General features: G+C 33.7%; 8 protein-coding genes and 2 pseudogenes across 16 annotated transcripts in view; 6 read left to right on the top strand and 4 right to left on the bottom strand.

Moving 5' to 3' along the window:
• The window catches only part of LOC129904696 (cysteine and histidine-rich domain-containing protein RAR1), a 3828-nt gene extending 1825 nt beyond the window's left edge, over positions 1-2003 (bottom strand). The window contains exons 1-2 of the mRNA XM_055980273.1: positions 987-2003; positions 811-893 (exon numbers count right to left, since the gene is read on the bottom strand). Coding sequence (XP_055836248.1) covers positions 811-875 — 65 coding nt within the window. The 5' untranslated portion in view covers positions 876-893; positions 987-2003. The remainder of the gene's footprint in view (positions 1-810; positions 894-986) is intronic.
• Positions 2004-20481: 18478 nt separating this feature from the next.
• On the bottom strand, positions 20482-32891 carry LOC129902809 (uncharacterized). 2 transcript variants are annotated; one of them, XR_008770158.1, is made up of 8 exons: positions 32267-32890; positions 32131-32162; positions 30249-30346; positions 30083-30165; positions 24502-24579; positions 24330-24422; positions 22604-22956; positions 20482-20804 (listed from the first exon to the last, which is right to left on the bottom strand). XR_008770158.1 is itself a non-coding variant. In XM_055978217.1 (7 exons), exons 1-7 carry the CDS (start codon positions 32366-32368, stop codon positions 22663-22665), a joined length of 780 nt encoding a protein of 259 aa, XP_055834192.1. In that variant the 5' UTR covers positions 32369-32891; the 3' UTR covers positions 22462-22662. The 2 variants fall into 2 exon arrangements, 1 of the variants encoding a protein (XP_055834192.1); XM_055978217.1 differs by lacking the exon at positions 20482-20804 and having other exon boundaries at positions 22462-22956; positions 32267-32891.
• A 24179-nt stretch (positions 32892-57070) lies between these two features.
• Positions 57071-59798, top strand: LOC129903116 (gibberellin 20 oxidase 1-like). Its single transcript, XM_055978611.1, has 3 exons — positions 57071-57691; positions 58385-58706; positions 59283-59798. The coding sequence occupies exons 1-3, from the start codon at positions 57123-57125 to the stop codon at positions 59544-59546; spliced, it is 1155 nt and encodes a 384-aa protein (XP_055834586.1). The 5' UTR covers positions 57071-57122; the 3' UTR covers positions 59547-59798.
• Positions 59799-70879: 11081 nt separating this feature from the next.
• LOC129903774 (uncharacterized) lies at positions 70880-83133 on the top strand. The gene is made up of 7 exons (XM_055979304.1): positions 70880-70941; positions 71031-71140; positions 74585-74700; positions 74809-74906; positions 82436-82523; positions 82639-82773; positions 82957-83133. The coding sequence occupies exons 1-7, from the start codon at positions 70880-70882 to the stop codon at positions 83131-83133; spliced, it is 786 nt and encodes a 261-aa protein (XP_055835279.1).
• A 4190-nt stretch (positions 83134-87323) lies between these two features.
• On the top strand, positions 87324-107659 carry LOC129903614 (two-component response regulator ARR10-like). 4 transcript variants are annotated; one of them, XM_055979163.1, is made up of 13 exons: positions 87324-87567; positions 90846-90905; positions 97746-97840; positions 100578-100722; positions 101973-102125; positions 102236-102499; positions 102610-102686; positions 104160-104271; positions 104350-104386; positions 104473-104611; positions 106429-106530; positions 107208-107257; positions 107360-107659. In XM_055979163.1, the coding sequence occupies exons 3-11, from the start codon at positions 97787-97789 to the stop codon at positions 106507-106509; spliced, it is 1062 nt and encodes a 353-aa protein (XP_055835138.1). In that variant the 5' UTR covers positions 87324-87567; positions 90846-90905; positions 97746-97786; the 3' UTR covers positions 106510-106530; positions 107208-107257; positions 107360-107659. The 4 variants fall into 4 exon arrangements, with proteins under 4 accessions (XP_055835138.1, XP_055835137.1, XP_055835139.1 ...); XM_055979162.1 differs by having other exon boundaries at positions 87325-87567; positions 104160-104386; XM_055979164.1 differs by lacking the exons at positions 87324-87567; positions 90846-90905 and having other exon boundaries at positions 100595-100722; positions 104160-104386.
• On the bottom strand, positions 92715-93435 carry LOC129903773 (uncharacterized). Its single transcript, XM_055979303.1, has 2 exons — positions 93333-93435; positions 92715-93238 (listed from the first exon to the last, which is right to left on the bottom strand). Exons 1-2 carry the CDS (start codon positions 93433-93435, stop codon positions 92715-92717), a joined length of 627 nt encoding a protein of 208 aa, XP_055835278.1.
• An 815-nt stretch (positions 107660-108474) lies between the features above and the next one.
• On the top strand, positions 108475-113963 carry LOC129902288 (serine/arginine-rich splicing factor RS31-like). Of its 2 annotated transcripts, XM_055977458.1 has the most exons (7): positions 108489-108552; positions 108986-109066; positions 110698-110839; positions 112359-112471; positions 112558-112793; positions 112906-113466; positions 113593-113963. In XM_055977458.1, exons 3-7 carry the CDS (start codon positions 110734-110736, stop codon positions 113627-113629), a joined length of 1053 nt encoding a protein of 350 aa, XP_055833433.1. In that variant the 5' UTR covers positions 108489-108552; positions 108986-109066; positions 110698-110733; the 3' UTR covers positions 113630-113963. The 2 variants fall into 2 exon arrangements, with proteins under 2 accessions (XP_055833432.1, XP_055833433.1); XM_055977457.1 differs by lacking the exon at positions 108986-109066 and having other exon boundaries at positions 108475-108552.
• A 375-nt stretch (positions 113964-114338) lies between these two features.
• On the bottom strand, positions 114339-115768 carry LOC129903772 (acyltransferase Pun1-like; annotated as a pseudogene).
• Positions 115769-125613: 9845 nt separating this feature from the next.
• On the top strand, positions 125614-133458 carry LOC129904702 (putative disease resistance RPP13-like protein 1). Of its 4 annotated transcripts, XM_055980278.1 has the most exons (6): positions 125619-125777; positions 125870-129886; positions 129980-130061; positions 132287-132373; positions 132781-132856; positions 133132-133458. In XM_055980278.1, exon 2 carries the CDS (start codon positions 125879-125881, stop codon positions 129854-129856), a length of 3978 nt encoding a protein of 1325 aa, XP_055836253.1. In that variant the 5' UTR covers positions 125619-125777; positions 125870-125878; the 3' UTR covers positions 129857-129886; positions 129980-130061; positions 132287-132373; positions 132781-132856; positions 133132-133458. The 4 variants fall into 4 exon arrangements, with proteins under 4 accessions (XP_055836256.1, XP_055836253.1, XP_055836254.1 ...); XM_055980281.1 differs by lacking the exon at positions 129980-130061 and having other exon boundaries at positions 125614-125777; XM_055980279.1 differs by lacking the exon at positions 132781-132856.
• On the top strand, positions 133160-142118 carry LOC129904703 (putative disease resistance protein At3g14460; annotated as a pseudogene).
• Positions 142119-144179: the final 2061 nt, after the last annotated feature.

The following is a 144179-nucleotide window of genomic DNA, read 5'->3' as shown; positions in this document are numbered from 1 at the left end:
AACAACCAACGCCCCCAATCCCCACCTCTTGACCATCCCAATCTACTCCACTCCCGAATTCCCACTCCTCACGGACCTCACCTCATACCACCCCATAGTGGTTTGCTAGATTACATATAAATGTTCATGGGATGATATTTTTTTACATACTTACCAAACACTAGATAATAAGTTAGAAACCCACTTGTTTTTGAAGAAAACATTTTCCATCATACTATACACACCCAAAGAGATGGAAAAGTAGATACAAAAATTGACAACAAATCTTCAACTAGAAGTGTCTGAAATGCTTCCATCTGGGCTATCATTAAAGAACAATGAGTTCCAGTAATAAAATATCATATTACTATGTAAGAGAGCCATCTCAACCAAGTCATCTTACAAATTCAACTCCTAAAAGTACTTCTCTGTCCACGTTCTATATTGAATTCTCCAAATATTGTCTCCACTTTCAAAGAAGAGATGCTTTTTCTAACACACCTCAAGACTTTAATTTGTTACCTCCCACCCGCACAAACACCGAGTAACTCTGTTCATCAAGGTTTAAAGTAGGAATAATTCACCTAGTATCACCTCAGTTGGATATAATTATTTATAACATGCAATAGATGATAATATGCCACCTCAGAAGGGGTGATCTGTAAACAATTTCTAGTCCAATGATTTAATTGTCATCTATAGCAGCCATATTCAATCTTTGCTAATATTAAGGGGACTTTACTAGTTTCAACAGATTCTAGCAAACAGAAATGGTATTACTATCTGACACAAAAGTTTCATGTAAAATAAGGAAAAGCATAATTTACCCACCCAGGAATTTCGAGAAATAAACTGAAATCATGACTTTTTTTCTTGCAACAACTCCACTGCTTCATTCCATCATGAAATAAAGGCTGCAAATATGAACTTCGACGATTAGTTGGATGTTTTAGAAGCTATGGCATCTGCAATGCAAGATAAGAAATCACACAATTTTTTTTACTTACACCCTGATGCCAAAAGACCCAGCAAGTGCATTCATGTCCAGAAAGGTCCGTGCAAAAGAAAAACAAACTTGTCAACAGATGTATAGAAGCTAAGGCATAACTAGTGTTCAACTGAATGGAAATGCACCATTAATGTAATACTTAAGATGACAATTATATAGTCTCATAGTAGATTCCTGCTATAGTCTTTATATTCCAAGTGACAACCATATTTTTACATGTATCTGCTGTAACTTCACCAGACACTGTGTTGACTGTCTTTTTTGATCTGTAAGCAAAAGGACAATCTGTTGATTCTTGACAATATAAACAGGGTTTTCTTAGGTGACAAGATTGCTTGGATATTAGTATTACATTCTATAGCTACGTCTGTGCAACAGGATTGTACATGTATATGCACCAGTGCACCTATTGTTATACCATTAATGCAGGGCACACAAGGATGTTAACAACAAACTAGAATTCCAGTTGTTAGTAAGCACTCCCTCAGTTCTGAGCTAGAGAGCTTTCTTTGTGCCGAGTCAAATTGCTTCAAGTATGTTGAAAACCCATTTCCCTCAAGTATATTGCACATTAGAACAGATTCAAAGAAACTTATATCTCTAAAAGGTAGACCTAGGTAAATTTTCCATGCATTCAGTAGACTTAACTAGTTTTGTTACTTATTAACATAATAGTATTTTGATGCTATATTTAGTTGTTGTTTTTTGGGGGGTTATGGGTAATATTGGAAGATCTACATTATCACATGATGTGTTTTTTTTATCCCCTCACATAGTTAACTACACTAAAAAGGAAAAAATAGTTGAAAACTCATTATATTTCTCAAAGTTCTTTCAGAACTAGTGCAAAGTACTATGAACTAAACCAATCAGATTGTTGTACTGGATAATAATAAGTTCGCGTTGACAAACATTATGGACCAACATAATACTCCATCTGTTACTTTTTACTTGTCCAGGTTGCATTTTGCAGTCCTTTCAAGAAAACATTAGTTAACTGTTTATTTTACTAAATTATCCTTATTAATGGTACTTTAGAAATCTAAATTTGACTACTAGTACTCCAATTAGTTTGGGAAATGGTTACATAATAATAAGGATACAATTAGACAAAGATGATTATTTTCTCTCGATTTTCTAAAGTAGACAAGTATATGGGAAATCTATGTATAGTAAACTTGACAAGTAAAACAGCACAGAGGGAGTACTAAAGACTTCCACTGCGAAGTGAATTACTATAACGTTACTCTCTTCGCCAAATATCATTGATGCTAGCATGAATTTAACAATCAACTTCTATGCAAACATGGACCTATTCCAGCTCAAATGCTACATCTATTTCATTTAAAGCTAACAAAACAGCAAGACAGCGAAAGGAAAAGAAAAAAGAAATCCCACATCCCAGAAGGGATTTTTAATAATGAAGTTCGAAGAGATAGACACTGAAAGTCAATACATGAATCCACAAAAAAAAAGAATCTATATATATAGTATATCAATGCATTGAGTAGGTGATGTGGAATCTCTCTTAGACAATATCTTTTTTGTCAATTTTTTGACCTTTTTCTCTTATATTTAGGGCAGCCCAGCGTACTAAAGCTTCCGCTATATGCGGGGTCCGAGGAAGGGCTGGACCACAAGGGTCTATTGTATGAAGCTTTACCCTGCATCTTGCACGTGCAAGAGGTTGTTTCCGTGGTTATCCACATTCATTGTTCAATTAAAAGGGAAAGACATTTAAGAATATTATCTCTTTCGATTACTTTCCTGTTTTCAGTTATACTATGTAATTAAAGGTTTATTATTTATTTACTTATTTAAAAATAAAACCTTTCAACTATTTGTTTTCTCCATTATAAAGTGACCAGAGGATGCTTAAGAGACAAGACTTAGAATAGCATGGTTATGCATGATAATTGATACCTACACTTTGAATGCTCATTTATTACGCATTAATTTTTATATTTGTGAAAGAGAAACATGCATGGTTTGTTTAAAATGCTGCCTTCAGCCACAACAATTCCAGATGCTAATGCGGAATATCTCAGTTAGATTTTCTTTTCTTTCCTTTCCTTTCCCCCAATGCAACTTCTGTCACATTTTGACATCAGCTAATTTGTCAATTTGGTATTTAGATTTTTGAAAAGTTTTATTTCAAATTCATAAGTTTATTTGCTCCCTTTATTTATCTGACTTCACTTTCTTCTCTGTTCATTTTTTAAACGTAAGAAATTTCTATATCTTTATTACTCCCTCTATCCCTTTTTATGTGGCATCCTTAACTATTTTTTTTTGAAACTGGTAAGTTTGTATTCTTCAGCATTAAGGATATGCTGGCCAGTGGCCACCACCAAAAAGTTAAATTACAGACTTCCTATCAGATCTATAATCTGTTCAGTATCTTCTATACATAGCTGTTTACACCAAAAAAGTAAAGATACAATACAATTCCATTTGACTTTATGAATGGAATTGGGCCTATCTTCAAAACATCTGGCATTTCTCTCCTCCATACTGACCACCATATACATGAGGGAATCAATCTCCACCATCTCTTTTGGCTCTTACTTCCCGCTCTTTTAATCCAGAAGCTAAGGTCTGTTGTATGCTCAGGCATGGACTAGCTATAGCCAGTGAGGTTGAGAAACAAATTCCACACCTGAGCAGTTTACTTGCAATGCAAAAAAAGGTGCTTGTTTGTCTCCCCAGTCACTATACACACAAAACACCTAGAAACCAGTTGTCTTCCCTTCCTCTGTAGCAGTTCTTGAGTTAGGCAGGCCCTTTTGATAATCAACCAAGTGAAGCACTTAACTTTGGTAGGAATGCTGCTTTTTCAGAAATTGTTCCACTTGCATTGAGTATTTGTATTAGTCACCTGGAAACCTCTTGTGTAGGCACTCTTTACAGAAAAATATCTCATTTCTATTGTGTTTCCAAAGAGCTATATCAATCTATGTACTGCTAATAGAAACTTGCCCTATTTTCCCCACTAAAAGGGCTACCCTTTCTATCTCCCAATCATTTAAAAGCCTCCTAAAAGAGATATCCCACCCCAGTGTGGACCAAGTACCAACACTCCTGAATTGTCACCTCAGGGTTTACACAAATAAGAAATAGGTCAGGGAAAGCCTCCTTTAAAGGAGTTTGATCAATCCATCTATCTCTCCAAAATTTTGTCTTTGCTCCATTGCCAACCTTGAGGCAAATCTTGTCTTCCATTGATGCCATAAATTCCTAATTGTTCTCCATACTCCCACTCCATTGGTATCAGTTACCATTTCTGTGCACCATGGGCTAGCTTCACCATACTTAGACACAATGACTTCCTTCCACGGAGCCTTGTCCTCAGTGAAGTATCTCCATAACTATTTAAAAGACTCTCATTCTACAGCCTAAGATTTCTGATTCCCAGACCCCCATCTTTTTTACCAAGCATCACTGTTTTCCATTTCACCAAACAGTAACCCTTCCCCTCCTTATTCCCTTGCCACAAAAACTTCCTCCTCATCCTATCCAGTTTTTTCACCACCTTTGCTGGGATTGGAAAAGTGACATCACATAAGTAGGTAATGAATTGAGGACAAAATTTATCAAGATCAATCTACCCCCAAGAGATAGGTACTGGCCCTTCCACTTAGCTAACTTCCTCTCAGTTTTCTCTAGAATCCCATCCAATATCTCTAGTGCTTTGTGTTTATAACCTAGGGGCATACCAAGATAAGTGGTTGGTAGCTATTCTATTCTGCATCCTAGTATGTTTGCCAAGCTCTGAACCTGAGGAACCTCCCGTACTTGAAAAAGGCTATCCTTTCCCCAATTAACTCTCAACCCTGAAACACCCTCAAAGAGTACCAGAATTAGTCTGAGAAACCTAATTCGATCCACTATTGGCTCACAAAATATGATGGTGTCATCTGTATACAGTAGAAGGCATATCTCCTCACCCTCTCCCAATTACCTCTCAACTCTGAAACACCCTCAAAGAGTATCAGCTTCAAGCCCCGCATCATGCAAAGCAAAGCATGGTATTTAAGTGGATAAGGATAGAGGGGCGGGCCCATTATCCACCGAGTTTAGAAGGCTATGGTTGGTCCAAAGGGCGGGCCACAGACGGATTTCTCGGTTATAAAAAAATAAAAATAAATAAATAAATATATATGATGGTGTCATCTGCATAGAGTAGATGGCATATCTCCTTACCTCTCCCATTCTGTGCAACCCTTTACTTTTTAGTCCACCCTAAAAAAATGTCACTTTACTATAATTAGAATCGATTTAACTTTAAAATTTCCCTTTAACCCTTAATAAAATGATTCTCAGCCACACAAATATCTAAGCATTGTTTTAGACCACATGTTTCAAAAGTTTTTCTTTTTTCTTAAATACCGTGCCAAGTCAAAGGGTGCCATACAAAATGGGATGGAGGGAGTATTATTTTTTGCTTTGGTGGGTGGTCATTAGTGATTTGATAAGTTCTAAAAAATAGAAACATTGTTGAGAAAAATTGTCTCATCGAATAGAAATATAGGTAGGAATCGAGGGGATTGGTGACGGAATGGAGAAGTCATAGGAAAAGTAAATGCAAAGAAGGTTGCATACGCGAAGTTGATGGAAAGTAAGGACGAGAAGAAGAAATGAACAAATAGGGAAAGGTATAAGGTGGCAAGGAAAGAGGCTAACTTAGCAGTTATGGCGGCAAAAATGACAGATTTTGAACGCTTGTGTGTGGAATTAGAGGACAAGGGTGGGGATAAAAGTATATAGGCTAGACAAGGCGAGAGAGAGGAAGGCCTGTGACACAGACCAAGTGAAGTGCATTAATGATGAGGATGACAAAGTACGGATGGAGGAGGTACTCATTAGACGGAGATGATAGTCATACTTCCATAAACTTTATAAAGTGGGGAACAAAGGCATTGTGCTGGGGATTTGGAGCACTAAGATAGGTGTCACGATTGTGGGTATTATAGGCGTATAAAGGTTGAAGAGGTTGAGGGTGTTATTCGTAGGATGCGTAGGATAGAGCTACTAGGCCAAATGAGATTTCGATGGAATTTTGGAAGACCACAAGCGGGCCAGGTCTAGAATGGTTGACTAAGTTGTTTAGTGTTGTTTTCAAGACAGTGAAGATGCTTAATGTATGGAGATGAAGTACAATGACTCTTGTCCAAGAACAAGGGTGACAATCTGAATTGTAACAATTATAGGGGTATCAAGATGCTTAGCCAAACTATGAAGGTGTGGTAGAGGATGGTGGAGATGAGGGTGAGGAAGGGTGTGGCTATTTTTGAGAAAATTCAAATTTATATCGGGACACTCAACTACAAAAACTATTCATCTCGTAAGAAGACGGATGGAGTAGTATATGGAAATAAAAGAAGGATGTACACATGATGTTCATCGACAGGCTTACGACAAAGTTCCCAGATCCAAAGAGGTTCTATGCTGGTGCTTAGAGGCTAGAGGTGTGCCTGTGGCGTACACTAGGGCGATCAAGGATATGAATGATGGAGCCAAGACTCAGGTAAGGACAACGGAAGGAGACTCAGAGCACTTTCCAGCTTTGATGGGGTTGCACCAAGGATCAACCCTTAGCCCATTTTTATTTTCCTTGGTGATGGATGCATTGACGAGGCAAATCAAAGTGAAATGTCATGGTGTATGTTAATTGCAGAGGACGTAGTTTTGATTGACCAGACTCGCAATGGAGTTCATGCTAAGCTAGATGTTCAAGTTGAGCAGGACCAAGACAGAATACTTGGAGTATAAGTTCAATGATGTAACTCATGAGGCTGACATGGAAGTAAGGCTTGATACACATGTCATCCAAAAGAGAGGTAGTTTCAAGTATATGGGTCTATTATGCAAGGAAATAGGGATATTGACGAGGATATCACTCACTGTATTGGTGCAGGATGGATGAAATGGAGCCTCGCATCTAAAGTCTTGTGTGATAAAAAGGTACCACCAAAACTTAAAGCCACGTTCTACGGAGTGGCTAGTCAAGAACTCTCACGTTCAAAAAATGAAAGTGGTAGAGATGAGAATGTTGCGATGGATGTATGAACATACTAGGAGAGATAGGATTAGAAATGAGGATATCCGAGACAAGGTGGGAGTGGCTTGGTGGAGGACAAGATGCGGGAATCGATGTTGAAATAGTTAGGGCATGTAGTGAGGAGACACACCGATGCTCTAGTGCAGAGGTTGGCTATGGATTAAGAAGAAATTTGTGTATTTTTTAAATTAACCTTATTAGTTTTTAATACTTCTCGAATCATTCTTAATTCGGTACTACTTAGACAAGCTTCATTGAAGACATATAACATCTGTATATTTTTATAGAGAAATATATGCTTTAAAATTAAATAATCCTAATGTATGAATTAGTGTATCAATTAACTCAAAATATATGTTGCTTATGAGGGTTTTTTATTTCACTGAAAAGAGGGATAGTATAGATCTATATTTATTATTGGGTTGTTGATCAATTTATAGATATACTAATATCATTTGTAATCATACGAACTACGGATACATTCACTGGGTGAATACTGAAGACTTTCATGCCAAGTAAATTGCTATATCGGAACTGCCTCTTTGCCAGATAAGTTGATGCTAGAATGAATTTAACAATCGACTTCTACATAAACATGAACCTATTCCAGCTCAAATTCTATAGCTATGTCGTTTAAGCTAACAAAAAGAATTGGGAAAAAAGAAAATCCCCACATTCCAAAAGGGATTTTCACAATGAACTTTGAAGAGATTAACAGTGAAGTGAATACTGAATACAAACTCAAATTTTATAGCTATGCCATTTTAAGCTAAGAGAACAGCAAGAAAGGGGGAAAAAAAGAAAAACCCCACATCCCTAAAGGGAATTTCACAATGAAGTTTGAACAAATTGACATTGAACTGAATACTGAATACTGAACACATGAACCTATTCCAGATTAAATTATGTGTGTGTGCCGTTTAAGCTAACAAAATAGCAAAAAGTGGGAAAAAAGAAAACCCCACATCCCAAAAGGGATTTTCACAATGAACTTTGGAGAGCCTTGAGTGTATACTGAATACATCAACGTATTCCAGCTCAAATTCTATAGCTATGCCGTTTTTAAGCTAACAGAACAACATGAAGCTGGAACAGAAAAAACCCACATCCCAAAAGGGATTTTCACAAATCACAATGAAGTTCGAAGATATTAACACTGAAGTGATCACTAAATACGTGAACCTTTCAGTTCAAATTCTATACCTACATCATTTAAGCTAACAGAACAGTGAAGAAAAACAAAGCCACACCCCTAAAGGAATTTTCACAATGAAGTTCGAAGAGATTAACACTGAAGTGAATACATGACTCAGCAAAGAAAAAAGGAATTGAACCATAGAGATTAAAGAGCAGACATAGTTCAACACTCTACTAAAGACTTCCACTGCCAGTGAATTACTATAACATGAACTTATTCCAGCTCAAATTCTATACCTACGCCACTTAAGCTAACAGAAAAGCAAAGAATGGTAAAAGCCAAAAAACTTACACCCCGAAAAGGGATTTTTCACAATGAAGTTGGAAGAGATTAACACTGAAGTTGAACTTATTCCAGTGCAAATTCTATACCTAAGTCGTTTAAGCTAACAGAACAGCAAATAATGGTAAAAGCAAAAAAAACCACATCCCAAAAGGGATTTTTGACAATGAACTTAGAAGAGATTAACACCAAAGTGAATATTGAGTACGTGAAACTCAAATTGTATAACTGTATCGTTTAAGCTATCGAACAGCAAGAATGGTAACAACAACATAACCAGTGAAATCCACAAGTGGGGTCTGCAGAGGGTAAGATGTACGCAGACCTTACCACTACCTCATGGAGATAGAGAGGTTGTTTCTGAAAAACCCTCGACTCAAAAGTCACAGTCCCAAGTAAGAGAGAAAAAAAAACAATATATATAGCATAATGGCAAAAAAAGCGATGCAAATTCTACAAGACAAGAACAATAACGATAACAGAGTAATTTGATAATCAAAGGCAATAACAACACAACTATAAAGGCACGCCTAGATTTACGACCCCCTTAAACCGACACACGACAAGACATCATTCTATTCCAACTAGCTTTCTACCCTAATCCACGACCTCCACTCATTTCTATCTAAGGCCATGTCCTCGGTAATATAGAGTAGCGTCATATCTTGTCTAATCATCTCTCTCAAACACTTTTTCGGTCTATCCCTACCCCTTCACATACCCCCAACTTCAACCGCTCGCACCTCCTAACTAGGGCGTCGACACCCTTCCTCTGCACATGTCCAAACCATCTCAGTATCGCTTCTCTCATCTTGTCTGCCACAAATGTCACTCCCACCTTTTCCCGAATAAACTCATTCCTAATCTTATCACTCTTAGTGTGTACACATCCATCTCAGCATCCTCATCTCCGCAACATACATCTTCTGAACATGAGAGTTCTTTACTGACCAGCACTCCACTCTATATAACAACGCTGGTCTAACCACCATTCCGTAGAACTTAACTTTAAGTTTGGGTGGTACTTTCTTATCACACAGGACTCTAGAGGCAAACCTCTATTTCATCCACGCTACCCCAATGCGGTGCGTGACATCATCATCGATGTCCCCACTACTCTGGATGATGGATCCAAGATATTTAAAGCTTTCTGTCTTGGGAATAAGTTGAGTGGCAAGCCTCACTTCCGTGCCCTATTCATCCATCGCAACACTAAATTTGCACTCCAAATATTCTGTCTTGGTCCTGCTCAATCTGAACCCTTTGGACTGCACCGTTTGTCTCCAACCTCTAACCTATCATTAACTCTGTCCCGAGTCTCATCAATCAAAACTATGTCGTTCGCAAATAGCATACACCAAGGCAAAAAAAAGGACACGGCACAAATCCCTGATGTAGTCCCAACAGCAAGAATGGTAAAAGCAACAAAAAAAAAACAAATCCCAAAAAGGAATTTTCACAATGAACTTTGAAGAGAATTAACACTAAGTGACTCCTGAATACCAGCTCAAATTCTATACCAATGTCATTTAAGCTATCAGAACAACGAGAAGGGTTCAAGCAAAAAAAATCACATCCCCAAGGGATTTTCACAATGAACTTCAAAGAGATTATCACCAAAAGCGAATGCTGAAGACATGAACCTTTTCCAGCTCAATTCTATACCTATGTCGGTTAAACTATCAGAACAACAAGAATAGTAAAAGCAAAAAAAGAAACACATCCCAAAGAGGATTAGATATACTGAATACATGAACTTTATTCCAGCTCAAATTCTATACCTATGTCACTTAAACTAACAGAACAGCACGGAATGGTAAAAGTAAAAAAGAAAAAAAACCACATTCCAGAAAATTTCTGGGATTTTCACAATCAAGTTACCATTCTCAAAAAAAAAAAGGATTTCACAATGAACTTTGAAGAGAATTAATACTGAAGTGACTACTGAGTACTGAATACATGAACCTATTCCAGCTCAAATTCTATACCTATGTCACTTAAACTAACAGAACAGCAAGGAAGGTAAAAGTTAAAAAACCCACATCCCAAAAAGCGATTTTCACAATCAAGTGAATACTGAATACATGAACCTATTCCAGCTCAAATTGGCTATCAGAACAGAAAGAATGGTAAAAGCAAGAAATCCCACATCCCAAAAGGGATTTTCACAATGAAGTTCCCAGAAATTAACATTAAAGTGAATACAATGAATCAAAAAAAAAATGAATTAGAAAGATTAAAAGAGGCGCGAGACAAACGGAATCGTGATAAGTGCAGGAGCCTTCAGGGTTATCATCCTCCGTAAAAGTAGCGTTGCAACCGATCCTCTGACATCGAAGTCTCTCCATTGCTTCTTCTTGTTGTTGCTGATTCTCTAGAAACTACTGCTACTATCTGACACTACAAAAAGCTGATTGCAAAGTCTTTATAAATTCTTTGCTTTTTCCCCAAATTTATTTCTTGAAATCCGGGTTTTCCAATACTAACTTGGCCCACTTCCTTCTACTGTTTTTTATTTTTGGCTAACTTACTCAAATTTCATTAGTTTACGAGCTTATTATTTAGATTAATATTAGTTTGTAATATTATAAATATTACTAGATTATTAGATTTTGGATTTGGATATAAATATATGGATTAAAATTAGGTGTAATTTATTATAAGTACACTGTATTCAAATAAATTTACATATACATGACTTTCTCGCTCGCCTCTCTCCTAACTCGATCGTCACTCATATATCTGAGATCTCGCTAGCATCCCTCCTATTTAAGAAAAAAACATAAATGTATCTAGAGTGTATTTAACTTAATATCTGGTATGAAATTATTATTTAGTGACACAATATGTAATAATTTCAAACTAAATGAGAATTAGTAAATGAAAAAATTATTTGGGTGAACTCTTTTTAATAAATAATTACTGATTTTAGCGATACTTTTTATTTATTACCATCTATAATTATACATAGCAATACTATTATAAATATGCTATGTATTAAAAGTGAATTATGCATGCAATATAAATGTTTTATAGGTGTTCTAAAATATATAGTGCTTGTTTGATAAAAAATTAACACAATGTATTATAAGTGGATTAAATTATGTGGTAAATGAATTATCCATGAATAAAATTTGATTATATGTGTTTTATAAATTATTCTTGCTAATATGTATTAAAACTGTATTATAAATGTATTATAAGTGTCAAGTGAAAAAAATATTATTGCTATAAATGATAAATATTTTCTTAATATAACATATTTATATAAGTTTTCCTTAGTAAATATGGTATGAATGTCTAATTAGGTAGTTTTTCCTAATTTAAATTGGTTCAACCTCAACCCATTGAAGCCATAACTCATTTTTTTTATGACAATGAAAACCCGCAGCCTTTGGGTGCACAAAGTAAAAAAAAAACGCTCCCAACCAATAGCTCACACCTTAACTCATTTTTAAATGATCTTCAATTGAACCTAATTTAATCTCTAATTCAATGTTGAATATATGAATTACTATCTACTTTATATCTTTTAGGATTTATCTATTCATTCTTAACTATTGTAAATTAAATTTTCGCTTCTAGGAATCAAAATAATCAAAAAATTAAACTGTATTTTTCCCCATATAATACATATTGAGTGAGTCATCTTAAATATATGTTTATTTGGTTGGTATCCTATAATGTTAGGTGACTTTTCACTTCAAAATCAAGAACTTATTAATTTATTTTCTTGAGTTGAATTTCGAATTATGGTTACAAAGGGTAATTAACAATATGTTAAAATTCTTGAAATTAAGGGATCCAATTGGGTAGGTCATGATCTAACCAAATTTTTAGCCCATTTGGATTCAATCCATTTGAGCCCAAAGTAAATTTTGGATGGATCATAATCCAACTCGATTTTCTATTTTAATCTTTTCAATTTCAGCCTAAATATGATCTTTTTTTAGAGTACATGGGTAAATATATTGATGACATGAGTATTTAACGTCGTAAGGATAAATATGATCATTTTTGAGAGTACAAAAATAAATATGACCATAAAATTGGATTAAAAAGGCAAACATGTTGAAAAGGTATAACAAAGGGCAATATGACCCGATTATGTTATAATATTATTTTTTAACTGAATATGTTTATAATAAAATAATAATAAAAACGTATGGGTATTTTAAATAATTTTTAGAAATTATGAGTATAAATCATATATTTTTTAAAAAGTCAAATATTTTTCCAAAATATGATCAAACGCATGACAAAACTTTATCCAAAATAACTTGCTAAAAATATTTAAAAATTTATGGCCAAATGCTAGCTTAATTTTGACAAATTTTACTTCATTACTAGCCACAAAGTCGACCAATTCCATCACTTTCCTTTCCCTAATATTCACTAGTGATTCCACGACTTTATGAGAAAAAAGTACGATTTGATACATCGATTGCATGCACCCATTATATAGAAAGAAAATTCGGTTCATATAATGATTAATATTTTTAAAATTATTTATATCTAAAGAGATATTACTCCATTATTTAACATGATTTAGTAAATTAACCATTGATGATTGCTTCAAGGTTGATTATTTATATGGAACTCCTTTGAGGTGCGTTCCTTACGGCTTGTTTGGATGGTGATTTTCAGTGGTATGATATGGTATAATTAGTAAGAGAACTATATGTTGTTTTGATTGTTTATTTAATTATATGGTATGGTATGGTTTAATTTCATAATTTTGTAAACGTGAAAACCCTCACTTTTTGAAACTACCAATTTAGTGATATCCCATTGTTTAGATATTTTTTTTTCAATTATACCCTTATTTAATTTTAAATAATTCTAATTTACCCTTATTAAACCTTACCCTAATATATCTACATCTACTGCTTTCACGTATTACGCTGCTTCCTTTGTTCTCTCTCTATCATACTTCAATATAGTAAGATTCATTAATTTTTGAGCCTGTATTTTTTAATAGGGATGCTTCTTTATGTTGTAAACTAAAAGTAAGATTCCTTCATTTTTGAGCACTATCCCGTGATTCTCTATTATTAATAGCTTTTTTAGTCGATTTATGTTTTCAAACTTTAAAGATTTCACTATGATTGAGTTTTAAGATTTCAATTTGATATATTAGCGTTGTGATTCTGTGATCCATGACTGTTTATCCATGGTTAATTGATTTAATTTTTACTAGTTAGTTTGTATTCTATCCATGGTTGATTGATTTATCCACCATTTGTTTGCGTTTAAAAAATTTCAAGTTCTTGGCTAATGACCCTTTCGCAACAACCCTAATAATCTTGTCAAAACGACCCTTTCGTAACAGGGCAGGATCAAGAATATCCAATCTATTGGTTGCACCAATAACGAAGACCTGAATCCAGCATCTTAACTATAATGTACCTGTGATGTTGACACTTTAAATCCATCCATTTCTGTCAATATTTGAAGAAGCCCCTATTCCCTCTCTGCACCACCCTAAGAAAGAAAGTACATGTCGTTTACTGTATAAAATTATTTCAATACAGCCCAGGCATATGTTTATTAATGAAATTAGTGAGTGAACCAACTGAAACATTGGAGAAGCACTCTAGAGAAAAAGGATTTTAGTATTAGAAGTAATACAAAACATATGTATTCTAGATTTAGCTATCCAAAAGAAGAATGACATTGAGATAAGATTAGACGGGATTGATACCTAAATTTAGACAATTCAGATATCCAAACTCAGTATTCTGGGGGAATGGTATGACAGACAGATAAGATAGAATGGCTGAAATAGAAGAGGTAGGCCGAAGAAGTATTGCGGAGATAGAAACCATTTTTTCTAAGTTTGATGTCCAATAAATTACTTCAGAAAAGAATAATGCTTAAGGAAGCTCATCCTAATCAACATACAGTCAGTGACCTCTTCGTATTTAAGAGTTGTTTTAGCATTGTAACTTGTAGCATCAACTTCAAGCTGGCATCATTAGCTTAGTGATTAACTCTTTGGTGGCTAAGTTAGTCTTAATTGCCTTTTGGCTCTTCCATAAGTTATCTTTTTCGATCTATAGGATGGTTTTGAATATTAGTTTGTTGTCCTTGTCTATTTCATTATTAAGCTCGTAGTATACTCAATTCTTACAGGTTGTAACCCATGTAAGACAATTTATTATCAGTTGATTGTCAAAACTCAAAGTCAAATCTTGGATGGATGAGAACTTTTAATACAACTTCTCTGCTATCTCAACATAGGGGTAAGGCTGATGTACTCGCCCCTCTCCAGACCCCATTTATGGGATTATTTTGGATATGTTAGTGCAACTCCATATTACCGAGGACTTGACCCTAGGTAGAAAGGAGTTGAGGAAACGTATTAGGGTAGAAGGTTAGTAGGGATGAGGGGTTAGGAAAGAATTGATGTTAAAATGCTATGTTTTATGACTTTTTTTTTCGTTTGTCTTGCTAATTAGTTGATGCATTTTTCATAATTTTGCTATAGATGGCTAATCAGAATAATCAAGATAATAATCACATATTGGGACAAGTGAGCTCAATAGCTTCATATACAGCTATTTTAGTAGTATTTGGTTCTGAAATTATACATATGAAATTGAAAATTATCGACGTACGATCACAAGGGACATATGGCTTGAAAGAGAGAAACTTAGAGATGAATTACTGAGTCATCTATTTTCCACTGAACTTTGTCATAATATAATAAGAATGAGTCCTTCGGCTTTTACTGGCTTATGTGAGATTTTAATCAAAGATGGAGGTCTTAAACCAACACTTCGAGTTATAGTTGAAGAACAAATTGCAAAAATACTTTATTTGTTAGCACATAATGTGATAAATCGTGAGTTATGTTTCATATTTCGACGCTCTGGAGAGTCGGTGAGTCATCATTTTCATGTTGTCCTTCGAGCTAGAGCTTATTAATGATAATATCGTGCATGAGGAGCATTCAGATTCTAGGGAGAGTAGTGATGAATATAGAAAAGGGGATTTGATTCAAGATGGCATAGCAGCTGCCATGTGGACTAATTATCAAGATTAGTTTTTCAGTGAAAAAAGTATTGTGATTTTTTGTGTCGCAATTTTTTTACTTGATGTTATTTAATAGTAATTTCGTGATGTATATGTTTCTATTATAAACATTATATCTAGTGCATTTACTTTAAACTTTAGTTACTTTTATCAATATTTATGTGTAAGAATATTTTCTTTTTCTTATCTTGTGCATATTTCTCTTAATTATGAAGTAGTTGATATGGCGAAAAATGCAAAGGAATTTGCCTCAAGTGATCTAAAGGCTCCAAATAACTCTATATGTGTTTGGACAAATGCAATGGATGACACTTTAATTGATGCATATTGTCACGAGAATGCACTTAGGCACAGAGTTGGCGAAACTTTCTCTACATATGCAATGGATAACATATTGAAGGAGCTAAAATCAAAATTTCTTGATAAAGTTATTAAGAAGGAGAAAATTCACAATCGAATGAAAATAATTAAGAGGTACTTCACCAAGTACTATGACATATTCCAGATTGGGGGGGGGTGAGTGGATTTGCATGGGATTCCATCACAAACATGTTGATTGTTGAACCTGAAGTATGGGATCATTTAATTCAGGTAAATTTATGTTTATTGATTTAGTTTTTATTTTTACTGTAGTTTCTGGATATGTGATTTTTTTTCTTATTATAATGTTCATTTTATTTTCATCAATATATATAGGCTAAGCCTGCAACTGCAGAATTGAAGATCAAGCCATATCGAAATTATGAAAAGTTGGTGATGCTATATGGAAAGGATAGAGCCACTGGAAAGCATACTGAGACTGATCCAGATATGTTAAAAATGAGTGTTCATAGAAATCTGAAAAAAATCAAATGCTGATTCATTAGCTATTGATAAGGTAGATGAAATGATTTATACTAATGCTGCTTCTTTGAAAAATATTAAGGAATATGGACATGATGAGAAAAGTGAAGCAACTGATTATGCATCTACACCTAATGTCTATCCACAAGCACCAGCTCTTATCAGAAACAAAAAATCTAAACATGATCATCTTGAAACCATGGCTGACATGTTGAGAGATGGAATGGACAAGTTGGCTAATGCTATTAGTGAAATTTCATCCGATCTACCTATTTTTGAGAGTGAGATTAGAATATATTGGAGGAGATGAATTTAAAATCTCATGTGACTAAAAAAGCTTATATATTTTTTTGCTGAAACACAAGTGGAAGTCTGTAAGACCCCGGGAATGTGGAAGGTCCCAAACTAAGGAACAAAGGATGAATTCTCAAAAAGTGCAGAAAACTGACACCAAGAGTTGGCCACGAAAGCCTTCACGAACAGTGGTAATCATCACGGACCGTGGCGAGCAACTGTGGTAGAGATTTAGAGACTCAGATCTGCAGGGGACGAACCACAATGGAGGACGATCACCATAGGCCGTGAAGCCCTTCATGGTAACCCCTTCCCAAGACCCTTAGGAAATTTCTCAAGGCAATCTTCACGGACAACCTCACGACCCATAGAGCTTTTCACGGACCGTGAATATGGTCTGTCCAGGGATCCATTCATTTTATCTTAAGGGTTTTAAGTCCAATTCTTTAGCGTGGAAATAGATTTGGAGATGTTTTAAGGTCATAAGAATCCTTAAGCACAAAGTTAAGTTAAAAGCTTCCTTACCGATTGAGTTTCGATGTAAGATTCTACATAGGTCAATTTTAAGCAATCATATCTCCTTGAATATACAGACTCAAGTGTCCCATCACCTACCAAATCAAAGGTCTCTGAATCCTCTTTCCAACTCCACTGAGTTTGCCTCATTTGAACTTCGAAGTAAAAAGTTATGGCCATTTTAGTAAAGCTACTTAGACAAGTGAGGACTACGGACCATGTTGGACTTCCGTGAAATGCAATACGGTCCGTAGTGGCTGTCCGTGAAGGCAACTTTTTCAACCATCTTAAGCCCTGGAATCACTGGTGAGCACCAAGACCCGTGGAGGTCTTTCGTGAACCTCAATACGGTCCGTAATGACCGTTCGTGAAGAAGGTTCAGAGACTTCTCTGCAACACTTTCCAAAATATTTTTCTGGGTCTTTTATCACGGGACCCCACCACGGTTCGTGGTGGGCATCATAGATCGTGAATGTCCCACGTGAAGCCAGCTTCAGCCAGATCTTTAAAAGGGTGTTTTAGTCTTTTCTTGCGTTTTAACCCAAAGTGAGGTCGTTTTGAGATATATTTCACCTATCTAAAAGACCCCAAAGTCTTCCTACACTCATTCACTCTCACTCTCATCCTAAGAACTCAAACCCTAACCTCCCAAGTGCTCTCAAATCTTCCTCTATCTTCAAGAAAGGTTCTAGGGTTTCACTCCAAGAAGATCAAGCCTCCATTTCTTTTCAAGTTTTGAATTAAAGGTTTCATCCCCCCCCCCCCAAGGTATGTAGGTTTTCATCTATGGATTCTTCCACTCATGGAGCCCAAATATTTTTTCAACTTAGTATTTCAATTTTGAATGATGAAATCCTATGGGCTTCTACATGATGGTTCCAAATGCATAGATTATGGTATATGTTAAGTTTATTTATTCATATATATTTATTCATATATATAATTGACTCTAAATTTCAAGTGATGAGTTTTTATGGATTTTCATACTATGATTCTAAATGTATAGATTCTTGAATATTTGATGTTTATTTATCTATATTGGCTTAAGTTGATTCTTATTTACATGGAATGGATGATTTATCAAGGTCCTTATATGAAGGCTTGAAAGTAGTTTTAAATTATATTGGTGGGTTGTTTTAAGATGTTTAAAAGATGAATTCCTTCACTCTCATACATGCTAGCATTGATTTAAATGACTTGAAAGTTGATTGATTTGAACCCACCTAGTTTTGACTCTATTTTCACTAAAGCATGAGTTGAAGTTTATGGACTCCAATTAAAAGTTTAAGAAAGATAATGACTATGGTCATGAGAGTCTTTTCAATGAAAGAATGAATGGTTGTGAAAAGTTTCCCCGCCTAGTGTTACTACGTTTGGATGAAGTTTGAAATGAAAGCTTTGACTCCAAAATGAATGATATGAAGCAAGTATTTATAAAATGGGAGTCTTATGATTGATTGAATGATGAAAGGGTTTCTTAGCCAAAGTAAGGTTTCAATGTTAAAGGACAATTCTCGCATTGAATCAAATGAAAGGTTTTAATGAGCTATTCTTTCGAATGATGATTTTATGTTAAAGTTATATAAATGCTTATGTTATTATGATATTTAAATGTTATTCTGTTGAGAGTTAACCTAGCATCGAGCTGGACTAGGGGCGAATACCCATGTCCCAGAACTACGTGCCACCGTAGGTATAAAGAAGATAGAGACGAATACCCAAACCTCTAAGAAGTGAATACCCGCAATATGAAGGCTTGGAGGTGAGTACCCAAGTCTAAGAGCTAGGGATGAGTACCCGGTTCACACAATCGCTTAGTGGATCCACTTAGGATTGACGGAGTTTACCTTGGCAAGTAGTCTCCCTTTTTTCCTCCAATGTAGGGGTAACATCGGAACTCCATGTTATAGCTCACATGGTTTATATCGGTTAACGGTTGCTCTCACAAAGTTACAATGTCCCTCTTCCAATGTTTAATATATAACATATGATGTCTACTATATCTAGCACAAAGTAAAGTATGCGCTCTCACAAAGTTTAAAGATTTCTTTCAAAAGGTTTATGGTATACTTATTTACTATTCATGGTACTTTGCAAGTATATGGTTTCTTATAATGACTCATGATTACCTCTATAATGTTTAAGTTTCTTTTATGATTTATGATGATTTCTATATTTCATTTACTAAGCTTCATAACTCCAAATGGTATTTCAAATGATCGCAAGGTTCTAGCATGGTCCATTGCATCACCATATTGTATAATGATATATTGCATTGCATGCTCACATACTTAGTACATTCAAAGTACTATCGCATACTTTTGCCTACATGATATCACCATGTAGGGACCGACGTTGCTCCGCATTCTCCTCCACGTGGCTAGATTGATCATTGAAGGCTACTTCGTTGGTGAGTTCCCATGTTTCGGGAACAACATTCCATTTCCTTTTCTTGCTATTTACATGTATAAACTTTTGGTTATCTTGTGGTACTTTTGGATACTTATCATGAGAGTGAGCTACGGACATGTCTTAGCCCCTGTCAAGTCTAAAGAAAGTAGAGGTATTGTTGGACAAATAGACGATGTTTGATGTTACTTATGATTTCTATTCTATGTTATCTCCCTTAGTCCCATTACCCTTTTTTCTTCCGCGATTTATTGTATATCATTACCTATGAAAAGCTTAATGAATGCTAAGAGGCTTGGATGAGGCACCTCCGGATGTCTTATTCGTCGTGTCACGTCTAAGCCCTAGGCTTGGATCGTGACAACGTCGCACTCTGATAGATGCCCGAAAGAAGCCCGCAAAGCTCTTTTATTAGAAATGATGCAAGAAGACAATTAAGTTTAGAGTAATTTATTTAATTTTAAGTATTGCTTCTTTTATGAACAATTTGAATATTTTCTTAGTGAGACTTATTCTGTTATGCATTTTTAGTTAATACAATGTTATCCTTTTAATGAATTTGTATTGACTCATGATCTTTATTTTTTGTACTTCTTCTTGAAGAAATTCAATGATTTCACCGTGAAAGAGAAGAAGATAGTGTTTTTATCTTCGTCTTGAATTTTATTCTAACTGAATACCGTCGTCACCCTTGTGAAGTTAATTTCCCTTGATATTATGAATATTTTTTTAATTTATACAAGTAAAAGTAGGAATTTTTCATTAGTTTCTTGATACTAGGAGTGACAAAATAATATTAGTCGTAGGAGGTGGTGAGATTCCAATTCACCCAAAAAAAAGAAGATCTATAGCATAAAAATAGCAGTAAAATATTATTTGTTGCCCAACATGTTTATCCTATTTTTTGGTCCTTTCTTTACCTACCAAGTTTCTGTAAAAGTTACTCCTCTATAAACAAAAATAAAAAATTGTAGCACAAAAGTAGCAGTAGAATAAAGATAGATTTTACTTTAGTTTTTGTACAATTATTTTTAATCAAAAAAATATTATCATTGGTATAATTGTTGTTCATGGCGACTGAAGCATCCTCTCTTTCAAGGAACGTCACAAATCCGAAAGAACGGTACTTTTGGATCGCATGATCTAATGGGGTCTTCACATCCTTAAGATTAGAGCTGAAAAATGATAAATTTAATATTAATAATAATTAAGGGCATTTTTGTGAATTTATCAGTTATGATACAGTACCATACCATCAAACCAAATAACATAATTATCATTAAACAATAACAAATCATACAGTCCATCCAAACATAATATTGTACTGTACTGTACAATACTGTACCATATCATACAACACCGTACATTATGAAATCATAGAAAACCACCATCCAAACAAGCTGTTAGGCAATGACATAGCCACATAGAGTCAACAAGGGTCACATGAACACCTCTTATTGAAATATTATACAGTGTATATAAGTGAAATTCTTGATTTCGTCGCTAACTTTGAACACAACTAATTCAGATTCATGTCAGAAAAATCCACATTGAAAGAGCGTTGCCTACCAAAGACGATTTCATATTTAGGATTCAAACCTAAAACGGTTGATTAAGTATTTGAAAAGGTACTTACTATCTCACAACTGCCTTTGGTGACTTGCGATATGGAGGTTTGACAAACTTGGGTTGATCTCCTAATTAGTATATTACAACTCTCATAATTCACGCATTCTATTTATAAGGCATAATACATAAATATGCTCTTTAACTCGGCCTCATTTCACATTTATGCCCTCCAACTTTGGGTGTGCACAAGTAGGTACTTAAACTTGTATAAAATTGAGCAAGTAGACACACATGTCCTACGTGACATAATACATGTAGAACGCCACGTAGGACATAAAATTGTCATATAAGACGAATGTGTCTATTTATTCAAGTTTTGGATAGTTAAAGTGTTTATTTGTGCATTAGTAAAGTTAGATGTCATAGTTGCCAGCTGAAGCCAAGTTAAGGATCATATTTATGTATTATACCTATTTATAATGTTTACTAAGCAATGTCATCGTAACTTTTACTCTAATTATTTGCATGAAAATGATTTTTCTCATACTTTTTTAAAGAAAAAATTGATCAAGACAATATAATTCAAATTCCTAGGGTTTCTTCAGTAGGAAGTAAAATGTTTCCACAGAAAATATTGTCTCCAAAAATATTTTTCACGAAAATAAGTGAATTTATTGCTTATTTTCTTGTGATCATTACTAAACAAAAAATATTATCCTAAAAACATACATAATCGAGACAAATATTATAGAAGATGGAGGTGGGGAATAGAGATGTGGGGTGGTGGAGATGGGTGCTACGAGGTGGGGGTGAAGATGGAGTATGTTGAAAAATGCGGAGGTACAATCAAATATAAAATGCAGATTATTTTATCCTACATTTGGTTAGAGGTATTAGTTAATACCGAGATTATTTATCCCACCATTCCTACTATAATGATGGAATAAATTATTAACTATCCATATATGTTGGGATAACTTTATCTATCTTATCCCCATACCAAACAACTCCAAAGTATAAAAGATGTCTATTTCACACTAACCAAACAAGATTAGTAATTCCCCCTTCCTTCCCCTCCCCCTCATTTTTCTATTATAACCGAAGAGTCCGGGTTGACTTGCTCGCAACTTGATAATTCCACGACATACATACTACCTCCCACCAGTACAGGTAAAACAAGAAGTCATCATTACAACACTCTGCTTGGATTCTCTCTTTGTTGAGACAACTTGGAGGACAGACCAAGTAGACTGCTGAACTAGATTAACACAAACTAAAATCAATTTAAACAAGAAAGAACTATATATTTCAACACATTTACAAGTCATTAGAATTTCAGAAATGATATTTCACATACAAGGAATACGAGAGTAAAGAATTTAAGAATTTGGACTGGATGATCTACCTCATTGAAATCAGCAAGTTTCTTATTCCAATGAACTTAAACAGTGAGAGAATCTGCTATCAACTTCTTCCATCCACATCAAACCCAGCTCCAGTCCAACCGGGTCCTGCTGAACCTCGGCCTTTAGGAATTATGCCGATTCCTTTTCCTCTTCCTTGTACATTGATTTTCTTCTTACCTCTTGGTTCATCAAGAGAATGCGATTGGTTTTGTCCATTTTCTGCTGCACCACTTCTAGCATTTCCTTCTTTCAATGTATTTCCAGATGATCCGCTCAACGATTCTAGTGTATCCTTTACTGAGGAAACATCTTGAGCCATACTGCTTTGTACAGATCTCACAGGACTTTGGTCCTGAAACCACATATGCAAAAAGCCATGGGCGTTGGTTAGGAAGTCATCTTAAGCATGGAATAAAACAAGCATTATATCACCGCAGTGTGCCATTTTGATCCATATACTTGAAATAAGATTCAAAAGTAGAAAAAAGAGCAATACAAGAAACTCTACAATTCATGTAGGGATAGCTAAAATTTTCAACCAAACAATAATCATTTTAGTTCCTAGTTTAGGTACATGTTGTAATATTACTGTCTGGCATATATTCTGTTCATACTCATGGAAATCGTTCTCTTTTCACCCAGAGAGATGGTTCAATGATGCTGTCTTTGCAAAATACAAGGCGTGAGACCAAATTACCCAACATCTAAGAAGCAAGGGCTAAATAGGTGCTTTTTGAGAATGGATAAGAGGACAGTTTATCAAATAAAAAAAATGGACAAGAGGATTGGTCGTTCTTTATGCCCAGGTAGTTCGGCAGGTGCTCCGCGATCTTACAGATTTGTTAGGGCCTATGCTAGAGAACAATATTGTTCAGGCTCTAAAATAAACCAAGAGTAACATTGCTCGGGTTCTAAAATAAAACCATCTTAATTTGCTGCGAGTAGAGAATACAAGCGAGGAATCACTACCTTACAAGTGGGATAACAATCTACAAGCAAATGAATATTGTAATAAGAATATGTGGCTGAAAAGGTGGGAACACATGGAGCTTTCTAGGATCAATACGGGCAGAGGCATAGCGCAGATTCAGCAACCAAACTATATAATTTTACGGCTGCCAGGGCACTCCAGTACTGAGGTTAAGATTAATAAGTGAATGGTGGCAACAAAGGAAAAGGAGGAGAAAGAAGGAAAGAAGCATTGGAAATTCAATTAGAATTCCAAAATACTTCACAAATTAAAAGGTGAAGTGTTAGTTCTGAGTTGCCAGCAGAATCATGCCAAGTATTCAGTTCCATATCCACCAAAGCTATTTCAAATTGTGAAAGTCAAAGCTGAGATTACCAAATAATGTGTTCCATTTCCCAAATGTTTCTCACCATATTCTCCCTTTGCAAGATAGTTCTATAAGCAATCTTATAATGAATCAACCAGTTGGTTACTGCACATGACTGCTTGTTATGCTGGACACTAGAATTGGTCAAAGACGTAATTACTGAGAGCACCAATAACTTAAAGAGGACAAAAGGTTAACACAGTTTGTGTACCCCACTCTTTCATGCACAGATAAGGGAAGTCCAGAAGGAAATACTACTGTATATAACAGCATAAAAAAGAGATATCCATCTGGAAAAAGAAATGGATAAAAAGCACCACAAACATATTGAAAATCTAATAGAATTCCAAAATACACATATAATACACAGATATGAAAGAATCCTTACAGAGGCAGTGGATGCTCTACTTGGATTCAAAGCTTCCAGCCGTTTTTTCAGTTCCTCCAATCTAGCTAGCTGACTGTTACTACTCTCCAGAACCTATAAAAGAGAATCTGATTTGAGAAATATTCACACAACCTACCACTGCAAATGTAATAGTACAGAAGAAAAAAAATACCAGACTATTCAAATCCTCACAAAGCTTTTGTTTAATCGCCTCCTCGTCCTTAACAGCCTGTGATGCTGCTTCCCCAGCCTAGAAGTCATTATCAGTTTTTTGATAAGTAAGCCACAGAAGCAATGGACATTTCATTAGAATTTCTTAAACTGAGAACTGTGATTTTGTTGTTCCCTGTCTCATGTTCGAGCCTTTCTTATTTCTTCCGTCTGGCACTTGGACTGTGGAAAACATATTATAGGAGCAAACCACATTACAAGAGAAGTACTGCTCTCATAAGACTGATTATAAAAGAACATGGTGTGATGGGGAATTATTGCATCCCAAAAAAAGTGACAGGATGTACCTCAGAAAAAAATCACCCATTACCTTTGATATGATTTACTTGGTAATGAATCTTCTAAAAGTTACTATCAACTTCTTCTTCACACAGCGAATAATAGAAGCCTAGGTTTTCTAATTCAAGGAGGAATGACAGATTTTTGACAAGGGAAAAAACATCTCATTCCAACTGAAATTAGAAAACCTAGGCTTCCAATCTTGGCAGTATGAAAGTCAAAGAGAAGACAAAAGATACTCCTTACACCCATAAATAGAGGTCCCTCCAACCTCATCACCAAACAATGACTTTCAGCGCACAAGAATTCACAAATAGCAATGGCCTTAAACAAGCTAAAATGTGATTTAGTGCTAAACCACTTTTTTTTTTTGGAGAAATAGTAGCTGACAGTGCCTGACACAATTTTTTTTATACAGCCGGTAACTGGAGAGGTAAGATGCATTTAAGGTGACGAGAGGGAATCTTAAGATAGAAGAGTGGTGAAGATAATACTAGGGTTGTCTAGTGATTCTAGTCACTCTGTTACATACTCCAAAGATATAATATTCCATGAACATGTGTTTTTATCATCATTCTTCCCCTGCTACTACATTTCCAGCTCATCCTAAAGTTTGCGAATCATCAGCTTCCTAATTCCTCTCATTTATTCCTTCTGCCTTCATCTTCAGTCACTTATACTTCTCCTCCTCATCTTTCTCCTATCCTTAGGATATCCACAAGGACTTCTAATCCCCTAGCTACCTCCAAGCAGTGGCGTATGCAGAACTTTTAATAACCAGTGTCGACATTTAAAGAAGTGAACAAATGAATAAACTACGACAAATGATGAGAGAGAGATGAAAAGTTGAGAAAAAACAACAAATAACAAGCCAACATGTTCAAAAATTGCATTACTGCGGAAGAAGAGTAATTTTTTTCAAAATTACGATTTAATTTGATGATACTGAAATAACTCTTTTCCAATTGAAATATTTTTATGACATGAATGAAAACATGAAAGAGTTCTTTCCCATTGGTTAAATCAACTTTTTCCTAGTTTGAGATCAAGGGTTTGAACTCAACTTTTTTTCTTTTGAAAATTGGTAATTTTTGGTTTGAACTCAAATTTTTTAACAGACCAAGCTAAAAAATTTGAAAAACTATACACTAAAATTGAGGTTCAATCCCGCAACCTTCGATGTGTAAATGGAGCACTTGGCCATCGTAATGGAAGCAACAGTTGGACTAAGTTCATCTTCTTCTTTTTTTAATACTGGTAATGTAGTTAGACCAAGTTTGTCTTTCTTTAGGTAGTAGTGTTCTTTTGCGTATATAGTTGTAAAAATTTCCAACGAAGCACCACTTGGGTAAACATGTCTCCTCCTCTGCCTCCAAAACTATGAGTGTTCTTCCATCATTCCTCTTGCACCACAATCTAGAACTTCCAACTTTTTCTCTGTTGAGATCCACGTGCATTAGCCTTAGCTTTACAAAAAAAATGCTTCTTATCCTACTTGACAATAAGCATTACTAGATGAATTTCAAGCTCTGAATGCAAATCAAACTTGGGACATTGTTCATGTTGCTCTTTTTTTGATAAGGTAAATAAGTTCATTAACAATTAGCGGGAAACCCGGTATACAATCCATATACCAAAAGAAGAGATCCTACACCAAAATATGGTTTTCAACAAAAGAGATTGAATCTTCAATACAAATTCGGACCTAGCAAGTACACCAAAAGGAAACTAGGGATAACGCACCATGCCCTCGGGTTTCCTTCCCCCTTCTATGAGTCCATCTTTGCGAGGCCTCCTTCACTGTACCCGGCATGACCCATTACATCCTAAACAAATTTAGGCCACCCTTCATAACCGACTAGCCACCTTACAATGCAAAAGAAGATGATCTACACTTTCGCCTGTACTTTTACACATGAAACACCAACTGGCATAGGTGATTCTCCATTGTTAATATCACACTCATTGCCACCAATCATACAAAGAAACAGACCTTCCTTGGTGCTCTAGGGATCCAAATGGAGTCCTGTGGGAAGGTGCCTCTCTCTCTCACTAGCAACCTCTTATAAAAAGAGCTAACAGTGAATAAGACATCACCACTCTCCTGCCACCTCCATACATCCAACAAGTTGTTTGGTGTGTCTAGCCAATGCAAAAGTTCTATTAAATTGTGATACTCCAAATCACAAGGGTTCCTTTGAATCTTAAGTCCCAGTGAATAACACCTTAATGAGACCTACAAATTTGTTGGACGGTCATCTCTCTCTGACAAGAAATGCGATATAAATTAGGAAAGGCTTTCTTCAACTTGATCTTCCTACACCACTTATGTGCCCAAAAACTAATCCTGCTATTGTCCCCAACCTTAAAAGAGATATGTCCACAAAAATCTTCCCAGACCTTCAGAATACTCCTCCACAAACCACACCCAAACGGAGTTACAATGTTTCTAGTCCTCTTGGCAAGAAAATTATCCCTTGTAATTGGGTCTACAAAATCAAACAAAAAAAAAGATCTGATGGCTCTATTGAGACGTATAACACAAGACTGGTTATTAGAGGTGTCAACAGGAAGGTAAAGACAATACTAAAGCTTTCTCCTCAGTTGTCAAAATCATAACCATTAAGTGCCTGCTCACTTTTGTTTTAAGAAAAACTGGTAAGTCATCAGTTGGATAATAATGCTTTCCTTCATGGAAACCTTTATTAGGAGGTTTATATAAAGATCTCTCCTGATCATATCTCCTTCTTCTACCACTCCATTGGTTTGTAAACTTAAAAGGTCTCTCTACGGGTTAAAGAAAGCTTTAAGACAATGATTTGCCAAACTCAGAAGAGTCACTTCTATCCAGGGGGATATTTTTCTAGCAAAAAAGATAATTCATTGTGCACCAAGGTGTCAGGGTCTTCCATTGTGATGTTACTGTGTGTGTTTGTTGACATACTTCTGACTGGTGATGATGTTGATCCTTAAATCCTTCTTGGATGAACAATTCAAGATAAGAAATCTAGGTGTTGTTCATTACTTCCTTGGTCTTGTTGAAGTTGCTAAACTTACTCAAGGCTATGTTGAGAATCAGTACAATATGCCCAGGATCGTCCTGATAAGTTTCATTGTCTTAGGGTGATCCCTGTTGTTACTTCTTCAGATTCTTTTGCTAAGGTACTTGTTGACAAGGGCGAGCCTCTTCCTGACTAATCTTTGTAAAGAAGCATGTAGGGAATTTTCTGCAGCATATTCCTTACGTCAGTTTAGCACATTGTCAATTTCTGAACCTTCCGAGGTTCCTCATAAGTGGCTCGTTGTCTGAGGTATCTCTTGAATGATCCTGCTTAGGGTATTCTGTTGCACAATTCTGCAGTTTTTCTTTAAAAATTACTTTCTCCTAATTGGGTTGCATTACACTGGATGGTTCCCCTATCTCTTGAAGTCTAAGAAGCAATCAATTGTCTCCAGCTGATAGTCTTTTAAAAAAGCAAAAAGCACAAAACAACAACAAGATCCATGTGTCTTGAAGTGAAAAGTGTGAAGTGAAGCATACAATTTACGAGAAAACAAAAAATACTAAATATATATATATATATATATATATATATATATGAGTTTAGGACTATGATAATGAAACTGTAATAAAAAGCTAATTTAAACATCCATATTCAATAATGTTGATATCAATCCGATTCTTTAATGTTGAGATTCAAAGAACTGACAACATGGAGTACTATTTATATTTTTGAAACTGGTAACTGTGATAACATGTTACTATTTGAAGTTCATACTTCTCTAAAGCCCATGACTTCAGCCATGAAGTGGCAACTCTTTGCTTCGCCTCGTTTCATCGCTTTTAACACTACACTAAGGTTGAGTATAGAACCTTAAGGACCGTGGTTGCTGAAATTGCTTGGTCAAAGAGACTTTTGGGTGATCTTGGCCTGCCTGTTTATAAGGTCTTACTGTATTTTGTAATAGTCAGGTTACTTTGCACATTCCCAAGAGCCCTGTTTTTCATGAACACACTAAGCATATTGAAGTGGATTGCCAGTTTGTTGGGGGCATGCACAATTTTAGTATCATTTTCTCTACTTGCTGTCCCTCCTAGTTCTCAACTAACTGATGTGATTACTAAGGGTTTATCTGATTTCCTCACCGTCAATTGTTATGCAAGTGGGGTGTTGCTACACAAGGTTAGGGGAGGATGACAGCCGGTGTCCAGGCCCAACATGAAGAAGACCTTACCTGAGTTTCTAATGGATGTGGCAGACCTGGCCAATTATTTATTTTTTTCTAGGTCGGTGATGTATTTTGTTTAGTTTTTTTATTTTATTTTATTAAAAGGTATAAAGATGTATTTTCTTGTTACCATCTCAAGAAAAAAGGTAGAAAGAGGTATTTTTGTGTCGTTATTTTGGTTGCCTATTCATTGTAAATATAGTACCCTATTGAAGTCTGTATGGAAGGTCAGATACCTCATTTTATTTCATTTTAATACAATTTCTCACCTTTTCTCCTCTCTATCTTCCTGACTTATCATCTAGGGTTTTCTTTGATTTGATCTGCAATTCTCTTTGATTCTTTGATCAAAAACAAATTTGACATGCCAAAGCACCATTTTTGCTTCTTCCAAACATTTCAGGAAAAAGTAGAAACGAAAAACAGATTTACCGAAGATTTTAAGATTCACATGCAATTTAATCAAATCATGACTAAGTAAGGGGTGTCAAAGACAAAATGTTCCACATCCGTTTTACCCTTTTTTCTTTATGTTCACATCTGTTTTACCCTTTTTTACTTTATGACTAAGTGAGGGGTGTCAAAGACAAAATGTTCAAATCCGTTTTACCCTTTTTTTCTTTATGTGTAACATGAAGAAGCTGTAAGCCTGTAACTATTCTTGTTTGCCTTTTGTTTTTCTTTATTGTTGGATGACATCATACTTCTTTTTTCTTCGTCCTTTCAACCACACACATCGTAAATATTATTTAAACCTACTTAACCAAATAAGCTCATCTATCTCAGACAAGATCCATGATATGTCAGTATTAACATTTTCTTTAGTGGCACATACAGATATCATGCGTCCAAGGGAGAGATATATGTAAATAGAAAAGGAATGTTACTGCAAGGCATATGCTTAGACAAAGAGATGCTTAACTTCTCTTAATGGTAGAAAAATTGGAATTGGAGCCTTTTACTTGTTGAAACATAGCGGGGGGGGGGGGGAGCGCCACAACGGTTAGACAAACCTTTCGTGCTTGTTCTTCCTTCAGCTTAGCAACCCGGATTCTCTCTGTTGACATTTCTATCTTCTGTCTCATGAGTTCAAGTGCTGAAGGAGCACAGGAAGCACTTAAATCAACTATGTGTCAAAGATACAAGTGCTCAACGAAGTAGCATTGACAAGTCACGAACCTGCTTTTTTGGGCCCAGCAGTAAGCTTCATCTCCATTGACAGGTTTGCGAATTCCTTTTCGACATCACGGATCTTGGAATAATTTTCAGCAATATATCTGTAAGGATATAGCAGAACAGAGAAAATTATTATGCATATAAAACTTGGAAAGGCCATCTGATGTTGAAAAGCAGTCCGATGCGGGAGACAACATAAATGCATGCATAAATTACAACTCCATTACTTCTGTGGAAACTTAAGCCTCCATTCAAGCATTCAATTCCAAATAATTACCTCAGACAATGTATTCACCAGAAAAAAAAACTAAAACATATGCGCAAGCTGCACACAAGCTAGTACATGGACTCAACATGGGGCAAAACATCCAGAAATTTACTAAACTAAGATCTGCAGGATGAAAAAGAGTACCCTATGCATTGAAACAAATTTTCCTAGAAAAAGTCTCTTCACTATAACATTTTCATTTGGTAAAATGAATGACTGTTCTTTTATCCCAACTTCAATTTGTTTAAAAGAACTCTAATTTGTTAAAAATCAATGCAAGATCTCCAATTTTTTTCAAAGAAACAGTCTACCATTAATCTTACAATAGGTTTCCACGTCATATTATTTTCCTCATAGATAAACCACACATACTATTCTACCCAATATAGTGATTTGTTTATTAGTTTCTGTTTAACTATTAACCAGTGTATTCATTAGTTGAAACCACATAAAATAGACGATTTATTTGTGAATTTCTCCCAAGATTTCTGCTCCCTAACTGTGTATAACTTCCCAATCAAACCCTGTGAATTATGCTGGTCATCAGAATTCTTTACTATATCCTGGTATATGCTAAATCACCTTATTTTCTCCCAGATTTCTTAAGTTGGGATACAATATACATAGTGTCTGTCCCAATTTGCGCGCTATTTTCTCCCAGTTTCTTACCCGTACTCCTTTAATCAAATTCAACTTTTTTGTTCCCTACTTTTTAAGATTGTACTAGCATCCAAAGATCCAACGTTAGAATGAAATAATCCAAATAGAGCAACGTATACAAATAATTCACAACATGGATCCCAACTAGTATAAGGGTAGTTGGTTGCATTTATTTGTATATGTTGCTCTATATTACAGAAGACCAAAACCAACTTTTTTTTTGGTAAGTAAATAATTGCATTTATTACCAAGTGAGCTTTACAAATCAAGAAAAGAAAAACAAGGCAAATAGAACTACCAATACTGCACTAGGCTGGCCACACGACCAATGCCCTCTATGCCTTACCAATTCTCAACATCCAATACTTCAACTATTTCTATGCAGGATATCTATTCAAACTTTCAATGTACCCACGCAATTTGGAAACCAAGCTGGCCCTGTATACACCACCTGGATGATCATCCTAACCATATCATCAGTTGTCTTAGCTCTGTTCTGAAAGATTCTCCTATTCCTCGCCACCCAAACATGGTACACAATTACCAAAACCAACTTATGCACACTCTCAACTCACATCAGATACGTGTATCATCTGCCTACAAAAGCTAAGGCAAATAAGAACAAATCATCTAAATTTTTGGTCATTTGAACCACGGTCTTCCACGGTCTTCATTTTAGCTTCATTGACCCTACGTCACACACTTTGCTGCTTATTGATCTGTTTACAAGTATCTAATGTATAGAGTGGAATTCATAGCAATGAACCCAATCAAGTTGAGATTACTGATTGATTGATTGACTTAGTATCCAAAGACATTCACGGACACGAAAATCAAGCAATGTGTAGTTAAAAAAAATCCGAAGAAGCAGTAACTAACTCTCGAGGGAAGACATTTAAGTAAATTCCAGTGAAATGCGATAGAAACAAGCAATGAAGAGTTTAGAAGTCAACTTACTTTCTCAATTGAAGCTGTTCTTCTTCAATTATCTGTAACAACCACCAACACGAGAATGAAACAACGTGTATAATCAGAATTTTTCGAAATCAAACACATTTTTGTTTACATTTGTAAGTAAAATCAGAGAAAATACCTTTTCAGTGTAAGCAATAGCCGGTGATTCTCTGGCGATGCCATCTGGTCCAATCTCCGGTAACATCACAGGATTTGGATTTGAATTAGCATTTGTCGTCATTGATCTAACAATTTGGTTTCAGTACAGAAAAAAAATAATATACGGCAAGCGGCAATTCACGGCGGCGGTCTAAATAGTCGTGAAAAAAGTTAGCTAAATGGCGACCTTGTCGGCGACGTTTTCGCGGCGGCACATGCCGTTAGATGTGGCGGAGCCGATGACCCGATTTGTTCGACCCAAAAAAGGGAAAAGTGAAACGAGTCAAATTTACGTGGAATTTTTTTAAAAACAATTATATAATTCTACCATACTTCAAGAAAACTACAAACCCACTTCGTTCTTCAAATTCATATAATTTCCTTTATTGCCCTTCTACCTGTTGGTTCTTGCGCTTTCTGCCTCATTTGAAGTCTTGTGGAAAATTCAGAAATCACTATGGGCCTTAGAAAAGGGTCTTCATCATCTTCCTCAACTGAGGTTGAAGAGTCTTCATCAATGGAGGTTGAAGACGATAGAGAGAGGTGGTATGCATTTTTTTAGAGAGAGAACAGAGAGAGAGTAGCGTTGTTGATGGGTTAGGTTTAGGTTTATTTGGGTATGATATATTATTGATGGGTCGGATACTAAATTGATTGGGTCGAATCTAATATTATTTGATCCGGATGAAAAAATAAGAGGGGAAATAAGTTGGCCACTAAGAAACCGACACGTGGCACTCTATTATACTCAAGGGCATATTTGGCCCAAATTATAACGGTAAGGGTATAATTGGCCCTAAAGTATAACGAAGGGCATGAATGAACTATTTTTTGAAGTTCAGGGGTAATTTTGGCCCTTTTCCGTTTAAAAAATTAATTTAATTGATTTGACTTTCTTTAAGATGAAGATTGATCTAAACTGAACCATGAATAGGCATATCCTTACATTAGAATAAAATGTTCCTTGGTCTATTGTAGATTTGGACCTAAAAATTTAATTTGAATCTTTACCCAAATAGCTGGTTAGTAAATTATACATTAACTTTACACAATATATATATACACATATATTATAAATTCATTGACTATTTTAAGTTTAAACGATTGTGTGCATAATCTAGTTATGCCTCTTGCGCCACTCTTTTATGTCGTAAAAATGGTGTCAACAAGATAAATTTTTCTCCGAATTCTACTGAGATTTGATTTTAATTAACCAAAAGACAATAATGGTCCTTTTGACAAAAAAATTACTATCAATAGTTAGAGACAAGTTGTCCCTGCTAAGATTAAGATTCAAGTTAATGAAACAAATCTTCACAATGACAATGTGGGATAAAGTGAAACAAATCAGTACAGTATGCCTCAAGAGGACTAGATTTTTTAATATGATATTTGATGTTACACCTAAACCTCCAAATTACCCAAGAAGTAATCACTAGAAGACATCTAGCAATAATGGAGGCCACTAGATTATTGGCCTTTTCATTTTCACCCAAGTTAATTTTTCACAGGTTAGAATATGGTTAATAATTTCAGTCTTTGTCTCCATGTCAAGAAATATACTGAAAGGCCCTAGAAAATAAAATAATTTCATCAGCAAAAGCAAGATGATTAATTAAATAACCTTTCTTATTCATGTAAAAATCATTAAAATCATCAAGTTAATTTAGAAACCTTGTTAAACTTTAAAGAGAGGAATTCAACTCATAAAATAAAAAGAGAACAAGAAATAGGGTCTCCCTGCCTTAAACCTCTCTCTGATTTAAAAAAAGTTGTCTAAAAATTATGTCACTTCAGACTTCACAGAACCGCATCCTCCTCATTAAAATAACATAAATAAGATCATAAAACTTTGTCATAATCTTTATTTATATCAAGCTTCATTATTCATTCTCGTAATCATTGAGTTATATATATATATATATATATATATATATATATATATGGGTAATTTCTTGAGAAAACAAAACATTTTCAATAATGAATTTCCTTTTAATAAAATCACTTTGATTTCTATTACCAGGTTAAAAAATAGCTTCGTCAACCTAAAGTTGAGCGATTTAGCAAAGACCTTACTTATCACATTACGCAAACTGATGGGCCTAAAATTATAGAAATGTTGAGGGGATGCTTCCTCAGGTAATATCTGTAACGACCTATCCCCGTCGTTATAGATAGGCCAATGGAAAAGTATTTTGGGCCAGAAAACTTTAGGTAGTAACTTCGAAAATATTTAGCCTAAGCCAGACTTGGACGAATTCTGAGTCAGGTGAGGTCTAGGGTGACCTTGTGAATAGTGGGGGGTCGAATCTCTAATTTGATTGGGTAAGCTGATAACCAGGACGATACGGAGCATTTACGGCTTCGCAAAATCGCATTCAGACGAATAAAATTCCTGAAATTGGACTTGGCGTGAAGGGTATAATTTAATTCATCTTGGGAGGAGTTGTGTTGTGAAAGGTGGGTTTGGAACTCAAGTTCCGAACTCTCTTTTTCCATGCAATCCGCCAGAGCGGGACAGTCGCGACTTAAAGACGGGAAAAACTCTCAAAAATGATTTTATTCTGCAAAGATTGTTCCTAAAATGTCAGGAGGCGACCCAGGGCAATTTTCATCATTTTTCACGGATTTCCACGCTTAAAGTAAGAATTCAACTCCCTAAACTCATCATTCGATTTCTAAAACCCATAAACTAAGATGGGTGGTCATTGAGGGAGGATTTTTGGCCTGTGGATAATGGTGAAAATTAGCCCTATATGGGTTTAGGATCATGGGTTTTGGTCTAGGAAGGGAATTATGTTATAATTCATGTGAATTAGGCCATTTTATTGATCTTTTATATATATGTAACTTATTTTAGACCAAGAACAAGTGGAACGAACCCGAAAAGGGAAAGCTCTAGCATTTTAGAGTTGTTGAAGCTCGAATTCGAGGTAGGTGATGGTTTTGTTTCCCGTATGCATTTCATGTAATTGTTAAATTGTCTCATGGTATGCATGTGTGTATATGAATAGGAAAGTACATCATCGAATATGTTAAATGATCAATTATTGACCTGTTTTGTGATGAACTTGTTCTTGGTGACATAATATTGAATACAAAATGTAATTATGGTTGTTTGTATATTGGGATCAAGTGTCACATTTTGACACATAAATTGGATTGGTGTCCGTTTTGACACATATTTGGATCGGGTGTCACGTTCCGACATAATTCTTGGATCGGGTGTCACGTTCCGACATAATTCTTGGATCGGGTGTCACGTTCCAACATAATTAAGTGTTTGCAGGTCCCATGAGAGAATCCTTATGTGAAATTGCATAATATTGGGATTGATAAACTATGATGTAGTACTCATTGGGGTGAAAATGATTAAGTTATTCTATATATATATATGTGCTTACTACGTTGGGTGTACTCGTACATGACTCACTTACTTGCTAGCCGTGTGATCTTACCAGTACACTATTGATTTTGTGTACTGACACTACATTTTCTCCGTCTTTATTGAGTATAGGGCATATTCATCCAGCTGCGGAGAGACCTCGTCTAGAGGAGTGATTGTGTTCGAGTCCAAGGGTGAGGTATTCTTTCACGCTGTCGTAGACTCTCTCTTTTATTCAAGTCCTTCTTTTGGGACTTAGATGTTCAGATAATAGGTTTATTAGTTAAAGATTTTCTGTTAGGAGTTGCACTCCCTTTCTAGTCTTGTTAGTTTTAGAGTTTTGGTACGATGACTTTCATTTTTTAGATTGTTTTCGCATTATTTAAGTTTGTTAACCAGATGATTTCTGAGTTTATGGAAACTCAGTATTTACGTCTTGATTAAACCTGCTTCCGAAATTCTGTAATTGTTATATCTCACAAGTGTTGTTAGCTTAGGCTGTAAAAATAATTCTCCCATCGGAGGATTAGTGTGGGTGCCAATCACAACAGGTCGGGATCGTGACAATATCACAATAATGCCGATGTCAATATTAGAGAAATCATCAATGTCATGTGTTTGACAGAAAATTTCTTAAAAGTACTTAACAACAACTTCAAGTCTTCAACAATGTCTTGCCACTATAGTAGATATTTAGTTATAATAGATTTTTTTAGTGGTAATTGAATTAATGTAATTATTATTGAGATATATACAATTAATCATGATATATATATTATTTATCATAAAATATATACTGTTAATCATCTATTTAGATATAATATTTATTACAGAACAATTGCTTATTCAATTTTATTGAAAGATTTAGTAGATCATATATTTGTTTATTTGTTCGTATACTTATATCGTCGATGATTTAGTATAGAATTTTAGCTTATACACAAAAGATCAAATTATCGGTTCTTATAAGTATAAAATTTTTGTTCACAATCTTAGATGAAAATTGGACAAGTCATCCGTATGATTGTAGCACCAGATTAAATATAATTTATCTTGATTATAAGAACGGTGTTGTTCCAACTTCTTGTGGTAATGCATTTTGTATGTATTGAACGAGACACAGTAGACAGATGCTTTAAACTGAAAAGCAAAAATATATTCTCTAAACTGTTAAATGTACTTATATTCTCAATCATGATATAACTATTATGAGCTGTATATATTAAATATCGCTTTGATTTATTAAAAAATGAGATCCTGAGATGAATTAACATGCTTGGTAGATTGAATGGTAATAATATATATTAGTGAGATAATATGTTAGTTGATGAGATCCATGTATCGATATAGAGATTTATGATAAGCCTTCTTGAATTATTTTCATAATAGGGAGGCTCGGTAATTAATTTTGTGATCCATGTTGTGCTTATATTTAATTAGGACTCAAAGGTAGAGAAAAAAAGATATTTGTTTTTGTCTAGGTAAAACATGTATATATTGTTTACCTAGAAAAGTAATGAGTTTTTTTCACAATGTTTGTCCACCTAAGTATTGAAAGAGTCTAGCGATTAATTTGGGATTACCGCAAAAAAACTACAGATCTGGAGTCAGACTAGTGGACTTGCTTGAAGATATTTGCTCACACTTCAAGAGGTATTTCTCGAATTAAATTTAAGCTAGATTATGTGTTCTAGCATGGAAGGGGAGCCTTGGAGTAACTGGTAAAGTTGCTGCCATGTGACCAGAAGGTCACGGGTTCAAGCCTTGGAAACAGCCTCTGGCAGAAATGCAAGGTAAGGCTGCGTACAATAGACCCCTTGTGGTCGGGCCCTTCCCCGGACCCTGCGCATAGCGGGAGCTTAAGTGCACCGGGCTGCCCTTTTTTTTATGTGTTCTAGCATGATTGTGTGTGTTATAGTATAAACGTATGTATTGTATAATGTTCATATAAATAATATGTTTCTGGAGTGCTTTTGATGCGCATATGTTTTCGAACAATTGCATCCAAAATTGCTAAATCATTTAGCGGCATTTATATAGAGTGTTAGTTATAAATATTCATATTATATTATTGAGGCTAAATATAATATAGCGACAATTATATTATCATTCTAAAGTGTTTAATTTAATGCATCGTATGCCCTCACCCAATTGAAATTGTATCATCTTGAATTTCAGTAATAGCTGGTTTCCTCCTCTTATCATTGATCATATTTTCAACTGGATTAGAATCATCATTAGGTCACTTAACTCTAGGCTTCTACCTAAGAGCAGAATTTTGAATTTTTATATATCTCACATACTCACACTATTAAAAATAAAGAATTTTTCGCCACAAATTAGTAGAAAATTATGTTATAAAATATGATTTTCTCATTCATCTTTCATCAAACTAGCTCACTAAGAAAACACATGATAAAATATTGTAATGATTCGAAATATCTTTCATGAATTTTTATATATTTCATATTTCATGAATTAAGCTTGATTTGAACTACATCCCGCCATAGCGGGATTATTTATGCCATAGGGGCACGTCATAGCGGGATTGGGTCCGACAAGCGGGATCGTCGGGATTTTTTTTTCTTAAAAGCAAATTCTTTTATTCTCCTGCTCTCCTTAAGTGGTAAAATAGATGAGGGGTCACCTTAAGAAAACCTCAAAAAGCTGCTCTACCCTTGAAAAAAGGGAGAGAAGGGATCTCAGCACAAGAAATGCTACAACCCACGGATTTCAGGTCACCTCTACCATTTCACCTCCAGAAAGTCAGGAATTGTGCTGAAATCCTTCAGCAGCTTCTTGACGTCTAAATAGGCTAGGTTTTTTTAACTGAGTAGTTATAAACCTATTCTCATTACATAATATATTGTAGATTGATATGAGATTTTATTTTCTAGGCCTCAGGTGCGGAGTCTGTATGACTAAATGTATTGTTATTGTTGCCTAGGGCGGGAGTGAGTTATGTGGGTATGACTTCTCGGTGACTAGGAGTAGGCGATTAGTTCTTGATTGATAACCTGAATAACTCCTTCCGAGATGGTTGGAAATTTTTGAGAAAAAAATATGTCTATAAGGGGGTCCATTATCGGTCTATGGCTATGTGTAACATAGGGAATTGTATATATGTGTGTGCTTATGTGATTGCCCATGTGAAGTACTTGTGTAATGCATACTCAGGGAATAATTGTTAAATATGTATAATTTCATGTTGATAATCTCATGGAATGAACCTGTCTGATTTACTTGTGGTCTCAAGTGTGGTGTTGCATTGTGAGTTGTAATTGTGATGTGTGATTTCCTGTGGATTGAGTGTCACTCTGGCACATTTGGATTGGGTACCACGCTGATGCAATTGGAACGGTTGCCACGCCGACATATAATTAAATCAGTTACCACACCGATACACTAACTATATTTGAGATTGGGTACCATGCGGATACGCTAACAGTTTGAGTGTAGGTTTCATGAGAGGACCATCAATTGACACTACTATCTTTGTGAATAATAGTGCTCATGTGTGCATGATGAAATGAAGGTAGGGATTGGAGGTATGAGGGGCCTATATTCATGATGAGGTAAAATATCTTCTGTTTTACTATATGTTGTGGTTGTCTGTTCGTATTTCATGCAATCAGGTAGAAGGTGACGTGTGAGCGTAGCGGGAAGTGGTGGGCTTGTTATTAGGTTGGTTTGGTGACTCAAAGGTTGATTATGTGGTGGTCTTATGATTGCTTGTGATAACGGTGGTTAGACAGGATTAGAGGTGGCTTGTGTTTTGGAAACTCCTTTATGTGATAGAAAGGCTAGGTTACGATTAGATAGGTGCTAGGCTTGAAAATCATTGAAAGGTTAAGAGGGTGGTATGATAAATATCGAAGCCCATAGTGGAATAAAACAAGGACCAAATTCAAGTGTATTGGTGGTAACTAGTGTGGTTAGGGTGGTGTATTTCCTTATTACATGTCTTCTTCTGGTTGATTACTTTATATTATATGGTGGGAATAGGGTCGATCGATGATGGCTAGCTACCAGTATGTGTTGTGTATACTGAAATAATCCTTGCTATGCCACTTGGCATATTCTGGTTGCAGGGTCAGTGATGTTTCATAGGCGAAGACAACGATGATCTCCGGTAGCTTCTACTCCTTCTTTCATCATGGTGGAAGTTGTGTCTTATTTTGTTGTGTATTGTACTCTCTTAGTAGCTCTTGTACCTGTTTAGACTAGTTCATTAGGGATATTTGGAAGTCTTCTTGTAATTTTAACTCTGGAGTTTTAAGTCAACTCATGGTAATTTCATAATCATCTAGGGTGTTATCTTACGATTCTTTTATTTTTCCGCATGTTATAACCGGTTGGGAGTTGAGGGTTCTCCTATCTAGAAGTTAGAGCAGGTGCATGCGCAATTTGGTGGGTTGGATCATGACAAATACTGATTCTCATTGAAATATTGGGAAGCTTTCTAATTTTTTCGTATGAAAATATTACTATTTTTTTCCCATCAATTTAATCAAAATATTTGTGAGATTAACTACAAAATATTTTTCAATTAGAAAATAATAATTTTTTTTAATAGTGTTGATCAGTTCTTAATTTATTCTGAATGATTATATTGACATCATTAATTTTGACCAAGATAGCATGTTCTAAATTAATAATTTTCAATTCAAGCTTCTGATAAACTTTATTAATATCGCCAAAGGTATTCTTAGACCAAAGGACTCAGTTTAGAAGCATTAGGGAGCTACAACAACTTCAAAAGAAGCACAAAAAAAATGGTTTGGCCACATATACATATATATATATATATATATAACAAAGCATCCAAGGAGCTACAATAATTAATTACAAGCTTAATTTGCTACAACAATTTTTTTTCGCTCTGAAAATTTAGTTACATATCAGTTCAATTTTTAAACTGACTGAATTCAGGAGTGAATTTAGAGAGTAGGGCGGGGTTCTCGAAAATTCAATGACTTTTGCATATATATTGCATTTATATTTAAAAAATGAGTAAACTACTTTATTAGACATACACCATCCCTATCGTATATATTAATTCTACCTATACGTTCAAACAATTATATATTATACCACTAATTATGAATTTTGTATCATATATTAAGTTAGATACATTCAGATATACATATCACTAAAAAAATAACCAAGATTAGTTATATGCATATTTAAAACATCCCCAATTAACGCTTTCATCTCCATTCTCTCTCTTTCCTTCCTTCTCTCTCACACGATTTCTTCCATTAAACCTTTAAAATCCGAATCTAGAACAAGAGCACTACAATTTAAGGTTTGTAATTGGACAGGACGTGGGGTTGGAGAGGACAATCTATGTCGTTGTCCCTATGGTTGTCTCCTTTGTTAGTTGGAATGCAAACAGAAGAGCCAGTGAGGCAAGAAGAACCTTTGATATTTAACTGAGAGGATGAAATATTTGCAGATCTCTCGCCGGAGATGCGAGAGAGATGAAGGGGAGAGGAAGACTAGAGACGATGGTCAAAATATGTATATGATAAAATATATACATGTATCTGATAAAGTGAATATGTATTTAAGTTAAGATTATATGTATCTATGAGAAAAGATTTCTGATGGTCAAAAATGAGAAGAAATTTAGTTTTTTGAATTTTTTTCAGAGAAGAAATTCAAAGGAAGAACAGTGATTTGCTCCTAAATTAATGCATTTAAGTTACATTATATTCCACATTTAGATACACACAATTAAATATATATGCTTAGCATGTATCTAAACACGCCATATACATATATCTAGGGACCAAAATATGATAGAAATTATAATATAGAAAACTCACAAAAAAATAAATAATTAGCCACTAAATTAGTGGATTTATGTTGTTTATTTATAAGAAATATTTGTTGGAATTATCCACTAACAAAACAAGTGTTTTCTCTTGAAGCTGCTAAAGCTAAGCTCTCCCTCCCAATTTTGGTTCAAATCCCCTTTGAAACTTTATACTAACTTTTCTATTTCAATTTGAGTTCTTTGAGAACCGAAACCTCTTTTTATGGCGATAATACCAAAATATCAAGTTGGCATAGTTGTCTTTATCTTTAATAAACATAAAATTCTGAATTTGCCTCTGATCAAATTGTGAATGTTCCGTTTACAACAAACAATCCTTCTCTTGAAATTATGAAAAGTATATGTTGATCCCTAAAATGACTTGAATTAATATATGGATCAGTCAAAACTTAAACAAATATATAGACGAATCATATTTTCATGAACTAATTTTATCCGTACCTTAAGATAACATAGGTCGCTTTCATCATCTTTTTTGAATAGCATGACATGAGCACGTTAGATGCAGATGGTGTATGTTTCCACATAGGTGGTGAATCAAGTGAATCCAGAAATATAATGTAAGTAATTTGGAATGTTGTCAAGCAGTACTGGACTTCAACTTGTAAGGTGTCAGCTGGAATATTTTTTTTTTTTTTGTATGTATATATGGAGTACTACAATGAATTTTACTTAATTGTCTCTATGTTGGTCCATTACAACATTTTATTGTACGTGCATCTTTTTATTGGACCATATGTATTTATAGACTAGGACCTTGCATGCTATGCAAAATGGTACTATTTGTTTTACTCTCTTTTTGGATTTTACGAGGATTCGACGGACATGAATTGGTTGATATTTGAAAAAAAAAAGTATTTAAATTTAAGTTAAAAATGGGTTTTTGGAAGTTAAAGTTATGTTTGAGGGTAAAATATAGTTGAAGTTTGGATATTTTGGAAGTTTAGGTTATGTTTGAACATGAAAATGCACAGTTAAAATTTGGGTATTCGAAAGTTGAAGTTATGTTTCTACATGAAAGTATAGTTAAAGTTTGAGTATCTGAAAGTTTTTTTTTGTGGGTAGGGAAGGAGAAATGGGAGAGGAGATACAAGGTGGATAATCGAATCTTCACTAACTATATGTAATTTGAGGTAGTCAATCGACTAAGCTACGAAGATTTTTCAAGTATCTGAAAGTTGAAGTTGTGTTTAAACATGAAAATAAAGTTAAAGTTTGTTAAGTGAAAACTTGAAAAATTCTTAAAACTTTTTTTCAAACATCAAATTTCACATTACAGATTTGAAGTTAAAATAATGGACTAATTTGATAAAGAAATACTTATTTGAATTAATCTTCAAATATTATTTTAAAAGCAAAATTATTGTAAAGACAATTTTACTATTGAAATCTCAATTAGCTGACTAGAAATTGAATTACCTAGTCTGTCGGATGAAACCATTTATATATTCTTCAGTAATTTATCATGAATTCATTGATTTATGTTTACTAGTAGGTACTATTGGATTGGTCGTAGACCTTGTTTCTATTGGATCAGGAGTTGATCAAGGGGTGGTTGCAAATAAAGTTATAGAGTGTATCACAAGATAACCTAAAGTAAAGGAAAAAATACGAGGAATTTGGAACGATACCAATGGACAAATAGGTATTCATCATTTGCTTTCTTCTAATTATTCATATTAATTATCACAATCAACATCGAAGGTAAGATTTTCATTAAAAGACTTTCTCATCTGTTACATAAAAAAAATATTGATGCTTGTATGGAGGGTGCATCATCATAAATCGAGCTTGAAGCTCTTACCTTACCAACAAGTCGAGAGTTGATGATTGTTACTTTTAATTGCTATAATTTTATATACAATGTGATTTTCCGACGCCATCAACTTCTCTAGCTCCACCTATGTGTGCTATGGTAGGTGTATGGTCCCATTACCACATGTATGTAAACTATATAGTTGGGTCCCCATTCATTACTTGAACTTCTCTTAGCACGTGATCCCTTGGAGCTTTCTATTTGATTTTTTTTTTAATTTGATGTCTGATATTCACATTGTATTTAATTGTTGGATTTGTTCTTCAAATGAATTGATATTTAAATTTTTTTTCTTAGCAATAAAATTTGTGCCTAGAAGGCAAGTTTTTAAAAGTGCACGGCATAACTTGTGGTATATGTCTTGTGAAAAGATTATTTGCCTTGAGAGATAAAATTATAGGCCAACACAAAACAAGACAAAAGTGCAAATGACCCTCCACATTATATAGGTTCCGATTAAATTCGGATTCGCTCATTGCACAACTCATTTCTAGGGATGGTATTTCTAACAGGATTTTTTTTTTCATTTCTAGGAGTTCAAACTCGAGACCTTTGGTCAGGGCTCTAACTATTTGAATTTGTTGTTATAGGTTAATTTATTCTAACAAAATAAAATAAAAATATACAAAAACAATTACTAAATAACTAATAACATATAGGGGAAAGTTTTGTTTTTATTTATCTTTTATTTGTACTGGGTCATTGACACTTATGCCCTTATTTTTTGCCCGTCTGACTTATGCCCTTGTAGTAAAATAATAATAATAAATAAAAAAAAATCATCGGGCACAAATACATATGCTTATTTCATAATATTCTTCAAGTTATATTCGAATGATTTCAGTTTCTAAAAAACTTATGCCTCACTAGGTAGTACTTCAATTGATAAGGTCAAAAATGAAAAACGCTAAATATGAGGAGACAAAAGTTAAAAACCAATCCATTAAAAAGCAATTCGTACTATTAAATGGTTAATATCATCTGATATTTGTCCATCTGCTCAACTTGGTTCTTATATCTGTTATGTACGGGGGAACCATGTATATGATTAAAACAAAATTAAATTTACCTTAAGTTATCAAATTTGTTTATATATATCTTAATAGTTAGAACTTAGGAGTATGTAGCTGAACAATTGAAAATGGTTAAATATATCCATAAATAATTGAACAATTGTTTAATATACTCTTATGTAACTTGATCGATTTTCCACCATGAAAAATTATTAATATGAGGGACATATTTGAAACAAAAAATAACTATGAAAACGTTGAAAAATAAATAGAAGATAAAAACATTATATAAAACAAATGGCAAACATGATTAGATTAAGCACGATTAAAGCTACATGTTTATTTGTTTTGGCCACTAGTGAGGATTTAGGAGATGTTTTATTTTAGATTTTGTTGGAGTGCTTGGGTAGAAAATACAAGCAAATTTGTGGTGTTGACAACTCGAACTTTGTTGTTGTTTTTTTCATTCGGTGTTTGGAGTCCTTATTGGAGTCTCAACTAAATCTGGATCGCATATTATAGGGCCCATTCAGACATAGTGCTTCAAACAAGATTTTCTCCATAACTAGAGCTCGAATCCGAAACCACTGATTAAGAGTAAAACAGTTTCACCACTGCACCACAACCCGCCAATGTTAGGTGTTAACAAGTCGAACTAATAACTTGGGAAAAGGTTCTTCCTCTTTGTGTGAAGGGTAATACATTAGATTCAATAAATGTTTGTAAAGCAAAAGATAAGGAGGAGGTGGGGTGGGGAGGGGGAGAGGGATCCATAATGTGAATTTTGGGTTTGGTTGAATTCAATAGATTCCTTCTTAATTTTTAGAGACATCTTAAGAAATTTACATAAGGGATATAAATATTAAATTTCAAATTCAGTTATGAGATTGCAATTCTAGAATTCTGAAGTTTAAATACTGAATTCGTCTTTCTGTAAAGAAAGGGGTTAATCCACAATATAAATTATGATTCAGCAAAACCTAATGGTTTTGACCTAAACTCTATATGTGTATTAAAATCTATCAAATGTGTATAAATATTAAATTCAAACTTGATTATTAATATTCAAAGTCGTTGTCGTCTTAAAATCTTGAACTCAAAAAATTTAAATCGTGAATTCATTTCTTCACAGAAACAAGGGTGGATGCATAGTGTAAGCGATGATTCGGCTAAACCTAGTATCTATGGCCTAAATCTTATATATGTACAAATATTAAATTTCAAGTTCAGCTATTAGTATTTGAGGTCGTTGGCCTCTCTTCAAAGATAGAAGTAGATTCAGTATATATAAGCTATAAGCCTGATCAAACTCAATAGGCTTTCTTTTTTACCTAAACTCTATAATCTATATATGTATAAATAAATTCATTAAATATGTATAATTATGTATTCATATCCAATTATTAGTAATTGAGATTGCTGTTCTAAAATTTACGAGCCGATAAAATTTAAATTCCGTTAGTGCACAAACTTTTGAAACTATTTTGTCCTTCTAACAAATCTTTCTTTAGTCCTTATCCCCAATAAATTCCAAAACCAAAATCAAAATAAGATAGTCTTTGCTCCCCATTTTGATAAAATCAAAGTTCAAGGAGACCCACCATTGAATTATGATGATGATGAATAAAGAGTATGATCTTGAAGTGAAACTATATTTTGTCCTAATTTGAAGACAGTGCCACACATATGAAGTTATAAAATAGTTGCAATTGGAGAACTAATTCACGTGTAAGTTTTCAATGAAATTTTGCTCTTTCGGAACAACTGTGTTGCCCACGTCAATATGGATTGTGGTAAAATAATTGAGATCCATTTATCCTTAATCAGAAGTTTCAGCTTCGAATTTTGGACATATAAAAAATTATGTTGGGGGCGATAAAATCAGAATGAACGTGCAATATGAATATAATCGCACTTCACTGTAGATACTGAATATCGGAAGGAGACCAAACAAAAAACTCTTTTGCCCCACATTTTGTCATCAATCACATATATATAATTGGTGAATGGTGACCATTCCACTATCATGTTAGTTGCCTCTATTGATGTAACTTATTACCTCACGCTGACCCCCACCTGATTTTTGTATGTTGCTATATTTGGTATCATTTCTTGATCATAGAAATATATATATTTGGGTATGTCAACTCATGTGATACTAACACTCTTAATGGGTATGTTTGGAATGTGGGAAATATTTTTTAATTTTTTCATATTTTTGATCGATTTAAATATTTTGAAAAATATTTATAGTCGAGAACTTTTCAAGGGCTAGTCGGGGCACCGTTCAAAACTTGAAGGATAATGAATCGTTTTACTAGCTACTCTTCTTCACTAAAATACTAAACTTCTGTCAATTATTGAGTTCAAATTTCTAAGTGTGTGTCTAATCCACATATCACGCATTGAATTGAATACTACTTAGTGTGTGTCAATTACAAAGCGAACACAATAAAAATATAATCGAGAAATTTCCTCAAGATCGATTGAAGGCACGATCCGAAACTTGACAGGTAATGGACTCTCTTTTTATATATGTTTCTTCATTTAAGTACTAAATTTTCATCAATTACAACATTTTTCAAACTCGTAACATGCATCTAATTCACGTATTACACGCTCGGCTCTTACCACTGTAACGACATGGTCCCGTCGTTAGGGACAGGCCAATAGGGAAGGGTTTCGAGCCAGAAAACTTCGGGTAGTAACTTCGAAAAATTTGAGCCTAGGCCAGACTTGGACGAATTCTGAGTCAAGTAAAGTCTAGGGTGATCACGTGAATGATGGGAAGTCAAATTTATAATTTTATTGGAGAGGCTAATACTAAGATGATACGGAGCATTTACGACTTCGCGGAATCGCATTCGGGCGAGTAAAACTCCTGAAATCGAAGTTGGCATGAGGGGTATATTTTAACACATCTTTGAAAGGGGGTGTGTTGTGAAATGGGGGCTTGGAGCACAAACTCCGAGCTCACTGTTCCCGCATATCTTGCTAGAGCGGGATTATTCCCGCCAGAGTGGGGCCGCCAGAGCAGGATCTGTCCCGCCAAAGCGGGACAGTCACGACTTAAATCATAAAAAAGACCAGAAACGGTCTTTTCTGCAAGAATCAGTTTCTAAAACCCCAAGAGGTGACCTAGGGCGATTTTCATTGATTTTCCATGAATTTTCACGCTTAAAGTAAGGTTTTTACTCCCTAGATTCATACTTTGATTCTTAGAAACTAGAAGTATGGGTGATAATCATTGGGGGGAGGGGTTGAACTAAAAATCTATGGTGGAAAATAGCTCTAAGGTAAGGTTAGGATCATGGGTTTGGCCTAGGGAATGAAATTGTGTTGTATTTCTTGATAGTTAGGCCATTGTATTGATCCTTGATATGTTTAATGTTTCTAGACCAAGAATGAGAAGAACGAACCCGGAAAGGGAAGACTATTGCATTGTAAGGTTGTGAAAGCTTGAATTTGAGGTATGTGATGGTCTAGTTTCCCGTTTGTGTTTCATATGCTTGTTAAATTGCTTCATGATATGCATGTGTGTATATGAATAGGGAATCATGCTAGATTATGCGTGAAATGATCACTTGCTAGCATGTTATTGTGATGGACTTGTTCTTGGTGGTATAAATGCTGTAAACATTGAGTGTTCTTATGATTGTGTTATCTTGAGACCGGGTATCACATTTCGACACATAATTTGAATCGGGTGTCACGTTCTGACACAAAGTTGATTATTTGTAGGTCCCTTGAGAGGACCGAAATTATAGCGTGTGGAAGACATTGATTTGTGATATTGAAATATTGTTGACTTATTCTGTATATGTATATGCCTATTGCGTTGGATTTACTTGTCTATGATTCGCTTACTGGCTAACCGCGTGATCCTACCATTACACCGTTGTTTTTTATGTACTGATAATATACTTGCTCTGCCTTTTTGTTAAGTACAGGGCATATTCCGTCGGTTGCGGAGAGACCTCGTCTAGAGGAGTGATCGTGTCTTCGAGTTCAAGGGTGAGCTATTCCTTCAGGCTGCCGTGGACTCTATCATTGTTCTAGTCCTTTCTTTTCCAGGACTTAGGTGTTCAGACAATGTTTCTATTTATTACTGGTTTCTATTTGGAGTTGCACTTCTGTTCTAGACTTCTTAGTTTGAATTTTGGTACGATGACTTTCAGTTCGTAGGATGTGTTTACTTTCGCAATGTCGTTGTTATTAACATGGTTGGCTGAGTTTATGGGAACTCAACATTATTTCTGATTTATTCCTACTTCCTCAAGTATTTAATTGTTATCTCCTAAGTTTGATGAACTGGGCTGTAGAAATGGTTCTCCGCTGAAAAAAATATTGTGGGTGCCAATCACGGCGGGTGGGGATCATGAGAATCACTCGATCAAAATTTTACCTGCAAAGATATTTTGAATATTGTCATCTTTTCATGATGTTGATTGGACTCTGCTTAGTGCTTGATGTCAAGTTAAATTATATAACATTATTCAAATATTTTTACTTTTAAAAAAAAAAATATTTGATTTAATATAAAATTTGTCGAGTTCATGTTGAAATTGGACAAAAACCAAATGGACAATAAATTTATAATATTTGTTACATACATGAAAGTTATGAATAATTGTTGCATTGTTGATGGAAGAATTCAAATTAGAAGCAAGCTAAGCAAGATATATCCACAAGATGTCAAGACATATAACTTTCTATTTTTGATACTTAATTATATGCTTACATATGCTACTATTACAACCTTTTGGGGCCTACATTGCTTCTCCATCTTGGCAATGTAGTGGTGTCATTTTTATATTTATGCTGAATATTTTCATTTATTTATTATATATACACATACTTATCTCGTAAAATATTTCGATGAAATGATGCTCGTGATACCACTTGAGGCAAAGTATATATATATTTTCCATTCTTTAATTAGAAGTTTTGAATTCAATTTTAAAGAATGAGAAAATCATTAATTGGAAGTCCTTCCTTTTTTAATGGTCATACGCAATACAAATAAAAAAAGCTTAAAAGTCTATAAATGACAAAAGTATGACTAAAAAAAAAATCTATTTGCCCAGTAGTTGTACTATTACTTTTTTTTACCTCCAAAATACAATATTCAATATCGTCTAATGACTCAAAGATACTCTAAACATGTATTCAAAGCTCTACCACATGACATTCTTTCAACAAGGGGAAGTAATTATTTTTCTAAAGAAACTCAAGTTAGTGTTATTAGACACATTGAAATACAGAGCATAATGCAATAACACGAGTGGGAAAAGTCAACTAAAAAGAAAAAAAAGTGGATGATTCCATTTTAGATTATGTTTGATGTTGTGTTTATGCATCATTGACATACGTGTGTTTCCATATCCATAGACTATTTTTAATTTAAACAATTGATTGAGCGACTATTCACTATTAAACCATTACTATTTTTATCATTGAAATTTTTTACTGATAAATACTCAAAAATTATTTTTATAGATATTTTAATTGCATTAGTGAAAAAAAATAGAATATTTTTATATAGATAAATTAAAAAGTTTTTCACTATTTCAGCGAAAATTTATTTTTCATGCATCATGTGTTTTTCCAGTAAAGTTGCAGTGGATTAAACTTATATTTCTAATAGTGATTTAGATTAATTCTTCACAATGTAGACATAATAGTAATCCCAATATCAAGATTATTATTCTTGGACCAAAAAAATAAATCAAGAACACTATTCCCCATTACCCCAACAGAAGTTGGTGGGGGTGTACTCTAGAAGTATCTATTAGGCCTGACTAAGCTTAGAATAGATGGATAGTGGACGAAGGATTATCAGTTAACGCCGTTTGTTGAATAATTATATCACATAAGGTTAAATTTATTCGGTGGGTTGAGATGAGTGTTATCACATCCAAATTTAAATTGTGACAAAAATAAATTGCAATCACGAATAAAATATGAAGAAATATAACTTTATTAATAAATAGTGTGGGTACAAATCTGTTTGTTCCCTTGATTAGTGGCGTATTTATCAAGGATGATTTGAACTTAATCTCAATGAATGAATTTGTGGAACTCCTCGAAGTATTTGATTATCAAAGAGAGTTTGACATATTTTAATTTTTTTATGAATATTTCATGAATTTATGAAATTTTCGAAATGTCTTGTCAAGGAAATCTAATACTCTATATATAGGCTTGGTCTATTTGATTCAGGACCTTTTGCTGCTGCTTCTCTTTCAAATTTGGTTCCTAATAAAAGAATAAGATTGTTGGAATAGCCTTTTAAAATGTTGGAATAGCCTTTCATTTTCAACAATCTAATGCTACACCAACCTTTTCATCATCCCTTCAGCTTTTCAAATTTTGTATTGAACACATGACATAGTTAGGACCCTTCAAATTTTATTTGAGCCTATGTTCAACCCAAATCCACCCCCTATTTTACTAAGGTTGGAAAGAAGACCAACCAGCCTTTCGCTTCTTCCTTATACTAGATTTTTTCCAAGGATTCTCCCTGACTTTGTTGTAGGGCTAGTACGCTGAGCATCTTTCAATTCTTCTGTGGCGGTGCACCAAGCAAGCACACGACAAAACGAAAAGTATCATTGTACGTCGTCCTTCCTTGAAATGAAACTTTCATGTTGGAACAAGAACTAGCATGAAAGTCGATCTATTACTACCAGGCGGTTGTTCCTATTTCATTTTCTTTTAGCTTCCAAGAAAACTATCTGAAATAGGATTCGTCTTGTAGAGTATTCGTACAAAATTTTAATGTATGCACTTCTATCACATGCTAAATTCACAAAATTAACTTTAAAATGATCTAGTTTATAAAATATCTACAAAGTATATAGATTGTGTATATTTTATACTATATATATGCACTAATTATGTTGTGTATATTTTGGCCATGTTGGTAAACTATTTGACCGAATGCTATATATCCATAATTTTTTCTTAGAAAAACAACACCATCAATAATGTTTTTTTTTTACGGAAAAGTGACTAAAATTCTCTCAAACTATTGAAAATGGTACAAAAATGTCATATTCATCTATTGGGCCTAAAATGCTCCTGACATCCACCTTTAGGTCCAAATATTATCGTTTCTTTAACGGAAAAAGGCATTTTACTCCCAATAGATTGATGAGGGGCATTGTTATACCAGTTTCAATAGTTCGAGGGCATTTTAGGCCCTTTTCCCTAATTAAAATTCTGCTAAATAAATTTTGATTTATAATGATTTGTAATTAAATTGTAACTAATAGATGACTACCACATATTTTAAAAAATTATTCAAATTATTTAATTAAAATTCTGTTAAATAACTTTTGATTTATAATTAATTTTAAATAATTAAATTGTAACCAATAGATGGTCGCCACGTGTTTAAAAAAATTATTTAATTAAAATTCTGTTAAATAAATTATAATTTATAATTAATTTTAAATAATTAGATTGTAACCAATAGATGACCGTTACATGTTAAAAAAATTATTTAAATTATTTAATTAAAATTCTATTAAGTAAATTTTGATTTATAATTAATTTTAAATAATTAAATTGTAACCAATAGATGGCCGTCATATTTTTTTAAAAAATGTTTAAATTATTTAATTAAAATTCTGTTAAATAAATTTTGATTTATAATTAATTTTAAATAATTAAATTATAACCAATAGATGGCCGCCACATGTTTAAAAAATTATTTAAATTATTTAATTAAAATTCTATTAAAAGGGCCTAAAATGCCTTTGAACTATTGAAAATGCTACAAAAATTACCCTCATCCATCTATTGGCCTAATGCCCTTTTCCGTTAAAGAAAAAAGTCATTTTCGGACCTAAAGGTGAATGCCAAAGACATTTTAGGCACAATAGATGGATGAGGGACAATTTTGTATCATTTTCAATATTTCAAGGATATTTTAGGCCCTTTTCCATTTCTTTTATGTTACATTTGGAATCTAATACCTGTTTGTAGGGCTGTACAGGGCAAACCGATAAACCGCACCAAACCGACAAACCGACCCAAACCGAAAAAAACTCCGACTTGTGGTTTGGTTTGACTTGGTTTGGTGTTTGGAAAAAAAAACACGACCATTATAGGATTGATTTGGTTTTAACTAAAAGAAATCAAACCGAACCCAAACCGACCCGATTATAGATATACTACTTTTAAATTATGTTATACATAAAAATATTTATTAAAATATAATTTATAAATATTTTTTAAAAAATTTTCATAATTTTTGTTTTCTTTCTTACATTTAGATTTGGACTTGAGAAGCACATCTAAATAATATACAAAAAAAGCTCATCTTATAAAGTTATATTATAAAGTTAAAACTTCAAACAGTGTTCTGTCTCCATCTTATATGTTGATATTTTGTACTAGAACTCTTTTTAAGAAGCACTGCTCTGTGCTTTTTATTAGATACTATGAAAAACTCGAGAAATCCGAAAAACCCAAAAAACCCGAGAAACCCGAAAAACCCGAAAAAACCCAAAAATCCGAGAAAAATTGATATCGAAAAACCCGACTTTTATTGGTTTGGTTTGATTTATAGATTTAATAACCCGACACAAACGGTTTGGTTTGGTTTGTAAAAAATCCGAACCAACCCGATCCATGTACATCCCTACCTGTTTGGATGATCTAACTAATCTAGACTCAGGTCGTGTAAGATACATTAGGGAGTAAGCACCTCTTATAAGGACTTTTGTTTTTGTTTTCTAAGATTCAACAGAATACTGTTTTTTCACCTCTTACAGGACACTAACATTGTTTTTTTACTTTTTAAATTTCTTACAATTTTTCTTATTGTGAGTTGATGAATTGAGAAAGAGAAACTATCATTACAAGAGAATCAAAGACTTCTTTTAATTATCAATTAAATTTAACATATCTTATTATGTTATTGATTAAATCATTAAAAAATTTAAAAATTACTAACGGAATTGATAGACTAATAACATAAAAAACACACACAGTCTACAAATTTTGTTTAAATTCGATTTATCGACTATTTGTGTTTGTGATTAAATTGTATATATCTATAATAACAAGTAATCTATTTTAATTTAAAAAATATATATTTATAGATATTGTTTGAATGATGGATATAAGTGTCGTCTTACTTTGTTTAACTCTTTCGGTCCATACACGTTTTCGAAGTGCTAATAATAAGAGAGGCACAAATATGAGTATCTCCATTTAAAATAAAATAAAACAACATAAATAATACAAAATGTCTATTGATTAACACGTTTGCATTATTTGGATTCTTGTGTTTATTTTCTTAAATAATCAATACTCAATAAGATATAAATTTAAAACTCTTGTACTTTAGGTCCTTTAATTTCAATCATTTAATTAAGAAATAATGATCAAAAATACATTTGTGAATTTACACTTTAAATATTTCATATTCTCCTTTTTGCATGAAACTATCACTATATTTATTAAAATACAATTTAATTGCTATTAGTTGTTTCCTTTTTCGATCTTACATCGTTTAGATAGAAAAAAGAATAATTAATATGTGTTTTAATATATAAATAATGATATTTCATGTAAAAAAAGAGAATAATTAATAGTTAAAACTCTCAAAAAGTGATAATATATATTTTTGATAGTTATCTCTTTAATTAAGACAATCACTCAAAACACATACAAAAGAGAAACATAATTAAGTTTTTTATTTCTTAAAGAAAAAAAGTTGTGCTAGAAATATATCATCAAGTTAAGTTAATCTACGAAAAATATATAATTAATCACTGTAAATATAATCTCATAATTTAAAAATAAAACAAATAATATATATATGAATAAAATATAGAGCGAACGTAGTTAATGACTAATGTGTTCATTTGAATTTAATGACTTCCTTAATTTAATTTTAAAATAAATAGTTTAAAACAAATATTTTAATTCATTTTATGTGACACAACTTCTATTTGGAGAGTCAAAAGAATCTTTTTCTGGTCTTTATTTTTTTTCACACGTCTTTTAAATTTTTTAAAATTATGGTAAATTTATATAATATCTAAATATACAAATTTTATTTCAAAATGCCTGAACATTCTATGCTTGAATTCTTAAATTGTTTAACTCATGCATATACTGAATAGTATTACATAAAATGAGATGGATAAAGTAATTGTCCCGATCCCGATCCGTCGTGACTAGCACCCATACTAATCACAAAGAAATCCCAAACTTTAGGATGCTAAATAAGTGTAAAACAAGAATAAAGGCTGAGTTCCCATAAACTCATAAAACAACTAGTTATCAACTCAAAATATGTGGAAGTAAACACACCCTAGGAACCGAAAGTCGTCGTACAAAACTCTAAACTAAACAAGTCTAAAACAAGGGAATACAACCCCAAAAGAAGAAGAAACATAGCCATGAACTGAACCAATGTTTGAATCTAAGTCCTAAAAAGGACTAGAAAATAAAAGAGTCTACGACAGCTTGAAAGAAACAGCTTACCCTTAAACTCGAACAATAGTCACTCCTCTAAATGAGGTCTCTCTACAGCCAGATGAATATGCCCCGTACTCAAAAAAAGATAGCGCAAGTGTAGTATCAGTACACAAAAAAATGGTGTACTAATAGGATCACACGGTTAGCTAGTAATCGGATCATAGACAATTAAACTCAACACAATAAGCACATATATATAGAATAAGCCAACCAATCTCATGTTCAACCACATTCAGCAGGATCACAACTCAATATCTTCAACATGCTATAACTTCACACAAGGGTCCTCACAAGGGCCCACAACAATCAACTTTGTGTTAAAATGTGACATCCGATCCAAATATGTGTCGGAACATGACATTCGATCCAAATATGTATCGGAATGCGATATCCGATTCAATTTACATGTCAAAACGTGGCACCCGATCCAATCATACCACAATCACAAATACATTTAGTATTTACAACATTATATCACCAAGAACAGGTTCATCACCAAAAACAAGCCAGCAAGTGATCATTTCACACATAATCTAGCATGTCTCCCTATTCATATACATATATGCATATCATGAAGCAGTTTAACAAGTATATGAAATACATACGGAAATCAAAATCATCACCTACATCAAATTCATGCTTCAACAATTTTACAATGCAAGAGTCAGATTCGTTTCTCTCGTTCTTGGTCTAGAAAATAATAGATGCATGTAAAGGATCATCACAATGTCCTAACTATCATGAAATATAACTCAATTCACATCCTAGGCCAAACCCATGATCCTAACCCCACTCTAGGGATATTTTTCATCATTAATTTTTAGTTCAAACCCTTTTCTAATGATTACCAACCATAGTTTCTAGGTTTTAGGAATCAAAGGATGAATTTAGGGAGTAAAATTCTTACCTTAAGCATGGAAATCCGTGAAAAATTGATGAAAATCGCCCTAGGTCATCTCCTGAAGTTTTAGAAACTGTCTTTGCAGAAAAAGATAATTTCTGGGTTTTCCTGACTTAAGTCGCGACTGCCTCGCTCTGGCGGGTTGCACAAAAATAGAGAGTTCGGAGTTTGAGCTTCAAGCCCCCATTTCTCAACACATCCCCTTCACAAGACGTATTAAAATATACCCTTCACACCGAATTCGATTTCGAGAGTTTTACTCTCCCGAATGTGATTCATTGAAGCCGCAAATGTTTCATATCGTCTTGGCTATCAGCTTACTCAAATAATCAGAGATTCGCTCTCCCACTATATATATGGTCACCCTAGACTTCACCTGACTCTGAATTCGTCCAAGTCTGGTCAGGCTAAATTTTTCAAAGTTACTATCCAATGTTTTCTGGCCCGAAATCTTTCGCCATTGGTTTATTCCTAACGACGAGGAAATGTCGTTACAGTAATAGAATTCAAATCAGTAAAATAAATTACACAAATTATGTTAGAATTTCATTCTTGAATCGAGATTCTATTGGAATAAATTTTTGGGATAGTTTCAACTAATATACAATAAAATAATTAGTTCACAACAAATATAATCATGTTTTATTTACATAAAAAATAGCCAAAATTATAGAAAATATACAGTGACTATACAATATAGATTACTTATACATGAGTTATACACTTAATATGTATTATGATATAGTCAAAAACTGAATATAGTTTGACTATACATGAAATGTACATTGACTATACATGCATATACAATGAATGGCCATTTTTTTGGTAATTACTTTTGCCGAATAACCATGCGGTGTAGCTATTCTTAATTTTTTTACCTTTTAAAAATAAAAATAAGATCTATATACACTTTATTCTTTGCACACTCCATTAATAATATTATACTGAATATATTATTATTATTTTATTAAAATTTCAAATTTTAACTTCACATCATGAATCCGTAATGGAGGAGAGTGGATGTATAAGCTATAGCCTATAAGATGTATAGCTGCCCTACAAAGGAAACGACAAAGTATACACTATATAGGGAATCACTTTCCTATCAAACCTATACAAAAGACAAAATAAATTATGGACCAATATCTAATTTTAAGCATTTATAAGCCCTTCTAAGCAAAGTGGTCAATTTTGGAATTATAATTCAATTTTTTGTGTTAATGACACCATGAGAAAAGGCCTATATAAGATTCCAAATTTTGTTCAACTTATCATTCCGTTTATCTCTTACTACTACTACTAATATTTTCTACATCTTCCCCCCCCCCCTCCCTACTATCAAAGATCAAGAAAATTTTATAAGCTATACATGCAACATAATGGCAATTGATTGTATGATCACAAGAAATCACAACTTGACATCCAAAGATGATCAAGAATATGATATAATCAAAACAAATAAGCCATTGACTTTTGATGCATCTTTGATGAAAAATGAGTCAAACATACCAAGCCAATTCATATGGCCAGATCATGAGAAACCAAATTGTGCTAGTGCTACTAGAGAACTACAAGTTCCACTTATAGACTTAAGTGGTGTACTTTCAAATGACCCTATTGAAATCAAGAAAACAATTAGCCTTGTTAATGAAGCATGTTCAAAACATGGTTTTTTCTTAGTGATTAATCATGGAGTTGACACAAATCTCATTAAAAATGCCCATGTTTGCATGGATAAGTTCTTTGAATTGCCACTTTGTGAGAAGCAAAAAGCACAAAGGAAGATTGGTGAACATTGTGGTTATGCTAGTAGCTTTATTGGAAGGTTTTCATCTAAGTTGCCTTGGAAAGAAACACTCTCTTTTCAATACTCCGATGAGGAAGGTTCATCACACATAGTTGAAGATTATTTTCAAAGGACAATGGGTGAAAAATTTAGTCATCTTGGGTAAGAGTTAATGCAAACTCTTTTTACTTGATACTTTTTGTTTTTTAGTCTGTTTCAAAAATATCCACAAACTTTCTATTTTTGAAAACTCTTGACTTTAACTTCATATATCCTTATGACATTTTTTTTATAGTCATAGAAATGTCATATTATATTTAAAATAGTCTAAGGGTACTTTTGGTATGTATCAAGAATTTATTATTCTTTGTCAAATATCATATCAAATTAAATCAGTGACACTCTTTACTTTGTAGACCTAATTATCGGTATTTTTTAATGAAATGGTTTTATAGTCATAGAAATATCATGTCATGCTTAAAATAACTACTTTTAACTATATTTTCAATATCATGTACAAAAAAGTTTATCTTCTTTGCTTTAATTTTGTGTCAAGTCAAATTTACAACACTCTTCACCTTATAGTCTGATTTGAAAAGAATGATGCACATCTTTTCTATGTTGAAAATTCTTTAACTTTAAACCTTTTATTTTATCCTTAATGATATACTTTTATAGTTATAAAAATATCATGTCATGTTTAAAACATCAAATTTCAAAGATATTTTTAGCAGTATATGCTAAAAATATCATCATTTTTCTTAATTTTTTTGTCAAGTCAAAGATGATAAAATAAAATGAAAAGCTTCCCCCCTCATCAATTGTATTAATTGATTTTTTTGTTTTGTTTTATAGGAAGGTTTATCAAGATTATTGCAATGCCATGAGCACCCTTTCTCTAAGGATCATGGAACTTTTGGGATTGAGCCTTGGTGTGAGCAAGAACCACTTCAAAGAATTCTTCCAAGAAAATGAATCCATAATGAGACTAAATTATTATCCAACATGTCAAAAACCAGAACTCACTTTAGGGACAGGGCCTCATTGTGATCCCACATCATTAACCATTCTCCATCAAGATAGTGTTGGTGGGCTTCAAGTTTTTGTGGACAACGAGTGGCACTCCATCACTCCAAATTTCAATGCTTTTGTTGTTAACATTGGCGACACATTTATGGTAACGTATCTTCAACACGTCCCTTCACTTTAAAATTCTTATTAATAATGAGTACTAATATTGAGATCATGAGTCGTGATTATTGCTCGTATGTGTATTGATATCAGATTACAGTATGTGATCATCATATCTAAAAATATATTCTCTAGTTTTTAGATGGTGAAATGCTTGCATTACAAAAAGGTGAATTTTTGATGGATCGTTCCCATTGAATCACCATCATAAATATGAGGTTTTTTAAATCAAAAGTCTATCTTAAACATTTTAGACGAGCCAATTTTTGACAGAAATCTATCAAAATTCACGTTTTTTAGTAGTAGGGGTGATGCATGATACTTTCAATAACATGATGACATTAGTTACTCTTGTCATACACCTAGTTGAATACACATATATCCCATGAAACTAATTCCAAAGAAATCAATCGACAAATATAATTTCCATCGAAAATCCTAGATTATTGATGGCATTCTGACAGAAACGTCCATCAATTCGCGACCATGCACACCTAACTTTGAAATTTAGTCAAAATGTTCATACATACTCATATACTAATTTGGACTTTATTATTTGCAGGCACTATCAAATGGACGATACAAAAGTTGCTTGCACAGGGCAGTGGTAAACAACAAAATACCTAGGAAATCACTTGCTTTTTTTCTTTGTCCCAAGAAAGATAAGGTGGTGACCCCACCAATTGAATTAGTGGACTCCAACAATCCAAGAATTTATCCAGATTTCACGTGGCCAGACTTATTAGAATTTACACAAAAGCAATATAGAGCTGATATGAACACTCTACAAACTTTCTCAATTTGGCTTCAAAAAACACAAGTTTAATTATCTCCTCTAGAGCAATTAATTGCAATTCGGTCCGTATTCAATACCTGCTTGACTAGCTCAATAAACAACTTTGAAACTTTCTTCTATCTACTAAAATTTTAACTTTAAGGCAAGTTCGCTATAAAGCCTACCGGTTAGAAAATCCTTAAGAACGAGAAATTCCGGCAAACAAATAATCATTGAGTCGTACATGTTTTAATGAGGACATAGAAATGGAAAAATCAAGAGGGGGGGGGGGGGGAGTAGTTGTATGGATGCTCAATTTTGTAATTTATTTGACTCATGAATGAAGACTATGATTAATTAGTTTTACATTATCTTCATAAATGACATGGTTCAAATCTATCAGGTTCAGAAAAACTTCATATCCTTAAAGACATTTTCTAGATTAACATGAAACGGAGGAAGTCTTGTTTCAATTAAATATCTCAATTCTTAATAAAGTATTTTATTTAGATATTTTTTATTTAAATTTTAAAAAAAAATTACACTTGCTTTTATTCGTCTATTTGATAGTTAAGCTAAGCACATAAATGATAAAACATGTCATCTCTTTTAATTATACGTATCAAGTTCAAGTAGAAAATGTATGGAGTTTTATGATTTATTGAATCGAACACATATAACTAAAGATAATGATATATTTTATATAGTTAACTCAACTATCTAATATATGAATGAGAACACACAACCAAACATATCTAATTGAAATTAAGGTATTCAAATGAAATAAAACTTACTTCAAATATCTAAATAAAATATCCGCATAAATTTAAGAAATTGATTATATATTAAGTCTATGTTATTTTGTTGTAGAAGTGTCAAAAAGATCCAAAGAGTAATGAATCATTTAGAAATAGTACTCTCAATGAGGAAGAATCCATTACTAGTACAGTGGTACAAGAAATTGACAATTCTTTCAATATTCTAAATGTGGATTTTTGTGCAAGTGTATGATATGTCTGCTTTTATTTTATTTTATTTTATGGTTGGGAATTATTTTACGTCTGCAGATTTGGAATTTTATGACTTCACGAAAAATGCCAAAAGAACACTTGGGACATATGTCTTGCTCCTTGTCTTTGTATGGAGTAACACTCTTCCTTTTTCATCTTGATCGAGAGCGTTTTTCCTTTTAATACCGTGTATTTATATTAATCAAAAATTTTAAGTTGGACTCCGATATTTAGTGAGAAACTAAAAATAATTAACATAAGATCATAAATCCACCAATATATAATTTTCTTTAAAATTTTATGCACGAACATAAAAAGAAAAATTTTAAAAACTGTTAAGGAGTGTTTTTCTTCTTTAATTAATCTTATGCAAAGCGAATTAGGAAAAGAATATGTTTAAGAAAAAAAAATGGAAAAGAAAATTGTTGATTTATTAAGTTATATATATATATATATATATATATATATATATATATATATATATATATATAAAGCAAATGTATCAATAAATAATAAAACAAAATGAATTTTATGATATGAATTCAACCTCTTTTTGTAATAATAGTGTGACGTATTTATCCTATTGAATAACTTAAATAATAGCTATGAGTAATTATCTATAAAAGTGTAAAAACTAACTAGAAAATGAGATAAATAATATGTAATTAACAACATATAAAAATATTTACTATCAACCAATATAAATTAAATTTTTCTATACTAATAATCATTGCAAAGAGATTAATTAGATCACTCGTGTTGATACCTAGTTTCTAATGATTTTTGTTCAATCATAAGTGGGTTAATACAAGATAAACTTCCTCTCCTTAAGCATATATAGATTTTTTTTTTCATGAATCGTTAGAAGCAAATTCAATATTTAAAATTATAGTTTTAATATTTAAAATTTTTAATGTTATTAAACTTATGTACTTATAGAATTATAACTTCATATAAAATAAAAAACATGTTATGTATATAAATAAAAAATTATTTTTATGCATATCATGATTTTGACCATCTTTGGACAAAGTTCCTTACTTTAATTATCACACATGACGTGGATAATCTTTATAATTATCTTCTTACATTTTTCTTAATTTGTCTTTTCTTCCAACATTTTATTTTGATAATCAAGGAAAAGGACAAAATTGCTTGTAATAATCAAAATAAGATCACAAACTCCTATATGGTTATGTCTCTTAATTTGTCTTGGCTAGAATTGGGATTGACACGTTGTTTTTGTAGAATATTTTTTTTAAGGAAATGCTACTATTAATTTTCCTATGAAGTTTAATTTTGTTCATGAAAGCAACTAAATTGTAGTTTGTGGTGTCAGCCTTCTATTTCAGTTTTGTTTTATTATTAATTGTTATATCAAATTAAGTGCATGAATATGACTCGAGTCTCTTCATGTAAATGTTTGTCATCGATTGTTTTTTGGACAAGAAAAAGAAACAGTACAAAAATGCTGCTTTCTATCAACCTTTTTTGTCGTGATTATTGCAAATTTAATCTTATCTATATTCGGAGTCATTTTTATAGCGACGGAACAGAAGCTTATGAGAATTGTCATCTTTTATTCATATATAATAATAATAGAATGTAACAAAATATTACAATCGCCTAACATAGAGAACGGAGATATAATAAATTTGTTGTGTGTGTTGTGATGGTGGTGGTGGAGGGGGGGGGGGGGGGGTTGGATTCTTTTTGGTTTTTCAACAATTCAACAAAGCTAATAAAATATTTTTTGTCTTTTTATCAAATTTAATTATGTATAAATTGGCTATATACTTGTTATACACGGATTAGTCTTTTTAATTTTCACTACCCTTACATGGCTTGGTTAACTTATGAATAGACATATAACTTTTAAAGCTAAGCTACTATTTCCTCCGTTTTTTTAGTTTATGTTCCAATATTAGACATGATATGTAGTTATAAGAAGAAAGAAAGTTTTTTTTGGTATTTTTATGATCGTAAATATGCTACAAAATTTCTACCAAAGAGCATCATTAAAAATAAATTATATATATATATATATTCTTAAACAAATTATAAGAAATAATTATAGTAATCATTCGAGCAATTAGAAACTGCTATCTTATTAAAATATTTTTAAAATAAATACTTTTTCGCCATTTTGATCAAATAAGCCTGTGTTTGCAAATACCCTCGACTCAAAAGAGTGCAAAGACCCACTTCTTTGTCTTTTTCGCTTCTTCGTACTCCATCGAAAGATGAAATCAAAATATGAAATTGTATCGTGTTTTAATTATAAGCTTCAACAAATTTTAAAAGTTTCAATTCCGATCCAACGTATAATATGTTGTAATTTACGTATAAAAAGGCTTTAAATTCACGTTTTTACTCGTCCGAAAATCTCCATCAGCTATAAATGAACAATGCATGTACATATATTATGCAAAAACAATAATATTGCAACTCTCCTTTGGCATGTCAATTAATACATCTGTGATCACCAAATTAACAATTATTGCATGTCAATAAAGGATAGCCCTTTCATTATCTTGATTCTTGTGTTCTTCTCATTAATCTCAACACATTTTAGTTCTATATATATAGCATTATTAATTCAATTTCTATGGAATAAACAAATGGAGAATTGGCATATCCTCTTGGTACTTTTATGCCAACTTATAGAGTATCTTTTTTCAATTTCATTTCTTGAAAGGTCTTTTTTGAAAAATAATGTTGGAGTATAACATTCCACCTCTACCGGTGTCCACAAATTTATAGGTCATAAGATGGATATATACATGAAAAAGAAAGTTGTTGAAAGGAGATTCTTGATTTTACATATTATATTTAGCCCATGAAGTTCTATGTACGAAGTGTCTACTGAAAGACTAGTTACAGAATTTCTATGTACGAAGTGAAGGTACCAAATCCTTCATAGTAGACCGAAGATGATTGATGTTTAGCTGACGCGGAGCAAATTTCAAGTGCAAGATTAATTTCTTGAGAAATTTGGCTTATGAAATAAATATGTGGATCAAAAAACAAGAACTCAAACATGAAAATATTATCATAGTTGCACAAAGAAAAGAGATTTGGAATTAGGAGAAATCATAGTGAATGTTGAGACAATTATGGAAACCAAGTCTAATTGAGATGATTTGGATTTCTTGATCAAGTTCCAATGGATTTTAAAGCAAGAAGACAAGATGATTTGGACCATCACCTTTCCTACGTAAAGAACATGTTGATGTCATTGAATATGGACGCTATTCGCACAAATCAAGATTCATAATTAGCATAGAGTTGTTATTATGAGGAGTGTTTTGTCAGAGTCAATTGTCAATAAAGAGAACTTGTTCCTAAGAAGCTACTGCTTTAGTTCTCAAGATGCTCAATTGATTATTTTAAATTGCACCCTATTTACTTTCATAAAAGATTTGTGTATGTGTATGTGTTTGATTCATGAATTGTAAATTTTTTTTAAGATTGAGGTGGAATCTTAAAGAGGGCAGTTCCAACTCGAAAGAGAAAGGTGTTAGAGAGTTAGCCCCTTTGGTTAAAGAGATTAGGGCTATAATCTAAAATTACTCAAGTTTTTAGTGAAAATTTGAGGTAAATTCAATTAAAATAGGTCGTGATTTGCTTAATCCCTTGAACAAAGAGTTTAATTTTCATGGTAAAATTTCTTATGTTGATTATATTCCACACTTTGATACTTCTTTGTTTTGGTTAAATTTTGATATTTTATTGATGAATTAATGAGTATAAAACACCATCTACACCACCTTGGGCAAAGCCTATTCCCTACATGACTCATTCGATTAGGAAGAAAATAAACAAACAGCCAAAAACAAAACACCTAACACTTTGAACCTTCATGTCCCATCTATCTCTTTGCTGGAGTTACTCTCAAATAAGGACATTTTAGTTTATCACTGTTAATGATCTTTCTTCCTGCTACTTCCAAACTGCTGAAATCTTGATAGTTGCATCCTCCTTTATCGATTGCAATATTTGTCAAGTAGTGTGCTAGTTGATTTCACTTCCCTGAGAATGTGCTGGAATGCATGTTGTTTGTCCTATAAGGATGTTTTAATTTCTATCACCATCTCTGTGATTATACAGGGACATGACCATTTTTCTTCTAGAATCTTGTACAATAACATAGAGTCTGTTTGAATGATTATATTATTGTGTTGTTTGTGCCTGCTATGTTTACATGCTTCTAGAATTTCCTTCGCCTCTATTATAGTGTTAGTGGTGTTTTCAATAATAGCTCCCTCTGCATACAGTAAATCCCCTCTTTCATTCCTCAAACAAAAAGCAAAAGAGCTTATATCTGGATTTCCCCTTGAAGCCCCATCTGTATTGTATTTTAGCCAGCCTACTGGTGGAAAATCCCACAATACTCTTGTTACCTTTATCTTGGGATTGTATCCTTCCAATTCTTTAATCATATCTGGCCAATTACTACGACATTTCATATTAGGCTTCCTCATTTGTATCATCATGAAAATATTTCTGGTAATATTATGAATGACTCTCTGAATTGTTGTCTTCTTTCCCTCATGCTTCATTTTATTCCTTCTTCTCCAAAGTTCCCATATTTTAAAGCTAGGAATAGCTCTATAGTATGGTCTCATTACTTTTTTAACATCTGTCTCCCACCATAGCATTATCACTTCCCTTAAGTACAGCCCTTCAATGTTAAAACCTGCAAAAGAACAAAAATAGGACCAAGTCCTGTTAGCTAAAAAAGATCTCAAGAACACATAAGCAAATGTCTTCTGAATAGGTTTTTCACAATACCAACACCTAGATGGGCCGTCCAGTCCCCATCTTCTCACTCTGTCATCTACAACACTTTAATACTTCTTAGTTAGCAAACTGGACAACCTAATTATTCAATGCATTGTGTGACACTATAAGAAGAGATTATCCATCATAATAGAAATGACTAGGGTTTTCATGTAACAATTATATCTGCACCCAAGCAAGGATATGTGTAATCAGGATTTTAATTGCAATATTTCATATTCGCATATGTCTAATTTTTTGTGAAACCTTAGGGATTTTATAGATTTCGTTAAGAGCTTTCTGGCGATCTATATGTAGATAATATTTAAGTTTATAACATATATAGATCAAAAAATATATATTTATAGAATTTTTATATCGATAAATTTCAAAAATCTTATAACCTACACATAAATATTATGGTGTCAATTCAAACTTTTTACATAGATTGAAATGAAGAGAATATCTTTTTTGATTCTTTTAATTTACCTTTAGCTTTTTGATATTTCAAATATTCGTAGATTGTGAAATATTAGATTCTCAAATCCTTTAGTATGGCTTGAAAGTGAATATTATTCTAGGTCAAACCCATCGCTGGCCCTTTAAAGTTGGCGTCAACTTTCACTTAGACACATAAACCAAGATATGTTCATTTTAGACATCTAATGTAAGGGTCTATTGTGTCATTTTGACACTTTTTAATCAGCTGGACCCTCGCGTGTTTTGCACTTACTAGAGTCTCGTAAAAGCTATTTTTTCAGCTGATGTGGCATCAGAATTGGCCTATAACGGTCATATCCCTCTTATCTATATATCTATGCATCTTCTTCTTCATTTTTGCCCTAATTTCTTAGATTGTTTCTCTGATTTAGGGCAAAAATCACTTCTCTCTTGTTCTTTGTTTTTCTCTCTTGTTCTTTGTTTTTCTCTCTTCTTCTCCTACACTTCCATGTCGAGCTTCTCCAACTCTTCCATGGCCTCTTTGGATGAATGTCGATATTATAAGTGTGGTAATGAAGCACTATTAAAGACTTCTTGGACTCAACTAAATCCAGGTCGTAGATTTTTTACTTGTAAACTTTCAAAGGTAAAGTAATTCTTTATGTTGATATTTTTACTCATATATTGCAACTTTTATTCAATGTGAATCTTAAAGCTCCATTTATTTTCTGTAAGTACAACAAAAGAGGAATAAGTATTTTATGTTAATTGTGGGTTTCTAATTTTTTTTTTCTAATTAATTTTGTAGAAAATGGGTGGCTGTGATTTTTTTTATTGGTATGAAGATCAACACCCTCCTCAAGCAAATAAGGTGATCTGGAGTTTGTTGAAGAAAGTCAAGGCTTTTGATGAAAAAATAAATCGAGCAAGAAATATATTTATTTTTGGTGTGATTGTTGCTGGGTTGGTAGCGTTTGGAATATGGAGATTGAAGCCTAATTGTTAAAATGTGTTGTATTTTTTGCCTTAAAGTAACATTATATTTTGCTCAAGAATCTGCTGTAAAATTGCTTATATTTTGCAGTATTATTTTGATGTTGTTGTTGCTGTAAAGTTAATGTAAGGGTGATGTTGTTGTTGCTGTGAAAAAATAATCTTCATGTTGTTGTTGTTGCTGTTAATTTCTAGCTAGGCCACATTTGTATGTATTTTGATGTTATTGTTGTATACAATTCACAATTCACATCTTGTTGTTGTTAATACATATTTCACTTATTAAAAGTTCAAAATATCTGCACAATGTAACTCAAATTGACTGGACTGGTTAATACCAACAACAAAAATAGAGACTTCACAAATTTAATACCAAAAATATTTAACAATATCACAGTGCAACTACAAAATCAGTGGACTGGTTTAACATTATGCTAAATACGAAGATCAGTGGACTAGTTTAACAAGGTTACACAATCCTCAAAACTGAATACATTACACAATCCATAAGCTACTGTTACTTCTTTTTGTTTGTCATTTTTGGCAACTGGTTGGTAGTGACAGCATCTCTATTTTTCGATCTCAAGCCTCTAGGCTTAAAACCAAGGTCTATGCCTGTTGAACTTGCATCCTTAAAATTTGAACCTGTTGGCAGAATCCTTTGACTTGAAGTCTCTGGCTGTTTTTACAGAAAAAAGAGAAACCAAAATTAGTAAGTATGCTGCACTACTGAAGATTAGTATGTTACCAAAGGACAAAACAACATACATTGAGTATTTGGGTTCCACTTGCACTTGTGAATATGCCAAATCCAACATTACTTGATCCACCATATGATGGCTTCTTTGTCCCTCCTCCTGCATAGTCTTCTCTAGTTGCTGCAACTCCTCTCTTTTGTCCAACAGTCTCTTTTCTCCTCTGAGGTATTTGACTTATATCAGCACAAACTGTTGTTGAAGAAGCATGCTTGCTTGATGTAGTTGATGCAGGTTGGCCGATTGTTGTTGGTTCAGGTTGACTGAAGTTTTTTGGTTGAGGTTGGCTACTTCCTTGTGAGCTTTGACTAGTAAATTGTGAGTTATGGGTAGCTGAAGTTTGAGCAGCAACCTAAATATTTAACCACAAAATGTATGTTCATTAAAAATTCAACAAGTGATTAAAAAAGACACAAGCAAGTATAAATTATGTTACCTTGCAATATCTCTTGTTATGACCTTGTTGTTTACACATGGAACAAGTCTGTTTCACCCCTTGTTTAGAAATTTTTCCATACTTCTTTCTTGGTTCATCTTTACCCTTTCTTCTATTTCTTGCAGGTCTGCCAGGCATTGGTTTAGGTTCAGGAGGTTCAATCATTGGATTGTTAGTTTCAGGCCACATCTTCATATTTGGAATTGGTTGGATGAAATGACTATAAGCCTTTAAGAAAATATCCTTCTTATACCAATGCTCCACAAGAGGTTCAGGCTCCTGTTCTATGTGGCACAAAGCAGCAATAGCATGTTGGCATGGAATGCCTCTCAGTTGCCAAGTTCTATAACTACAAACTCTATCAGCCAAGTTAACTGTATGCATGTACTCCCCTTCTCCAATCTCAAACCCAATATCAGCATTCCAAAGCATCTTGCATGTCCTAGACTTGTCCTTATTCTCCTCTAAGATAAGTCTAGCCATAGGTGCAATATCAGATATCCAGGTGTTGGCAAACTTTATCAACATCTGAACCATCTTCATCAGGAATGGCATTTATATCTGAGTCATTACTATGTAGATCTGACTCATTCACATCTGAAGCATTCTCAGTCTCATTCACATCTGAAACAACCTCATTCTCCACATTTCCAACATCAACAGAGCCTGGCCATGGCAAAAGACCAGCTGGAGTTGATAATTCCTCTAACTCATCAATTTCATGGACCATATAAACATGAAAGTTATCACCATCTATTAAGTCTTTCACATAGTCTAACAACTGAATATCGGAAGTAACTTGGACAAATTCATTGTTAACTTCATTTTGACAGTAAAAACCCTTCACATTTGTGTACCCAAGGTCTTCAGTGTATGAAAGAAACTCGACAAGGCTAAAATGATCTTTATTAATGGCAACAGGAAATACATCTACTTCTCCTTTGTAAGTAGGATTAGGGTCTGCGATAACATGACCCCCATGATAAAAACATTCAATATATAGTCGTCCATATCTCAACAAGGAAATATCCAAAAAGCCCCTTACTTTATCAGTGCAATTTCCAAAAAAAAACTAGTTACAAAATGCTAACAGAGAGTAGACAAAACCAAACCAGAACATACGCCTTCTTCTTCAAGGATGAAACATGCAAACACAAACTAATGTCACTTCAAGAAGCAATTGATACAAATGTCAAAACACCCAACAAAAATAGAATCTCCAACACTTGATTTCAACCTTTAAACCTGGAAATTGGCAACATAAACAAACATAACAGTTTGTACTAACTAAGAATTGAATTAAAATCAAGAAAGATTGAACTTTCAAATACTTACCTAGGTTTTGATTAGTGAAAAAGGAAGAGGGTTTCGTTTGAACTGAAGAAACAATGGACACAGTGTGTTGAAGTTCAAGTTTTAGGCATTGAATGAAAATCAAGGAAAATTGAACTTCCATACACTTGCGTGGGTTTTGATCGGTGAAGAAGGAAAAGAGGGTTTCTTTGAACTGAAGAGACACTGAACTGGTGAAGATCAACTTTTGAGTATTTAATTTTAAAGTTATATGACATGTAAAGTTGGTAGTGTTGGCAGAATTTAATTGATCAATTAATTTATGTGGAGGAAAGTGTAATACACGCTCTACATTGAAACTTCGGATTGATTAAAAAGTGTCAAAATGACACAATAAACCCTTACATTAGGTGTCTAAAATGAACATATCTTGATTTAGGTGTCTAAGTGAAAGTTGACGCCAATTTTAAGGGGCCAGTGATGGGTTTGACCATTATTCTATATGTTTGACTTGAAAAATGCTATGAAATCTCAATATACTTGATTCTTGTACATGCATATATTAAAGTGTTAATATTGTTCATATGGGCTGCGGATGAATGATTCAGAATTTCTTCTTCTTTAATTAAAATTTCTGTAGGACAACTAAATATTTACAAAAATGAAAAAATGTTATTTTGGTCAAAATTAAAATCGAAGATAGAGTCAATTAGATATTTCAACTTAGAAATAGAGTTATAATTATGGGAAAATGGCAGTTTTAGTACATGTGATTAGCTTTTCAGGATTTTGTTCTTTAAATTATTAAATTAGGAATATTAAATTTTAATTAAATAGAGTGTGTGTAAGTTTAATCTTTCTACCTGACTTGAAGTTAACGCCGTTAACTTTCCATTCTTTTTTTTTTCTTTTTAAATAATTTCTTTGAACTTTAATCAAAGTCGATCTCTCATATGAATCGACGGACAATGCTTCAGTAATATTTTTGGAGGTCAGTTATGAGACTATTTAAATCGAATTTTAAGCATAAAATAATTTTAAATTATTCAGTCAAAAATTAAAAAAATTGAAAATGGCTGCTGCTCAGAGTCGCCACGTCACTGCTGCCGCCGGTTTCCGCCTCGCCTGATGCTTCTCATTCGTCTTCCTCGTCGTACTCACTCAGGTAAGCATCACTGAAATTGTACGTTCAAAGTTCCAACAGCATGATTTTATTTTATGCAAAAGTTTCATAATTGTGTACGAGTTTTCTATCTAAATTATTATCAACTATTCATCAAAACATATATAACAGGCATGAAAAGGAAACAAACAACTCAGAATTGAGTTGTGTTTCCACAAATTGTTGTGATAGTTTAGGTTGGAACCAGGTTGGCACACTTGATAGTTGAGGTATGAAACTCAAAATAGTTGAGGTGTGTTTTGATAAATAGTAGATGACAGTTCAAGTAGGAAACTGATACACTTTATAGCTTTGGTATGAAATTTAAAAATTGAGATATTTTAGGTGTGTTTTTGACCAATGACTCTTTCAAGTATGTGAATTTTATTTTGAGACACTTGAAGAATCTATATATGAAGTCATAATCAAAATGAAGTGTTGTGATGGAGGGAGTATTACTCTTAAAAAATTAAGCACCGATTGTCTTTAACAAGGTTTAGAAGTGAGAAAAGATGCAGCACGATGAGGTCATATGGCAAGTTATCAGACACAAGCATTGCAGCTTCATGGCCAAGTGAGTTGTTTCTTATTTGAGTTTCACTTCATGTACCATCTGTTTCGATATGAGGTCTTTATTTGATATCTTTGTTGCAATATTCACAGGATTGAGCCTGGAATAATTTGCCGAAACCCATATAATGTAACTGGGATTTGCAACCGTAGCTCATGTCCTCTGGCTAATAGCCGGTATGCCACCATTCAGGATCGTGATGGTACTTGTTAGCAGAAACGTGAAAATATAAAAAACAAAGAAGAACAACAATATTTAAAGTGGTTCGGATCAGAATGATCTTACGTCCACCAGAGAACAACTGTCTTTATATTAAAAAAGAAAGGGGAGAGATCCCAAATACATCTAAGAGAATTTTTCTATCAATTCTCTACTCTTCTAATTATTTTGCAAATGCCTTAGAATATGAGAAGAAAAGAGAGAGGAGTGTTTCAAATGAATCAAGAGCTACCTATTTATAGAAATAAATTCTTGCTCTTGATGTCATCCATAACATCACATTGTGTTAAAATGTCAAAGTTAACCAAACTTTCACCTACCAAGTTGCTAGTACTTGCTACATTAATTTATCTAAAATCTTGTCAACTTTAACGGTACTTGATTTGCAGATTTTTTTCTTGTAAAGATGCTATAGCTTTTCTTCATATAATAAACGACACAACAAGGTGTTACGTCGGTAAAAAACGGTTTAAAATTAATTTCAACTTTGTAAAGAAAAAATCAATTTTAGAAAAGAGGAGTCGCCACTTAATTTTTTAAAGAAATTAAGAAAACTTAATTTAAAAGACTCTAACAGATTTAAGTCTTAAAAATTCAGAGAAAAAGGTACGATGTTCTTATTTCCACTTTGAGAAGATGTTAAGCATTCAAAGTGGCCGCTAACGCGCGGTTATCCGACGATTTAAAAAATTATTTGACTAACATTTGAAAATATTAATTTAAAAGGAAACGAAGTTTTTAAAATTATTTGTTTTTCGAAAAAATGATCCAACTTAAAAATTGAATATAATATGCATGTATTTAAAAAAAGTAAAGTTTACCAAATGCCTAAGTAAAGGTAGAAAATTATCTAAAGAGTAAATTAACATGAATTGATTTATCTTTAAGGGAATCTAATTAAGTTAAAACAAATTAAAATTAATATCTAAACAAGCATAAATAATACAAAAACAACAACCTAGTGAAATCCCACAACGTGGGGTCTGGCTAAACAAGCATAAATAACATAAGTAAATAAATTATTATAACCCGAATTAATATAAATAAACAATAGATAACACATGAAAATATTGCCCGACACTTAGTTTCTGTACGACTGGACTAAGCTGTTGGGTCATCTGCGTTTTGCGTCTTAAGCACAATTTCACTATATATATTGCAGTTGTATACATATTGTATATCATAATATATATATATATTGTATACAGTGTATATAATTTTATTTCTGTATATCAAACTATATACACACACTATACCACCTGTTTGTTCCCTATATCTGTTGTATATTACTGTACATCAGACTATATATATACTATATATCAGTGTATAGAACACTGTTTTTCACTTGTATTCCGTGTATATAGCCCAATATCAATATATAAATCATGAATATTACCTTTATTTCTATTTATGAACTTTCCAACAATTTAAAACAGATGATGGAAGACTCAAAACTCAACGATATACAATGATGGGTCCAAAGATAGACTCAAATTTATATCACATGCACCAAAATAAAATTACAGAGCATTTACTTATTTTAAGCTAAACCAAGGAACATATCACGATATTTTAAGTTATCAAATTAATGAGCATCCTAGAAGTGACTAACAACATGCATATATGTGGACAAAGGAAAGGAAAGAAGAAATATATTCAAGTAACTAAAGAATACGGATTTAATATATACGTTATACTAGCTCAAATTTTAAAGAAAGAATTAAATCAATTAGGTCATGAAAATTCTAATTGAATAATAACTTTAAACATATTTTTTGTTATCTAAATCATGTTAAAAGAAGAAATTAAAAAAACACAAAAATCTATATTGTCAAAGGAAACTATTTGGAAAAATAATGAACAAAATTAAGATCTTTCATGAAATAATCCTAACACATGATAGCTAACTAATTTTAATACATGCTAACTATAAAAAATTTCTATCATTAATCTAATTATTCTTAATACATGCTAACTAAAACAAACAAGACTACGAATCAACTAAATATAAAACATCAAAATAATTAAATAAAATAAAGCTGAGAAAGATCTTACCTCTTTTCGGACAACAAAACTGAAGACGATGAGCAAAAGACAACTTCACCACCTCCCAAGAGCTTGATGGAACTCCAATCTACAAAAAAAAAAAAAAAATAGACTCGAACCTTCGTGGATTCAACGTTATAAAAACACTGTTCTTAGCCTAAATTTTGACTTCAATCTTCTATTTTCCTTGAAGAAAAATATAGATTGAAAGCTAGAAATTTTCACAACTTTTAGGCTAGGGACAAGAGTCCAAAAATTCATAGTCAAGTTAAGAAAATTTCTAACTTTGGGGTGGCTAAAAAACCTCCCACCTCTTCCCTCTTCTTAATAAGAATATGAGTCTTTATATAGGCTCCAAAAACTTTAAATTTTTTTGCAATTTTCGATGTGGGAAAATTTTCACAAATGCAGACTATAATTAAACTAACCTAACTAACATTGTATTTAGTTAAAAATGAAATCTTTTTGAAATAATTTTTGAATAACTACATAAAGAATAATCAAAGATATAGTTTATAGAAATATTTATATTATACTAAAATTTATATATATAAAAAATAGTTAAGAATAACATTAAAATATCTTTGTTTTTTATAAAAGATAATTATTTCAAAAATATATTTGAAATTCAAAGAAACTCGATAGCTAATTTGCGTTGTGGATGGTCAAATTGGGTGTCAACACAAGATAGCTGTTTTTCGAGTTTTGGAAAACAAGGAGTAAGAGAAGGCAAGTAAAAATAAGAAAATAGTCGTCATTGGAATCATAGGGATACAGGATGTATGAGTTGAAGGTTCACCTGGCTGTAATAGGAAAAATGTTTTATGTAATCTCATTAATGAATAACTTGCTACCGGAAGCAGACTCTCTACCTCCAAGGTAGGGTAAGGTCTACGTATACTATACTCTATCCTCCCTCGACCCTACTTTGTGGGATTACATTGGGTTGTTATATTGATGAATAACTTGGCTGCAACAGGAACTACTACCATATACTTGGATTTTATTGATTTAACATTTTCTTCTGGTTTTTGAGTTATAAATCATGAGATTAACTTGAACTTTTTGTTGATGGTATAATCCATTGTGGTCGTCTTGAGTGTTCTCATATTTATAGGAAGCTGTCTAAATTATCTAGTCTGGTTTCATCAAAGGGTTATCCAAGACTGCTTCTTTCTGATTCTGTAGTTTTTTCAATTAGTTTGTATATTTTTAGTGGAAACCGGTACTCTGTTAATCTTAGGACGGACTGAAAATTTCGAATCATGCACTTTGGTAGAGTGACTCTATCGGAGGACCTAAATTTTCTTTTGGCTCCTCCGATGAACTCTAGTTGGTGTGCATTGCTTATTAACCTGATATCTTGTTTTGCACTATCCAGGAGTATTCTATTTGTACAAGAAAACAATTGAAAGGGCTCACCCAAACAAACTTTGGGAAAGAGTTAAATTGCCAAGACATTACAAAAAGGCTCTTGAAATCATTGATAAACATTTGGTAATGAAATTAACTTGTTTTTTACTTACCACTGTATACTTATTGTCCTTCAAAGCAATAACTTCCATCCTTCGCCCTCCTCCTCTCTCTCTCTCTCAGCTACCACAGATGTACTGGCCAAAGTTTCTTGTGCACAAGGCAAAACAACGACTAACAAAAATGACTCAGATGCGAATAAGAATGAGGAAGCTTGCTTTGAAAACAAGGTTCAACCTCCCTTCTAAGAAATCTGGTTTACAGTTAAAACTTTCTTCTGACACTTAAATATATATATATATATATATATATGCTTGGTGATTTATTGTCTTAAATTTACTTTTTATACGGCCTTGAGCATTACTCTAGAGGAGATTAAAGATTCATGCTTGAAAGTGATAGATTTTCGTTTGTTCTATCAATCTGCCTCTTTATTCTGTTTCACCTTCTCTCACCCTTCTTCCAGAAGAATAAATATGAAAAAAAGTAATCTCCTGGCTTGTTAATGAACAAAGGTTGGGAGGACTGCTATGATGCGGTTCATGTAAACTTGATAGTGAGATCAACATCTAGGTGTGGTAAGTTCAACCTTTAATATTTGCTCATTTAGTAGAGAAAGGGGATGTGCTGGTCCATAGGAGCCTTTATTTATTACATCTTCGATAACTATACCAATGGTCTGCGATACTGGATAAGGACATACCCCAGTGTATGCTGAATCACGATTATCCCAGCTTATCCTGTTAGAAAAGTTCAGCTACAATTTTTACCCATGGTTAATGAACTGTTGGGTTTAATTGATAGGTTGAATGGGAAATTGAGGGAAAAAGAAGTGGAGAGGAAATGATATGTTCTCTCTTATTTTATTAAATAAGCTTTGGTCCCACATAGGTGGTGGAAATGAAAAGTCTCCTATTTAAAAATAGAAGCACTCCTTCATGTTGCTAAAGGGTCAAGAAGAGGGTCTCCCCTCGCGCCGTCGTCGTCGTCGCTCGCTCGGCTCGGCTTCGGCTACGGCTACGGCTACGGCTTCGGCTTCGGCTTCGGCTTCGGCTTCGGCTTCGGCTTCGGACAATTGGATTTGGACAATTGATATGATTGATTGATAATCTTTTTGGACCAAATTTTCTTTAAATTTTTAATTAATTAATATTATTTATTTAATTAATTAATTAAGTGGAAAAAATCCTGACCCGCGACCCGCGACCCGCGACCCGTTTCTTCCCGGATTAATTTAAAATTTCCCTCCGTTTTTTCCAACCGATTTTTGAATGGTTGCAACCTTGTCCGAAAAGTTGCAAACCTTCTCAAACAGGCAAACATTTTCCCAACAGGTGCCTTTTCTGAAAAGGTATAAACAGTCTATATATATCTGTAAATCTTCAGAATGTTTCATACGAAAATTCTGAACATACCATCTTCTTCTTCTTCTTTCTGCACTTCTTAAAATCGTGTGATATACATCCTTCAAGTGGTTCGCTGGCATCAAAGATTTGCAGTACCTCTACTTTCATGAGTAAATCGTTCTATCCTGGGAGGAAAAATTCCAAAACCTCGGGTACTTTGAGGGGAATAATTTCCTTAAGGACACACTGTGCATTCAGTGGGCTCGATTCTGTTTCTGCATTAACTTTTCCAGATTCTGTATTTTATTACCTTTACTTGTTGTTACTGGTTTTAATATTTACAATACATTTTACTAACAATCTTAAGGAAATTATATTATTATTATTTTCTAACCAAACTGTATTCTGTCTTTGGAGACTAAAACCTGTGTGGTTTTCTACTCCGTATGAAATAAATATTCTGATTTGAAGAATATAAAAACTTCATTGGAATATTAAAGTTCATACTTGTACAACGATTTGAAGAGTATAAAAACTTCGTCGTTGTTTTTGTAAAAGGTCTGATATTCTGAAATATTAAGACAGTTTGTCTATTTTGACAGTGAAAAGAAATGACAAGTGATACTGCTACTACTTCTGCGACTGTTGCTGCAACAAGCCGCACTTCTGTGCCACCGGCAGAAAAACCAGGAAAATTTTCTGGAGCCAACTTCAAAGGATGGCAGCAAAGGGTGTTCTTTTGGCTTACCACTCTTGGTATGCAGAAGTTCACTAACGAAGATCCTCCTGTGCCCGCTGTTGATATGCCGGCCAATGAAAAATTTATGATTACTGAGGCATGGACACAGGCAGATTTTCTATGCAAGGGCTACATCCTAAGTGCTTTGGATGATGATTTGTACAATGTCTATAGTGCTGTGAAAACTTCTAAAGAATTATGGGATGCACTTGAGAAGAAGTACAAGACTGAAGACGCATGCTTGAAAAAATTTGTGGTTGCTAAGTTCCTAGACTATAAAATGATAGATAGCAGAACTGTTGGAACCCAAGTTCAAGAACTACAACTTATTTTTCATGACCTTATTGCTGAAGGCATGATAGTTAATGAAGCATTTCAAGTGGCTGCGATGATAGAAAAATTACCTCCTTCGTGGAGAGATTTCAAAAATTATCTAAAGCACAAGCGTAAGGAAATGAAGTTGGAAGATCTTGTGATTCGTCTCAAGATTGAGGAAGATAACAAAACAACAGAAAAGAAGTTGCGTGGAAATTCAGCAATTATGGGAGCGAACATCGTTGAAGATGCTGCTCCAAAGAATAAGAAAAGGAAGCAACCTTTTGGAAAGAATCAGGAGCAGAACAAGAAAAAGTTCAAGGGCAATTGTTATAATTGTGGGAAAGTTGGACACAAAGCTCCAGATTGTCGTCTTCCGAAAAAGGTGAAAGAGAAAGGGACAAGCCAATATGGTGGAAAATAAAGAAGCTATTGATGATCTGTGTGCAATGCTATCAGAATGCAACCTAGTAGGTAATCCCAAAGAATGGTGGCTTGATTCAGGAGCTACTTCGCATGTGTGTGCAGTCCGAGAAGCATTCTCTACTTATTCCCCTGCAGCACCTGATGCGACGATCTATATGGGAAATTCTGCAACTGCAAAGATTGAAGGATATGGGAGAGTTTTTCTGAAAATGACATCTGGCAAGGTGGTGACGCTGAACAAAGTGTATCATATTCCAGAAATGCGAAAGAATTTGGTGTCTGCCGGCCTTCTTATCAAGAATGGATTCAAGTGTGTTCTAGTTTCAGACAAAGTAGTTGTCAGTAAGAATGAAATGTATCTAGGAAAAGGCTACCTCACTGAGGGTCTTTTCAAACTAAATGTAATGGTTGTTGATGATAATAAAGTTCAAGCTTCTTCTTACTTACTTGAGTCAAATAATTTATGGCATTCACGTTTAGGACATGTCAATCATAAAACCTTGCGAAAACTGATTAATTTAAATATATTGCCTAACTTTGATTGCAATAAATCAAAATGTCAAGTATGTGTTGAATTTAAGTATGCTAAGCATCCTTATAAATCTATTGAACGGAATTCTAGTCCCTTAGAATTGATTCACACAGACATTTGTGATATGAAGTCTACACCAACTCGTGGTGGAAAGAAGTATTTTATAACTTTTATTGACGATTGCACTCGATATTGTTATGTATATTTGCTTAATAGTAAGGATGAAGCAATTGATGCATTTAAGCAATACAAGAACGAAGTAGAAAATCAATTGAATAAAAAGATAAAAATGATTAGAAGTGATAGGGGTGGAGAATACGAATCTCCTTTTGAAAAGATATGTTTAGAATATGGAATTATTCATCAAACTACTGCCCCCTACACACCTCAATCAAATGGAGTTGCGGAAAGGAAAAACCGAACATTAAAAGAAATGATGAATGCTTTATTGATAAGTTCCGGTTTACCGCAGAACTTGTGGGGGGAAGCTATCCTTACAGCTAATCGAATACTCAACAGAGTACCCCACAGCAAAACACAAACTATTCCATATGAACTATGGAAAGAAAGAAAACCCAACTTGAAATACTTCAAAGTGTGGGGGTGTTTAGCAAAGGTCCAAGTTCCTTTGCCCAAAAGGGTAAAAATCGGACCAAAGACCGTGGATTGTGTTTTTATTGGCTATGCTACAAATAGCAAAGCTTGTCGATTTTTGGTTCACAAATCGGACAATCCTGAAATTAATGTTAATACGGTAATTGAATCAGACAATGCTGAATTTTTTGAAAATATTTATCCGTATAAAACTAAAAGTGAATCCTCAAGTGAAAGATCTAAACGACCAAGAGAAGTTCAAAAGGAAAGTAAACCATCCGAAGAGGATCCAAGGCGTAGCAAACGTCAAAAGATATCTACTTCCTTTGGACCAGATTTTGTGACATTCTTGCTTGAAAATGAGCCTCAAACATTTAAAGCTGCAATGTCTTCTTCTGATTCAGCATTTTGGAAAGAGGCAATCAATAGTGAGATTCAATCAATTTTGAATAACCATACATGGGAATTGGTTGATCTTCCTCCTGGAAATAAACCTTTAGGATCAAAATGGATATTTAAAAGGAAAATGAAAGCTGATGGCACTATTGATAAATATAAGGCAAGACTTGTGGTCAAAGGTTATAGACAAAAAAAAGGTCTTGATTACTTTGACACATACTCGCCGGTAACAAGAATAACATCTATTCGGGTGTTAGTGGCACTTGCAGCTGTATATGGTCTTGAAATTCATCAAATGGATGTTAAGACGGCTTTCTTAAATGGAGAATTGGAGGAAGAAATTTACATGGAACAACCTGAGGGTTTCATAGTTCCCGGTAAAGAAAGGAAAGTGTGCAAACTTGTTAAGTCACTTTATGGACTTAAACAAGCACCTAAACAATGGCATGCAAAATTTGACCAAACAATGTTGGCAAATGGATTTAAGATTAATGAGTGTGACAAATGTGTTTACATTAAAAATACTCCAAATCATGAAGTCATTGTTTGTTTATATGTTGATGACATGTTGATAATGAGTAAAGACATTGCCAATATAAATGCTACGAAGCGTATGCTTGCTAGCAAATTTGACATGAAAGACTTAGGGGTTGCTGATTTAATCTTAGGAATTAGGATCCATAAAACTCCACAAGGTCTAGCATTATCACAATCACATTATATAGAAAATATACTTGATAAGTTTAAATATTTAAATTTCAATGTTGCAAAAACTCCAATTGATGTAAGTTTTGCACTTCAAAAGAATGAAGGTAAAAGTGACTCACAATTGGACTATGCACGAGTTTTGGGAAGTTTGATGTATATTATGAATTGTACACGACCAGATATAGCATGTGCTATTAGCAAGTTGAGTCGATTCACGAATAATCCTAATCAAACTCATTGGATGGCAATGAAACGAGTCTTGGGGTATTTGAAACACACCCAAAACTATGCTTTGCATTATAATAAATATCCCGCAGTAATTGAGGGATATAGTGATGCAAACTGGATCACCGGATCATCTGAAGTTAAATCCACAAGTGGATATGTTTTCACCGTTGGTGGAGGAGCAGTGTCTTGGAAATCATCAAAACAGACATGCATCGCCCGCTCTACAATGGAGTCTGAATTTATAGCTTTAGACAAGGCTGGTGAAGAAGCTGAATGGCTTCGAAATTTTTTGGAAGATATTCCATTTTGGCCCAAACCTTTGGCACCCATATGTATACATTGTGATAGCCAAGCGGCAATAGGGAGGGCAGGAAATGTTATGTATAATGGAAAATCGCGTCACATTCGACGGCGACACAATACTGTTAGACAACTACTCTCTAGTGGTGTTATCACTATTGACTACGTAAAGTCAAGAGATAATATATCGGATCCACTAACAAAAGGCTTATCTAGAGAGGCTGTTGAAAGATCATCGAGGGGAATGGGGTTAAGGCCAAGGACAAGTCAACATGGCGGTAACTCTACCTAGTAGACTGGAGATCCCAAGAACTAGGTTCAAAGAGATCAAACAAAGTTATGATTGACGGTTCAACATTGTCAAATAACTCAACCCATTCTCGTGATGATGACAATGTTCAGAAACAAAGGATAAAACCTTAAGGCTTTTAATGAGTTAATAAAGCTTTAAAGGTTTTTTAATGATTATCTAAATCTGACGGAAAATAACTAGATAGTGTGTCTATAGGACTACACGTTTAGAAATCACCTATGTGAATGTGAAGTATAAGCCGCTTCAAGGGGAATGACAGTAAAGGCCCATTCTCTATGCATTCACGAAACCAGGCGGTGTTCATGGCTGAAACGAACACAACCGTGAGAACCATAGATGGTTGATGATTGATTGTGTGACTTATGTTGTCTAGTTATACAACAAAGTTCGACGGTTCAAAGATATCGCATCTACCGATTGATCGAGTATATCCTATATAAGTTCACTATGGAAAGTTCAAAGGGAAACCTACTTATCCAGATGCAATTAATTTTCGCTTGTATATCACACACTTATCCGTGCATTCCTTTATCTTGTAGACATTCCCCATTCATGTGGGGGATTGTTGGGTTTAATTGATAGGTTGAATGGGAAATTGAGGGAAAAAGAAGTGGAGAGGAAATGATATATTCTCTCTTATTTTATTAAATAAGCTTTGGTCCCACATAGGTGGTGGAAATGAAAAGTCTCCTATTTAAAAATAGAAGCACTCCTTCATGTTGCTAAAGGGTCAAGAAGAGGGTCTCCCCTCGCGCCGTCGTCGTCGTCGCTCGCTCGGCTCGGCTCGGCTTCGGCTACGGCTTCGGATTTGGATTTGGATTTGGATTTGGATTTGGATTTGGATTTGGATTTGGATTTGGTCAATTGATATGATTGATTGATAATCTTTTTGGACCAAATTTTCTTTAAATTTTTAATTAATTAATATTATTTATTTAATTAATTAATTAAGTGGAAAAAATCCTGACCCGCGACCCGCGACCCGCGACCCGTTTCTTCCCGGATTAATTTAAAATTTCCCTCCATTTTTTCCAACCGATTTTTGAATGGTTGCAACCTTGTCCGAAAAGTTGCAAACCTTCTCAACAGGCAAACCTTTTCCCAACAGGTGCCTTTTCTGAAAAGGTATAAACAGTCTATATATATCTGTAAATCTTCAGAATGTTCCATACGAAAATTCTGAACATACCATCTTCTTCTTCTTCTTTCTGCACTTCCTAAAATCGTGTGATATACATCCTTCAAGTGGTTCGCTGGCATCAAAGATTTGCAGTACCTCTACTTTGGTGAGTAAATCGTTCTATCCTGGGAGGAAAAATTCCAAAACCTCGGGTACTTTGAGGGGAATAATTTCCTTAAGGACACACTGTGCATTCAGTGGGCTCGATTCTGTTTCTGCATTAACTTTTCCAGATTCTGTATTTTATTACCTTTACTTGTTGTTACTGGTTTTAATATTTACAATACAGTTTACTAACATGAACTAGGTTCTAATTAGTCCCTGGCATATGGAGCTAATCATTGGTGAAAGAATCTGCTCTGATAAGTTTCTTGGAATTGCATAGTTATTTCTATATGCAGAGACTCCTCTCCATCATTTGAGAACATTCCATTTTTTCCTAATTCAAATTGGTACTGCAAAAAAGGCTTGCTTTTGCCCCAAAAACTGTAATTATACTAGTTGTGTTTTGAGCTGAAGAACAGTTATAAATTATCCTCCCAACTTTTTCGGGAAGGTGACTTGTTTACCTCCATTTTTTGTACCTTCCTCTTAGGAAATGGATCTTTGCTTATGGATGTTTGACTGAGCACATTTTCCTGCACTAGCTAGTATATATTTTAATTTGTTGTGTGTCCAGGGAGAAGATAATGACCACACCAAGGAAAGAAACAAAAAGAGAATCTCGTCGACAGGAAAAGGCTGAAAAAGCGGCTCTTCTTGATAAAGTGAGTTTCTACTTGTATTGTTTTCCTTTTTGTTCATGGTAGCTTTGTTGTCTTCTTCCTATTTGGTAGATCATCTGGCTATTTCCCTTACAATTCATGCCATTGTATTCTGTAGAGTATTGAGAAGGAACTGCTAGAACGCTTTTCGAAAGGAGTGTATGGTGATATATACAATTATCCTAAGGAAAAATATGAAGAGATTCTTGATAGGGAAGCACTGCGGGTGACTAGCGAAGAAGAAGATGAGGAGGTCTTGATCAAAAGCCTTGTGATATTTTCTCTTAAATATTCTCTGTCATCATAGTTTTGCTTTCCTCTCTCTGTTGGTTTCTATCCCCTCCTCTGACAAAACCTAAGGATATTGGTTAACTTTGGCTGATACAGTGAGACGAGTAGGTTTATTCATTCTTGTGTTAATGACTGAAATGAGTAGGAACTAGAAGTGGAATATGCTGAAGGCTATGAAGATCTTGAAGAGGAAGATGATATGGAAGATTTTGATGGTCTTGGAATTAGAGACAGTAGCTTGGATGATAATACTGGTAAAGTTCTTGATGGATGCGCGTTCTCCTTCGCTCATCCTGTCCCCTCCTTCCCACTGTTTCATTAGTGTAATATATGAATGAACACCATCCTTTGGGTGAGGACGCAATGCACATATTTAAGTCAGAATTAACAGTCCCCATAGGTTTACATTAACACCAGGAGGTAAAAGAATTTGCATGTCTTGTGATGTACGTAGGCGTTTGACAATAATTGGTTAAAGTTGCAAAAACAAAAGAGTATTTGAAGCTGAAAAGATTACTAGGCGTATCATGAATGATGTTTTCATCATTTGAAGTAGAAGTCGCGCGCAAATTTGTACCAGTCACATCATCTTGGTGTATTGTGGCTTATGCTCACATTTTATCTTTGGCTGAAGCATTTATTCATGTCCATTGTTGTGACAAAGTTGCTCTAACATACATAGTTGTGAACTAGTTGTAGTTTATGTTACTCGAACTCTCCAAAAAATTCTCCCCCACCCGTGTCGAATTCACCAAAAGTAGTGTGCTTTTGGAGGATCAGACACACCCATCAACATTTTTGAAGAGTTCAAGCAACATAGGTTGTAGATCAGATTCTTGTGTCTTTTAACTAAAGCTTGTCTGGTAATGTTTATTCTTGTTTATGCTTTACATATACGTACTTTGTTTGATTTGGGAATCACTGCACTAGGAATGGACGGTGACGATGAGAGCTTGGACAATTAGTGCTCGTTTTGATAAGAGTATTACATACTATCTGCTAGAATGTTCTCATCGTCCCCCTCATGCAACTACAGGAAGTTCTGGTTCACTACTATCTTTTCCTACAGTTAACGATTGACCTCAACGACAAAAAGATTTAGTTGGAAACAAATCTTACGCAAAGAGATGCTTGTTTGTTTCAAAAAAAATTGTGCTAGAGTACATGGCTAGCTAGAACAAAACAGACATATGAGCAAGCGAGTCTATCAATTTTTGATCTTGTAATACTAGCAAATTTTGTGGTAATTGCTTGTGTTTGTTACCATGTACTCCCTCCTGTTCCATATTAGTTGATCATTATACTAAAAATAGTTATCACATATTAGTTGTCCATCTTAATAAATCAAGAAAGGATTGATTAATTTGTTTATATCACCTTTGCAATTAATTCTTTTTGAAATTGTTCATATTTGTTTGTAAAATTTCCTAGAAGTTTTTTAAAGCATGAATTGTTGGTAAAATTATCTTCTTATTTTTTATTTCTTATGTACTGTATAAAATGAAAAATAATCAATTAATATAAGACGAAGAGAGTAGTTGAGTTGGTATTAGAGGAAGTGGATCAAAATAGAAGTTTCCAAAAATGTCCCATCTTTCAAAATAATGAGAGGAAATTGAAGTGTTGAGAATGGATGAATATTCAGTTTTAAGGTTAAGTTTCCTAATATATATACATTTATTACTATAGGTGATATGATAAGTGGGTACTGTTGGATAGTGAGTGTATATATACTTCTATCTGAATGTCAATTTATGTGACATAATTTAATTTCAACAGTCAAATTTATTTAGTTTGATCGTAAATTCAGACAAGAAATCTTTTGAATCAGGTTATTCATATGGGTCAACTCGGATAAGCGTATTTATTATATATATCTAATACTTACAAAATAAACAAGGGGTAAACAATGGTTATGACTCTAATGCTATTGATAAGTTGTATGACGAATGATAGTTGTCTCATGCTATAAATCGCATTGGTTATATGCGATTTATATACTACAATAAATCATACTTATTGCCACTTAAGTATTACCCTTTGTGATTGCATTATTGTCGCTGTTCACCATTCTTGATTGTTTCTACTAAGAATTAATAATTTTATAATTGTTTATCTTCCTCACTATTTTGATTGCATAAATTTTTGTTTATTGTTTATATCTTTTAAGTAATTATTAATGGAGATTCAAGTTTACTATGGTATAATTTATATCGATTCAGCAATATAGCTCTTGATTTATCCTCTTTGTGATACAATAGTCCAACAATGTCGTATAACTCAATAATAACTTTGAATTAGTTGAAAATTGCAAAGCTCCACCAAAAGAATACTTTTCTTCAACATATAATTACTCTATTTTGTATAGTGAATAAGCTGGAGACTTAAAATACTTTTTCTTGTCTCAACTATCTTTTTCACTATACTAACTTCAAAATATAAATACAATATGGTACTTCTCATCTACTTCTCCTCTTTTCTTTGTTCAACACAATAAAGAAAACATCCTTTACATTGACGAAGAGTTTATTCTACGAATAAATGTTAAGAATGTGGATAGTCATCTGGGGATTAATTAGTAGGAGATAATCATAAGAACATGTTATTGTGGTTACATGAGTTGAAATGGATCATGACACAACTTTATAAATACTTTATGTCCTATTATGTACTTAATATCGTAATTTTTAATATTAAAATATACAATAACACCTACACAATTTATAAGTTATACCTGTCAAATAATTTGTAATTATTGTTAGCCAATGTAATTTATAAGTAGCAACGGTCAAATGCTATTGATAAAGTTGTGTGATGAATGATAGTTCCATGCTATTACATGCGATTTATACACTATAAGTAATCAGATTTATTATGATGGCATTTAGTGAAAAAGGTTTTTATTGTTTGTGAGTTTGAAATTTTAGTCATTTAAGACCATTGATTTCTAAATCAATAATGTGTAAATATTTATAGATTTTTTTGCAAATGTAAATACAAAATTCGAATCAAAGTTAAAGAGTTAGACCAAATCCATAATAGAAGCGCCAACTTCGAGCATAGGTGTTTATAACTTATATTTGATCCATCCCAATTTTTGTTGACATTATTCAAATTTCAAGAGTCACTAAATAAGCTTTTTTGGTGGTTATTTTATACACTTTTTAAATATTTTGAATTGTCAATACAATTTATAATATTTTTTATGTAGATTTTAAATATGGAAGTTTTATATCAAAGTCCTTATATATTTCATACTTGAATTTGCCGTCTAATTTTTAAAAATTGACTCTCAAATACAAACGATGTCATATAATTTTTTTAATTTTGACATATCACTTTTTGTGTCCACACGTAATTAGGAAAGGCTAGCCGTTAAAATACTGTACTTAATCAGTCCAAAGCAAAGTACTAGTGTGATTTAGACTAGTACAATATACTGGTTTATGGAACTTAACATTGTACTTTTTATTTATAATTTGTATATATATAATAAGAATAAGAAATTTACTAAATATTTCCAAATATTTAATAATTATGAACCAATTATTATTATTATTAATTTAAAATTATTAAAATTTTAAATTTTGAATCCATTTCTTAATGTGTGGGGTTCAAAATCTGGTATAGGAAAACAGTTAGAAGTGTATTTGTCAATGACATTTGTTTCCTTGCCATTTATTCAAATCTTATGTTACATATGCTTTTGGAGGAAATGATAAAAATGATTCCTTACATGTTTGAGGATAGGTTTAAAATAGTTCCTTAAGTATGCAATAAACAATTTTAGCTCTTCAAGTATACAAAAATTAACACTTTTAATTTTTATCTAACATTAGCAATTTATATTTGCTAAATTTGATGAAAACTATGAAAAAATAATTTAATCACACTCACCAAGAAAGTATCATCAAATTCTAAAAAATTATCGCTTAACGCTAAAATATATATATATAAATATAAAAATAAAATTATACCTCAAAAAGTTACACAAAATAAATAAATCAAAAAAAAAACTACAAAAAAGAATATATCTCTAAATAAGAGAAAAAAAAATTCAAAGTTCGCACCAAATCTAACAACACAAGTTTGATAAATATTTGCTAGACTTAAGGGTAGTTTGGTAATGGAGATGAGATAAATAAAGATATCACATAAATAGAGATATCTCATGAGATTAGTTATTTTAGATATATATATATATATATATATATATATATATATATGAGATAACTTATTCATCTTTATAATATAAATGATGAGATAAATAAATTTATAACTAATAATTAATACCCTCAATCAAATAGTGGACAAAATAATCCTACATGATGGGCTAAAATAATACCCTTAACCAAATGTAGAATAAAATATTATTATCCCTTTATCTCTCGTATCAAACAAACTCTTATGCTACTAATTTCGAAATTAGTTTAAGATATCACGGGATAATTAATCCGCCAAACTTGTTCCCAATCAAATGACTAATGACTAACGAGACTCAAACCCAGGGCCATTTTTGTCATTTTCTCTTTGCTTTTTGTATAGTGCACAATTTTTGGGAAAACCTGGTTAGGCCGGAGACGGGACAATCAGCTCTACCACCGTACGACTGAATTTATCAACCCATCTCGAGCTGCAAATATGGAATTTTGATCAATATGGCTTCACCAATGGTGGAATTTTGGTTTGATATCGATCATCTATCTATGGATTGGTCATTTGATATGATTGTGGAGCTTTGCAGAAGCAGGGTTCAGTATGTTCCATTACTTTCGAGCTTGTTGAGATCTTACTTCGCTTTCCTCTTCCACTAACAACTTGTTTGGTTTGTTGTTACATATTGCATTTTATCCTATCCTTACTTTATACACTACAATGTTTGTTTTGATGGTTAAGTTAAAATTTTGTTGTTTATTATTGTTAAATCTGTCCTTATGTAATGATGAAAATTGTCATTCTATGTAACTACCATTTGGTGTGATAGATGCTCCACTTAGAAGGCGAGAGGAGAGGTAGAGATATGTCGATAAAGTACTGGGGAGAGGCTATTAGATAGGATATGGCGCAAATCCATGTTACTAAGGAATGACCTTAGATAGGAGGATGTGGAGAGGTTATTAGACAGGATATGACCGGTGTTTTGAGAAGCGAGAAGCGGAAAAAACCGACAGGGGCTCGCTTCATAGAAGCGAGAAGCGTGAAGCGAAGCGTGCTTTTCAGAAAAAACGCTATTTATTATAAAAATATAAAATATAAAATATGCATAGATAATAAAATATGCCCCATTGGCATATTCACTTCAACTTCATCATCCATTTCATCATCATCAACAAGATTAACCATGGATGCTTCAGGATTCATTTGAGTTTTAAATTCATTTTTTTTCGTAAAATACTCTTTTATTTCTCCCTTCACACTATTCGGGACCTTTGGACACACTTTAACATCTTATAACCACCAATAAGATGCTTCTTGTGACGAAATATTCTGTCATTATATGTCATATCACAAAAAACACATTTGATTTTTGTGTTACTTCCATGGCAATTCTATATGCCTAAGCTGGATTCCTTTTTTGTGCCATTAAGAAAATACAACTTACTACAAAGAAAAAATAGAATAATAATTCAGTCACACAAGTCAAATTGTCAAAACAATAACAGAGCAGCTGCAGCAAAATTAAAAAAAATAATAATAAAGCAGCCAGACTATGTGGAAAAAAAACAGAGCATATGCTTTATCTTCAAAAAAAAAAGGCCAAACTGCTGAATAAAACTTGAAAAAAATAATTCTTCGCAGACGGCAGTTGCGTAAAAATAGAAAAAGAAGAAGAGAAGAAGAGATGAAGAGAAGAACATCGCAGCAGTTGGACAGACGACAGAACTGCTGAATGAAAATAAAAATAGAAATAGAAAGAGAAGAACAGAAGAAGGAAAACTAACCTGGTTGAACTGTCGAAGTTGAAGAAGAAGTCGCAGCAGCTTGGAACAATTAATTATAAGTTTTACAGATTTTTTTTAAAAAAAATACCCTAGTGCAGCTTTTTCAAAAAAAGCGAGCTTTTTTCTCGCTTCTAGATAAAGCGTGCTTCTCGCTTCTCCCATAAAGCGCACGCTTTTCTGAAATTGCTTTGCTTCACGGTGTTGAAGCGCTAGTGCCTCGCCTCGCTTCGCTTCACGCTTAAAGCGAGCGCTTCAACGCTTTTTCACAACACTGGATATGACGCAACTCCATGTTATTGAAGACATGAACTTAGATAGGAGGATGTGGAGGTCGCGGATTAGGGTAGAAGGTTAGTAGGTAGGGGAGTGTTCTCTTGCTTCTTGAAGGGTTTTGTAACACCTCTAAAGTTCTTAAGCCCATATCAAATCTTGGAAAAACAAAAGAACTGAAGTTGCAGAAAAAAGGGTTTTTAACGGACCCTTTAACGGAATGTGAAAGGAACCACGGGCCGTGAAAGGATTCGTGGACCTGAGATCAAATTGGGAAATTTCCAAGGGAGGATTCACGGACCTCTCCACGGGTCGTGGAAGGTTTCATGAGTCGTGGACTGATCCATGAACCACCCTTCCCCAGAACTAAGAAACCTCGCTTTTCATAGGTACTTGTATAGTCTGTGGATGGGTATACAACTCGTAAAAGGCTTCCTAGAAGACGACCCTCAGGTTTTAGATTTCTATTCCTTTCACGGACACCTTCACGAGTTGTGAAAGACGCCTATGGATAGCTCCGCCAATTTTTATTGAGGGTTATATTAGTCTTTTTCCACCCTTTCTAAGCCCAAATCTCGACCTTTTTACACCTAATTAAGGTGGTAAAAAGTGCTATTCGACCGTAACATCCCATAATCACTCTCAAGACTTAGAGCAAGGTTTCAAGAGGAGAAAAGCTAGGGTTTCAAGAGTATTCTTCAAGTTCTTCAAGAATATTGTTTTTCCAGGTAAGTAAGGCTATTCATAGTGTTGGACTAAGTTCATCCTCATGCCCTGCATCTAAATTCAGTTTGTAAGAGTTTATCTTAGGGTTTTAACCCAATCATTTTCTTGAATTTTGAGTTTCTATTATTGTTTGCTATTGAATTCAAATCTTTATCGTTGAATTTATGATTCTTTACATGATTCTAATTCTTGATTGTTGTTCATGCATATTTTTTACATGAACCCTATTTCAGTTATTGAAGGTTCTACATTGCTATATATTATGCATTGTTTTCAGTTAAAGTAAAGTTCAAGTATTTCAAAGCTATCAGTAAAAGAAGTGCTTTATGGGAGCTTGAGTGTCTCAAGTGCATTACTTGATTTTGAAGCTTTTGCATTAGGATCCATTATGCATGATTTTCAGAGTTTTAAGTGAGTTAAGTATTTTTGCATTTATCATCGAGAATGAGTTTTAAAGGAACATAAATGGTTCCAAATGTATTATTTTGCATTGAGAAAAGAGGTACTATTGCGAGAAGAGCATGAATGGTTTTCAGAAAGCATTTCAGTAAAGTAAAGATCAGTTTCCCTAAAAAGGGCTTTTTGAGTATTACCTCAACATGGATGTTAAATGAGCATTATTGATATTGCATGTTTTTGGGAGTAATATTGAGAACCGATTTGGGTAAGAGTTCATATAACTCAAAGTCCCAGAAAATACGTAGCCAACGTAGGATAGGATTGTATCGTATTGCAATACGGGCGACTCCGCACTTGCCTTTGAGAAGGCCTATTAGATGGATCCATAAGTTAAAGTTGTCCTATATGCCAACAAGGTATAGGATGGCTCTGGCAATGTGGCCAGGACGTCGTATCATCGCTAGGCTCATAGTAATGTTTGTTATTTAGAGAAACTCCCCAGTAAAGTAAAGTTGTCTTATTTTAAATATTTTTCTTCTATTGCATATTTTATTGTACAACTTTAAGAGTTTTTATGTCATGTTTATGTCTACTTCAATTGAGTTATGTTCGGTTCAATTATCTGTTTCATTCAGCCTAATATACCGTAGATTTCATGTACTGATATCATTCAACGCTGCATCTTTTCATGATGCAGATACAGATGTTCAGGATCATCAACATGCATTCCATTGGTATCACTCATTCATCAACTTTGGTAAGAACTCCTTGCTTTTGGAAGACTCTTTTCATTTGTTATGCTTATTTCAGTTTAGTAGACATTAGCATTTTGAGGTAGCCGGAGGTCTTGTTCCGACACCGACCATCAGTTTAGTAGAGGCTTCATCAACACAGTTAGAGAGTCAGTTTAGCGTTGTCTTTTCAGATGTTTTGAAAACATTTTCAGTATTTATATGAATTATTTTCAGTCAATTGTTTTATGTTTTCTTTGGATGTTTTAAATGCTCATCTATTTAACTTCCGTAAGTCATATTGAGTTATCCGTTCTATAGTTAGCCAGACCAATGGTTCGCTTGGGACGAATAATGGTTTCCGAGTGCCGGCTACATCCAAGGTATAGGCTCGGGGCGTGACAGATTTAGGCTTAGTGGTGTCTGTTGCAGTAGTAACTTTATTCTTGTAGTGTCTTGCTTTTGCTTTCTACCCATCATCTATTTTTATGATGTTTCGATTATTGGCTTCATTTTTTTTTTTAAACTGGTAACTTTGTATTCCTCAGCATTAAGGGCTATGCTGGCCACCTCCAAAGTGTTACTTATACAGAAACAACAATAAAAAGAAAAACATGAATACTTACAGAGTTCCTATGAAATCCACTAGTTGAATTTCTTCTTCTATATTCATTTCTTTACACCAAAAACCTAAAGTGGTAATTACTTTATACTTAATCTTCTCTATAGTGCATTCTTTTCCTACAAAAATTCTCTGATTTCTCTCCTTCCATATGATCCACCAGATACAAGCTGGTACTGTTCTCCACCACCTCTTCTGGCTCTTGCTGCCTCCCCTACTGACCCAACAACTTAGTAGGTCTGCTGTATGTTATGGCATGATCCAATTAAGACTAGCTAAACTGATGAATAGAGCCCATACTTTGTGTTGTTACTTTGCAGTAGGAACAAGTGATTATTGGTTTCTAGAGCCTCTTTGCAAAGATAACATCTTGAGGCAATAATTTTCCCTCTTTCGAAGTGCATTATGTGTTAGGCAAGCTCTCCTTGCTACCAACCAACTGAAACACTTCACCTTAGTAGGGGCTACACTCTTCCAGATAGCACTCCATGGCCCTGATTTTTTCCCAGTAGTTGTGGCTAGATCCCTCTTATACATTCTATTCACAGAGAATTGACCATTAGTATGATGCCTCCACAACAATTTATCTGTTTTCAGATTTGTGCTAGGAAAGTCTCCAATCACAACTAGCATATCTGATACCCACCCTATTTCCCAGTCATTAAGAAATCTCCTAAAAATCAAATTCCATCCTTGTGGAGACCAAACCTCTTGTATTTTGCTGTCAGGATTTAGACAAATAGAAAAAAGCCTAGGAAATAGATTTTTCAAGGACCCTCGACCAGTCTAGTCTTCCTTCCAAAACAAAGCCTTATTCCCACTGCCAACCTTTATCCTTACATTGTCTTTGAAAGCCAGCCATAGGGTTCTTATAGTTCTCCATACTCCCACCCCATATGTATCTGTCACTTCCTCTGAACACCATTGACCTTCCTGACCATACTTGTGTTGAATGACTTCCTTCCATAGAGTTTGATCTTCCAAGTTGTAGCTCCATAACCATTTGGTAAGTAAGCTGTTGTTGTGTAGCTTTAAGTTTCTTACTCCCAAACCCCCATATCTGTTGCTTTGCTGAACTACCATCCATTTAACTAAGTTGAAGCTCTTCTCAGTCTTGTTACCTTGCCAAAGGAAATTTCTCCTCAATCAGTCTATTGCTTTGACTACCTTGCTGGGAATAGGGAAAAGTGACATCACATATGTTGGCAAAGAGTCAAGGACAGAATTGATCAAAGTGACTCTTCCTCCCCAAGGATAAATATTGGGATTTCCAAAATGCCAGTCTCTTCTCTGATTTTTCTAATATACCATCCCAGATGCTAACTGCTTTGTGTTTAGCACCTAGTGGTAAACCTAGATAAACTGTAGGCAACCTCTCTATCTTGCACTTCAAAATATTGGCCCAAGCTTGAATCTGTTGGACCTCTTTAATAGGAAAAATGCTACTTTTTCTCCAATTCACCTTTAGTCTGGAGCATGCCTCAAATATTACCAGAATAATTCTGATGTGACAAAGTTGTTCCTGCTCTGGTTCACAAAATATTATTGTGTCATCAGCATACAATAAATGAGTCATATCCATCACTTCATTAGTCCTGTTTTTGATTCTGAAACCCCTAATCCAGTTGTTTAGAGAAGCTCTCCTCATCAAACTGTCCAACCCTTCCATAGCAATGATAAACAAAAAAGGGGACAGAGGGTCCCCTTGTCTTAGTCCTCTTTCAGCAGGAAAAAAACCTACAGGTTGTTTTAGTACAAAACTCAATCCACTTGAATCATTTAGGGCCAAACCCCATTTGTCTAAGAGTGTTGAGCAGGAAGTCCCAGTTACGATGTTCATAGGCTTTTTCAATATCCAGTTTGCACATTACCCCTGGCACATCTCCTCTAATCCTAGTATCAATACATTCACTAGCAATTAGAGCAACATCCATTATTTGTCTCCCTTTAATGAAAGCATTTGATTTTTGTTGACTAGCTTGTCTATCACCTTCTTCAGCCTTTCTGCCAACACTTTGGCAATTATTTTATAAACCCCAGTGATGAGACGGGTTGGTCTGAAGTCTCTTAGATCATTTGCCCCCACTTTCTTTGGAATTAAAGCCACAAAAGTGGCATTGAAACTCTTCTCAAAACTTTGATGGCAATGAAAGTTTTAGAAGATCTGCATCAGATCTTCCTTTATTGTTTCCCAGAATGCCTGAAAAAAGGTCATGGTGTACCCATCAGGCGCAGGTGCTTTATCACAAGCACACATTCTTATCCCTTCTAGCACCTCATCTTCACTGAATTCTCTAGATAACCAGTTCTGTTCCTCCATTGTTATTCCCTGTACATTAAGAATATTTAGTGAGGGTCTCCAGTGTTCTGCCTCCTTATACAGATGGTGGTAAAAATACACAATGGAACTCTTGATTTCCACCGGCTCAGAAGATAAACTCTCCATTGATCATTAATGACTCAATGGTATTGATTCTCTTGTGAACTGTAGCCATTCTGTGGAAGTACTTTGTATTTTTATCTCCATTCTTGATCCACTGAATTCTGGACCTGTGTCTTCAAAATATTTCTTCATTTTTGGCCGCCTCCTCATATTCCATAGCCAGATGTATCTTTAGTAGTTGTTCATCATCAGTAAGAGGTCTAGACTCTTGAATGGCTTCCATGTCCTCCCCTATCTGGCTCAAAATTTGCTCTTTTCTTGTCTTCCAGTTCCCCCTATTCTCTCTGCTCCATTCCTTAAGTTTTATTTTAAGCAGCCTCAACTTAGTAGCTAGTTTGTAATCCGGTCTACCTGTCAGTTCAAAAGAGCTCCACCATTCATGTACTTTACTTTTGAAACCTTCTATATTAAGCCACCACTTTTCAAACTTGAAATAAGATCTCCTGAAGGTCTCATTCCCACATGTCAAGATGATGGGGTTATGGTTAGAACCCAAGCTAGGCAGGGTACATTGCCTAACTTGAAGGAACATTTCATCCCATGGGAATGAATAGAGAAATCTGTCAATCCTGGAGGCATTCCTATGGTTTGCCTCTCCTCTCCAAGTGTATGATCCCCCAAATAAAGGGGGATCTATCAACTCCAATGCATTGATACATCTTGACAGATCCATCATGTCTCCAGAAAGCCTAACACAGTTGGTTTTCTCGGATGGAAACCTAGTAGTATTAAAATCCCCACATACTACCCAGGGCCCTTCACATAGACTCTTCATAGCTCCTAATTCTTCCCACAACTCCCTCCTTTCATTTCTATCACAAGCTGCATATCCTGCTGCGAGAAACCAAGTTAGTTCTTGTGTCACTCCACACAATTTACAAGTAATCGATTGGTTCCCATTTTCCACAATCTCCCCTTTCCATGATCTTTTGTCCCACATAACTAAAATTCCACCCTTGCTTTTTTGTTGTTATTATTTCCGTAGTAGTTGCTATATTTTCTTCACTGTTATTTTTCCTTTTCATACTTAATCTGATTTGTTGTACTCGAGCCGAGGGTCTTTCGAAAACAATCTCTCTACCTCCACGAATTAGTGGTAAGGTTTGCGTACATTCTACCCTACTCAGACCCCACTTGTGGATTTCACTGGGTATGTTGTTGTTGTTACCTTATTTTTTCTCCTATTTCTTATGTGGTTTCCAAATACGTAAATTTTATTTTAAAAAAACTTAAATATTCCATGTCTAAATTCACTGTCAAAATTAAAAGGTTGGACCCTCGAAATCCGAACCGTGCCACATAAAACTAAAAGGTTTTACCCTTTTGTAATAGTTTTACTCCATATCGTACTTTTTCCTTGTAATATTGTAATCTTATTCGTATGATACAATATTGTATTCATCAAGAAAATACAATACAATACAATACATTATGAAATGATAGTTAACAACCATCCTAAGAAGGTGTTAGTGTCATTATTGTTTTAACAAGGATTTTATCGACATTGCCTCCTGTTTGTTTTGATGCTTATATTCTTTTTAAGAAGGTGTTAGTTTTGTTTTAGATGTTTAATTTGTAGAATTGATTCTCTCTGAAGGTGATCTAAGACGAGATATTGTCAGTATTTATCTCCACATCATATGTGTAGAGATTTTGCAATGAGATTTGGGTTTGATGCTTATATTCTTTTTACATGGTACCACAGTCAAATTTTGATAATGTCATTTCCATATTATCTGCCCCTCTCTCAATTCAGTGCATTGTGCTACAGCACTCCTTACACTGTCAATCAAGCCAGTTTATGTGATCTATCTACTCGAAGCCGATTCGTCAACTTGTTGAGTTATTTTATTTTAAAAAAAATTAGAGAAGCATTGAGCTACGCGTGCAAAGGATGTTGTAAGCTGGGACGCTGAAATTATTTCATATATGAAAACTGTAAATCTCATCTTGCGGAAACAATGACATCCAATTGGCTTCCCCTTCATTGAAAACTATTATAAGCATCTTGCTTGTGGTATAATCCCCACCAGTTTCTCTTGATCTCAAGAGATGATTATATTTACACTGCTAACCATGTAATCCATCATTTCTTTGGATTTTTCCTTTTATAGCCCAGTTGCTTTTGTGGTGTCTGATTGCTTCATGTATTCCCACCTTCTCACGTCTATATATATGAGATAACTTAGCCCATCATTGTAGTACAGGTGGTGGGATAATGCCGGGACTAACTAATACCCCTAATCAAACGCAGGATAAAATAATCCTGCATTTTATCCCAGGATTATTATCCCTTATCCCTCATACCAAGCGACCTCTAAGTGGGATGTGTAACAACATTTTCTAATTGCACCAAAATTAAGGTTTCATCCATTAGAACTTCACTATTAGAGTGAATCTACAATTCTACAGCAAGTTATCCAAGTAATCTTTAGCTGCAAATTTAAATGCAAGATATCCCATAGATGGTGATTTGGTTACTAGAGAGATCTGCATTGCTTCGGAAACAGCCTGTCTATCTCCATGAGGTAGTGGTAAGGTTTGCATACTCTACCCTCCCCAGACCCTATTTGTGGGATTTCACTAGGTATGTTGTTGTTGTAGAGATCTGCATTGCAGGATATCCTGCTCCAGTTAGGTTCTTTCAAAGAAAAAACGTGATTGATTAGATGTTGGGCTCTGTTAGATTGTGATTGACTGGATTTTATGGTCGATGGTTATACCGTGTGACCCTTAACAATGGTCTGGCAGTCCTTCACACCACCTGTTGGTCTAGTTGTATCATCTCAGCTCAAAAAATGCTGTTCATACGACAGTTTATGCCTTGAGATTATACACTTCAAGAAATTGGTCGATTTTTGATGACCTTTGATGGAACAAGTAGCTGTCAAGGCATCGACAGATACATCAACTAAAAGTCGTCAAAAATTTTAATTTTCTTAATTTCTAATGTCATTTGTTTTTTCGACAGACAGGTCATCGCAATCCATCAAAGATCGTTTGTGCCATTTTGTAGAAAGAAGTTTTGGAGGATAGTTCCTTCTCTGTTTGTTGGAATATGTCCATCAAAATTCATGAAAAATAAAAGATTTTTAGGACTTCCGTCAGTCGAATTAATTTTAGTTGAAGACCTGACTGTCAGAAGGTTATTCATAGTTTAATACTTTTTGGTAGGATGGTCGTTGGGAGCTCAACTTCTAAGAAAGGAAAATATTTGTACTTGTGAGTGATTTTTGCTAGAGTTTTCTCCATTTAGTTGAGGGAATCTAACGACCCTTTCCCCCTGTCCCCATCAACATTGCCGTTCACCATTCCTCTATTGTGGTTGCCACTAGCTAATAAGTCTCCCTTCCCCCTACAGTTGATCCTTTTCCTTTTTATCTCCTTTTCTCTTAATTGATTGAAGTTAAGAATAACATTGATACATTTACAATATACTTATGTTTTGTCAATATTATGTAAGTTTGGTCAATATTATTATTGGAAGATTCTTGTTCTAGTTTCAGTATTGCATAGGATTCAAACAAGATGAGCTTTCTATAATGGTTGGTTGACACATATCAGATTGAGTATCAATGTTTGAATAAAGAAATTTTGGTGTTCATCTCAATAAAGTTGCATTGCTGAGGTGGGTTGACGAAATGCAAATTTAATAAACTGTTGTGATGTAATCTGATTCATTATAGCTGTCTAAAGATGCAAAACTGTAGTAATGAAAATCTGTTAATGTCTTATTTGTCAATGCAAAACTGTAGTAATGAAAATCTGTTAATGTCTTATTTGTCAACATTGTTTTCTCAGATGGTGGGTTTGTTGACTTTAGCTTAGAAGTTTGGTTTGCAATGCCTATTGCACTTTCAGAAGTACAGGTGGAGCCCTGCATGGAGACGATATATGTAAGTTTATACTTTCGGTTACAAATTTCATTGTTTAATTTATGATTTAGATGTGTTGTTCGATATGTTACCTGGTTGTTTAATATGTTATATATTGTGTCTTAAGGATACACTGTATATATAGTGAACTCTACCGAAATATTTTAATGAACCTTCTTGTTTTATGTGTTATTGTAACAAGGAGAAGTAATAATACATATTGTAGGGTGAAGTTCCTCCCGATTGTAGCACAATCTCTGCTAAAATTCCCAAAATTTTATGTTACTTGTCTTCTAACTTAGTTTGAATATTTCCTTTAAAGATTGAATATATATGTAGTTTGAATCAGTGCAGGAGACATAAAATAATCATAATAGTTAGGTTGCTAATGTACATTAGACTACAGAAACAATATACCAAGTGTAATGCCACAAGTGGGGTTTGAGGAGGGTAGAAGTACACATACAGTGTCTTAGATGCTTTACCTACCTACATGATGTCCTTATTTCCTATGCCAGCTAATGTAAGAGACAGAATGGATGCCATTAGAAGAAACTTTCTATGGCAAGGTAACTGTGATCCAAACAACCACAAGATCCAATTGGTTAAATGGGAGCAAGTCATAGCCAGCAAGTAAGAAAGGGGATTGGGGACAAGAAATCTGAAGGTTCAGAATAGAAGCCTGCAGATGAAATGGCTGTGGATGTTTGCTTCTCAAGAAAAATCTCTATTGAAGGGGACAATCAAGACAAGATATGGCATGGAGAACTGGTGGATCAACAACGCAGTTTCACAACCATATGGTACTTGTGTGTGGAGATCAATTAGGAATTTTTGGCCAAAATTGATAAATGACTGAAAGATCAAGGTGAGTGATGGAAGGAAGACCTTGTTCTGGGAGGAAAGCTGTGTGGGACAGGGACCTGTAAAAATCAACTAACAAGGGAGATTTTAAGTTGGGTCACCCTACGGGAATTCTCTGAGATCAGACTCACAACAAGGAGTTTGGCCATGGAAGATGATATGGAATGTTAAGGGTCCATTCAGGGTAGCCTGTTTTACCTTACTTCTGGCCAAGAAGGCTGCACTTACTCAGGATAACCTCATGAAAAGAGGTTTCCAATTGTGCTCTAGATGTTCTTTTTGTGAATGAGAGGCAGGCACAATAAACCATCTCTTTCTACATTGTAGAGAAACTATGAAACTTTGGCAGATCTTCATCAACCTTAGGGGCATTAGCTGAATTATGCAAGGAATACAAAGGAAGCTTTAGCTTGTTGGAACAAGGATGGAAATCAGCCAGGGCACAGAGAGATGGAAGATTGTCCCAACTTGCATATGGTGGACTATTTGGCTAAAAAGGAACCAGAGATGTTTTGAAAACAAGAATTGTTTCTTTCAGAATATGAAGATGAATATTTTGGTTCTTTTCTATATTTGGTGTAAACATGAATATCCTCAAGAAGAGGATACTCCCAGCATTTTAGATTGCTTTTGAGTCACAGGAGGCTGGTTTTTACACTTCTGTGATTACTGTTTTGTAAGTATTACTGAACATGAAAATGAACATGAATTGTTCTTTTCAGAATATGAAGATGAATTGTTTGGTTCTTTTCTATTTGTGGTGTAAACATGAATATCCTCAAGAAGAGGATACTCCCAGCATTTTAGACTGCTTTTGAGTTCATAGGAGGCTAGTCTTTACACTTCTGTGATTTCTGTTTTGTAAGTATTACTGAACTACTCCTGGAGTATTCCTTTGTTTATAATACAAGTTACCTTTATAAAAAAAAAAAAGTGAAATGCTTCACTTGGTTAGTGGCAAAGAAGGCTTGCCTCACTCATGAAGTGTTGCAGACGAAGGGGATGTCAGTAGTAACCAGCTGTTTTTTGTGCAAGGAGACTGATGAGACTAATAGTCGCCTATTCCTGCATTGCAGAGTTGCTGCACAGTTATGGAGTATGTTCTTTAGCCTCATAGGATACAGTGGACAATGTCTGAACACATTGCAGACCTAACGAGCTATTGGATTATAAGAAGGGGAAGCAAAAGTCAGAAAAAATGGAGGATAATACCTTTTGGCATATGGTGGACAGTATGGAAAAAGAGAAATGGGAGATACGTTGAAGATAAAATTAAGTTCATTCAACAACATCAATAACACCATACCCAGTGTACCCTTAATGCTGAGGAATACAATAGTACCAATTTTAAAAACAAAATTAAAGCCTTATCAAGCAAATGACTATAAATTGGAAACCATAATCAACTAGCCAATTTAAAGCCTTACCAAAAAAGTTTGTATAAATTGGAATACCTAGCCAGCCAGGTCTTTTACATTGATGTTATAGCTTTTACAACCCTGTTAAGGAAAGCAGTTTAAAAAATCTAAAACTGAAAGAGAAAGAATATGAATAGGTGTCAATAACAATAAGTAGTAGAGGTGCACGGAAGTTGGCCTGGACACCACGTTTTTAAAATAAATAAATAAATAATAGGTAGTAAATAATGGTGGTTTGAAAACGATGGTAAAAAAGAAAAATCTAAAAAATACCAAAACTTATAATAAAATTATATTTTGTTGATTTTCTTGCAAATGCATTCACACTTGAATGTACTAGTGGGAAAGGGGAATATTTCTTTTTCGGTCCAAGGGTGAACATCTATATATTTTTCCCTTTCTTGCTTTGAACAAAACCATCTACATCACCTGCGGCGATTATCATTATTCAGTTTGACCTAATAGGTCTTCACTAGTACAATCTTTGCCGCAGAGACAACCTTTGCTTATCAATGGAAGTCAAGTCTCCCGAATATGTTGAAAATAAAATTTTGCTGGTGGATGATGATGCCACTTGTCTTCCGGCTGTTGCTATAATACTCAGTCAATGTAATTACCAAGGTACTTGTACCAAATCTTTGGCGATGTCTTTGTCGTCTTCTTTTTTCATTTCCTAATTTGGTGTGGATTCTGGCATGCAATGATTGCTTTTTTCTTCCCCTAATTTGATATATCCTAGAGTTGGAAGTGCTAAACTTTAGATCTTTAAGTAGCATGATGTATGAATTCAAATTACCTATCGAATGTACCAAAATTGTTTGTACTTGCTTTTTAGGAACAAGAAATGGCACGATTAATTTTAGGTTCCACTTTACTTTGTTAGATCTTCTTTGGATCCGATGTGTGTTTGACTTGATGAACAATGAAGAGGAATCACAACAACAGACCACCTTTTGAAAATAGCTGCTTTCATTCCTTTTTATTGTTAGTCAAAAACGTATAGGAGTTTATCAATAGATTGATTGAAATGTTCTTAGATCATCAACATAGGCCTTGCCCACCCTTCTCAAACTCCCCCACTTAACTAATTACTACTTAACTTATGATATTGTGATAATTATCAAATCAGCATTTCTTTTTAGCTTTCCGGTTTGTCGTAAATAATTTTTTTACAAGAACCACGAGAAGCTGAAAAAATAATTTAATGAATCTGATAAGAGCATTAAGTGTATCTGTATTTATGGAATTACCTTTACTATAACCACAATAATAGATCTTACATTAACTTGAGGGGCATTAGCTGGACTATGCTGGGAAGAGTATCTGAGGTACTGAAATGCTGGAACAGTGATACCAATCCCTCCAATCAGAAAGAGAGATGGAATTTTGTCCCAGCTTGCATTTGGTGGACTGTGTGGGGAGAAAGAAACCAAGTTTGATTTGAAGACAAAGCCGTTAGTATACAAAAACTAAAGATGAAATGCTTAGGGCTTTTCTTTTTTGGTTTAAACATAGCTTAATGGAAGAGTTAGAATCAATTTATGAGGTCCTAGATTCCTTATGAGAAGATTAAGGACGAAGAGCTTATTTTTTTTTTTTTGCTCATCAGGATGTAAATATGGGGGACTACACACCCTTTGTGTAGTTTGTTATTAATACACAAAAATGTTACCTGTTCAAAAAAAAAAGATCTTACATAAGCATATGTATGGAAAGTAGTTCCCTTGATTTGGCTATTAATCCTAATGTCAAAGCTTATAAGCAACATAGCTTAGGATATTGGTATTTGGATTTAAAATGTTTCTATATGGAGTATTGGTCATCTCCCTTCATAATACATCTAATCGATAACTATTTTGGTTTTTCTCCAGTTGTGACTGTCAAACATCCAATGGATGCTTTGTCTACACTTCAGATCAAAGGCGACTCTTTTGATCTTGTTGTCACCGATGTGCACAAGCCTGATATGAATGCCTTTGAACTTCAACAAGTGATAACCCAAGTATTTGAACTACCTGTTTTATGTGAGTTGGTTTCTTCTTCTTTTTTTTCCGATTTTTTTTCTCTGTTCAGTATTCTATTCATTGTTCGTTAAAGACAAGTTTATGATTTAAGCTTATGTCCTAAATGTCAGCTATGTCAGCTGACAACAAGGAAGGTACAATCTTGAAAGGACTAAAGGGTGTATCAGTAGATGATCTAAGAGATCAAGGGATGTATACAACATTGCAGGAGAAGAAAGGTAAAAGAGCTGTCCCTGGGAAATCTGCAATGAAACAGGGGAAACAGGGCAAAGATAACAGTGTTAATTTTACCTTACCAACAAAGTCTCAGATTATATGGACAGAGTCACTTCACAACAAATTCCTGGAAGCCATAAGAAACATTGGGTTTGACAGTAAGTTGTTGTTGCTAGCGTATTCACATTATTAAAAAGAGTTTTTCCGAGATGTCAAACAGAAGGGAATGTTAAATTGCCAATAATTTGTTACCTGAATTTTCATGCAGAAGCTGCGCCAAAAAAGATTCTTGATCACATGAAAGTCCCTGGATTAACTAAAGATAATGTCTCCAGTCATTGGCAGGTCTACTTCTAAATACATATGTTTAACTGTTATTGGTATGGTTTCACATATTAAATAGTTGAAGTAATGTTTGATTTCTGTATAACTTTGCTTGAACTAGTGCACACTCTTATAGAATAAGATACCTCAGATTTTTGTAATTGTTTTACTTTAATTATTGGGATATTCTTGACTACCTATATGCAATATTACTCATCAATTAGTTTTCGTCTTTAGAATCTCACTATGATTTTTATATAATGACAACATAACACTCTTTATTGATGGATTCTTCCTGCTAGCTTTGGCTTCATAGCTATTCCATTGATGGATTCTTGTATTATCAACCTAGTGATCACCTCAGGGTTCATCTGCTTCTGTTGGATGACTCTCAAATTCCTTTCTTGCCAAATAAAGCTGTGTGGCTCGGACTCTCCAAAATATTGTCGTATCCTCCAAGAATGCTCTAGTTTTGGAGGATCTGACACACACCCATCGACATTTTTGAAGAGTCTGAGAAACATAGAACTAAAATAAATGCTGCCTTTCAAGACTGTTGTAAGACATTCCGTGATCTCAACCCGTTCTTTGCTTGGAAAGCCCTTTTCAACTCTCAATTGATAGTGATTGAATGGGAGACTGTTGTAGGACATTCCTTTATCCACCATATGAACTTCTCAGGAAAGTTCAGGGCCGTGAGAACCTGCGTCATAAATTCCTGCTCCACTGAATCATATGCCTTCTGCATATCAACCTTGACCATGCTTCTTGGAGACATCCCTTTTCTTTCATAACTTTTGATCAGCTCATGACTTAGTATTATGCTCTCTGAGGCATGACTTCCTGTAGTGTAGTAGGCATTAACTTCAGTATAATTTTGTATAGGATAGTGCAACAGGATACAGGTCCGAATTCTTTTACATTGGTTGGATTTCTTTACTTTTTGTACGAGTTTCACACTTGTACAATCCACAGTTTGTAAAGTTTCTGTCTTCTGAAAAACTCCTGTACTGCATCTTGATTGGTTCTCCAATTATAGACCATGTCTTTTTGAAGAGTAAGGCATTAAATCCATCATGTCCTGGGGCTTTTATGTCTTCTATTCCACTTAGTGTTTGGAGAACTCCTCTCTGTTGATAGGACAAATCAGTTTCAATTGCTAATTTACTATTCAAAATGTGTCCCTCTTTTATGACATTGGGTTGAATTGCAGGTATACTGGTAGCTGCTGATCCAAGAAAACCTTTATAAAACCTTATAATTATTGCTTCCTCAAGTTCTTTTCATGTTCCAGAAGTTCCTGATGATTCCTGTCTTGCATTTGTCTTTGACTTTGTACTTCTATAAACTGCTTCCTTACTTTAGCAACTTGGTTTGCTGATGACAGAATTGCTGACTCTAAATCATCATTACTAAAACTTAGCGTTTTTAATTTGTTCTCTCCTAATCATCAATTCCTCTATTCATATCAAGCAATTTGTTCTAACTTTGCAGAAATATCGTATGTCCTTGCGACGAGGTACTGATGCAAGCTGTAGAATCCAAGTTCCTGACATAAACTTAACCAGTAGGGCGAATCAATCGACCATTGCATCTGGAACGCTTGGTAAATATAGCCAATTTCATCAAGAGAATTTTAGAGTGCAGTCTAGGATCCCCACCTCATTGATTCACTCTTCAACAGGTTATCTGACAGGCAGTCTACAACATCTTAAGAATAAGTACGTATGGTTCCACCTAATAACCACTTCTTCAGGCATTAATCTTAGCTTTAAGCTATATCTGTATTTGTTAATGATGTTTGCAGGGGGAAAGAAGTTGATGCTGTGCTCGATCCAGTTCGTAACTATTCTGTCTTTCACAACGTTAATGCTACGCAAGGATCACAGGGCATTGATGATCTTAGTGCTTCTTTCATGAATCAAGGGAATGCTCAACCTCATCAGGTATACATTTCTTGAGCATTTTTCTTTATGCTTTGCAATTATGCAATCAAAAGTAAAACCTATACTCTTCCTTATTGTCTGATAATTCATGTTTTTTCGAGGTTGAACTTGATCTTCTCTCAATTTGAAAGTAATTATGGAACGATTTAAGAATAATGTAGAGATCATTTTTTTTTTAAATGAAGAAAGATGCTATGTGAGAAAAAAGGTACAAAAGATGGTTAGCTCCAGTACAATAAAGTCCAAACTAAAATCAAGGAGCTTACAAAGTCAAAAAAACTATCAATACTAATTACAGGAGAGTTATAGTACCAACTGAACAAATGAACTAGACATCTTGATTTCAATGAGTGAGTTGGATTGAAATCGAATCAAAGTGAGTTGGAGTTGAAATCGAATCAAAGCACCTGCGGTTCCTTCCATGCTAGACACACCAAAAAATTACTGCTGAATTCTTCTCCAGATCTTCTTGATGGATTTGTCAACCCTCCAAAAAGTCCAACTTGTGAAAACATCATTGGTAGAATGTGGAAGGGCCCACTGTAGCCCGAAAATAGACAGAAAAAAGTTCCAGATATCTGCTGCAAATGTGCAAGGTAAATGCAGATGATTGACACTTGCTGAATCCTATAGGCACATATAGCATCTATTGACTAAGGCAATTTTTCCTATATTAAGATTGTCCTGTGTTAGAGCTGCTTCATTTAAACCAATCCAGATGAAGCAGGTGACCTTTGGAGGTGTTTTGATCTTCCAGACATGCTTCCAAGGCCACTTGTCAAGCATACCATTTTGAGAGCACATGATATTGTAGTTGTCCTTGACTGTGAACTGCCCATTTATCCAGTCCCTCCATACCATTCTGTCTCGCTGCTGTACAATTGTGTAGTGTTTCAGAGTGGCTAACAATGTGAGGAGGTCATTGATTTACCTATCAAAAAGGTTCCTTCTGAATAGAGGGCTCCAAGAATTATTGATCTCTGTATGACATCTGACTCTAGGTCTTTATTGGTTGCTATCAGGAATAATCCAGGATAAGAGTCTTTAAGAGCATTGTTACCAAGCCATTTATCCTTCCAGAATTTTGTTTGAGATCCATTGCCACTTTATAGGAGATATTCTTGAAAAAGCCTGCTTGAGGGTGACTGCTATGTTTTCATAGGTTACTACTTTTTTATTTCTAAAAAAAATAAAAATGTTTCCATAGGCCAACTCCATGAGTTCCTAAGTCTGTTTTAGAACACCAATGACTGTGGGTTCCAAACTTGGCATCATACCATCCTCCATACTGTTGTATCTTCATGACCATATCTCCATAACCATTTCATTAGCATGCTCTTGTTGTGTAGACTCAAATTTCTTATACCAAGACCCCCTTGTGATTTTGGCTGAGTGACTTGGACCTACTTTACCAATGAAAAACTTGTGAGTCTGACAATTATCCTCCCATAAGATATTCCTCCTTAGTTTGTCTATCTGCTTCAACACTGAACTAGGCATAGGGTATAGTGACATGAAGTATGTGGGAATGCTACCATGGACTGTAATTGCCAAGTTGTCAATCTCCTTTCAACCTTTTCTTTGACACCATTCCAAACTCCAGGGGATTTTAATTTTGCACCCAAAGGAAGACCAAGAAAGCTAGTAGGGAATGAATTTGAATTTAGAGATCTAGATATTACGTCACAAAATTAATGCAACTTAAATTTTTTTCGGAGTTGAATATGCTTGTTGAAGCTCATAATTGATCCTCATAACTATTTGGTGGATGATCCTTTTTATAATATTTACTTTGCACATCATCACAATGTATGTAGCGAAACAATGAAGATGAGGTGGGTGTCAACTTCGATGATGGTTTTAATCAGGGCATGGAGAAGGAGGACTATTTGCAATGATTTGATCAAATACCCTTCAAGGCAAGTTTCTTTTTCATCATCTATATAAAGAATATGAGTGCTGCAATGTATTGGTTTGCTCATTGTAGGTTCTCATTTGCGCATACATTTTATAACTAACAAGTATTATCATATTTCGTTGTTCATTGAAACTCACCAATGCTTAGAATCAATTTTTTTAAAGATGAAAGTGATAGATCAGCCGAACTATAGTTTGATGGCAAGAATTTAAAGTTATGCATTTTTGCATGTATTCTCCTTGTACTTGAGAATATATCTAATCCTAGCCTTTGTACCATCCAACTGGATGTATTTAAATCCTAAATATCTTTTTGCAAATGACCGACTTATAACTTGTTTGGCCAAGCTTGTGGAAGCCAAAAGTGCTTATTCTATAGAATTGAGGTGTTTGGCCAAACTTCTAGGAGAAAGATAGTGTTTTTGAGTAGGATTCACTTTTGAAAGTTTGGCCGAACACAAATTGCTTCTCTAATACTGAGGAAAGTGCTTTTCATATTGATTAGCCAAATACATTGTTACTTACTAGGAGAACTTTTTTCGGAAACACTTTGACAAAAAAAGTACACTAAAAGCGTAGAAATTTACTAATCTGTGGAGGGTGGCGTATCTCAACTTCATAATGTCCCATCACATCCTCTCTTTCTTTCTTTTTCTAAATTTAAAAACGATTCACGCAGGCTATGCTGACCCAAGGTTGATGGGGAGTTTGGCCAGACCTACTACTGAGGTAATTCTTTGGTTTTTTAATTTCGTTTCAAACATTGAATTTATGAATTATTAGATGTCAAATGTAAACTTGACTATACATTTTGCTGTTACATTTTTGCAGCAACGTAAGGGCGATTATTTCTTTTTTGGATTTGGTGTGCGTACATCTTATCCTTTCGAGACTTCACTTGTGGGATTACATTGTACCTTTTCATGTCCTTATGAAGATGAGCAAAACATATTTAGTTCAATAGTTAGTATATTTAAGTGACAGTTTCATAGCAACAAAAACTGTTGGTGCTAGAGACAAATCGATGTTTTGCTTTAGTATTTCTTTTTATGGTTCTTTTGGGATTATGATATGTTTTCAATTTTCTGAAATTAATTCCTTAAATTTTAATGAATCAATGTGTTGACAGTTTGCTTAAGTTAGTATGTCGTTTTCATTTGGTTTTCGGTATTCGTTTTGAGGTAGAATAATTTGGGTTCATATCGAGAAGTCTCACTTCGGGGCAAAGACAACTATATTATAAGCGCCCCAACCTGAAGCCCTTTAGTTGAAAATGGAGGGGTATCTACTATCCCATCGTAACCTTTGGTTATATACTATAACAAATACAATACTTTCTCCGTCCGATTTATGTTATACTTTTTTTTTGAATTTGTTTTGGAAAAAATGATAGTAGTGTACTAAATTTGGAAAGACTAACCACACGAATGTTATGACATATTTAAGGTCATAATCTTCAAAAGTTTTATCGCCATAAAAATGATATATCATATTTAAAATTACAATTTTCAAAATTCTCATATATTTCTTAAACTTAATATTAAGTTGAAAAGTTTATTGAAAATTTTTATCGCTAAAAAAATGATATATCATGTTTAAAATTACAATTTTCAAAATTCTCATATCTTTCTTAAACTTAATATTAGGTTAAATTATATCACATAAATTAACATATATCATATACTATCTTAAACCTCATCTGTTCGTGAATAAATTTTTCATTTTACCTTTAATAATAATTTTACAACCACACAAATATGTATCATGACACATTTAAAATTATTTTTTTTTGTAAAAGAATAATCTTTACTTCATTTTCCAACTAAATATTTTCGATAAAATAAGATAAAAATTATACAAATTATTAACGACTATAGATATTATAAAATCACCAGAAGGGTATTTTGGTCAATACAAAAAACTCGCCTCTGCTGTTTATAACTACAGGTAGCGTCTTCAGAGATATTTCCACTCAGCCTCGAAGCTCTCGCTCTACTTCACGATTGCTTGGACTTTCGAAAGAGGTGACAATTCTTCATCGCTCTCTAATTTATCAATCAGATCTACTAATTTTACTGTTCTGTTTCTCAGATCTGTTTTAATTTTGTAGAAATCAGTTAAGTATAAAGGGAAATGTTGAATCTATTTTTTTTTTGACTTGGATTAATTAAGAAAAGGTTTATATTCTATGTGGAGGAATGAATTGTTTTAATTGTTGGTTTGTTTGGTTGAATGATTTTTTTCAAAACAAAATTAAGGATTTTGTTGAGGATTTGTATTTTTTAGGTTAGGAAATTGCTTTGTTTGTGTTGGTGTTAAGAATGGAAAGTGAAGGGTTTTAATCGTTGAAGTATCAGATAAGTCAAATGAAACTGAAAGTTGTAGACTAGGGTTGTTGAAGTTGACCATGAGCTGTTTCAACCTAACTTTAATGGGTTTTATGAATGATGTATTCAGTTATGGGTAAGCGAGGGTGCGGTGTTATGGTCAATTAAGTGGGAGGAGAACCCTAGGTCTCGAGTTCGGCAAAAAGTACTGGTAAGTGATTTCTTTTCCTTAATATGCCTTGGGGAATGGGGAGTTAGCAGGTACTTGGTGGAATAGTTGAGGCTTGTGCAGGGTAGCTTGGACACCACCATCATTCAAAAAAAGAGAGATTTGTCAACTTTGTCTACTAGCATTTTTGGTGCCTGATTTCCACACGAGAAGATGGAGTGTAACTGTAAGGTGTTCGCATAACATGGAGATATATTTAGGTGGAGCACCTGGGTGTGTTCTAATGGTCAATGAAGTGGGTTGGGTTGAGAACCCTAAGGTCTCAGGTACTAAAATTTCAGCAGAGATTAAAAATAAATATTAGGTCAGTTCTTTCCATCTATTCTAAGCATTGGTGGACTGTACCTGGTATCTTTTATTGGCGGGAAGTGATAGTTATCCCGTGGAATTAGTCGAGGTGCGCGAAAGTTGGTCCAGACACCATGAGTATAAAAAATAGAGATGATACATTTAGGTGGAAGAAGCAACAATTTCTTTTAAGCATGTTTTGTGTGGAAAGACTTGTATGTCATATAGGAGATAAGTGTGAGAATTAGAGAAACACCAAGTCTATGTTAACAGGCAAATTATTTAGTACCATGATCAAATTGATCAAATCCATATAAAGGATTCATGAAGTTGATCCTAAATAACCTGCTTCTAGAAAAGCAATAGCTTCAAAATCAGCTAGTAGATATTTCCTATTTGAATCTATTTCTTCTGTTGTGCCCTATCTCTAGCTAAGCTGAGTTGATTTCAACAATTTTAGGTCTCTAAAGGTAGTTTCCGTTTGTGATTTTAGGTCTATCTCATATCCTTTTAACACCTTAATATACCATAGTTTGGCACCTATTGACCAGTGTGTTTGTAGGTTGATGCAAGACATGACCAAACAATTTTAAGCTATATTCTCTCATTTTATCCTCAATGTGTGCTACTTGCATCTTATGGCAAATGTTCCATTTTTAATCTTATCTAATCTTGTATGATTGCAACATTCATCTTGTAGATATGCTGGACTTTAGCGGTCCAGTATTCACTGCCATATAACAATGCCGGTATGATAACTTTTCTTTAGGACTTATCTGTTACTGTGGTAGTCATCCTTCTATCACATAACACTTATGCAGGATTTCTCCATTCCAATCATCCGGTTTTAATTGTATGAGTAACATCTTAATCTATCATTTCATTCTCTTGAAAAATGAAATGACCCTATATATCTAAATTGTTCTCGGAAAAAGCCATAATTCCTGAACTCTTTGGGTATGGTAACTTTTGATCTAAGAAATTGTAATATATTAGAATTAAGGAATGCTATAGCTATTATTGGTTGTCTTAAGCTTTTGGTAGTAAGTTATCATTTTAAGTGGAACATATCTAGCAACTATTATGCTGAATTGTCAAAACTTTTATCACGTTTACTTCACAAATAATATTATTACTAGTTATAGTATACAGAAACAACTATTTAAAAGGATGCACAATGATGCATGATTGCTGCCGTTGCTTGCTGATGTTTCGTGGCACTTTTTTTATCTGTGGTGATGATGAACATTATGTTTGCTGTAGTTGGACTAACTTAGTTTGTTTCTCTTCCCTGCTCACGAGTAATATTTCTTGTATGATTTCAGGTTGGAAAGAATCTTGAGATATTCTACTCAGACAGGATGAGGCCTATTTTCTGTGGGAATGTTGAGTATAACGCCAGACAGTCAGAGTTGGAGAGGCTTTTCAGAAGATATGGGAAAGTGGATAGGGTGGATATGAAATCCGGTAAGCCTCGAAACTCTTGATTTTATGTGTTCTCTATCTAGATGTCGTGCTATCTATCTGGAGGGCTGATTTGTCATCTGGTTGAGTTTACGGTGTCCAGAACTATTTATCCATATGTACTTTTCATGTCCTGAATCTCAGTCCTACAAGATTATATATGTTACCTATACCAAAAAAGTTTTTATGTAAGATGAATTGGTGGTTTTATGGCTAGCTAAATTCAATTAAAGCCTTCCTTTTGTGGTGGCGTTATTTCTATATGTATATATTTTTTATTTTTTATTTTGACCTTGTGAATTTAATATATGATCCTCCTATATTGCGGGTCAGTTTGGATCATGTATCTAATCATCCTCCAGCAAGGTGCCTGAGTAGACCGTCTAGTGGGATACTGGAAAATTTCACTTCCAGCTGTCTGGACAGTTTTTATTTGAGAGTTGTTACCTCCATAGTTCATGCAACTGCAAACTGAGGCATGAACTGAGTTGTGCAAGGTGATTGTCTCCACCCGTTGCATATCACGCCTTGACATACTGCAGTACACCATGTTGTATCCAATCCGAGAATGTAGTTCTGGATTAAATTATTACCTGGTAAGCTTCGTCTAGGTTCTATGTTGTCTATGGCTCTAGATATTTTGGTCACAAGCAACCAGTAAAGCTGATGTGGTGGCGAAGCAGTTGATTCATGATGGCAAAGCATGTCGTACTTTGTAGTTCATTTTCTTCTGAGTATTGATGATTTTAGAGTTTCAGAAGTCCTCACCGGCATTTATCCCATAGTTTCAACTGTCCAAGGACTTGAATAACTGAAAATTGGTATGCTAGGGGACACCTTGATCATACTTCACATTGTGACAGCACTGGGACGAAGATCTGTTCAGATCATTTGGCTCAATAACAGAAGATGTGTAGTTTTTTATGGGTGCTAGGATATGTTTACAAAGAAGTGTTTTTAAGTATGAACCCCCATACTCAATTATTCTTTGGCGCAGGATAACATTGCAATGTCCACACTATCATGGCTGATGGACGGAGTCTCATTTCATTTCCTAGCTGTGACAAGTGTTCTCTTCTTGTCTCCAAGAAGAGCTCTCTGATCCATCATGGCATCACAATCATACGTTTTCCTCAGTCATTATTGCTTTCCAATCCAGAATTTTCCCCAGCCTTCATTTTACAGACTTGTCACAACTCACAATGCCGACCTCGATGCTGAGGCAGCAGATTAAAATGGAGAAGGCACTTTCTTTACATTGTTCCCTCATGTGACATGCACCTTTACTTGAAATCTGTTAGTCCACCACCAAAGGTCTGTTGCTGATTTTACTTGTAAAAAATTTCTAGTTTTGACAGAGTGGTTTTATAATTGAGATGTTAAGTTAAGATGGTTTACATCTCTGTTGGATGGAATATCTTCTTATTTATTTTAATACTGAAAAATATTTCACTGGAGTCTTCTTCTCTTTTTGCTTGGAGTTTTTATTTAATCTTATGGTGTTTCTTGGGGTGGGTTTCAGGTTTTGCTTTTGTGTACATGGATGATGAAAGAGATGCGGAGGATGCTATTCGTGGACTTGACCGTATAGAGTTTGGCAGAAAGGGACGCAGACTTCGCATTGAGTGGTCAAAGGTAATCCTTTTTTTGGTCTGGAAATCCATATCTCCCCTTGAAAAATCATTAAATTCACTTGGTGTTCTCAAATGGCTATGCTGCAGGAAGAGCGTAACAGTAGGAGGCCAGAGACTTCAAGGAAATCTTCATCTAGTGTCAAACCTTCGAAGACTTTGTTTGTAATAAATTTTGATCCATATAGTACTAGGAGCAGGGATATAGAGAGGCACTTTGATCCATATGGAAAAATACTCAATATAAGGATTAGAAGGAATTTTGCATTTGTTCAATATGAAACTCAGGAGGATGCTACTAGAGCCTTGGATGCTACAAACATGAGGTATTTTCTTAATGATATGTTGTAGTGTGGTTATTCTGATCAAACTTTTTCGTAGTTTTCCACTACCATTGTTGACCATTGTTTGTTGTTCGTCTTTTTCTTTCTGATGCAGTAAACTGATGGATCAAGTCATTACAGTTGAATATGCAAATAAAGATGATGATGACAGGAGAAATGGGTTTAGCCCTGATAGAAACCGCGATAGGGGTCTTAAGAGAGGTTATGACCGAGGCCGATCTCGGAGTCCTTATGGAAGAGAGAGGGGGAGTCCTGATTATGGTCGTGGACGGGCCCGTAGCCCAAGTCCAATCCGTCAAGGTAGGTCAAGCCCTGATTATGGCCGTCGCCCTAGTCCAAATCCCAATCATAGGGAAAGGGATTTTGGGTATGCCAGTGGCCGTAGTCCAAACATGAGAAAGGAGAGGAACCCTGATCATGGAAATGGCCATAGTCCAAACCCTCGAAGGCTGAGAGATGGTTCTGAAAATGGTCAGGTGAACAGTCCACCAGAGGAAGGACTTTTGGAATCTGGCCCTAGTCCCCCGAGGGTAGGGAGGAGAGGGAAATATAGCCCAGATGGTTATCGTGGCCGCAGCCCAAGGTCTAAACCTGAAGAAATAGATAGTCCTGGATATGCTGCAGCAGAAAGTCCTCTTCCAGAACGACACAGGAGGTTTGCAGCTTTATTCACTCTTTTTTCTTTTTTAGCTCTCCTTTCCACATATCTATGCTCTTCGATACAAGCTGCAACAATTACTCTCTTGCTTTATAAGTTCATATCATTTTGTTTACAATGCAGCCTTTCACCTCCAACTCGAGAAAGATCCCGCTCCTAATTTGCTCGGTATCAGCCTCTGACCTTAAGTCATATTTGGCGGGGATGGTCACATTGCAAGTGGGCGCTGTAGAAGTATGCTTTAAGTTGCTGGAGCTTCAAAATTCCAATGACTCTGTTTTTGCTATCATATGTTCAAAATTCCAGTCACTCTAGTATGGGCTTTTTGACAATTTGTTCTTTAAATAGACTTGCTACTGTGTAGTAGGTGATTCTGTTTTAAAGCTGAAAACTCCTTGGTAAGACTTGGTTGAGTCGGGCTGATGAACTATCTTGAATACCATATTCTCAGAAGTTGTACTGATGATGATGGGTTATTGGCACTTTTGCCCTTATTTTGTGCTGGTCTTCAATTTATGCCCCTCAATCATAACCAAAATGAATTTTGCAAGGCATAAATTTATATTTTCATATCATAATATCCAACCCTCTAAATACACTTCTTAAATTCACACTCTAAAAATAATAATGTAAAATTAAGACCTTAGATTGTCCAAATCGTGTGTAAACAACATACCATAAATGAATTAGAAATTTAGAAACACAGCAAATAAAAGTTTGTACTCTTAAATTTAATTACATGGTACTTGTGACATGAATGCACATGTAAGAATAATTTCTTCACTTGCATATTATTAGCAACTCCAATGCAATATTTCTATTCCTCATGAACATGATCATCATCAATAGGAGTAGCAAATTGGAGAAGGTCATGGAACAAACACTTCAATTCCTCTACTTTGATCATGTTTATTCATCAAGAATAACATATTGCTAGATATATAACTTGCCAAACTTGCTCTACTAGGCCTCCCCCATCCAAAAATCCAAATCTTGATATGGCATATTACATGAGCTACTGCACTGATACACATCGTGACATGAAGTCTTCTAGAAATACGACTGGTCATCCCTGGTTCTTGTATTAATTCTATTTATCTATTCCAGCATCTCTGATACCAACGCATTTTCTTTGAAATTATCTTTGTTGGAAAGTTCGTGTTTGGACTTTCTTATATCGGCTACTAACTTTGGCAACCTAAAGTCTCCCAAGTTATATATTGGTGTGGAGAGAGCGGTGATAATATTCCCAATTGTGGAGGTTGATGGTAGTGGAGGTGGAATTGTTTTTCGTAAATCTGATATCAAGACCAACTGAGACGAAAAATCATTACTACTTGATAAGTTTGCACCTGCAATTGCTGCACATTACAACCTCAATCCTTGTTGGATTTTGCACTGCTGATGATTGATCATGAGTGACCAAAGCTTTGAGGTCTCTTATCTTGGATTCAGATATGAAAAACCTCTTTTCGAGCTCGATACTTTCTTGTGTATTTGGCTCAACCACAATTGGAAAGTCCAATGGACCATCGGGTCATGATGGCATTAATGAATCTTGGACATAATACGGAGGACATGCTAATTCTCCGTTTGGATATTGTCGAGTTAACACAGCCCAATCCTTTAGAAAGAAGAAGGCACTAAGCGCGTCACCCACCTTGTGTGAGAGACACACACTGACTGCTATATTCCTCCGCACTCAAAGTGGCTAAGTTGAGCTACGCTCAAACAACCAACAGCATCTGCTGGTGGAACACTCCGAGGGAATTTTAAGTCTGGGCGATGAACGACTTCATCCATTGGACAATTAACTTCAACTTCATAGAACTCAGCCCCAGTGTCATCACAATGGATGGTGGCATTGTCTCTTAAACTTCCAGCCCATGGATGATGATATGTTATTGCTTTTGATAATGAGTTTTCAAGAAGTTTAGAGAGTCATTGCATAAAAATGATTTTTAGCGGCAATTAATTAACGGTAATAGCTTAATTGTCACTAAAGTTTATAGTGACATTGGATCTAATGACAATTAACTAATGCCGATAAAGGTTTTAGCACTCTTTGTTAATGTGCATATTTATTGCCGCTAAAAGTTTTTTTTGTTGTAGTGAGTTGGTTAGGTCCTTGTTTATCTAGTTGGTTTTTTGGGTAAAATGAGACAATGGGCATATAAAAATTGCCTATGCTTTGATCAAGAAGGGAAAGTTTGTGTAATCTTTGAGTTGATGGGGTTGGAGAAAAAGGCTTCACAATTTTCTTGGAGATTGTTGATAGCAATCTTGAAAAACCAGCCATTTTGGAATTTAATTTCACTTATGAACTTCTTGTACTTAGTCTTTTGTTACTATATATAATATAATAATATAGACACACAGAACACCAAACCTTTTAAATACTATATATATACCGCGTCCCATATATATTATGGAGTGGTTTTTTTTTTTTTTTTAACGAAAACCACCAAAAAATTTGGCAGTGATTTATTAGAATAAAATGATCCATACAAACTATTCTCAGAAGATAAAGAAAAGCATAAAATTAAAGTGATGATCTACATCCAAACTACCAAGTGGAATTATCTGTTGCGACCTCCAGCCTTACCTTAATACCATTTCGGACACCAACAAGCTCTCACCAGGTGTTATGGTTCAAAGTTAAAAGAATAATAATTCAGGCTTGAAAGTTGTAGTAGAAATTCTCTATGTTCACTCCGTTGTAGCTGTCGTTATGTTGAAGATTTGTCGTCGAATCAGCTTCGAAGTTCTTATTATGGAGTGGTAGGTGGCCTCTAAACTTATTTTTTCGGTTTTCCGTTCGAAGCTCGTGACTAAATTTGAATTGCGCTCTACAGGACTCTTTTGAGGTGGCGCTCTCAACAAGATTTTCTCCATATTCAGGGCTCGAATCTAAGATCTCTGATTAAGAATGAAACAGTCTCACCACTATACCACAATCCAGGTCGGTGAAGCTTGATCATTTTTTTGGCCAAAAATCACAATTTTTTTATAACTTTATAAAAAAAATTATAGCTTATATATTGTTTTTAGCTTTTTTGATATATATGAGATTTGATTGCTTTCTTGCAGGTGTTTTTTTTGTTGAATGAAAAAATCTCATCTTCTTCATGATATTCATCTTTTGATCAACAGATAGAACTTCAATTTAGGGAGAAAATCTAAACAGGCCTCCACAAAATTATTGGCGAAAAGGTATAATTATTTTTATTTTTCTCTTTTTTTACTTACGTGTAAGTCATATTTTTATTACATCAATTTTATTGTAAATACTTGACAAAAATTTCAAGTAATGTAAATTTTAGTACATTCTGTCAATAAAAATGTTGAACAAATAGTAAACACAAAGATAAATTGTATAAGACCAAAAAGCTTAATTAAAAAAGTGAAAAAAAATTAACAAAGAAGAAAAGCTAGCTATAGAAAAATATACTTGATCATGTAGGAAAAAAGAAGTCTAATCATTGTGTAAATAAACTTTTTCATCAAACTTTCCTAATGATTCTACTTTCACCTTTATATGAGTTTTGGTGATTATTTTGTAGAATAGGATGCTTAATTCTCCGCTTCAACAAAATGATATTGAAAATGAAAAAAATATCCTAAATATAATCGAGACAATATAGAAAAAGGTTCTTCAAATGACCGTCATGATAAATACACTGCAAGAGAAGAATAATAATTTATATTTATGTATAATGACAAAATTAGGAACAAGTGATATGACACCTATCTTTGCCCAAGAACTACAATTATTTTTTTTAATTTTTGGGGACTTTTCTCTATTTTTCATTATTTATGTGCTATATTAAATATATTTAAAAAATCACTCATTTAACTTACTAAATTATGTTAAATATGCAATGTCAAGAAGCTAAAAGGTCATTTTTAATTTTCTTTAATGAAAAATTTAATGGTCTTTATTTTCATTACTCCCACTACTTTTTATTATTATAACACCTAAAATAATTAACAGTCATATTCATGACATTGTTTGGTATTCTATATTATAGTCCTAAAAATAGAGATATTGTAAATCTTTGTTAAATGAGCACATTAGCATTTTAAGTTGTCATGTTTCCCGTGCTCATTCTATTGATGCTCTGCTTTAATTTGAAGAATAAAATGAAGGCTATTAAATGTTGATTGTGGCTTCAGAAAGTGGATGTCGACAAGAGCTCAAAAAATTGTGTATTGATTTCATATATTTTAAAAATATTCTAATGATTAAGATTGTAAGAATGATGTTGCATTATTTATTTAGTTATTGTAGTTATCTCATGGTTTCTCTTTATTTTGTATTTTATATAAAGTTTTGATTGTCGTAAATTTATAATTTCCTTTGATTCAAAAAATAATGACTTATGACTTTGTAGGACATAATTATTTATTTTTTGGTCTTCTACTTTCTTAAAATGTCTAAATATAATTTCTTTTCCATGAATTTTCAATTACAAATCTTTCATTATAAGTTTTAAATAAGACAAATCTACACAATAATGCTTGAGTCTCTTGAGTTTTTCATCTTTATTATAATCTTTGGCTAAGAATTCTGTTTATTATTTTCTTCTTCTTCTTCTTTTTTGACAATTTCTCTAACTTCTCTATTTTTATTGTAAAATAATAAATATGTCAATTAACCGTTTATTCATATTCTTTAATGCAAAATTTAATGGTCTTTATTTTCAGCACTTCCATGATTTTTTATTATCATAACCCCTAAAATAATAAAATAATCATATTGATGACATATTCATATTATAGTCCTATAAATAGAGGCATTGCAAGACTTCGTAAAAATAATCATATTATCCTTTTAAGTTGTTATGTTTTCGATACTTATTTTATTCATTCTTTAGTTTGACTTAAATTTGACTTAAAGAATAAAATGAAGGTAATTGAATGTTGACCGACTTGTAGAAATGATGTCGACAAGAGTTTGAAAGATTGTCCACTGATTTTATATTTTTTCTTTTTATTTTTTAATAATTAAAATTGTAAGAATGATGTTGCACTATTTATTTATTTTTCATAGTTCTCTCTATGATTTCTCTTTTATTTTAAATTTTATATAAAAAATTTATTGTCGTAAGTTTATCTTTTCTCTTGGTTCAAAATAACAACTTATGACTTTGTTGGAAGTTAACTAATTCCAAACCAAACGTATTTCTCTATGAAATCAATTATACATCTGGGTAAATGTATATTGACATCTTATTTTCTTTCATAACCGCGTGAAGCGCGGACAAATTCATTAGTATATTATAAATACTGCAAAAAAAGGTTAAACATGTTACAGAAAAAATAAAAATAAAAAATAAAAATATATATATTTGTGTAATAAAATTATCCTATCAAGTTATCTTTATTTACAGTAATAAGTGATTATCTTAGATTTTACATTTCATTTTTTATGTAAGCGTATAAAAAGTTTCTTACATTAGCAATATATATAATTTAAACTCAATGGAAGTTTAATTTCTTTCAATTGGATTTAAATTATGTACACTAAATAAATTTACTATATTACTTTTCTTAAATTACAAAAGAAAATATCAAATTTAACCCAAATAGAATTAGGTGACAAAACAATGTACAGAATGATTTAGTACCTATTAGAAATTGAGAAAAGAGTGACAAATTGTCCATTAATATGAGATAAATCGTTTCAAGTGAATAATATATCAAAAGTCGTGATATATTGAGATGAACTCATATTTACAATTTAGAACTTTTTAGAGGAGATTTGAATTGATCGAGATTGAAAAAACAAAATCAACCTGCAATATATAAATATTGTATAAATAACATATATAGATGCGTGTGTGTATATATATATGATTATACACTGTTTATATTGATACATTATATAATACATTATATAATAGCAATACATTATATATAGAGATAAATATAAGAAACACACTTAAATTATCCCATTTTTTTTAGTTTCATATCTGAACTATTGGAAGTGTGAGTTTCATACCTAAACTATCATTTATTAGTTTGAGAAACACACTTCAATAGTGTGTGTAATATACTTTCTCTCTATTTTTTAAAAAATCTTGCCACATGGCATTCTCCATTGATAAAATATTTCACTTTATCAAAAATTATATAACCTATTAATATTAGTAAAGTCATAGGCTAAAGTATTTCTATTTCAAAAAAAGAAAATAATTTTAACAAAAATAAAAAATTAAAATATTTTTCTCACCCAATCCACCACCTCCCCTCGGACAATCCCCTATCCTTTTATTTTTTACATTTCTTTTATAAAATATTTTTAAAAATTCATACTTCACCTCCTCCCTCCACTCCTTCCTAAAAAAAGTTTTTATTTTTATTTTTTAAAAAAAATAAATTATACTTACCCCATCTAAACTTCGGCTCTTATTTATTTATTTATTATTATTTATATATTTTTCTTATTTTGTATTAGATATGTACATATAATTTTAGAAAAATATTTTTTTCTACTTACGCACCGAATATAACAGTAATAAAAGTCTCGGTGCAAGTAAAAAATACTTTCATAAAATCATATGTATATATCTAACACAAAACGAGAATTGTTTTTGGAAGCGAAGGGTTAGGTGGAGCGGGATAATTTTTTAAAAATAATAAAATAATATTTAAATTATTATTTGAAGGAGGAGGGGAGATGAAGATTTTTTTTTAAAAAAACTTTTATAAAAGGAATTTAAAAATAAAAATAAAACTAAAAAATTTGGAGGGGGGGAGAGGGAGGGGGAGGGAGGGGGAGGGAGGGGGAGGGAGAGGATAATAATACTTTAATCTTTAATTTTAACTAATTCTAATAATTTATTTAATTTTTATTTTTGTCCATGTGGAGTGTGATGTCACAATTTTTTTAAATGAAAGAAAGAGTGTAGTATATATACCATGATATGAGTGGAATAAAAGAGATATATATGTTTCTCTAACTCACACTCCCAATAATTTATGTATGAAGTTCAAAAAAATGGATAATTTAGATGTGTTTTTGACACTTAACTCTTATATATACTTAAGGTCGTTCTTATTGAAAATGTCGATTTTATCCTTAATGAAATAATTTATAACCACACAAATATCTAGCACTCACTATAGACCATAAGTTTCAAAAAAAAAATTTTAAAAAAAATTCGTATCTGGTCAAACTATATCGTATAAAATGAGATAGAGGGAATATAATGACCATTTATGTAATTTACACACACGCCCCTCCAAATCTCCCGCTCAAAATGGCCTCCCCATTTTTACGAGGGGCGACAAATCAACTAGCACCTGTAACATATGGAAGGTGTATACGAAGTTCTTTTGGGTTGTAAGTTGGTGAAATTGAAGTTTTGGAAGCTTTCTTATATTTGGGGGTTTTTCTTCAAAGGAGATAAAATTGTTTGATTAAAGTAATGTTAATTTTTATCAAATACTTCCCCATTCATAATAAATAGAATGACAATTCGAATGTAACAAATTCAAGGTTTTGGAAAATTACTATAGTTAACAACCAGCGTAAATTAGAAACTAAGTGATAAATTATTTTTTAATTTTCTAAATTGGACAAATAAAAGTAGACGATCCCTGACGATTCGAGTCAAATGGAATTAAAGGAGTATTTGATAGTATTTAATCATAGAATTCCATGTTTCGCCTGCTATCGTTGGGTTTTGAATTGGGGTGACAATTGGGCGGGTTGGGTCGGGGTCATAATGAGTCAAGACCCAACCCAACTCAATTCAAATTTGCTTGGGTCAAAACAGATTGGGTAATGAATTATAGAACGGGTCAAGACTTAACCCAACTTACTAGGTTTTACTTATTTTATTTGGTCTTTTACAATATTTCAGTACCTAATAATATTTTTTAAAAAATTATGGCTATATATAATATATCAAATTAAAAAAAAAATTTAAAAAAAAAATTGACAAGATTTCTCTCGAGTCTTTGTATTATATATCAACTCAATTTTTAATGGGTTAACCTAATAAATGGGTGTGCCAATAATCCGCCTAGATTTAAACGGGTTGGGTGAGTTGGGTTTAATTTTGCCATTCCTAGTTTTGAACCTGAGATCTCATAGTTCTCAATCCACTTCATTGACCATTAGGTCACACATTGAGTAATTTTTAGTTACCTCCTCTGAAATGCTTCAAACTCGCTAAACAAATATAATTAGCTCATCAAATGTATTTATATCTCTGATGTACAGTCAAAATCCAAGGCCAATATGAAGTCTAATGTGTATATACATGTGATATTTTTGATAATGAATATCTATATGATAAACATTCTGTTTACTTTGAAGTAATTGTGTAATCCAAGCTTTTATCAGTTTCCACTATTTTGTTTGAGTTATCTCATCCCAAATTGACGCACCATGATACCTTACATAATCCTTTGATATTGAGAAAATTACAGGTCAGTATCTTGGGTTATCTAGTTTACAAAATAGAGTTTTTGGCCAAAAGCATTCTTAAACTATATTCCAAGTTTAGATTACATCCTTAAAATATTATTCTTAGCAGAAAACATCCTTCAAGTATCTAAAATTTAACAATTTTCATCCTTCTGCTAGAATTTTTAACAAAACTAACAGATCATACAAAAATCAAGTCATCCATTTGTATTTATTATTCTAAAATACGCCAAAAATATTATCATGAACTTTTTGGGCAATTGAGTTTAGCATTGTGCAAAATCTTTTAATTCATAGTTTTTTTCATTTATTTTTCATGTGGTTTAATATTAAAAAATTATCAATTGAAATATGTTTCTTCTCAACTGAATCTGCTTAAGCGGTGTTTGTAAGAGACTTCCACTGCTAATAATGGAGAATGAAACTCAAATGCGAGACATAATCAGAATTTTGATTAAAAACTCGAATGCGAGACATAAATAGAATTTTGATCACCTTAATATCAAATTGCACCGAAAAATTATTGATCTAACTACAATTTGACTATTACCTTTTTTTGCTGAGAAGTTTGAATATTGTAAAGCCATGTTTAGAAGGCTTTACAAACACATACTAGAATTTGTTACATCAAAAATGTAGAGTATCACTCAAGCTTGAGCAATAATTTAACAGATTCCAATTCTTCACAATTGTAAAACATATGTAAACTTTACCTAAATCTCATAGTGAAAAGGCTCAATTATAACTTATCCCTCATTTTTCTTAAATTATCCAATTTCCCTGATTTTTCTCAAATTTCTGATACATTACTGGTTCTTCTGATACATCACGTTTTGGGTGTAGTATAATTAATGTTGTTGAGTTATTTATAGATAGTAACGTAATTTAAGTTAGAATTCCTTGTTTCAATCAATTACTTTGCTAAATAAGGGAAATAATCCATATAAAGCGTAACAGTTATGAGGAACATGAAAAACTCAAAAAACAAAGCATAACATCGAACAAAAAGTTCAATCTAAAATTCGAATTTCATCAAGCAAATCGAGATGAATATTTCGATACTACTGAGACATTCTGGAGTTTGACAATCCGAGGTGAGTTATGAACGATACAAAAGTGATGGAATCGTAGTGGACGACAATATATCAGAAACAGTAAAAATTATGGTTGATACGTAACATCTTGTATTTATACAAGTTGTATATGTATCAGAAGCAGTAAAGTTTGATACATGAGAATCTGATGCATAAACTTTCTTCTTATATTTGAGTTTGATACATTGATAACTGATACATGACCATTCGACAGATTAAGGATTGATACATTGAAGATTGTTGTATTAGCTTTCAACTGATTTGTGGTTGATACATAACATCTTATATTGATATAAATTATAGATGTATCAGAAGCAATAAAGCTTGATACATGAGAATCTGACACATAAACTTTCTTCTTATATTTGAGTTTGATATATTAATAATTGATACATGACCATTCGACAGATTCAGGATTGATACATTGAAGATTGTTGTATTGGCTTTCAACTGATTTGTGGTTGATACATAACATCTTATATTGATATAAGTTGTAGATGTATCAGAAGCAGTAAAGTTTGATACATGAGAATCTGATGCATAAACTTTCTTCTTATAATTGAGTTTGATACATTGATAACTGATACATGACCATTCGACAGATTAAGGATTGATACATTGAAGATTGTTGTATTAGCTTTCAACTGATTTGTGGTTGATACATAACATCTTATATTGATATAGGTTGTAGATGTATCAGAAGTAGTAAATCTTGATACATGAGAATCTGATACATAATCTTTCATCTTAAATTTGAGTCTGATACATGAGAATAGCTGATACATAACAATTCGACAGATTAAGGGTTGATACATTGAAGATTGTTGTATTAGCTTTCAACTAATTTATGGTTGATACATAACATCTTATATTGATATAGGTTGTAGATGCATCATAAGTAGTAAATCTTGATACATGAGAATCTGATACATAAACTTTCATCTTAAATTCGAGTCTGATACATGAGAATCTGATACATAAACTTTCATCTTAAATTCGAGTCTGATACATGAGAATAACTGATACATAACCATTGGACAGATTAAGGGTTGATACATTGAAGATTGTTGTATTAGTTTTCAACTGAATTGTGGTTGATACATAACATCTTATATTGATATAAGTTGTAGATGTATCAAAAGCAATAAAGTTTGATACATGAGAATCTAATACATAAACTTTCATCTTAAATTCGAATCTGATACATGAGAATATCTGATACATAACCATTCGACATATTCAAAAGATTAAGGGTTGATACATTAAAAATTGTTGTATTAGTTTTCAACTGAATTGTGGTTGATACATAACATCTTATATTGATATAGGTTGTAGATGTATCAGAAGCAGTAAAGCTTGATACATGAGAATCTGATACATAAACTTTCATCTTAAATTCGAGTTTGATACATGAGAATAACTGATACATAACCATTCAACATATTCGACAGATTAAGGGTTGATACATTGAAGAGTGATTGTTGATTCTGATACATTAAAGGTAATGTATCAGATCAATTATTGTAAATAATGCAAAAGTCAGAATGCCTTATGTATCTTGATTAGTACTTGATGTATCAGAAAATTATAAAAAAATATTAGACCTTATGTATCAGAACAACAATAACAAAACCATATCAGAAGCTTAAGTATCAAAATAAGAACATTAAGAAAGGTTCATTGAAATGTATCAGAAAAATCGAGATTTTTTTTTTAAAAAAAAACAGAACACAGCTTGACATAATTATGTATCAAATATGTAACTATGAATATGATAAAAAGAGAAAGATTTTGTGAACTTCTGTATCAAACAGAAAAACAATTGACATGACACATAACAACAAGTTTATGTATCATGAAATGTGATAGATTAACCCAATTCAAAATAAGACATTCACCCAGCCATAAAAAAATACAATAACATGATACATAGAAAATAGATTACTATTTTGACTTTTTTCTCCTTTTTTGGAAGCTTTTGGAACCGGAGATTTTGAACTTGAAATTATTAGAACTGGAGATTTTGAACTTGAACAAGCATCCTTTCGCAATTTCTTCATAATTAAAGGCCTTATTACGGTGTTTGCATCTATTTTCATCAAAACAATCACTACTAGAAGAATCAGAATCATGAGTGAGAAATTAAGAATATGCTCAGTTAAAGCTATGCAAATAGAGAGAGAATGCAGTTGAGAATCAAAAGGAGATGATAGATTGTAACCTCTAACTCGTGTGAGTGATTTTAGGCGAGAAATTAGGGATATGCTCAGTAAATTTCTTAAATTTTTGGATCTTGAAAATGAAAAGAGAACGAGAGAAAAAGATTTAGAGGAGAGAAAATATTTTTTGAATGATGTATTCGGAAGATGAAGGGAAAAACTGAAAATAAGAAATTTTGGTAATTTTTTTAAAAAAATTGAGATTTTTAGCAAATATAATAATAAAAGGTGTGTAGTTTGGTAATTTATGATAGGCTGAATTAAGCACTACAATGAATGAGCTGGGAAAAAGTGAGGTTATCATTTTATTTTTTTCAGTCCCTCACTTGGCCCCTCTTTCTACACCCCCAAATACCCTTCCTCTCTTGCCTCAATTATTAATTCTTTGGGTGAAAAGTCAATACTTTTGGAAAAGAGAAAAAAGGACAGTTTTGATTATTTTTCTTTCTATTGCTGTCAGCTGTAGACTGTAGAAAGCTTTAGTGGTACCAAGTACAAGTAAGACCACTAGCAAAAGATCAATCTTGTTTGCAAATTGCTCTTATCATTCAACAGGTATAATATTATTGTACCCAGTAGAGATTATCTGAAGTTAGAAACATTAACAGTCTCTAATTCATTTTGTGATTCTTTGTTTTGTTTTTCAGGTTTCAGAAATGGAGATTGGCTTAGCAGTTGGTGGTGCATTTCTTTCTTCAGCTTTGAATGTTCTCTTTGATAGGCTTGCTCCTAAGGGTGATCTGCTGAAGATGTTTCATAGGGACAAGAGTGATGTTCGGCTCTTAAGGAGGTTGAAGATGACTTTGCTTGGCCTTCAGGCCGTGCTAAGTGATGCAGAGAATAAGCAAACATCAAATCCATACGTGAGCCAGTGGCTTAATGAACTTCAAGATGCTGTGGACGGCGCTGAAAACTTAATAGAAGAAGTCAATTATGAAGTTTTGAGACTAAAGGGGGAAGGCCAGCATCAAAATCTTGGAGAAACAAGCAACCCGCAGGTAAGTGACCGCAACCTGTGCTTGAGTGATGATTGTTTTCTTAACATAAAGGAGAAGTTGGAAGACACCATTGAAACATTGGAGGAGTTGCAAAAGCAAATTGGTCGCCTTGATCTAACAAAGTATCTTGATTCGGGTAAACAAGAAAAAAGGGAATTTTCAACTTCTGTGGTTGTTGAGTCTGAAATATTTGGCAGGAAGAATGAAATAGAGGAATTGGTGGGGAGTTTAATATCTGATGATGCGAATAGTAAAAATTTGACAGTAATTCCTATTTATGGACTGCCTGGGATCGGAAAGACAACACTCGCTAAAGCTGTTTACAATGATGAGAGTGTGAAAAAACATTTTGATTTGAAAGCTTGGACTTGTGTGTCTGAACCATATGATATTCTCAGAATAACAAAGGAGTTACTTCAAGAAATTGGTTTCTTAAAGGTTGATAACAATCTGAATCAACTTCAAGTCAAATTGAAGGAAAGTTTAAAGGGAAAAAAGTTTCTTATTGTCCTAGATGATGTGTGGAATGTCATCTATAAAGAGTGGGATGATTTGAGAAATCTTTTTGTACAAGGAGATATAGGAAGTAAGATCATTGTGACGACACGTAAGGAGAGCGTTGCCTTGATGATGGGTAGTGGGGCAATCAATGTGGGGACTCTGTCTAGTGAAGTCTCTTGGGCTCTATTCAAGCGACATTCATTAGAAAATAGGGATCCTGAGGAACATCCAAAACTTGAAGAGGTTGGAAAACAAATTGCACACAAGTGCAAAGGATTGCCATTAGCTCTAAAGGCACTTGCTGGCATTTTACGCTCCAAATCAGAGGTGGATGAGTGGAGAGACATTTTAAGAAGTAAAATATGGGAGCTGCCACCTCATTCAAATGGAATCTTACCAGCGTTGATGTTGAGCTACAATGATCTTCCTGTACATTTGAAGCGGTGTTTTGCTTTTTGTGCAATATATCCGAAAGATTATCTATTTTGCAAAGAACAGGTTATTCACCTGTGGATTGCTAATGGTCTCGTACAGCAGTTGGATTCAGCTAACCAATACTTTCTCGAGTTGAGATCGAGATCATTGTTTGAAAGGGTCCGAGAGTCTTCTAGATGGAATCCAGGGGAATTCTTAATGCATGACCTTGTCAATGATTTGGCCCAAATTGCATCTTCAAATCTGTGTATCAGGTTGGAAGACATTGATGCATCTCATATGTTGGAACGAACTCGACACTTGTCATATTCAATGGGTTATGGTGATTTCGGTAAACTGAAAACCCTCAACAAATTGGAGCAATTGAGGACATTGCTTCCCATCAATATCCAGGGCGGTTTATGTACTCTAAGCAAGAAGGTGATGCATAACATATTACCGAGACTAACGTCTTTGAGGGCACTATCATTGTCTCGTTATCAGATAAAGGAGTTGCCAGATGACTTGTTTATCAAGTTAAAGCACCTAAGATTTTTGGACCTGTCTTGGACACGGATAAAAAAGTTGCCAGATTCAATTTGTGTACTGTACAACTTAGAGACACTTATCCTGTCAAATTGTCGTTGTCTTGAGGAGCTACCGCTACAGATGGAAAAGCTAATAAATTTGTGTCGCCTTGACATAAGCGACACTTCTCTCTTGAAGACACCGCTACATCCAAGCAAGTTGAAAAGCCTTCATATGCTAGTTGGAGCTAAGTTTCATCTTACTGGTTGCAGTAGTTTGAGAATCGAAGATATGGGTGAAGTACATGACTTGTATGGATCTCTATCAATTACAGAGTTGCAAAATGTGGTTGATAAAAGGGAAGCTCTGAAGGCAAACATGAGGGAAAAGGAACATGTTGAAAGGTTATATTTGGAGTGGAGCGGAAGTATTGCTGACAATTCACAAACTGAAAGAGACATACTTGATGAGCTACAACCAAATCTCAACATAAAAGGACTCCGAATCGCCGGATATAGAGGGACAAAATTTCCAAATTGGCTAGCTGATCATTCATTTCATAAGCTAATAGAATTGTCTCTTAGCAACTGCAAGGATTGTGATTCCTTGCCAGCACTGGGACGGCTTCCTTCTTTGAAATTCCTTACTATTAGAGGGATGCATCGAATAACAGAGGTGACTGAAGAGTTCTATGGTAGTTCGTCCTCCAAAAAGCCATTTAACTCCCTTGAGCAGCTTCTCTTTGCAGAGATGCCGGAGTGGAAGCAGTGGCATGTACTGGGGAAGGGAGAATTCCCGATACTTGAGGCACTTTCAATTGAAGATTGCCCCAAGTTGATTGGAAAGTTGCCTCAAAATCTTTCTTCTCTGATGGGATTGAGAATTTTAAAATGCCCTGAACTCAGTTTGGAGACACCTATCCAACTTTCAAATTTGAAAAGGTTTGTCTTTGTTGGTTGTTCTAAGGTTGGAGTTGTTTTTGATGATGCTCAACTGTTTACATCTCAACTTGAGGGAATGAAGCAGATTGTTGAATTATCTATTACTGATTGTAAATTTCTTACCTCCTTACCTATTAGCAGACTGTCAAATACTTTGAAGAATCTATACATATATGGTTGTGGGAAATTGAAATTGGAGACGCCAGTCAGTGAGATCATTTCTAACATGTTTCTGGAGCATTTAGAACTGCGTAAATGTGATTCTATAGATGATATATCACCTGAGTTGTTTCCAAGAGCACGCGTTTTGAGGGTAGAGCGGTGCCGCAGCCCAAGGCTTTTGATTCGTACTGGGACTGAAAAACTCTCTATTCGTGATTGTGGGAATCTTGAAATGCTTTCAGTGGCATGTGGGACTCAGATGACGTCATTGCAAATTCACGAATGCAAGAAGCTGAAGTCTCTGCCAGAGCATATGCATGAACTCCTTCCATCTCTTAAGGAACTGACACTGAATAACTGTCCAGAAATAGAGTCCTTTCCCGAAGGAGGATTGCCCTTCAATTTACAAGTCCTTGATATCTACCATTGCAAGAAACTGGTGAATCGCCTAAAGCAGTGGCGTTTACAGAGACTCCCCCGTCTCGAGCAGTTAAGCATCCACCATGATGGCAGTGATCTTGCTGGTGAAAACTGGGAGTTGCCTTGCTCTATTCAAAGGCTTACCATATCCAATATGAATACATTAAGCAGCCAACTTCTCAAAAAACTCACCTCTCTTGAATATCTATATACTAATAAGATACCTCAAATTCAGTCACTGCTGGAAGAAGGGCTTCCCTCCTCTCTTCCTGAGCTAACATTGGTTAACCTTCATGACCGCCATTCACTACCAGCAGAAGGTCTTCAGCGTCTCACATGCCTTCGACGTCTATTCATCGGGAATTGTCCTAATCTCCAATCTCTTCCCGAATCGGGGATGCCCTCCTCTCTCTCTGAGCTGGGCATTTATAATTGTCCTAATCTCCAATCTCTTCCCGAATTGGGGATGCCCTCCTCTCTCTCTGAGCTGGGCATTTATAATTGTCCTAATCTCCAATTTCTTCCAGTAAAAGGGATGCCCCCTGCCATCTCTAAACTATTTATTTCCAACTGCCCATTGCTCAAACCACTCCTAGAATTTGACAAGGGTGATTACTGGCCAAAAATTGCAAATATTCCCACCATTCATATTGATGGGGAATCCCACTAATGATTAAAAGAAATGATGCTCCTATAAATTGTAAGTTACTTCTTTACTTTTTCATTATTATTTTTTTGTTCGCTTCCCTTTTCTTGCTTGCTAATTCTTTTCCTTTGTTAAATCCTTGAGCAGCACAAAGCGTCTATTGCTACTGTGAAGCTGAGGAATCATCTTTGGATCGGAATGAATTTAATTTTAGATGACAGCGAAAAAGGTGATAATCTTTTAGGGCATCCTAGAAATCAACTTCAATCCACCGTATCAAATTTTACACCAAAAAAAATAATATTTTTCTCTTTTTTCATTATTATTAGATTATTATTACTTATTTGTCCATCAATTTATATTTTTGCATATTTAATTTTTTTGAAGATTAATTATACTTATATCCAATTAAAATTTATAATAGAATTAAAATAAATTTAATTTTAAAAAATTCAAGTAGAGGAAAATAATTTATAAATTTTTAATCTAAAATTAATATTATGAAAATATGACGTAAAAATAAGAAAATATTTAATTAAAATATACAATTTATATAATGTTTAATTAAAAATATTGTATAATAAAATAATAATAAAATATTCAAAAAGTACAATTGGTGTGATGAATAGTGTTACACCAAATTTGGTGTGACACACTAACACTATTCACACACCAAATTTGGTGTAAAATTTGGTGTGGGTTTGAATAGTTTTACACCAAATATAACATTTGGTGTAAAATTTGGTGTGGATTGGAGATAGTCTTACCATCAGCCCGATGTTTATTGTCTTTGGAAATTCAATTCAGTATATCATCATCATATATTATTAAAAGTGGGAAGCTCTAAAAGTACAAAGTTGGATTATCATCTTATTCCTATATCAAATTAAATTATTATAAAACATCTAATTATTAATTAAATATTAAATAGTAATTATATCATATTATACTAAATACAAGTGGAAAGATGTTAGGTCAAAAATTCTCAGACAAAACATTAATAGAATTTTCCCCCCTCATTTTTACCCTTTCAAAAACTAAATTAGTTATATGTTTTTTTTAATCCTTTTAAATATATATATATATTCATTTTTACCCTTTCAAAGACGATATTCATTTCTCTTCAATTTACTAAACATAATCTATTTATAACATAAAACCTATCTTTTTATTATAATGAATTTCCTAATTATTATAAGAATAAATGTCCTAATTGTTGTAATTAAGAAGACCTAAAGTTAGTCTCTTTGCCTACTCTGGCTATTCATTTTCCTGCAAATTAAATTGTAATCATATCAAAATATTATTATATTAATTACTATATTATATTAAATTACATTAAAATTTAAAAGAGGAAGATGTTAAGTTAAAAAATGAAAGATAAAAATATCCGTAGAGAGATTTCTATCCTTTTAAAAACTAAATTAATTACATTTTTAATTTTTTTATATAATTAATTTCCAACTAATGTACAGTCCCCTAATTAATTGTCATTTCCCTTATTATTTTGATTAATTCATCAACTTAATATTTAGAAGGCAAAAAACCATCACTAAATCGTCGTATGCCTCAAATAAAACAACTCCCTCATAAAATTGGTTGTTATCAGTTCTACTCTTTTTTCCCTTTATTTTTTTTATTTTTATTTTTTTGGATATTCATATTCATAGCTCATATCTAATTACTTATAGCTACTCTCAATACCTATTACTCTCATCTTTTTCATATTCATAACCTCCAAATATTTAATTTATAACCTTAAGATATCTTTTGGTATTCCTCCATTTTTATCTATATAAATTTATCTTTTTTGTTTCAAGAAAATCATAGTCAAGGTTAACCTTTTTCATTCTAAAGTTAAAGTGGTAAAACACTCATATCATTATTCTGCTGTTTGATTTGAATCGATGAAGAGGGCTCTTGAATTTTGATTGGTTGTGTGATTCAAAAACTCGAATAATTATGTATTGATTTTGTATTTTTTTTTCCATCAATATTATTATGATTAGAGTCTTAACAAAGATGTGTATTGTAGTTTTTCCTCTATTTATTTATGTGTTTTATCTTTATTAGACCTCTTTGATTTAATTTTCTATGAATTTCTAATTGTAGTAAGTCTGTATTTTTATTTGGGCTCAAATTAGCCACTTGTGACTTTATTGGTTCCGTAAAACAAACTTATTTTAAACATTAAAATACGTCACTCATTTGGTGTATGTTTCTTATCAAACTTTTATAGATTAATTTTGTAATTATTGCATTTTATTACTTATTACATGTATATTTTTATAGAAGTGTCGTTCTAACAGATCTATAAAAAATTATATAGGACACACGATGAACGCACGTATCCAGAAACAAGTTCTTGTTATATCACTCACCATTTAGTTCTTGTATTGTTTGAACTTTCATCTGAATAGAACTTCATGTATTCTTGTTCTTTCCCTTTTTCAGTGAGTTGATCAAGGACTAAGGAGAAAGGAGGTTTTAGAGTAATTCACATGCTCACTCATGAATGCATACCTCTAATAGAATTCAAAGGTATACAAGACACAGTTTGTTTTCTATCTATCAAAGATATAAAAAGTTTGATCCCCAACAATTAACAACTAAAAGCATCAACAATATACAGGTTATGATTTTTGGATATCAACTTAACAATCTTTTTCCCTATACTTGAGAAACTTTGCAATTGAAGATTGCCCCAAGTTGATTGGGAAGTTGCCTGAAAATCTTTCGTCTCTGACAAGATTGACAATTTTCAAAATGCCCTGAACTCTGTTTGGAGGCACCTATCCAACTTTCAAATTTGAAAGAGTGTGAAGTTGTTGGTTCTCCTAAGGCTGGAGCTCTTTTTTTATCATGCTCAACTGTTTACGGCTCAACTTTTTGGTATCTGTTTACATTCCTTCTCCTTGTTTGTTAATTCGTCTTGTTTTTTTTATTAGTGTTGAACAGTGTGGATCATCTATTGCCACTGTGTGGATCGTAGCATCTTCATTCTAATTTTAGAATGACAAAAAGGTAATATGTTGCAACTAATGTAATCTTTAAACTTCCTATAAGACATTGTAAAAGAAACCTAGTGTAGGTTAGAATTAATAATTTGCCCTAGAAGGTTGATAGCACAAAGTAATACTATTGTACTACATATCTTTTACCATTTACATTGGTAGATGTGTCAGTCGGGCGTTCATAGTATTTGGATCTTAATCACAATAGCTAAAACATCACTTTTGTCAGTATTTGAATTTTTAGCACAATGGTTAAAACATCAGTTTCTTGTTTTGGATTTTCAGAAATTTGGCCGAAGATATAAACAGTTAGCTGATAACTTTGGAGATTATGAAGTTTCCTTCAAATTATTTCCATTACTCAACCTCGAGTGGGGCCTCAGAACTAGGGGAAAGGCAAGGAAGTGTATCCTACTCTGAACAAATTTGTAATGACCCGTTAGGTCATTTTGAGAACGAGTCCTCTTTCTTTCATACGAGATCCTTTTCGTAAAATTTTAATGGGATATTTGGACTATTCGATAACTTCGGTTAATTAGTTGATGGGTGATTTTAAATAATTAATTTAATTGATGGGCTAAAGTGTTAATTTATTTAATACTTATACCACTTTTCTTATATTTAATAAAATAGGTTAGTAGGGTTGTCACTTTTAGTACATGATTAATTTAGAAAAGAAAAAGAAGAAAATAAATAATAATAAAAAAAATAATAATAATAAAATATATATAAATCTGATAGCATTAAGCCATCAGATGTGAGCAAGGACAGGGACGAAGGCAGAAGCTGGAAAAAAAATATGGAGGAAGAAAGAAAAAAAAGGGAAAAAGAAAAATAAAGGAGAAGAGAAAAATAAGAATTTTCATTCCAAAGCATCAAGGTAATTATTTTCATCCTTTCCATTAAATTTTTATGTGATTATGAACATATTTTTAGGGTATATTGATTGAGAAATAACGCTGAAATAAGAAAATATGATCCTAGGGTTCTTCACATAAAATTTTAATTTGGGGGTCGAATAATGATCCGTTTTAGCTGAAATTTGACATGTGAGTTTATTTTATCATGAGTGAACATAATCGAAAAGAAAATTTCAGATTTGACTTCAATGATTTGGATGATTTTTTGATCCAATTTTTTATCCGAAAATAAATATAGCAATATGAGTGTCATTGAATTCGTATTCTTATGAAGATTATGTATTTGAACAGATTTTGATCGTTCGAAAGCGTTACGAAAGGCTCAAGTTTTAAAGTGATTATTCAATTTAATTGAGGTTTAGCCCTAGTTTTAAAATTCAGAAAATATGGAGTTGACATGTTAAGTAGCATCAAGAATAGGAATGTGTTTATAGATTTGCTTAAATTTTTGGGTCTAGGCTAGACATATGGTAATAAGGGTGTTGTCAGTTTCGAAAAATCTTATTGTGATTATTTATTTGACTAGATTACGTTGATTTGGAGGCCCAACGAAAATGGAAGGCTCAAGTTCCGAAGTGATTGCTTAATTAATTAAGGGAAGTGAATTTCTAAACCTCAGTTTAAGCTTGTAGATATTTGTATTTCCGTGTTATGTGTACTGAGAGTAATGAGAATTGGATTGGGTTATTGACTGTATAATTAACATTAAAAATGGAGATGAGGGGTATAAAATGGTGATCTAATGACATGTATTGGTGGAATTGATACAACAACAACAACAACAACAACCCAGTGAAATCCCACAACATGGGGTTTGGGGAGGATAAAATGTACGCAGACCTTACTCCTACCAAGGTAGGACGGCTGTTTCCTGGAGATCCTCGGCTCAGTAAAAGCATAAATGCATAAAAAATGTTAGATAAGAATAGAAAATTAAAAGCTTTATGAGAAAAACAACAAACAAATAACGAATAGATAACAAATAAATACAAATAAATAAATACAAATAACAAATAACGATTAAATAAATAATGAAAGCGTCACAGGTAAAATTGAGTAATCAAAGCATAGAAAGCAATAAATAATAACAGAAATCAGAAGTCAAAGCGCAAGAGATCGTAATGCACTACTACGCCTATGAATAGAGAAGAATAACGAGACTATGAACTAGCCTTCTACCCTAATGTGGGTCCTCCACACCCTCCTATCTAAGGTCATGTCCTCCGTAAGCTGTAACTGCGCCATGTATTGGTGGAATTGATATGTTGTGATAATGAGTTTATTTTGGACATGTGAAATGACTATGTTGATGTGAGATATAAAAAATTATTGTTGTTGTCATGTTATTATCGTGAATTATATGAACATAAATTGATTGCATTGGTTCTGACATATTGTGTTGAGACTAAAAATGATATGAAACGAATGTGGTCGAGCTACACGCTCCGTGGTAGGTATTATGAAATAAAGGGGTCGGGCCACATGCTCCGTGGCAGGATATGTATGTTGAGGGGACGGGCCACACGCTCCATGGCAGGTTACATGGACAAAAATGTCCCCTATGGGTTTCGGACTGTGATTCAGCGGATGTGTACTGATAGGACAGACATGCATCATTTCATTACATTGCATTGCACCTTTTTTATATTTGTGAATTTGTGTTTACTCCTTTATTGATCTGTTTTGCTGAACTTGACTTGATATGATTCATTGATGAGTATTCGTGAACGGTATTACTGTTATTATTGTACAAGTGTAGAGTTGGGCTGGTTTTATGCAAGTTGTAGTTAAGGAAGTTTGGTTGGGAGGACAGGAGTACTTGTATCTATTGAGCTTTGCTTAGTTTTAGTTGTCCACTTGCTGGGTACCGTGTTGTTTGGTACTCACCCCTTGCTTTTACACTTGTGTAGATTGTGAGCCCGAACCTGCTTGATCTCCTAGTGTTTCCTACGACTTCCAAGGCTATCATCTCGAGTGTTGAGGTAGCTGTTACGTCCATCTAGCGGACACCTCTTACTCTTCTAATATGTTTTAATCCTATTGTAGAGACAAAGACATTCTGATTGTATTTTCATTCGTACTTCGATAATGTATTAGTGGCTTGTACACGTGATAACCTATCTGGGGGGATTTTGAATTTGTTTTACGTATTTTCGATTAAGTTATATTTTGATTCATTTTGTTTTCTTTCGCATCTACTTTCCGTTGGGTATTAGGCTGACTTGTCTCGGTGGGTTGAGATGAGTGTCATTACAGGCCGGATTCGGATCGTGACAAAATTCAAGGTTAGATAACAAAATTGATTTTTCTCATTATGCGATTGAGGAGTTGCCAAATGACTTGTTTATCAAATTAAAGCACCTAAGATTTTTGGACCTTTCTTGGACACGGATAAAAAAGTTGCCAGATTCAATTTGTGTACTGTACAACTTAGAGACACTTATCCTGTCAAATTGTCATTGTCTTGAGGAGCTACCGCTACAGATGGAAAAGCTAATCAATTTGTGTCGCCTTGACATAAGCGACACTTCTCTCTTGAAGACACCGCTACATCCAAGCAAGTTGAAAAGCCTTCATATGCTAGTTGGAGCTAAGTTTCATCTTACTGGTTGCAGTAGTTTGAGAATCGAAGATATGGGTGAAGTACATGACTTGTATGGATCTCTATCAATTACAGAGTTGCAAAATGTGGTTGATAAAAGGGAAGTTCTGAAGGCAAACATGAGGGAAAAGGAACATGTTGAAAGGTTATATTTGGAGTGGAGCGGAAGTATGACTGACAATTCACAAACTGAAAGAGACATACTTGATGAGCTACAACCAAATCTCAACATAAAAGGACTCCGAATTGCCGGATATAGAGGGACAAAATTTCTAAATTGGCTAGCTGATCATTCATTTCATAAGCTAATAGAATTGTCTCTTAGCAACTGCAAGGATTGTGATTCCTTGCCAGCACTGGGACGGCTTCCTTCTTTGAAATTCCTTACTATTAGAGGGATGCATCGAATAACAGAGGTGACTGAAGAGTTCTATGGTAGTTCGTCCTCCAAAAAGCCATTTAACTCCCTTGAGAAGCTTGGCTTTGCAGAGATGCCGGAGTGGAAGCAGTGGCATGTACTGGGGAAGGGAGAATTCCCGATACTTGAGGCACTTTCAATTGAAGATTGCCCCAAGTTGATTGGAAAGTTGCCTCAAAATCTTTCTTCTCTGACGGGATTGAGAATTTTAAAATGCCCTGAACTCAGTTTGGAGACACCTATCCAACTTTCAAATTTGAAAAGGTTTGACGTTGTTGGTTGTCCTAAGGTTGGAGTTGTTTTTGATGATACTCAACTGTTTACATCTCAACTTGAGGGAATGAAGCAGATTGCTGAATTATCTATTACTGATTGTAAGTTTCTTACCTCCTTACCTATTAGCAGACTATCAAATACTTTGAAGAATCTACGTATATATGGTTGTGGGAAATTGAAATTGGAGACACCAGTTAGTGAGATCATTTCTAACATGTTTCTGGAGAATTTTGAACTGCGTGAATGTGATTCTATAGATGATATATCACCTGAGTTATTCCCAAGAGCACGCTTTTTGAGGGTAGAGCGATGCCGCAACCCAAGGTCTTTGATTCGTACTGGGATTGAAAATCTATTTATTCGTGATTGTGAGAATCTTGAAATACTTCCAGTGGCATGTGGGACTCAGATGACGTCATTGAAAATTTACAACTGCAAGAAGCTGAAGTCTCTGCCAGAGCATATGCATGAACACCTTCCATCTCTTAAGGAACTGAGATTGAATAACTGTCCAGGAATAGAGTCCTTTCCCGAAGGAGGATTGCCCTTCAATTTACAAGTCCTTTTGATCCAATATTGCAAGAAACTGGTGGATGCACGAAAGGAGTGGCGTTTACAGAGACTCCCCTGTCTCGAACAGTTAAGCATCTACCATGATGGCAGTGATCTTGCTGGTGAAAACTGGGAGTTGCCTTGCTCTATTCGAACGCTTACCATATCCAATCTGAATACAATACGCATCCAACTTCTCAAAAGCCTCACCTCTCTTGAATATCTATGTACTTATAATATACCTCAAATTCAGTCAGCTGGAAGAAGGGCTTCCCTCCTCTCTTTCTGAGCTACAATTATATTGGCATCATGACCTCCATTCACTACCAGCAGAAGGTCTTCAGCGTCTCACATGGCTTCGACGTCTAGACATCCGGGATTGCCGTAATCTCCAATCTCTTCCCGAATCAGGGATGCCCTCCTCTCTCTCTGAGCTGTACATTTGGAATTGTCCTAATCTCCAATCTCTTTCCGGATCAGCACTGCCTTCCTCCCTTTCTAAGCTGACCGTCAGGAATTGCCCTAATCTCCAATCTCTTCCAGTAAAAGGGATATGCCCCCTTCCATCTCTAAACTATTTATTTCCGAGTGCCCATTGCTCAAACCACTCCTAAAATTTGACGAAGGGGATTACTGGGCAAAAACTGCTCATATTCCCACCATATATATTGATGGGGAATACCAGTAATGATTAAAAGAAATGGTGCTCTGATAAATTGTAAGTTAATTATTTCTTTTTCATTTTTTTTTGTTTACTTCCCTTTTCTTGCTTGTTAATTCTTTTCCTTTGTTAAATCCTTGAGCAGCACAAAACATCTATTGCCATTGTGAAGTGGAGGAATCATCTTTGGATCAGTAAGAATTTAATTTTAGATGACAGCAAAAAAGGTGATAAACAAAAGCTGGTTTATGTAGGAATTGAAATTATTTGCTTCGAAAAGTTGATAGCTCAGTGTAATATAATGAATTGGTAATCTTTTACCATGAACATTAATGTCAGCCAGATGTTTATTGTCTTTGGGAATTCAATTCAATAGCAATTCATGTGTTCGTGTTCTATATCTCACTCACCATCTTACTTGAAAATATTTAGTTCTTGTATTTCTTGAACTTTCATCTGAATAGCACCTCATGTATTCTTGTTCTTTCCGTTTTCAGTGAGTTGATCAATGACTAAGGAGAAAGGAGGTTTAGAGTAATGCACATGCTCACTCATGAATGCATAACTCTAATAGAATTCAAAGGTATACAAGACACAAGTTTGTTCCCCAATAATTAACAACTAAAAGCATCATCAATATATAGATTATGATTTTTGGATATCAACTTAGCAATTTTTTTCCTTTATTTGTCAGGATTTTGGTAACAATAATAGCTCATAGTTCGGTTGGTGAAAGTAAACTTGTTCTGACATTTTCTGTTGAATAGCCAATCAGCTCAATTATGGTCTATTAGCAAAGTGCAAGTAAGTGAAGAAAGAATAGTCATTTTATCGTCCAGTGGCACTCTTAACCATCAAGACTGATATTTTTTCCAGATTTGATAACTATGGCTGAGTGTGAAGTTATACTTATGATTTGAACTGTTCTTACATTACTCCGCATTATTCTTTGTTTAGTATAATATGATATATAGATTTGGAATGATGGCACTGTATATAATATATGCCTCAAAGTGAACAGGGAGACAGCTAAGCTGTGGAAAATAAAAGAGAGAAGTCATTCTCCAAAATAGGTTGTTAAACTTGAACAGGGAAAAAAAAGAAGAAAAAAAAGTGAATCGATTGATTTTTGAAGGTTTATGTTAAATCAAACCATTGAAAATTATTAGAATTGATTTTTAGAAGGTCTTATATTAACTTTGAAGCGGTCATTTGAATTGAGTTGGACTAATTTTGAAGCAAACATATATCGATAAACATGTTGATAAAGGTTTTACACAAGAAGTTATGGTGACCTATCAAAATTTGTGATCATAATTTTGACAGTCCTTTAGAATTTGATCACAAATACTAGGAGCTAATTAATTTCTTAGACGGTCACTCAACTAACTACTTTTATCTCAGAAAGTCACTCAATTTTGTTCTGTAACACAAGAGTCACTCAACTAATGATAATTATCTTAGAAAGTTACTCAGGCTGCATTTGAAAGCATATACTGAGCTTTTGTCAGTATTTGGATCTTTAGCACAGTAGCTTTTGTGTTTGTGTGTATATGAACAAAAAAACTGAACCTAAAAGCCTGACTAACCTATACTTGTTTGAAATTGATGTAGTCTATTCATACTTGGTGAATTGACCCAATTTGGTGCTTATCCCTCACCCACAGTACCCAGATCGTGTCGGATGGATGTAAAGTGGTGTCCATCATCTGTCATGCATCTATAGAATGATATGGTCACTTCATCTGATATCCTAAAAACTTCTTGCTTCTTTCTTTTTTTTGTAGTTTTTTTTCTGTCACATATTAATGTTTCTGAATATAAGTAATCTTACTCGTCTTTTATGTTTTAAGACTCTTTTCTTGTTTATTTAGCTATTTTTTCTCCCTCAAATCATGCAGAATGCAAAATTAACCACCATCATGAAAGCTGTTAAGCTTTGTTCCCTACTTTTATCACTTGCAAAAGTTCTCAGTTAGGTATGTTTCCCCTAGCCTTTGTAAAAAAAGTCACATCAAGCTTAAAATTTAAAGAAATTGAACTAGACTTTCAATGCCTGCTTCCAATATATAGGTGTGAAGTAAGGCAACCTTACTTTCTCATTGATCATTCTTGACCATCCTAGTCTTGTCATTTATCGATGCTTCTACCTTTCTTTTGAATTGTTGTGTCCTGATACTCATAATAACGTGCACGTTTATTTCTTCTGTTGGAGAAAAAAGAAAACTAGGTGAAGGAGCTTTAGATCTGCTTGAAATGAGATTTGCAAGTTATTGGACACCAGTTGCAGTTGTGCATCTTCTTGCAATCTTCTTTGGTCAGGGTACTAATGATTCACCTCTAGCAAGTATGATGTTGTTGCGTTGATTTCACATTTGATAGCAAATACTGAGGTTTTGTCAGCGTTTGGATCTTTAGCACAGACAAAACAACATTTTTTGAACCTGAACCCTGAACCTTGATAGAAAACCACTGCATTGCACCTTTCCCATTGAGCTGTTAGTTCACCTTTATAAAGCTCTTCAAGCAGGTTCCATCTATGAAACCTACCTTGTCTTTCACCAACAATGCCAGCCTCTATCAATCTGCTCCGAAGACCATAATTCTCAGGTAGGGGAGGCCATTGCCTTGTCCCAAAAAATTTGGAGGCCTCAAATTTACTTCAAATTATTATTATTATTATTAATTTTATTATATAATTATATATTTATTTAAATAAAATTATTATAGTATTTGAGGTTATTTTATACCAATAAGTTCAAAAATTATGATAATTTTTTAACTCATTAATTAGTATATTTGTTTCATCCTTTAATTTTAATCTTATTCTTTTTTATATATGAACTATACTATATAAATGGGTAACTTAATGAATTTCTTTTTTTCAATTTTCTCTGAAACTGCATGAACATAAAATCATTTATGCACCAGTTTTCTATTCGTTTAATTCAACATATTATATTATTTTTTTATAATTTAGTTTTAATATTCACTAATGAGTGCTACTTAATAGAATGAACTACAACTATCATTTAAATTGATTAAGAATTAGATGAAAAGGTGTATATATTTTTGACGCTATCCATGCTTAAAACTTATTAAGTGATATGTTTTTTTTGTGATGATACGCAAATTAAAATTTCAATCTGAATTTCGGATCTCAACATCAATAATCCACCCTCGGAAACAGCCGTCCTACCTTGGTAGTAGTCAGGTCTGCGTACACTTTACCCTCCCTAGACCCACGTTGTGGGATTTCACTGGGCCGTTGTTGTTGTTGTTGTAACATCAATAATCCACCACTTTATTCTTTGTGCACTTCTTTCTAGTTTTTTTTTAAAAAAAATATTTTATTCTTTGTCTTAAATGATTAATCTATTGTTTAGAAAATATCTTTTTTGTTAGTGTACAAATTTTATAAAATAAATTTAAGGGCCTCTTATTATGATTTTGTCTTGGGCCACAAGATTCGATGAGCCGCCCTAGTTCTCAGGTCCTGTGAGCTTAATTGCAATTAGTGCTACACTAGGTGCATCTGAAGGTTGCAGGTATAATGGATGATTATGCTCAAGTTTCGCCATAGTTAATTCTTCCATGGTCAGATCTCACACTCAAAGAATATTATGATTTTGCGGAAATTTGAAAAGCAAATTGACATTGCTCTGGTACCATATTAAGTTTCATATATATATGGAGTAAACCTCCATTGTTATGAGCTACTATCTCACTGAGAGGGAGAGAACAACAGAGAATAAAAGAGGAGAGGAGGGGAAATTTTTATTGATCATGATTTGCAGTTTACATATACAATTCCTATTTATGGAATTCACACTCTTCATATTTTGTATATTCACGTGCTTTACACATTTATGCTAACTAACTATTGCCAGTTGTACTTGACTAACAACTTTTCTAACAAACTCTCTAACTACTCACTACCTCAACTACATTCATCATTTAACTCCAATACTATTTGCATTGTAATTCTCATTTTAGTAATGGAAAATATTTAGTTACCAAAGAAAAAAAGATAAAGAAAGATGAGCTATGAAGATGATTTTTTAAAGTTCATTGCAAGGAAAAAAAAGAAAAAGGGAAGCTTTCGATAGACACAAATCCTTGTGACTTGATACTTGGACACTGAGAAGCTCGCCTCAGAGTCCTTCATTTGAAACTGCCCTTTTTCTTTTCAAAGTGGAATTCCTCCTTGCTTTCCCCTTTGACATGTGCCAAACTCCACTTTTGTTGTTGCCAGGTGAAATGATTCATTCAACCTCGATAACCCAAGACACCCTTCTCTGCCGAATGAATTTTCAAATCATCATCTTCAAACCACGGCTTGACCACAATTTTCAATTGACTTTATCTCATGTGACAGGGACTGAAGAACACTTAATTTATTTAAGAAAAATAAGAGAAAATGTCAAAAAGAAAAGAAGAAAAAATTAAATGCAATTGGAGGTCCTAGAAAGGTGGTGCCACGTTATTTTGTCTATATTTAACTTTATATTATATAGATTATTTACAGATTCCAATTCTTCACAATTCTAAAACATATTCATGATATGATAGATCCAAGTAATTAACACTAACATTTAATTTTTAGTCTCTCACCTTACCACCTTCTAGACTTGGCAGTCAAGACGGGATGCCTAGCGTTTGGTCATCTATTTTTAATTTATTTTAAGAAATTAAATTTGGGTGAAGTTTTGATTAAAATTTTAATATGTATTTGATCATAGTTTCTTAGAAAATATATTTTATTTTGTAAAAATAAAATATAAAACATGATTTATATCCATAAATTACATACCATGTGATGGAAATAGAAACTGTGAGTAATGTTTATTTAAAACAACAAAGGTTATTATAAAAACCTAATTAATTCCTATTTTCAATATGTTGTCTTATTTTATTTATTTTATGATAGATTCAAAAAAAAATCGCACAAAAAACTTGCAATCAGCAGTACACTATTGTTATCAAAACTACGAAACAAATAAACACGTAGGTTCTAATGCTAATGAAGAATCTAATCCAAAAATACAATTTGTAAGATCATTGAATTCATTTCATTACTCAAAAAGTGTGAGCACATATAAAAAAATGTAATCACATACAAAGACGAACTATATCATATAAAATCACAATCTAAAATCTTACCTTATTATAGATTCGTTCCACACTTTTCGGAGAGAAACCTTCAAAGAATCTTCAATAGAGCTTTTTAGGAATTGGAAAGAAAGAAAAAAGTAGAAGAAGTGTCTGATCTTATTGGTTTTCAGAGAATGAAAAGATGTGTTGGTTTCTCCCGAGAGAACCCTTTTATAATTCTAAAGGACACAACTATTCAAATAGTTGTGTCTTTTCTCTTTATATTTATTAATATATATATATATATATTTAATCTATGAAGAATCCGGATCGACCCTTCATGAGAAATCGAAATCAACTCTATTGGCCCATACGATGAATTTACGCCCACCAATTCCACTCAACACAATGGGAAATGCTGTTGCTGCCTTTAGCACAATATCAATGAGGGAAGATGACATAAATCTACCCAACTTGGTTGCTCAACTACCAAAGGCTAAACAACAACTTCGAGACAAGTTGAAAGATATTAATACAAATGAGATCTACGCATATTTATTTGAAAAAGTTTAACAGGATCGAAACATAATACAACAGGATATGCTTGATATTTATGTTTTCACCAGCTTTTGCAATTTTGGGTTATATACAATCAATTTTGGATGGGGTAAACCCATAAGAGTCACCCTAGCAACAAATCCAATGAAGAACCACTTAATTTTAGTGGATGACCCAAATGGAGACGGAATTAATGTACTGGTAACTTCGACACAAGTTGATATGTTAAAGTTTTCAGAGTAACAAAGAGCT

The sequence above is a fragment of the Solanum dulcamara genome, chromosome 9, assembly GCF_947179165.1.
Source record: "Solanum dulcamara chromosome 9, daSolDulc1.2, whole genome shotgun sequence".
In the NCBI taxonomy this organism is placed as follows: Eukaryota; Viridiplantae; Streptophyta; class Magnoliopsida; order Solanales; family Solanaceae; genus Solanum; species Solanum dulcamara.
Note: the sequence above shows the minus strand (reverse complement) of the source record. Positions and strands in the feature narration are given on the sequence as shown.

Bases quoted from the DNA above. Each gene is read 5' to 3' on its own strand.
- LOC129902809 (XM_055978217.1), bottom strand. From the start codon at position 32,368: ATGACGACAAATGCTAATTCAAATCCAAATCCTGTGATGTTACCGGAG. The intron at 32,163-32,266 runs GTATTTTCTCTG...TGGTTGTTACAG, and splicing joins CTATTGCTTACACTGAAAAG to ATAATTGAAGAAGAACAGCT. The intron at 22,957-24,329 runs GTAAGGATTCTT...ATGTGGTTTCAG, and splicing joins GTAGAGCATCCACTGCCTCT to GACCAAAGTCCTGTGAGATC.
- LOC129903116 (XM_055978611.1), top strand. From the start codon at position 57,123: ATGGCAATTGATTGTATGATCACAAGAAATCACAACTTGACATCCAAA. The intron at 57,692-58,384 runs GTAAGAGTTAAT...TTTGTTTTATAG, and splicing joins GAAAAATTTAGTCATCTTGG to GAAGGTTTATCAAGATTATT. The intron at 58,707-59,282 runs GTAACGTATCTT...TATTATTTGCAG, and splicing joins ACATTGGCGACACATTTATG to GCACTATCAAATGGACGATA.
- LOC129903774 (XM_055979304.1), top strand. From the start codon at position 70,880: ATGCAGCACGATGAGGTCATATGGCAAGTTATCAGACACAAGCATTGC. The intron at 74,907-82,435 runs GTTCAACCTCCC...TTGTGTGTCCAG, and splicing joins AAGCTTGCTTTGAAAACAAG to GGAGAAGATAATGACCACAC. The intron at 82,774-82,956 runs GTCTTGATCAAA...TGAAATGAGTAG, and splicing joins GCGAAGAAGAAGATGAGGAG to GAACTAGAAGTGGAATATGC.
- LOC129903773 (XM_055979303.1), bottom strand. From the start codon at position 93,435: ATGGATGTTGCTCTAATTGCTAGTGAATGTATTGATACTAGGATTAGA. The intron at 93,239-93,332 runs GTAACTGGGACT...AACAACCTGTAG, and splicing joins TGAAAAAGCCTATGAACATC to GTTTTTTTCCTGCTGAAAGA.
- LOC129903614 (XM_055979162.1), top strand. From the start codon at position 97,787: ATGCCTATTGCACTTTCAGAAGTACAGGTGGAGCCCTGCATGGAGACG. The intron at 100,723-101,972 runs GTACTTGTACCA...GTTTTTCTCCAG, and splicing joins CAGTCAATGTAATTACCAAG to TTGTGACTGTCAAACATCCA. The intron at 104,387-104,472 runs GTACGTATGGTT...TGATGTTTGCAG, and splicing joins CTACAACATCTTAAGAATAA to GGGGAAAGAAGTTGATGCTG.
- LOC129902288 (XM_055977457.1), top strand. From the start codon at position 110,734: ATGAGGCCTATTTTCTGTGGGAATGTTGAGTATAACGCCAGACAGTCA. The intron at 110,840-112,358 runs GTAAGCCTCGAA...GGTGGGTTTCAG, and splicing joins TAGGGTGGATATGAAATCCG to GTTTTGCTTTTGTGTACATG. The intron at 113,467-113,592 runs GTTTGCAGCTTT...TTTACAATGCAG, and splicing joins CTTCCAGAACGACACAGGAG to CCTTTCACCTCCAACTCGAG.
- LOC129904702 (XM_055980281.1), top strand. From the start codon at position 125,879: ATGGAGATTGGCTTAGCAGTTGGTGGTGCATTTCTTTCTTCAGCTTTG.